The sequence below is a fragment of the Ammospiza nelsoni genome, chromosome 18 (assembly GCF_027579445.1).
Source record: "Ammospiza nelsoni isolate bAmmNel1 chromosome 18, bAmmNel1.pri, whole genome shotgun sequence".
Classification (NCBI taxonomy): Eukaryota; Metazoa; Chordata; class Aves; order Passeriformes; family Passerellidae; genus Ammospiza; species Ammospiza nelsoni.
The window spans coordinates 2,669,983-2,788,033 of NC_080650.1; the positions used below are offsets into that span (position 1 = coordinate 2,669,983).

General features: G+C 44.6%; 4 protein-coding genes across 5 annotated transcripts; 1 reads left to right on the forward strand and 3 right to left on the reverse strand.

The window, feature by feature from the left end:
* Positions 1-25,737: 25,737 nt before the first annotated feature.
* Positions 25,738-62,124, reverse strand: IFT81 (intraflagellar transport 81). The gene is made up of 18 exons (XM_059485096.1): positions 61,901-62,124; positions 60,907-61,010; positions 59,746-59,926; positions 56,824-56,913; positions 55,715-55,780; positions 55,286-55,396; positions 53,967-54,051; positions 47,761-47,924; positions 45,540-45,635; positions 43,642-43,788; positions 36,445-36,594; positions 35,158-35,286; positions 33,966-34,055; positions 32,959-33,045; positions 31,620-31,691; positions 31,445-31,530; positions 27,933-27,978; positions 25,738-27,028 (listed from the first exon to the last, which is right to left on the reverse strand). Exons 1-18 carry the CDS (start codon positions 62,042-62,044, stop codon positions 26,846-26,848), a joined length of 2,031 nt encoding a protein of 676 aa, XP_059341079.1. The 5' UTR covers positions 62,045-62,124; the 3' UTR covers positions 25,738-26,845.
* Positions 62,125-74,912: 12,788 nt separating this feature from the next.
* On the forward strand, positions 74,913-82,137 carry P2RX4 (purinergic receptor P2X 4). Of its 2 annotated transcripts, XM_059484939.1 has the most exons (12): positions 74,913-75,234; positions 75,746-75,893; positions 77,281-77,352; positions 77,447-77,519; positions 77,988-78,084; positions 78,243-78,323; positions 78,405-78,546; positions 78,860-78,996; positions 80,313-80,406; positions 80,505-80,570; positions 80,661-80,756; positions 81,462-82,137. In XM_059484939.1, exons 1-12 carry the CDS (start codon positions 75,104-75,106, stop codon positions 81,492-81,494), a joined length of 1,170 nt encoding a protein of 389 aa, XP_059340922.1. In that variant the 5' UTR covers positions 74,913-75,103; the 3' UTR covers positions 81,495-82,137. The 2 variants fall into 2 exon arrangements, with proteins under 2 accessions (XP_059340922.1, XP_059340921.1); XM_059484938.1 differs by lacking the exon at positions 81,462-82,137 and having other exon boundaries at positions 80,661-80,822.
* Positions 82,138-82,948: 811 nt separating this feature from the next.
* Positions 82,949-99,856, reverse strand: CAMKK2 (calcium/calmodulin dependent protein kinase kinase 2). The gene is made up of 18 exons (XM_059485028.1): positions 99,749-99,856; positions 95,527-95,643; positions 94,635-95,112; positions 93,794-93,841; positions 93,340-93,393; positions 93,148-93,199; positions 92,928-93,061; positions 92,292-92,328; positions 91,498-91,519; positions 91,114-91,202; positions 90,689-90,888; positions 90,548-90,601; positions 90,013-90,086; positions 89,561-89,648; positions 89,219-89,314; positions 88,548-88,676; positions 86,584-86,684; positions 82,949-86,218 (listed from the first exon to the last, which is right to left on the reverse strand). The coding sequence occupies exons 3-18, from the start codon at positions 94,932-94,934 to the stop codon at positions 86,146-86,148; spliced, it is 1,551 nt and encodes a 516-aa protein (XP_059341011.1). The 5' UTR covers positions 94,935-95,112; positions 95,527-95,643; positions 99,749-99,856; the 3' UTR covers positions 82,949-86,145.
* Positions 99,857-102,114: 2,258 nt separating this feature from the next.
* Positions 102,115-114,979, reverse strand: ANAPC5 (anaphase promoting complex subunit 5). The gene is made up of 17 exons (XM_059485111.1): positions 114,771-114,979; positions 114,607-114,686; positions 113,763-113,872; positions 113,178-113,373; positions 112,159-112,225; positions 111,312-111,413; positions 110,048-110,238; positions 109,107-109,188; positions 108,357-108,446; positions 107,292-107,473; positions 106,682-106,817; positions 106,383-106,457; positions 105,464-105,585; positions 104,232-104,339; positions 103,528-103,675; positions 102,795-102,957; positions 102,115-102,447 (listed from the first exon to the last, which is right to left on the reverse strand). Exons 1-17 carry the CDS (start codon positions 114,972-114,974, stop codon positions 102,233-102,235), a joined length of 2,271 nt encoding a protein of 756 aa, XP_059341094.1. The 5' UTR covers positions 114,975-114,979; the 3' UTR covers positions 102,115-102,232.
* Between the last annotated feature and the right edge of the window lie 3,072 nt (positions 114,980-118,051).

The following is a 118,051-nucleotide window of genomic DNA, read 5'->3' on the forward strand; positions in this document are numbered from 1 at the left end:
TCCATTCCCTGCTTGGAAAAATCTGTGTATCCCATACTGGTGTCAGTAGGAGATTTAGGTGTATGGGAGGGAGAAACATTTTATCAGAACCAACGTCCATCAGACATATCTGAAAAAATAATTTCTCCTTATTTTGATGGTGAGTCAGTTCCCTGGAAAAGAAATCAGCTGGACTGTTATTTTAAAAAATGCACAGCAACTTTAGAAATAAAGCACTGGTTGGTGCCCACATGATTTGAATTCTTATCTCATCCTGACCTGATTTTTCCATATAATTATGGTCTAATTCTGATTAATTTGGCAGCTTACTGCCATTTTTTTTACTTTTGCAAATATTCCTTGTTGCCTTCTGGATCTGAGTTTTGCTCTCTGCAGATGGGGCTGGGAGCTTCCAGAGGGCTGCATGGCCAAGCACAAAGTTTGGGAAATGGTGGTTTGTTGTTTGTGGGGTGTTCCAGAACTGCCCTGTTTTGAATTTTTTCTGTCTGTGACAAGGTGAGGGTGTCATGGCTGTGATCATCTTGTGTAATACTCACCTGCAGAACTTCAAACTGAGAGTGCACCCAACAGTGCAATAGAAAGCTGAATTACTTTATGGGTGGTCATGGGCCACCAGTTCCTGAGCAAAGGAGTTACTCAGGCTTTGTGCAGTAAGGCTCTGGCTTAAGTGAATCTGAATTACTTGGTTTTAAAACTTCAATTTTTTTTAATCTCTTGACCCTTTCAGAGGCATCAATGAAGGTGTTTGTACAACAATAAATATTTCCCTTTTTCCAGAGTTCTTGCACGGTACCATGAACAGTTCCCCCATGACTTCTGCCATTCCATGTATTTGCTGAATCACAGGGAGAAGTCACACACTCTGACTTTTCAAGATTGAAAGGAAGACAAGTAGGTGCACCCCATGTAGGTGAGTAGCAATAATGTCAGACTGAGCAGCTTTTCTTACTCATGGAGATGACTCCATTTTCAGGCATTGTTTGAGACTAATGGCACATGACTCCACTTTCCTTACACTTCTGACACTTTGTGGATGACACAAGCTGAAGTTTCTGTGTTTCTGGTGGGGGATTTCCTCCAAACTCATAGGTAGTTATTAGTAATACAGTGAAGTAGCACACTTCAGTTTTCAGGCACTGATAAAATTCTTGTATGCCATTAAAGCAGCTCCTCTCTTGGTTATGGGGTATATTAAACAGGATTTCCAAAATTCTGTTAAATATAAAATTCTTTTGAGGTGATTTTTTTTTCTCTCTGTCATGAAATAAGACAAAATGAGGGCTTGAAACCAAATCCTCTTTTTGGTTTACCAGTTAAAGTCTTCCAGTATGAGCCCTCAGAAATCTGTGTAACCCACAATCCACATAGGTTTTGTTTTTTAAAAGGCAATATTTCTGTGGTAGGATTAGTGGGTACAATTACAGTGTGTCTGTCACCTTTCCCTACCTTTCTCAGGTTCTCACAAATGCTTCCTAACATGGGCTATCAGGAGGAAACAAACCTGCTGGACTGCCTTCATCCTCTATTAATGTGACTCTAACCAAACCTGAACATGTTTTTCTTTAGTGGAATAAATGTTATATTGATCTCCTCTGCTTCCATTTTCTCACCTCATTTTTACCACTTAATACAATCTATCTGGGTATTTCACAGAAATGACAGATTTTCAAAGGGGTTTAAGCTCCCAAATTACCTGTGGCAGGTTTCGGTCACTCCCAGATCAGAAATTCTTCCAGTTTATCTGTCAGAACTCAATGCTTCCAATAGAAGACATCTGCTTTTTTTTTGCTTTTTTATGCATAGATTTATTATATGCCAATGATGTTGCATATGAACTCAAATTATCCTGACCTACAATTCTTGTTCTATTTCAAGGTTTTGGGTTTCTAAAAGATTGTTTAACTCCTGGGTGGTTTTTTCCCCCCCCCAGTTCTGTTAGAAAAAGAAAACCTCCCCTGAGTCATATTTTAAAAATACTGTTAAGCTCTTAAAGCTGCTTCTACTCCCATGTCACAAAGCATTATTGAAAATATATTCATTTTTACCTCCTACAATTGCTCAGATGGAGAACTTAAAGAATTCTTTTCTAGTCCCATATTGAAACTCTGCTGGCAGCATTCTTGTTCCTAGAAGTGAGCTACAGAGATTTTCCTGCTCTGTGCAGGTTGGGCTTTTTGTCAGAACACTGCTAGTGAGCTTATAATTTGATATTAATAACATTAACAAACATTATTATTATTATTAGCAATGATCATAGTAGTGCTGATACTGTGTTTACTGTTACTTAATTAATTATTTGCATTTGCAGCTTCTAATCAAGGGTCTTGAGCATGTCATAAACCTTAAAGAAATGAAAATTATGTTATAAAATATCCCTGAGAGAACAGGATTGCCATCCCCATTTCACAAAAACGGAGCTAAGGTTCAAAGTCACAGTCACAGAGTCTGGCAGAACTAGAAATAGAAATGGTCTCCTGGCTCCCAGTCCTCTTTCTTCTCCTGTCACCCTAAATAGTTTCTAGTGTGCTTTTGTAAGACATTTGTCACATGATTTTCAAAAATCATGTCCTATTTGTTAAGGAAAAGTAAAAAATAATTTTAAAAAATATAAAAAGTGATAAAGAAGAGACCATCTAATTTTTGCAGGAGGTTGCTGAAACGATTTTAGCCATTTTATGGGAGATGCCATCCAAGTTTCATGAGTTAATCCTGACCATAAGTACACCTAAAATAGATATCTTTGCCTCCAGCTAATCAACAGGCTTACTGCCTAAATAATTTATGTATAACCAACTAGTGGAAACTAGATCTTCTGTGATTTCCCTAGACACATATTCTGCATGTATCATGTATATCCTTGCCTATTTCTGATATTCATTTGAAATTCAGTTGGGACATTTCAGAACACTTCTGTGCTCCAGCTGTACAGCTCTAAGGAAAAGCCAGCTGGAGACATAACACAGGATCTTTGAACTGGGCAAGACAGTGTTTAGAATCCAAGTGCATTATAGATGAAGATTCTGATTTTTCTTAACCAACAATGGATTAAAATTTTAAGACATACAGTTCTAATTCTAACACTGGTTTGTGTGAGTAAGCACTTCGTGTTTCTGCCCTACTAAAGGCATTTAGTAACAAAATTCAGTTACTATATGGTGATAAATACATACATATAAATTTATAGAGATAAATATATCAGAGGATGATTAAATAAAATGAAATATTAAATAATCTAATTTCCTTGCTGAAATTTGAAGAACATGCAGCACCACACTGCTTTTTGGACACGTTTGGATAATGTTGCCTTCAATGGAGTAGTGAAAAGAAGCTTGGGTTGAAAGAGAAAGCAAAAGCATTATCAGGCATTGTCCTGCCATATCTGACTGCAAATCAAGACTCTATAGCTGAAATGGAAGGTGCAGTACAAACTGTCTGTCTGGGGTTCACACCTTTTATCCAGAATTCCTAACTGGAAAACACATTCTGTCTCTTGTGGATGGCAAGTGCTAACAGACAATTCCTGCTGCCGTGTGCTGCGGTGCCAGGAATGCTGGGGACTGTTTGCTGCTCTTGTTGAGACTTGCTGCAGAATCAGGGCCACGTTGGAGCTTCAGCCAGCCCTGCAGGAGGGGGAGGAGCAGCACCAGGTACTCCAGGAATAATTCAGGTGTGGCAGCAGAAATTCTGCAGCACTGGAGGAACACAACCAGCATTCCTGGTACTGCTCTCCTGGCTGCTGCTGCCTTCACACGGGGAGCTGTGGCAGCACTGAACTGGAACAGCACTGGTGGAGCTCTTTGTGCCTGTGCAAAGGGAGGGAGGAGCACTGTTGTTCCAAATCACATCATTTACATTTACCTGTGCCTCCCCAGACTAAAAATTCCCTTTCCTTCTCTCACCGTGCTGTTCTGTCCTGGTGCTGCCTGGGACAGAGTTAATTTAATTTTCCTGCCAGTGTCTGCTGTGGAGTGAGGGGCTGTGTGTGTTTGGCTGCCTGCTGGGTTAAACCACCTCCTATTCCTGTCTGTGCATTTTCCATCCCTGCACTCTTGGAATTCCTTCAGGCCTGGGCCTCGGGGCACTGTGTAGGGTTCATGTGCCATTCCCAAATGTGAACTTGATTACCTTGCAGATACAAGAGTCTGCTCATTTCACATGTCACAGAAGAAAGCTAAGAAGAAAGACAAATGAAAATTTCCTTGAGAATGGTGAAGACGTGAATTGTTTCTGGCCTGTGTTCATGCAGCACCTGTTTATGACAACTGTGGGGAGGGATAAGTGGATTTACTAATTCATATTTGGTGTGCAGAATTCCCTGGTGCTCTGCAAAGCTGGGAGATCTCTGATTAAACTGACTTTAAAGGCAAGCACCGCTTTGGAAAAAAAATGTCCAATCACTAAGCTGTGGGAATCTGGCAGGTATTCCTTCAAAGCCTGGGGATGCTCATCTTCCATAGGAAAACTTGGAGCTTTCAGTAATTCTGATATGTTGAGACAATTTTTGGGTGTTTTTGTGATACCTATTAAGGCCTCAAAATACTGGAACTGGGGGCACTTTATAGCTGTGATGTGCTGCAGCCATGAACAGCTTCTGTTGCTTTTATGTTTCTTTCTGTACAGACATTTTGGCTGATGGGAAAGAGATCTTTCCATGTGGCATGGGATGTATGCAGCTCATCTCAGCTCCTACTAAATGTGATGTCCCATTTTTTTAAATCAAACCCCTAATCTCCTATCCATTAACAGTTTTTGCTTGAAAAACTGTGGTTGCCACTGGAAACCATGACTTGCCAGTTGTCCTTTTGTTTGATCCTGGCTGACACAAGACTGGGTTTTGTTACTCTTTCTGTACATTTTGATTCCTTCTGAATCATCCAAACAAGAGGCCTGAAAGCCATTATACACCAAAGCAGTACCAGTAGTTTATTTTTTTTACTGTTTTGGCTCAAAGCAGCATCAATTCAATTATTCTGATTGGGAAAGAGGCTCAGTTCAACTCATTCTCACGTCAATTCCATGAGAGGACGTTCTCCTTTCCTAAGGGCAATGAAATAAGACGCAGAAATTGAAGGGGGTTTTGGGTTGGGTGGTTTGGGTTTTTTTGAGGAAGAGACTATAAAAATCTCAGGCTATAAATTCACCATGACAGTGAAAAGATGTGTCAGATTTTGGGCTGGGTTGGCTTTGTGTCAGTCACACTCCGTACACTGGACCATGTGTTGGCTCCATGAACCTTTTTTACTTTATGCTGCCATAAGCTTTATATGTCTGTCCTCTCACAAGCTGAATAAATGTCATGTAGGACATTCTGTCCCATCTGTCACAAGTGCTATTGTGTGTCTGGATCCATATTGGATTAGTATTGATGAGAGACCTCAGGTATTTTATATAAAATGTGCATTAAGGAGAGTGTATAGAAAGTACACATATGAAAAGAGACCTCTTTTGGAAATAGCTGCATTAAAGCAGTTTGTTCAAACATATTTAGGAATATCATTTTCTTATTTCAGAGATGTTTAGGAGAGGTTTGACATTTTTATTGGTAATTGTTTATTTTTTGATGTGTAAACCAGCTGTTGTGGCTTTCACATGACTACCTATGCAAGGATCTGAGGGAAAATTTCCTACTAAATACTTCCAGAAAATTCTAGAAAAAGCTGTTCCAGACACAGAAATGCCTCAGTGTCAGCTCCTCCCAGACCAAAAAGTAAGATGCAAGATAGGCAAGACAGGAATCTCCCTTTTCTGAAGTCATAGAGTTTCCACATTTAGCTCTGGAGTTCCATGGCCTTCCACCTGCCACTGGTGACCATTTGTTGGCTTGCAGGGCAGTGTCATTTCAGAAAGAAATTCCACTTGAAATGGAGAAAGTGGCCATTTTTGTGAGGCATAGATTCAGTTACTTACATGACAGCTGCTTGCAGAAGTAAGCCAAGCACTTAAGAGAATGATTTCAAAGAGGCAGAAATTCTCAACAAACCACTCAGCCTTCTTTTAGCTGGATTCACACAGAAACAACAAATAATTAATTGAGGCCAAAATACATGCCGTGCTGAGTTTGCATTAGCTGGAAGGTTTGGAAATAATTAAGAGCAAAACTGTTAATACTCCATTGAAATAGCTGCTGCCTATCTGTCCACTCTGAAAGCCCAATCTGTTGTGTTCAATCAGCTTTCAGCTGCTACTTGCCAGCAGCCTAATTCCCCAGTCTTGTCTCTGTGCTGTGCCTGTGCATTCCAGTACCTGCTAAGTTAAACCCTGCTGTCCTGGTGCTGCAGGGAGATTTCCAGTGCTATTCCAGGCATCCACCCTGGGTCAGAATATATCCCAAACCTGGGCTCTGCTGTCCACAGCAGCATGCCTGCTTCCAGTGGAGCACCACCAGGGGAAAGGGGAGCAGCAGCTGTGTGCTTTAGCTCCCAGGATTAGGGCTGTGCTCATTCATCCCATTCTCTGGGCATTTCTGCAGTTTGGACAAGCTGTTGACCTGCAATATTTCCACCTCTTTTTTAAAGTGATCTAATGCAGAGTAAGATGTTCCTCTCAGCTGCTGTTAAGCACAGCCACACTGCAGGTTGATAACATCATCTCAGTTTTCCTACATCTCTTTGCACTTGTGTTGCACATTCAATACCTTGGCTGATCATTTATATTACAAGAGGATTAAAAGGAAATTAATACTTGTACTTCTTATTGTTTAGCTTGTGCAAGGTTCTGTGCACACTGAGAGTGAGGCTACAGGAGAGTCTCTGCTTAGTGACTCTGACAGTTCTAAAGCTGTGTGGGGAGTGTGGAAATCCAGTGCAGTGAGAGCTGTTTGCTGCTGAAGAGGCATTTTAAGCCGCAAACCTGTACCACCAGTTCTTTGCTGAGAAATGTCTATGAAAAATGACAAAGTTCATTGCACAGGCATTTGGAAGGAACTAAAGAGCAATCCATTGACCTTTGCAGATTAAGTAATGCATACTGTCATAAGGAAGTGCTATTTGAGCACCAAACAGCAAATGTACACGCTTATCCTTCATTAACCCCTCCCTGGAGGCAGTCAGGATTTCCTGAGCCCAGCGTGGTTTGTGCTCTGGCACATCAGATCTCTGAGCACCAGAGCTGCTTGGTGCTCTGCCTGCCTCTTGTCCCTGAGTGTCCCCAGGCAGCAGAGAGGGCAGAGGGCCATGGGGTGGCTGTGCAGGTGCAGTACTGAAGGCTCTGTGCTCGGCTCCTGGTCCAACAGAGCCCTCAGTGCCTGGCTCTGGGTGCCTCAGTTCTCACTGAATTAAATGGGACTCAAATGTTTGCATAATACACAGAGAAACTTCCACTCAAAGGCAGCAGCAAAGAGCAGTTTTGCTGCTTTTGCAGAACGTTTATATTACAGAAGGACATGAATGAAAATGAACCATGTGTATAATTCAATATTTCAGTGCAATAGAAATTAAATATGTTCTTTTTTTCTTTTATAATTTGTTAGCTCATTTATTTAATTTATGAGAAAAAATTTATAGATTTTTTTTTTCCTGGAGAATGAAATACTCTGTTCAAGTACAAATGAATATGTCACATTCTTATATGATTTGCAAGAAGATGAATTAGTGTCTCTCCTTCTCCAGCCTTTCTTCCACTCTTCCATTTCTACGGAAAGATTATTTTCAGATTCATTGTGTTGCTTTTACTTTATGTGGCTTGTTGCACACTGAAATAAATTTGCCACACTCTTGCTAACATAGTGTTTTTAAAACTATTTTTATTTAGAAACTCTTGGTACAACATTACACAGTCTTGAAAATTAAATCAGTGAAAAAGAAGAAAAATTCTGTTCATCAGTCTAGCATTTGAACTCATAATCGTGTGTCAGATGTGGAAAAAAAAAATGGAGCTCTCCAGAGCCCTGGACAAGAGAAGTCACTTTACCAGGACATTGAGATAATTTATCTGGGTGACTCAGAAAAAATGCTAGATAAGACTGAAATTTGGAGAGGCTGAGCACGTCCAGTCTTAGCCTTTGGATTATCAAGAATAAATCCAACAACTGGCATGTGAATATGTTAATGCTGCAGATTCTAGCATGGAAACAGGAAACTGTATTTATGAGGCAAAAATATATCAGAGATTAATTCAGTTCTATATATAATATATACATTTTACAGATACAAAATCTTTGCCAAAATATGCATAATTTGCAAGTACACCGAAGTTAGAAAATGCCAGAATAAAGGTTGCCTTTCCATGCATATGCCCTGAAGGAATCTTTAATTACAAGATTCCTGGCTTCTTTTTCTAACACTGAAATTTTCTAATTTCACTCCGTGCATGATTTTGAAGTCCTAATAGTTCCTCTTTTAAATAAAGACTTAGGGATGTATTTTCCCTGGTTTAAAAGAAAAACAGCAGAATTGGAAAACAGCAATATTCCATCCTTTTACCAGCATCAGACTGCAGCCTCTGTGTGATCCCAGGAGCCTCCTGAGAGGATTTCCCCAATGCTGGAGCCTGAGCAAGGATCCTGTGTGTCTTTTGCCATGTGACACAAAGCTACAGGTGTCAGCAAGGTAAGGCAGCACCTGAGGAGAGTTTTAAATGAGTTACTTATTATTGCTGTCATCATTTTCATTATATCCTTATTGTGCAACCATTTCCAGCCCTGCTTGGAGCAGCCACGTGGATTTCCTGTGTGCACGGTCACTTCTACCCATGCAAATGAATGTAGAATGTGGATTTCTGATTTGCTCACATTTTAAATCTCTTTGCCCTCAGTTTGTGCAGCTGTGAGGGGCAGCACATGGTGCTGCAGCCTGCAGATCCTGGGCCATGTGCTCAGGAGGGTCCCACTTGAAGCTGATTTTTTCCCTCGTGGCTGTTAAGTCAGAGCAGTCCCACTGACAGCACAAGTTGATAATGATTTATCACACATCCAGTGCACTGAATCATTATGCCTTGTCTGCCTCTTTCTGCTGTGGATTGAAGAGTTTTGATCAATAGTGACAGCATGCAAAGCCTCATAAAATTTGTTCATTTCCTCCAATCTCTTTCCATGCTTTGCTATTTTATATGTATAACCATGGGGGCAATATTTCAAATCTCTCTGTGTGCACTACAGAAAAGCCCCAAAACTAGTGCTTACCTCTGCAAAGGCTGTGCATTCCCAAATTCCAAATTGTCACAGCAGAGGAGGGTTGAGGACTCAGGAGCCTGACTCCAATGAGAGAGCTTAGAGGTAGAAAAACATCCTGTGAAGACCCATGGAGTGAGAGGGTTAAATACTCATTTTACATTGCTTTTTTACTTGATTAATTTAAACCAGGACTATACACCTGGTACTGAAACTGCAAACTGAAAGTTCTCTGTGAGATCTGGAAACAGCAACAGGCTTGCTTCCATAAATAATACTGAAAGTTAAACAGTGATTTCACAAGGTCCAGGACGTAGTATAAATAAGAAAGCAGAAATATCCAGGAAATCTTAAGTTAACAAATGTTTTCTTTTAAACATTATATGTTTTTCTTGATCCCTGAAAATCATCTTCACAGTAGACACTAAACTGAGAGAAGTAAAAAAGAAAAATTTTCTCTGACTTGAGCAAGATATTTTGTCACACTGAAAGAAGGGTTTGTTCTGAAGCTTTTCAGTGCTAATCCAAAAGCTCACAGACCTGGTGAAAAGTGAAAAAGAAATGAAATATTCTATTAATGGCACCAAGCTTGTGTCAAAAAGTCTCAGATGCACTGTGCTGACACCAAATATCACAGCATTCAGCAGCTGCAGGAGATTGGATTAGTGTGCAGTGCTTGGAATTGAACCATCCCAAGGGGGTTTTAGGCATGTTAGGCCAAATTCAGCCAGGAGGTAACTGCATGGATTTGACTGGATTTATACCCAGAGAAATTGAGACTTTTTTGTTGTGGCCAAAATGTAATGCTCAGGTTAAAACTGGGCATCTGTACAAAAGTTATGACTCCTGTTTTTAAAGAAATAATTTTAAATGTCATCCAGTTATTTCAGGTAAGCACAGGTACTACTTCAGATCAGTGATTCTGCTGTTCTCATTTTTGGCTCCTAGACCAAACTGGGTTGCTGAAAAGTGAAAAGGAGGGAAATGGGAGAAGTTCTGTGAAAATTTTTCCACTTACAGCATACACCACTTGCTGTTTCTATGTCCCCATTGTCCTCAGGCCACCCCATTCTAGATTCAGGACCTGTTTCAGTCACAAGTGTTCCTGTTCTGTCTAAAGCATCATCTCTGTCTGGTATTTATTACATAGTCCAGTGGACTGAACGACCTGTGAGCGGGACAGATGCCAGAGGAAAACAAGCACAGGCTGGGGGCAGCCAAAAACCTGCTGACATTGAGTCATTGAGAAGCTCTGAGGGTATTGTCCTGCTTTGCTTTGTTTATGCTTTGTTCCATCTATGTGTTTTTTGAAAACCACAAACTCTACTCTGGAAAATACATATTTTGGCTTTGTACAGGTTGCTAAATTCTGTTCAGCCCACTCAGCAGTATATTAACTTCTGCCACATGATTTGGTTTTTCTCTTACGGTCTCCATGGGAAAAAAAAAAGGTGTTGGAACTGTAGTTCTTGTTGTCTGATGTTTAGGTTTATTATTTCTGTGTTTGCATGTAAATGAGGGAGAGGGAAAATTAGCCTTGAGCTCCTGACAAGTTCAGGAAACCTGGTGCTTGTACAGAGCTGAACTATGGCAGTGGGCAACCATTGTGTATCAAAGGCAAGGATTATCTTTATCCTGTCTCAGAGCAGTGGGGAGGCATTTCAGCACCATTACAATAATTTCTGTATCTCAGGAGGCTCAGAGTTGCTGTAGCAACCTTTGCTAGATAGGAATTTGGCTGGTGAAGCCCTACAGGAATCTGCTCCCACTCTTGCCTAACCTCTCACATCAGCAGTGTCAGCTGCCAGGGAGAAGCCCCAGCTGTGAATCAGGGTTAGGGTTAGGGGACCCTTCCCACAGGTTCTTCACAGAACTTTCCCCTCATTCCTGCTTTTTGACATTTTCCCATGGAGGAGAGCTTTGCTGGGTGTGCAGAGTTCTGTGCCCGAACCTGAATTGTGAGAGTGGTCACAGTAAACGTGGTGCACACAAACAAGCCCCTGTTCATGTGCCTGCAGATGCAGCCAGTGGAGATGCAAAAGCAGGAGTGCAGATCAGTGTGGGAAGTTTGACTGGGAGGCAGCAGGAGCTGTGGTGACACAAAAGAAGTATTACAAAGTCACCAAGGGGATCAGGCAGATGGAACAGACTTGAGTAGGAAGGAATACAGACAAGGTCCCCAAAGGCCGTTACTTAGATTTGGATAAAAAATGAAGTGTGAAGTTGGTCAGAGCATGAGGGAATGCATCACTCCTAAACCAGTTCCTTCAGAAGTGTGAAGTAGTTTCTGGAGTAATGAAAGACAGGTTTTTGGCCTTCTAGACTGATATATGGTTGAGAATAATATTTGGAAGGTTTTATTTATAGTTTTGCCCAGTGGTTACAGAGAAAAGACAGTACATGTTTTGGTCTCTTGCCTCCTATTTCTAATTCTACAGGTGATTGACATTGTCAAACCAAGGGCCTGGGTGCTGCCTTCTGTCATAGCTCTTGCAGGAGGACATGGCATAACTGTTGTTTCCCTTTTATAAATGGTTTAATGATTATTTTCAATCAGGACATGTGGGGCCAGTTCCTTCCCTTGCTTCCTGTTCCTACTCCCAGATTTGCTTCTGTAAGTCATTATTAGTCAGCTTAGATGAAAATACCAGTAATGGAGCGGGTACCAAAATTAGGGGTAAGTTGAATCAATGTGCTGAGCTGGAGAACCCAGGGGCTGAAGAGCCAACCCACACTCCTTTTTGGCAGCTGTGGTGCAGGGCTGCTGCCCTGAGGAGCAGAAAGCTGAGGAACTTCAGTGCAAGGCTGTCCAGCAAGGATCACCAAAGGGAGCTGTGGAGAACTCCAGCTATAGCTCTTGCTATACCAGAGATGCACCAGCTTAACAAAAAAATCCTGAGTCTGTGAGGTTAAACCAGGCTGAATCCCTAATGCTAATGCAAGATTTAACTCTTCCAGATACTATTTTAAGTTGTCCAGGCAGTCACTAAACACAACCAACTGTGAAAAAGATCATTAAAAAAATGTTTGGTTTGTGTATGTGATGATTCTCACTGCTTTAAAGCCCAGGTAAAGCAAGGTGAATTCCAGGAAAAGAATCTCTGGTTTGTTTGGGGGTTTTTAAGCCAAGCACCTTCCAGTGTGAAGCAGTTTTTAATGATGCAGAGAAGGAGAAGATCCATCCTGGCAGGTTTCTAGGGCTGCAGGGAGCTGCTGGGCTCAGACAGAAACGGGCCCATGTATGGCTATAGTCAGAACGTGTCGCTGAGTGGCAGCGAGGAAGGCGAGTGGGCTTTGCAGAGCTGACTGATCTCTGAGCTCTAGCAGAGAATCAAAACTGAATTTGGACTGTGCCCTAGTTAGGCTTATTCCAACTCCCCAAAGCTGTGTGTCACTTCATGCAGTTTGGGCTGCAGCCTGGGCTCTGCTTCGGGGGTGTTGTGTGTATGTTTTTTACTGTATATTTTTAAAAGAGCACCCAGTTCTGAGGAATCTATTCCCAGCTAAAGCACACAAGCACAAGAAAGGTCAGAGAGAGGCATCTCTAGCTTTGGTAAATAAACAAATCTCTTCTCTGTGGCTGGGATGTTGTATTAATAGCAGTAGATTTGGTTTCGCATTGTGGAGCTCCTCCTGTTTCACTGCTATTGAAGATAAGAGAACACAAAATGTTCTGTCACCCTCCCTATGAGAAAACAAGCCAACAGGCAGAGACTATTATATTTAAAGATATTACTGAGGCAAAGGCTCAGAGCACACAAACACCAGGTTTATATTCAGTAACTACTGGATACCATCACTGGCACACCAGTAACTCAGCCTTAGTTAATGCCTCGCATGAAAGAGTTTGCAAGACAAAGTCACTGCATTTGAAATAAACTAAAAATAAGGGTTGAGCCTTAAGCAGATGGAAAGGCTGAGCCTTAATTTTTTTCCCTTTTTCACTTTTCTTAGTGATTCAGTTGCAGGAAAAAATTTAACAGGTCTTTTCTGCTTCTTCACCTGTGCACCCACCAGGCTGCTGCAGTCAGGTTTACTTCAGCTGGTAACCTGGAATTGTTCCTTTATCACAGGACACCAGGACTGAACAAGTTTTTCTAAGCAGTTCCTCAAAGGAAGACTTCTTGTGAAATTGTAAAACCCCCTAACTTGGCAGCAGGCATGTGTAAAATAAATTAACAGAGCTGTACCTTAGAGCTTCCCTACACGAGTTCTTTGGGAATAATTAATTCTAAAATTTTACACGTAGAATATTTTACTTGGGAATATGCACCTCCAGGGTGGAAGGCAGACTTAGCCTAGTGGGGAAGAAGCATGATGGGAAGAAATGAGGAATTTATCCTCAACTAGGTGACATATGTGACACAAAGCATTGCTTCTCTAGCACTGGTCACTGTTACATGAGTCAATCCATGCTCAGAGTGTGTTTCTTGTCCTTAGTGGCACCATTGCTCCAGTTGGGCATCAGTCCAAGAAGGAGACAGTTTTCTCCTCTGCAAATAAGCATCTTCTGTTGGAGAGCAGATTGCTGGAGATAAGTAAAAATAAACACGAAGCAAATCAGATAATTCTCCTCTCAACAGTAATTTTCCTTGTCCTTGAAATGTCCTCAGCTACAGGTTTATTTGTTTCCCTGATGCTCAGGTAGAGTCTGTTCAGAGGGGAGTTATTCTGCATGCAGGAGGCGTTTTGGAAAACTGCACCTCTACATAGGCTTCATAAACAAACCAAATGACTCAACAGAAAGAAGTTACATGCAGTGAGATTTTTTCCTCTATGGGTATTTTTAGAGAAAGAAAATAAAAATATTGGCAGAAGATAGACACTGAAATCATCAAAATTGTTCTCTCTCCAGTCTGACCAGTCTGGAATTTAATTTATGTGCTTGTTGTGGCCCCCTGGTAGCAGTCCACCTTTCTGTGTTGCGGCAAAAACAATCGCAGCTGAGGTTAAGATGCTGCTTACATGTGTTTGTAAGTGAATATCACTTCCCATCTGCTGCACTCATTCCATTTTACATAAAAAAGGGATTAATTATTTCTTCTAGATCAGCACATATGCAAATTCCTCTAAAAAATTCAAAAGAAATTCTGGGCAGAGACAATGGACTTCTTTGACAGCTACTGATGAGTCTTTAAGATGATTATAAATGTTCAGAGAAAGTAACAATTTCTGTAGTTAGGAATAAAAAAAAGGTAATTGTTCCATATTGTAGCTTCCTTACCATTTGAGAACAACGCCAAATTTAATTCTGCCATCACAGGAATTTCTGGCTGCGGTACATGTGAGAAAAGATTTCCATTTTGAGCATGAAATTTCTTTTAACTGTGATTTTCTGATACAACATATGCCATAGAAATGAGGAAAAAATCCCTGCAGTTTGTGTGAGGGCCTTCTGATCTTTGGAAGGATTCTGTGTGCCTCGGTGTGTCAGTGCTTGAGAGGATTTAATCCAGATGGTTTTGGGAAGGAATGAGTTTAATTTGTACCTGATACCAATAAGATTTTCTTGTTCAAACAGATTCAAGTGTCATAAGGGCTGTGCTGTGAATAAGGGATTCTATATAAAATTAAAATCTTTGCATGCAACATTTTTCATTTAATTACATCATAAGCTGCTAAAATAGAAATATTTATTTTTGTTTTAATGATATCATTGTGGGATTTCAAAGCCACATGTAACCACTACATTTATGTAATGACCACTGAAAAAACAGTGCTAGAAACAGAGAGTATCAATTTGAATTATCCAAGGAATATCATGTTCTTGAAAGGTAAGAGATATTAAACACCCAATATATGAGAATAATAGGAAAATTAATTCTTTTATAATTTCAGTATTGATCCAGTTTTTTGGCTTTCTAAAAATGAATTTGTGTACAGGGTGTGTGCAGCTGAACTTTTGGGTAGTGATTTTGGCAGATTGAACCTGATATGAAGATCTTAAATCCGTTTGAAGATCTCAAATCTGTTTGAGCAGCATCTGAATTTCCCTTCAAGGTGTATTAAAGGGCATCAAGCAGCCCCCAGTGCATGAGCAATAACATAATTGCTGTTCTGCTTGGCAAGGTCATCACCTGGCTCCTGATTACATGTTAATGGCAACAAATTAAGATACTTCAAGACAATGAATGTCCAACAACATGATTTTAGTATTCCACGTGCCTGAAAAATTTCTCTTTTCTTTCAAGAATGAATCCTGTTGCCTGAAATGCAGCTGGAGAACGAGGGCAGCTCAGGCCACCGCAGGCCTCAGGAGATTGATAGTGCTGGCAGCTGAGGATCTAATTATGGATTATTTGGGTCGCACTCTTTTATCCCAGGTAGGTGTGACTTGATTGACTCAAAAGAGGTTAGTTCATCCCTGCACAGGGGTTATGCTGAGAGCAGGAGTGAATTATTCCCCTAGAAATTGTCTTCCTGCTAATCCTAAGGAGAGTCTAACACTTCCAGGAAGCAGACATCTTGATTTTATATGGCATTTCATGCATATCTTAATGATATTGCACAAACTGCTGGCAATGAGGTATGTTATTATTACATTTGCATTAGTTATGTGTGTTTTTAATAAAGCTCAGGATGAAAGCATTTACTCAGAAAAATACTGTTAGGAATGTTTCCTTTACAGCTTCTCTCTCAATTTGGCAAAGGCAAAGCCCAAACCAGACTGACACAGTCTGCAATCCTTAAACTGACCATAAACAAGACACATGGCAATGTAGGGTTTATTGCATATTTTAAATTTTCATTGCTTAAGAGATTGAAAAATATTGTCTACTTGAATTACATAATAGCCCACAACTGGATTGCAGTATTTTGATATTTTCCACAGTTTCTTGCATAAGTATTTTTAAAATCTCCCTGTTGTTGTATTTTACCTCATATTACCTATCAATACACAGAACATGTCCAGTGTGTCTGGGAGTTATTGTGGCATTAAATAAAAGTCATGAAGTCAGTGTAAAATGATGGGGTGCACTAATTAGGGCACTCTGATTTGCCTTTGTTTGTTCCTTTGCTGTGGAGGAGCTCAGGAGGGATCTGTCCAAGACATTACATCAGGAAAGAGGCTCAGTCTGATTTATCCATCGTGTAGGCGACACATCTCCAGAACTATATGTTCCACTTTAACAGATGCATACATTCTCAGAGGGGAGGACAATGAGGTGATGCAGGGAAAAGCATTCCCTGGAAAAGCAAAAGCCCAGGTGATCATTCTGTACCTTGGTATTTCATTTTCTGAGACTCACACGAAGGAGAGGAGCACGACCCTGCTGCCAGAGTAACCAGAAGTTATGAGTATTAATTTCCTGCCTTCCCAGCACTGATTGCCTGGTAGGCATTTCTTAAGTGATAAAAGTCTGTCTTGTTTTCTGCTGTTTAACTTTGTGATCACTCAACATCCATTAGGGGAGCAGGTTTTGATGAAGGGAAGATTTCACCTTGGCTTGGGAGCTTTTTAATAAAACAGTTGTTATTTTTCTAATTTGTCTTCATACTGTCCCTGAAGCACATTGAGGACAACAGGGACTGCAGCCAGAGGTGCAGCTCTGCAGAAATATTTTTTTTTGAGGGAGAGGATAGTTTAGGAAGCTCCAGCCCTTGTTCTTCATGTCCCTTTCTCCCAGCTCCTCACCTGCAGCTCTCCACCTCTTCAGTTGTGCTCTCAGTTGTTTTGTGGCCATAAACTGAACAACTGAGTTAATAATCATCTTTCACCAAGAGATTGTGATAAGCCTGACTGTGCAGTCCCACAGAGTTGTGCCAGCACCACTGAAAAAAACATTGTCACCATAATTCCAGCTGGTTTAGGCTGAGGTGCCACAGAGCAGTCCCACCTCTTCTCCTGGGTTTTCCTGGCTGTTCATGGAATGTGTTGGTGTGTGCCAAGGAAGAGCTTCAGCTGGAAGCAGAATCCTCACCACCATTTTACTGGAGGGATTCTTGTTTTGAGCAAGCTTTGGCTGAAGTTCCACACAGTCTGTGCAGCACCCTGCAACTTAAGAGGCTCCATCCAATTTTTCTTTTGGCTTCCTTTTAGATTCCAGGTGTGGATTATTGCTGGGGTTAATCTCCTGGAAACCCAGGATCCTCCTTGCATTCAGGAGCAACCACAGAGTGTGCAGTGAGAGGGCAGGCCTAGCCCATGCTCACTTAATGACTTCTTTTCCTCCAGCCAATAATCACTCCCAACTTAATTAGCTAATGTTGTGTTTGGGGATTCAATATTTATGCACCAGGGAAGCCACAACATTGCAAACCTCTCTATTGAATGCCCTTTTATAAAAACTGGATGTACCCATATGGATTGTTTCAAACAAAGATAAATTGCATTAGCACTGTGTGATTGCAGGTGAAATTGGCTCTGATGCAGCTGCTGTATCAAAGAAATTTCCTTTATTATGAAAGTCCAGTGTTCATGTCCCTCCTTGTGGGATATAATACTGGAAACATTGCTGAGCCTGTGATGAGGAGTTTATCTGATTCCAAATGAGCTACTCAGTAAAGGCTGTACATGGTATAAGGAGAACATCTCCATCAAAGCATTTTGAATTGGTTTAAATTTTTTGTATTGACTAAAGAACCTGAATTTGGGTTTTTTTTCCCCAAAAGTCTAAATTTTCTCATGAAAATTTTGACTTTGTCTTCAAAAGTTGTGGGGTTTTTTTAACATAACTTGTTTTTCCATGAAATTATATGAATATTTAATTATCCTTTCTCTCGACACTGAAATTCTCATGGGGGAAAATGTTTTTATTCCCCTGTTGTATGTGCTTGTATCAACAAAAGTTTTTGTTTAAGGCCAAATTTATCAGACTAAATAGGAGCTTTCACCATTGACTGGGTTATTCATTAACTGAGGTTACCCTGGAGTTGTTCTCATATGTAAAAGTAAGATTTAGTGCTTAGAGATAAATCTGCTCTTCTATTTGAGGGCTAATCCAGCCAATTCCAGCACAGTGAGGAGGAGACAGACAAGCAGAAGCAGCAGCTTTGTCCAGAGCTGCCTGGGGCAATAAACCAGAAACCCAAACTCTCCCATCCCTTACCATGCTCCAAGCCAGCCAGTTTGGCAGCTCTTTCACATATATGCATCTTTACAATTTTTGAAAGCAACATTGAACAATATTCCAATAATATAATACAATATTAAAAATAGATTCATTTCCTCTAATTTCATCTAAGAAAAAAATAGAATTCCCAGTTATTTCAGTGTCAGGTTATATAATGAATGTTTCAGTTACAGGACAAAGTAGACACTTGTTAACAACTGAAATGTATAAAGAACAAGCTCACAAATCCCAGGTTCTATTCTGGTTTCCAAGTGAGACCCAACCTTGTGTGCACACATGCACACAGGGCTTCTCCTGATCTTATCTCCCTGGCATTACAAAATAATCTGAGGGTAGGAGAAGAATCTCACATTTCATTTTGTTGACTCCATTAGCTCCATGAAGGAGTTGTGATGCTTTTTATGTTTGAAATTCCTCATTGCAATATAATTAAAAGCTCCTTCAGGAATTGCCTTTATCTGTATCGTGTTTGTTTATTTTCTTTACCTGTTCTGACCTTTCCATTACACTTTTCAATGAATTCTCACATCTCAAATGTCCAGAGATTTCACTCCTGAATTGCTTTTCAGGCAGTGGCAGGGTCAGCTGAGGATACTCCCAGCGAGGACACTGACTCGTGCGCTGGGAAATTCGGTGACGTTGGAGAACACAAATTCCTTTGTGTTCCAGCAGCCCAAACCTGGGGCTGGGTGGGGGCTTGGGGGCCTGAGCAACAATATTTAGGATCAGCCTGAGGAGGTTTCACAGGGACATCAGGTTGGGAATCCTGGGCATGCCCAGAGACAGGGACTGGATTCCTGCTTTTGCTTCTGTTCCATTCCAGAGGGGGTTTGTTCATCCAGAAAATTACATTAATACAGCAACTTGTTGATCTGGCTACATGGCCAACAGAATTCACTATGACTTGTCAATTATTTTGAGATTCTGTGATGGAGTTGCTGCACCAAATAGTTCATTTTAACCCAATTTGTGGGTGTGCCAATGTAGTCACATGGATTCACAGGATCAGAGTCGCTTCTCTTAAGCTGTCCACAAATACTTTACATGACAATGCCATAAAATCAGGGAACTGGATATTCTGGAGTTAGACCTTGAGCCATCAGTCAGAGTCAGTGTAACAGAACTATAAAAGTGTGCATTGACACGGAGTGTGATCAAATTAATATAAACAATACGCTCCCAAGCATATGCCACTTATCCCAGATAAATCCCACTGGCATATCTAGATTTAGTTTCCATGTTACTCCTTGGATTTGATCATTAGGTAACACTGGACAACATTGATATTGAAGGGAGCAAATCTTGTACAGGATAAATGACAAGAACATTTACTCTGTCAGTTCTCCTTTTACTTCCAGCAGGGAAACTGCATTATCATTGCCACAAACTAATCCCATTTTGTCCCTGAGTGCAGGAGGTCTGGAGCAGAGCAATACAAATGAATTAAAATATATTGATTGTATAGAAAATTAAGTGCAAACTATTTAACACATCCTAAGTGATTAGATGCAATAAAACCTTGCAGAGACAATTGCACAGCTGGCAACCCAAGTCAGGAGAGAACAACTGGGGGAGAGAGGACCTGGCTCCAGACCTTGGCTTTTCCACTGGGAGCCTGACAAACACCCTTTGTGCTGGAGGGGACAGGTGTCAGCCCCTTCCAGTCCCCATTTAGATTTTACATCAGGTCTCTGTGAGCTCTGCCTTGAAATCCCATTTTTCTAAGCAAAGACAAAGGCAAACACCTTTTATTGGCACTGGTTCTAGAGGAGCAAAGGTGTTACATAAAGGGCTGCTGAGATTCTGGATTACACAATATTTTTAAGGGCCATGTGATACATCAGAAACTATTTATGTGTACATTTGAAAGTAGCTGTTGATTACCCAAACTAATTCGTATCCTAAACAGATCAACAATGCCAAGAAGGTTCAGAAAAACAATTCTGCAGTAGCATAAAATTAAACTGTCTTGTTTGTGGGTACACGAAAGGATTAAAGAGTATAATTTTACTCTCTTAGACCAAATGAATTCCTAAATTGGAAAAGCAGCTCTGTCCAAGGTCGCCTCTGTTGTTTCCAAAAATATCTCGAAACAAACGCAAGAGGGGCACTTTGTTGGGTGTTATCTAGACATATATAGTTTCAATCAAATTCTTCAACAAGTGTCAGAATAAAAGTCAAACATTTGTCTGACACTGCCAAGTCACCAGCAAGTGAATTCCCTCAAAGGCTGGAAATAAATTTGATAACAGAATTAAGAGTTAGGGGATGTTTTCTTTAAAGAAAAAGCCACATTAATTTGGGATTGAATTGTAAACACCTTTCAGAGATTTCATGAAAGGGTTGTCTAATTCTTTCCACAACACTGGGTGAAGTGATACAAGGTTGTGTCCATGACCCCAGGAAAATATTTATAGTGCTTTTTCCAGTATATGAGTTCCCTCTTTCCCTCTCTTTGTGTTTTATGATCAGCCTTCAATTAAACCAAGAAGCAGAAAAGAACCTTCATGGTGTGAGAGTTTAAAGTGCTGCATTTCCCATAGAAATATTGAAGTGCAGCATAGTAAATAAAAACCACAAAAGGAGCAGTAACACCACAGCAAGAGCCCCCTGTGAGTGAGCCACTGTTGGAGCCTGGTCAGGAGCTGTGGGAGATTTTTCTGGAGGAGATCTAATGTCAGGGTGGTGCTGGCACTGCCCAGCCCCTGGCACTGCCCCGTCCCTGGCACTGCCCATTGCCCTCGCTGCCCCAGGAGCATGAACTGCCTCCCTCACTGCTCCCTGAGCCCACAGAAGGGAAAACCAAGGGCAGAAACCCTTTGGGCCAGAAGATGCAACATCAGTGTGAAATATTTGTGGAACAGGCTGTCTGTGGGTGACTTTCCGTGCTCTGATAGTTCTGTTTGCTTTTTAACGCGCTATAAAAACACGGCAGGCTCCGAGCACACAACGAGGGAGATGGGGACAGTGTTTTATAAATACTTTATAAAAGCTCCAAGGTTTTAATGCTGCAGTCCACAGAAAGCTGCTTTAGGGCACTGCATCATTTAAATAGCAGTTGATAAGCAAAATGTACAATTTTAATGTGATTTTAATTTTAAATGTTTCCATTTTTAGAATTCCAAAGTAATTAATCAGTCATTTTTGCTCTTGGTAATTCTTCACTAATGGCTGTAAAACTTCTATAATAACTGCAAAGAAATGCCTAAACCCTGGTTTACTCACCAGAAAATGCTGTGGTAGTGTAAACCAAGTCAACTGCTGAATTATTAATGCTTTATAACCTTACAATTTCAACTGCTGTTTAAAAAAGAGTAATCCAGTTTCAAAAAACCAAACATCCCCAAATTTTAACTGCAGAGAATCTTAATGATTTTTACGTTTTTTTTTCAGTATGAACCAGTTGTAAAATGTATAAAGAAATTGGGAGATTGGTTCCCTCATTATTATTTCCCTTACTTGGTCATTATTTGTATGTGATGTAAATCTTTATGGTTTTGTTGTTGTTGCTCCCAAAGAGCAAAGCAAATTTCCTATTCCATTCCAGGAAAAATAAGCAGGGAGAGAGAAAGGAATTTCTCTTTGGTAGCCGGTAAGATCCCATTTCCCATATTCCTGTCAACTGCATTTTTCTGGTATTAGCAAAAAGTGCAGGTTTGGGCTTTATCCTATTTCAAGAGTAGACTTAATTAAGTGCTTATTGTATAAATGAGTGGGTTTAGAACTTGAGCAGTTGCAATAAAATTCAGAAGCTTAAAAATGACATCTCACTGTGTATTAAGAGACTGAACTGAAGCAGGAAAATAGACATTGGCTTGAGTAGATCCATTTGGAGGAAAAAAACTCCAGCTCCTGGCTTTTAACAAATGCTGGATGTGTGTATCCTAATTAGCAAAAATTGAGTTTTTTCATTACTATGCAGAATGGAATGGCAAAAAAAGAGGGAAAAATACACTTTTAAATAATAAATATAAATAATGGCTTTAAATACAAGGGAAAGAATACAGTTTTAGTCAAATGATAAACACTCAATATTTCAGCACTGGATTTGTGCAGCAGCCTCTCGTAAATGTCTACGAAAAATCAAACCACTTTGCTCAAGACTTATTTCAATTGTTTGTGCTGAGAAAATCTTGCACAAACATTTAATTTTTGTTATAAATTAGAACGTGTCCAATGGGACATTGATTTGTGTTGGCTGAAAGGCGTTATTTTAGATAATTACTGTTATTTTTATTTTCAGTGTGCCATAAATCTGATGATGGGCCCTTTAATTCCTGCTTGTTCTGTCAGGATGAAGAACAGAGCTAAATCCAGCAGACCTTGTTTTGGCAAAACTCCCACTGAAGTCAGGGCTTGTGAAAGTCAGGTTTGTCTCCCGGTTCGTGCTGATTATTTGGGACATGTTTGCTCCCTCTGCAAGTCCCCAGAGCTGCTCACCCAGGATGACACCACAGGAATCAGGGAATCAGTGTGACAAATGCCCTTTTCACCCACTGCCCTTGGAATAACACGGATTGCCTCGGGAGTTTGGAGAGCCAGCTTTAAATTCAGAGAGAATTTAAAGAACTCTTTAAACGAGCTGGAAATAGGTCAGATTCTGATTGTTAGAAAACAACTCTCCCCGTGGGTGGTGCCAGACAGGTGGGACCTTGTGATAAAGTTGTTGATTCGTGTAACACTTCCTTACTGGAGCGCCGGCAGGCCGGGGGTGTCAGTCCCGTTACGGTGCACTGCAGCCAGGCAGCTGAAGGGTTAACGGCGTTCCCGGGGCAGGAACCTCCTGCCGGCAGCGATAACCCGGGCACTGCTGGGATTTGCCTTGGAATGGGCTCTGAGCAAACAGGGCCAGACAGAACCAACCCAGAGCTGCCCCTGTCCCGGCCAGGGGGATGGAGGAGGGTCCCACGCTGTGTCACAGCCTTCCCCCAAGGGGACACTTCAGGTGACAGAGCGCAGTCAGTGACCATCTGCCACCCTGGGGGAGCTGGCTCCGGGCTGGCCAAGCACTGCCAGAGGGGATCCATGGGCTCTGCATCCGTGGCTCCATGGGACAGGCACAGGGAGTGAGCTCCTGCTGCCTCTGGGCAGACACACAACACTGATCCCAGCTCTGAGCTGCAGCTGCAGCTCCTGAGCCAGATCCCACACTGATCCCATGGGCAGTACCTGATCCATGGGCAGTACCTGATCCATGGGCAGTACATTGATCCCATGGGCAGTACATTGATCCCATGGACAGTACCTGATCCATGGGCAGTACATTGATCCCATGGGCAGTACCTGATCCATGGGCAGTACATTGATCCCATGGGCAGTACCTGATCCATGGGCAGTACATGATCCATGGGCACTACATTGATCCCATGGGCAGTACTTGATCCATGGGCAGTACATTGATTCCATGGGGAGAACATGATCCATCACCTGCAGCTCCTAAGCAAGATCCCACATTGATCCCGTGGGCAGTACATTGATTCCACAGGCAGTACCTGATCCATGGGCATCTCCAGGCACTGCTGCCACCTGTGCTGCAGCCTGTCCTGCAACTGAGAGCAGCATCAACTGCAGGGAAGTCTTGTCAAGAAAGCTCTGCAAACTGGAACGTTTAAACACAAAACCCTTCATGGCTTTTGTGGGCACCTATATGCATGTGACATCCTCAGGAGTAATGTCCATGACAGCAAAGAGATGAAAATAAGCAATCCTAGGTTTGGGTAGCAAAGGAAGTTTTATAACATCCATTTTAGTTATTATAGTTCAAGTGGAAGTAAGATGGTAGCTTTAATGTAAACCAGATTATCTGATACCCTGATGGTAAATGACTGCTACTAAAACACAGTGGATGTGCTGCTTTCCCATGCCAGTTTCTGATGTCTGGAACTATTTCATCTCTCAGGTCCATGTGGATCTCACTGTAGCTCCAAGGTCAGCTGAAATCAACATCACTAAATCCCCCAAAGCTGCAGAATATTGCAGTAGTTTTATAGCTGGGATGGATGCCTCCTCATCCAGTTCTGGACAGGAATAAGGAGAAGTCTTTGGAACCAAAGTGAGCTGTTGCTCATGTGACTGTTTGGATTGGTGTTCCAGCTGGGACAAATCTGGTAAGTGCTGCTGCCTCAAATTTACCTAAATTTTTGATTTATTTGGACCTTCCCAATAGAAATGCAAGTATTTTGCCATTTAGAATGTTTAATCTTATTAACCAGCCAGGCTATTAGTAATAACAAAGTGAAAATTTGAGAAGTTAGCTTTTTTTGTAGCAAGATAGGGAGATAAAACTGTGAAATTCCAAGATTTTTGAATGCTCCCATCAAATCCTGAACTAGGTAGAAAAGCCAGTGAAGAGAATCCATTAAAGCTGCATCTATTAAATGTCCACTTGTATAAAAAGCTAAAAATAGTGTTTGAGTTTTCCAATTTTCCTTTGATAACAGTTATTATGATTTTTTGCTTCATCTCAGAAAGTCATTTTGCTGCTGCTGCAGTGTATAATGTGTGCCCTTTCTTGGTGCAGCACAAATGACAGAGCACTAATCAGATCAGAACAACAATCACGTCATCTTTGAGTAACTAGCAATAAACTGTTTTTATAAGGAAGAAAGATGAACTATTTTTAGGGTAACTGAACAGAAAACCAGCAAATGATTGTACTCAGTCTTACTCCACATCACTGCTGTGAATTTCCAAGGCATTGCTTTTCCCTGGGCAGCAGGCTAATCCCTGTCATACATCTTTGTGTAAATGGTCCAGTCAAATAGGATTTCTAAGGTTTGGGTAAAAGTTTTGACTTCCAGTCTATGAAATCCCCTTTCTCCCTGCCCCGTCAGTGACTCTGAACCACAGGCTGATCCCTGAGTAACCTAAATGTCCATTTTTGGTGATTATCCCATGTTTTCAGTGTGTCTCACATCTCCTTGTCTGTTAGTGTCCTGTTGCTGTCAAGCCTTCAGCAGTCCAGGGATGGCTTTGCCATGGCTCCTGCAGCTCTGCACCTGGGCAGGGGATGATGGCACAAAGCCCCCAGGTGTCTCTGGAGATGGCAGTGCCCACCCACACAGCCTGGCCTTTCCTGAGCATTCCCTGCAGGGATTCCTGCCCTGCCTCACTGAATCCTGCAGCAATCAGCTCCTGGAGGCAGGGGGTGGTGGCACAGCTCCACCTGTGCCTGTGCCTTCCTTCCCCCCTGTGCCAGGGGCACCCTGCTCCTCTTCCTGGCCTGGGACAGTGGGGTCAGTGTGCAGCTGTTGGGAAAAACTATCTCCAGCTATTTGGCAGCGTGGGAGGGTGGCATGAGGATGTCCTGGGATCTGTGAGACCCACTCCTCACACCCTGAGCCCTTTGGAAGCTTCTCAAATAAATGTCATTAAATAACCCATTTTTCCTGTGACCCAGCCATCAACAATTTCCTTCTTTCACCTAAAAAATGTAAAAAAGAAGAATACCATACAGTCAAAATGTAGTTTTGCCTGCTTTTATTTTAGTCCTGTTAACAAATGTATTTAATGCAAAGGCAAACCAGGAACTCTATATATAATTACCATACTCTCTGGATATAGAAACCAGCAGAAGGTCTCATAGTTAGGTATCAAAGAAAGCAAAATTACTTTTTTTACATCCTGAAAAAAGACACTCTACTTCAAGCAGGAAAAACTATAAAAAACCCCACCAACCTATCTAGGAATCCAGTAAGCCAAAGGAGAGCAGCAGGAGCTCTGTCCCCCAGAATTATCTCTGTGCTGCTGATCTGTGACAGGGCCAGGAGCTGCTCCTCTGCAGTGGTGACGTGTGAGGGACACTCAGTCCTCACCTCCATCCCTGTGCCCCTGGGCCACCTCTGAGGGCAGGGACAGCTGCCTGAGGCTCCCAGCTCAGGGCTGCACTCCAGGCCAGATGCAAGAACCCCTGGGCCATATCTGCATCCATGGATAACCTCCAGCCCTGGGGTGACCCTCTGTGTGTGTGTAATCCCTTTGGAATTGCACTGTGCAGACAAAACAGCTCCAAACTCCTCCCTGGGGAAAGCTTCAGCCGAGCTCCCTTTACATTTTCACTCTCAGAAAATACAGAGGGGGTAAATGTGCAAGGAAAAATCTTCTGTTAAAAACAACAGCAGCAAAAGATAATGGAAAAAGCTCAGAATCCAAGTGATTGTTCTGCAGGCAATCAGCTGAGCTCAACCGTGCAAGGAAAGAATGGGCAGCAGTGCTGGGGCCAGGCCAGCAGCTCCTGCTGCCACACTGCCTGGGTAAGGACAATGGGGACAGCAGGGCCAAGCCAGGAGGGCCACAATTATACAACATCAAGACTCTCAGGCCTTGCAGAAATGTAACCTTATCGATAGAGAATGAGAGGCAGAGCAATTACATGAGTTTTCTGTGACCCTGCAGAGGATTTGTTTCCCTTTGATCTCCCTGCAGATGCCATTCCTGGCCTCCTGAAACACAGATTTATGAGCAGGTTCAGCCCAGTGCAGCCCTCCCAAAGCTTCCAGCCATGGCACATGGGCACTGAGACACGGAGCAAAAGCTTCCAGAGGGGCTCTTTGCTCTCTCTGTTTATGCACCAAAACCAAACCATGTACAAAAACTGTAGAATTGATGAAAGCAACGGTATTTAACAAGAGTCCTCCTACTCCATGTGGGTATCAGGAGGAAGCACTCATAACACAAGCCTATCTTTACCTCCTTCCTGAATGATCTGACCAATGGCTGCTTGATTTTGTTGTTTCAGAAAACATTCTCTCTTACATTCCATTAATTTCTCAAAGTCCTGCCACATTTTCATTTGCTTCATATTCGGCCCGTGACTTTCCCGGACAACTTTCTGTTTCTCTCGTAGTTTCTGTTAAAAATACACAAATATCAGATTTCTGCAACAGCTCTACACCACAAAAGTTGCTCACATAAGCAGCTTGGAGTGACAGAGATTTTTATATGCTATGGAAATATTGTTTTGTTCACACTGATAACACTCCTTGCAAGTGCTAAAGGCATTAACACCTGGGACTTAGATCTTTGTATGGATTGACAACTATTTCCATGGTTTTTAACTGTCTAGTCTTATCTACTTGAGAACTTATGCTAAAAATCTGACATCATTTCCATGCAGAGCCCTTGCAGTATCAAGGTACAACCTGCAATGGATTCACACCAAGATACTCTAACACGAAATCCACGTTTTACAATTAAACCCCCTCCTGATTATTAAGAGAGGCAGCCCATACCTGTAAAAATCACTCAGACTGAGTAAGAAAAGGAAATTAATAAAAGCTGTTTGGTGTGACTTGCTAAGCCCAGCCTCGTCCCTGCTGATCTGAGCTTCAGACAAGATTAAAACTGGACAACTGCTTTTGTCTGACACTGCTGATCCCCTGGCCTTTAGCAGCAGTGATAAGGGTGACAGGCTCACAATTTATTGTCTTCAACAGGTTGCTTTATATACAACAGAAAATCTGAGCTGGCACAGTTCCTTATGCCCTGCTCAGGGTCTTATCCAAATGGTTTTCAGGGAATGTGCTGTCACATTGAGCTGTTTGCCTATCCCTTAGAGCAGCCCATGCTATTCCCTGCAGGAAATCAAGCCCTGAGGAGGGAGCAGGATCCTTTTCCAGGGTATTAATTACCAATGCCAGCAGTGATGGAATTTTTGTTGTAGGCTGCACAATGCTTTTTATAAAAGACTGACCACAGCCCCACAAAAATACAAACTGTACAATGGCTGTACAAGGTAAAAGCCTCATTCTTACCTTCCCAAGGTTTTCTTGTTCAAGGATTATTCGTGTATACTGTTCTCTAAAGGAAACATAAAAAGATTTTATCATTATTTGGTTCTGTGTAACAGGACAGAATAATGATACAAACATGGAAAATAATGGAAGTATTGGTAGGTTCATAAATGAGACAGAAGAGGAAACACAAAGAAACCTTTTTGTCATTGGACAAAATGAATCCTTGATATGAAGGATCAGATCTCCTTGTCTCAGCTGTGCAGCTGGGAAAAGTGATCCTGGCTGAGGTCTCTTACATTTTTGAAGCAGGCATGATCACTGCTCCTTCCAGCTTGAGGCCAACAGTGAGGCCATGCAGATGAGATCCTGATCCTTCTGTAATTAATTTATCCTGGTGACATCCTGAGGGGAGTCACAGCCTCACTCGTACAGGTGTCAGAATTTACAGACCCACAGCCCTTGACTGCTGTGAATGCAGGGTTGGAATGAGGGGGAAAGATGAGGAATGAGGGGAAAATCCAGGAATGAGGAGAAATGGCCTTTCAGCCCAGCCTGACCAGGCCACTGAGTGCAGTGGCAATGTGCACGTTCCCCTCCCAGAACAGACCTCACATTTAGGGCCTGAATACAGGCTGAGAAGTGTTAATGCTGACATGCAGCATGGAAAGCCCTGGCTGGCCACCTCTGTCTGTACCAGGTGGCCTCATCTCTCTGCCATACCTGATACATGACCCCTGGCAGTAAAATCTGCAAACCACAACAGCACCGTGCACAGACAGCACAGGCTTTAGCTTTTCTGAGATGTGACAATAGAAAAAAACCTGTGCACTGAGCCATTTGGAAAAAAAAAAATCAATTCTATTTTGTGTGTAATTGTTACATTTTTCTGGTGTGAGAATCAGCTAATGGAATTCCAAATAACCCAGCTCATTTAAAGAGCTTTCCAAAGTGCTCAGGGTAGATGACCTCTGAGTAGAGAAATCCTGATTTCCAGAAAGAAATGTTCCCCTTCACGATGCCAGAGCCTGAGGGTTTCCAGGAGCGAGAGCAGCTGTGTGGACCCCAAGCTCTGTGTTCCCTTACTCCTTCCCTTTCTCCCAAGTACTGCAGGACTTTGACTGGAGCACTGGGGCCTGGGCCAGCTGGTCCTGGAGCTGGATCACTTCGGGATCTCCTGCTCTTGGACAATTCCAGCCAGAACAGATCAGAGCTGTGCTGAGGCTGCTCCAGGTGCTGTCCCACTGATCCCAGCAATCCTGGCTGAAGCTGTTCTTTGCCCTGGCACACAGCACATGTTCTCACACATTTGGCCTCCAGAACACCCTCTTTTTCTTTTTTTTTTTTTTTAGTAGAGTTTTCAAAGTAATCATCAGAAGATTTTCTGCCTTTCCTAGTAAGTTTTTCTTTACTATTTATAATGATGACTGGAAAGAATGTAACTTAATAACTTTGTTAAAACCCTACAACTTTTTATTTTTAGAAAAGAAAATTAACTTTTTACATTCCTAACAAGTGACTCCACGGAACAGAGAGTTTATATTGAATAAAGAGGGTCTGAATTAAGACATTTTTTGTTCAATACATTGTTAGGAAAGTGCAATTCTATTTATGGATCATTTTTACTCCGTTTACATTCCAGCACTTGCTGAAAAATACATTCAGGTTCTGAAGGGATGTCTAGAGAAAAATGTCATCGTCTCATTTTATACTTTGCTGAGATCTCTCCACTGAACTTTGCTGTAACTCACTGAAATGAGACAGCTCTGTGACCTCTTAGCAAGGTCAGGGCTGGCTGGTCCCTGTGGGAGGATCATTTCCACAGTGGGGCAGTGAAACAGGGGCAGCACAGAGGGGTGACAGCCTGCTCACATTCCCTGCCCATACCTGGCATTGCAGGGCTGGGCTCGTGCTCCATCCCAGCACTGGGCTCTGATGGTGCTGTGTCAATCCCACATCCTTGATGTCCAGTCCCCACATCCTGCATGTCCAGTCCCCACATCCTGCATGTCCAATCCCCAGGATTTGAGCTGGAGTGAACCAACCCTAGCTCCCACTCCCCACTGTCTGAACCTGCTGCCTCATCCTCATGAATATTCACATCATCACTAAGGTTTTACCTGTTCAGCCTTCTGCTTAATTGTGCTATTTCATCTTTCCTTCATTAGATAAATGTTTATTTCCTGCAGCCTTTCATTATTTTGTGAGATGGTGCAAGAGCCCTCTCAGCCTCCATCACCTTTTCTCTGCTCATCTTCTCTTCTCCCTCCCCAACGTTTGTAGTTTTGATTCTTTGCTTACTCTTACTTTGCTACACTCTTTACTACCCAGTGTTTGAGCACTCCCATGCCTCCCACCCTTGCAGAAGGTCTCTGTGATGGATTTTACTCTGGTCCTTCCCTTCCTGGTGATCTCTGCCTCCTCTTCCAGACCATGGAGCTGCAGCTCCACTGGTACCAGTGGAAAGGGTCTGATGGATTCTCCTGAGAGAATCCTTGGAGTTTTCTCACTGTCTGACACATTTCCCTATCAATGGCCATAAAACTGAGCAAACATGAATTTTAGAACTGTTTTGATAAATGTTTTCATGACTAGGAAATACTGTGGTGGGAAAGCAAAGACCACTGGTAAAACTGCTGACACCAACTGGATTATTTTGTTGTCAACAAGGATCTAAGATTTACTTTTCTGGAAAACAGAATTTCTATTTCATTGAATATTCTGAAACTCTGAAAAGCTAATTATTTTGATATTAGGGTATTTTGACACTTTTACCAACTGGAAATTATAAATGTTTTGGATTTTCCTGATGCTTAATTTTGAAACAGTTTGTTGACTGTTGCCTGAATTTTGTTTCAGCTTTTACGTTGTATTAGAAGATTGAACATACACAAAATTTTCAACAGGATACTTTCACAAAAATATTTAGTTAAGTTACACTTAGTTAAGTGCAAAAAATCTCTATGACATGGTAACATTTAGACTTAGCACAGATAATGAATCTAAAATATCTCATTCTCAGAAAACATTTCCATCTTTGGCAGGAAAAATTTCTATTTAAAATAGAAAACTACACCAAAAATAATCAGCAGCTCAATTTATAGTATTTCCTGTTTCTCTTGCTGCCAGTCAAAGGCAAGGGGTCCTGAAAGGAGTCATGGGATGAAGGAAGTGGCTTTTTACTGGAGTCATTGAAACTGAGGGTAAGGATGGAGGTTCAGGGATGGTGCAGAACCATCCTCAGGGTGTGGGGCTGCCAGCTAAAGCCTGGCCTGGGCTGAGAATGTCCAGTGGGAGGGACAAATCTCCTGCTATGTCTGACAGAACTTGTACATTCACAGCAGTATAGGCTGGAATCCGAGATGCTTATTTTTAGATTATTATAGAGTTTCTAAATTTATCAGGTGAACTCCTCCAGCCCAAATGCCAATGAGAAAATTCCTGACTTCAACCTCAGTTTGTGAATCTCCTTCAGGTCACCCTGAGGGGACAGAATCCTGCCAGGGGAGAGAACGGAGCCCTGCCCCGCTCACCGAACCGCCCTGCGCCGCTCCTGCGGCTCTGGGGACACGTAGGCCTTCATCTCCTCCTTGGCACGCTGCAGCTGCACCTCCAGGCTCTGGGAAGGAACACACCATCAAACACATACATATAACACATATGTTATAATTGCCATTTCATCTCACAGTGAACAGTTTGTGCTCTCACCCTTTTCATGCAGTTAATGTAACGGTAGTTGCTCTCTTCCTGGGCACACTCCTCAAGAAGCCCTTTCACTTCCTGTGGGAAGAGAATAAAATTCCAAAGCACATGGTGACTGCAGGCTCCCAGGAGATGCCCTGTGTTGCCATATAAACCATGACAGTTAATAACAACAATAACAATAATACCACTGAATTGATAATTTCTCAAATATTTATAAAATTTCGGCTTCTCTTAACTCTCTTTTAGAGTAAAAGACAACTAAGTGGTTTTAGATGTGCAGTTTCAGTCACAGTCAGAGATGCAAAATGGCTGTTAACAGGTTTTTATTAATGCCTGACTTGTAACAGACACTTCAGCAGTGCTGCCAAGACTCCTGTTCCTCAGCACATCTGAAGTGCCAGGCACAGCTGTGAACAAGCATTTCCTAGAACACATCTGCAAAGTGCATGTTAGAAGCTACAGACATGCCAAGAGGATGTTAATCACCAATCAATAATTATATGGAGGAGTCTGGACATAGTAGGTTGCTCCCATCTCTAAATGGTCCATTTCCAAAAAGCCTCATGATCCCAATGGAATTCCTGTACACATTCCAGGCTGCACAGCTTTGCAATTCCAGAGCTCTGTCACTGTGAGATTTCCAGACCATCAGCTGGAAAACTGAATTCTACAGTTCAACTCCTGTCCAGCTCAGTCAGTGGCTGTGATTGTCACCACCTGGTAGAAAATGACTGAGTTGTCTGCCAAGAACAAAAGCCTTGACTGCTGTTGTAAAATAGTTCCTTTGGAAGGTCCATTTCACACCAGGTCCATCTGGTATGATAAGGAACTTTTAGAGCAGGGAAATAACTGTCTGTATATCCACCCACACTTTAAACTCCCTGTTTACCTTTTAGTATACTCTTCTGAGGGCAAGGCCTTGAGAAACCAAGCCCAGTCAAAATTCACAGGAATGATGGAGTGAGACAAAGCAGGAATTCAAGACAGTCCCACTTAATGAAGTCTCCTCACCACCAGTTTCAGTCATTAATTATCCACGGAATTTGCTGCTAATGCAGTGAAACTGCGAACTACATATAAAGATTTGCCTTGATCAATTAATCTTTATTTTATGGACAGACACTGTGCAGGGCAGCGGCATTTGTGGCAGACACATCCTTGCTGATCAGAGCTGCACCCTGAGCCCACGTGCTGCTGCTCAGGAGCTGTGTGACTGCAGGCATGGCCTGGGGTCACCCTGCCTCACTGCTCTGTGCTTTGCTCATGCTGGGGAGGCAGGGCAGCACTGCAGCCCAGCATCAGTGCAGTGCAGGAGGCAGGAGGCAGAGCCAGCCCCCCTCACCTGCTCCAGCGCAGAGCGATTGGTCTCCAGCCCGGCCGCACAGCTGTCGTACTGCATCTTCTTCTCTTCACATTCCTGACTTAATTCCTTGGTGAAAAAGCAAAAGGGCACAAAGTGAAATCTTCCTTTGGCTGGCAGGTGACACTCAGGCCCCTCACACAGCAGCCCCAGCTCCTGCAGCGTGACCCTCACTGTGGTTACACAGGGAAGCCACCAGCCCCCCCCATCCAGGGGATCAGAGAGGAAATTCCCTCTGTTCCCTGCCAGGGTAACAAGGCTGTGTTTGCAAGAAGAAAGAACAAATAAATATAAAAATAGACATTAAGAAAGGATCACTATAAGTGTTCCCTATGAAAAGCCAGATTTCCACTTGTGCACAATCAGCCTCTTTGCTGGATTTCATCTGCTGGCACTTTGAATGGAACCATTAAAAGTAGGATTTTTGGAAATTTCACTGATAGATAAATACATCAGTTTATTTAATTCCATGGTAATGAGCCAACTTATGGCAGCTGTACACCCAAAAGACTTTTTTTCCCCAGCTCTCTATAAAATTTTGAGAGCAAATGGACAAATTTGTCAGAGCCACAGACTAAAGCAGGAATTAGATCAATGCAGCCAACATTTGGATGAGAAGTTATCTGCAGTCCACTCAGAAAAACAACATTGGTTGGGATCACCAGTGCTGAAATCCAGAAATAGCTTTGCAACTAATCTGAAACTAGCGTTGCTTTGGGTTTGAACTATGACTTTTCACATTTTTCTCCCTGATGTAGTAATTTTTTAAATTGCTATAAAGGACTGAATTCTGTGCCTGCACTGTCAGCTTTTACAAATCCCAACCTTTAGCACCTTGCTTGCTGCAAACGCTGTTGACACATTCTGCTATTTCCAGCTTTCCCTCAGAGTTGATCATGTCCTTGTAGAGCCCTTCAGAGATCTGCAAATTGGATTTATTTGTGGGTTTGACTCGGTTTACACAGAAAGAAAGGAGTGTTTCCACAAACCTGGCAGGTCTGGCGCAGCTGCCTCAGCTCTTTGATGACAGGAGCAAGGCTTGCCTTCTTCTCTGCCACCATGGCATTCAGCTTCTTCACCTGAGAAAGGGAAAAAATAATATTCATTAACTCTATAACCCTAATTGTACATTTGTCTAATTAGGAATGTGGAAAGAAAGGGTAGTAAACCAAAATACAGAGAGAAAAAATGTGAGATGAAACCTTAATTATCCAACTGAAGTTCAGGCCTAATTAATAAAGGAGAAAAGCCCATCTGGCAGTGGGGCCATTCCCACAAATGAGGCAAATTCTGCTCCCCCTGTTCCAACTGAGGACATCCCAAAGAGTCCAGGGCACTGCCCTGGGCAGACACCAAAGAGCTGAAAGAGCAGGGGAGATGAAGGGGATGCACAGAGGGGCTCAGAGAAAGGAAGAAATCCTTAAGAAAACAAATACACTTGCATAGGTTAAATAAAGCTTGAAAATGCTAAAACTGAGTCACTTTGATATATTTAGACGGAAAATTCAAATTGCATCCACCTTTCTGTTGAGAGAAATTCTATTTTAGTTACACCATTGTATTTCAGAAGTGCCCTAATGAGTTAAAAAGATGCTATTTTGCTTTTTGCTCTCTTATAATATTTTTAAATTAGAAATTCGAGTTCTTTCTTGCTTCTATGGCTATGTGGGCAGGTAAATTAAAACATGACAGTTCTAAGGGCAATTGAAAATCAGGCTATAAAGAAAAAGACAAGCTATTTAGCTCTTTAAGCATATTAAGTATCTTTTCAACAAATGCTTAACTCCAGTGATTTACAAACATTTTAGAAAAAGCCTCCATTATAGATTCAAACCATTCGTCTCTTTCAGATAATGTGTCAAATAAGAACAAATATGAAACCACTTCTGAAATTACAAAAAAAAAGTGAAAAAATCAAAGACAAGAAGATTTGATATCCCTAAAGTTTCTGAAGGAGAGAAAAGAAGGATTTATTTGCAAGACTTTAAAGAAAATAAATGCATTTTTAGTAAACTTCGTCAAGATTATCTTTGCAGATGTTTTTGTTATAAATATTTATATTTTATATAAACACAGATTAAAGAAATTTATAAACCCAAACAAAAACATTAAATTGGATTTTATATGCTGAGGAACCAGACACTCAAACTGAGAAATGCAATAGTTTAAGGCAAAAATCACCATTTCAGACATGTTATCTAAAGTCTGGCCTTTCACTTCATCCATTTCACTCTTCACTGCAGAGACTCTTTCCAGCTCCTCCTGGGTGTAGCTGTATCCAGAGATTCCTTTCTTCTCCTCAATTGCTTGCTGCAGACACAAACAATCAATGCTGCATGTGAGTCCATTAACCAAGAAACAGCAAATTCCTTCTTGGAGCCAAATATTGTGAAGAAGTGGAATGGGTAAGTACTATAATTAATTTATTTTATTAATCAATTTATTATAATTAACCTAGCTTTCAGAAAAGTAGATTTTATCTCATGCCTGAACATGACAATAAAGCCCCTCTGTAAATACAAGATTTGGTCATCCAATGCTCAGTGAACAGAGAGTTTCCACAGAGCAAAATGGGCTGGAGGTCAGGCTCTGAAGTTCATGTGTAAAAATCTGTCTGCTTGATCAGAAGATGCAGCAAATTATTTTGTAAAGTATTTTGGTAACAAGAATTTGGTAACAGGGGTTGGAAGAAAATACCACAGAGTGTTCCTGCATTTGGGATGCTTACAGTTATCCAGAGCAGAAATCCTTCTGGCTTAGGGAAGATTCATCCAGTTTTAAATTTAAGGACATTTTCTTTTAAATATTCTGGGGTTAGAATGTTTCCTTCTTGCCTGCTCTTTCTTTAAATACCATTCCTATATATTTTACAGCAGTAACTTGGATCCTATTTGCTGCTGGTCATTCTCTAAGCCCTCACTACATCTATGGATACCAAAAAGTAATTTAAGCATCCAGCCTTGCCCCAAGCAGAATTTGTACAGATTTACCATCCACTTTAAAAAGCAGAGTCAGGCCCCTCAGTCTGAAAAGAAGCTGCAGACCAGTCCTGATGGACACAAAGTACAACAGCCTCAGAGTCAAGAGCCAAAAATCCCTTTTCTACCCCAAAGACTCCTTCAGTGAGGGCAGCAGGAGCTGGGGGTGATACACATTAGAATAATGGCAGCAGCATCCTGGGATGCTCAGGCTGTTCCAGGGCAGGGAGGGTGGGAACAGCAGGAGCTGGGGGTGATACACAACACCCAGCAGGGTCCCTGGGATGCTCAGGCTGTTCCCAGGGCAGGGAGAGCAGCACAAGGTGACACACAACACCCAGCAGGGTCCCTGGCATGCTCAGGCCGTTCCCAGGGCAGGAAGGGTGGGAGCAGCAGGAGCTGGGGGTGACACACAACAGCCAGCAGGGTCCCTGGGATGCTCAGGCCATTCCCAGGGCAGGAAGCAGGGAGCAGCCCCAGCTGAGGGTACCAGCTGCTGCTGCGTGGCCTGGTGGCGCTGCCGCAGGAGCTCCTCGGTCCTCTGCAGGATCCCGTACTCGGCCGTGATTGCCGCCACCTCCTGCCGCCTCCTCTTGTAGAGCGTGTTCTTGCTGCGGAGCCTGCTCACGTACTGCTTGAACTGCGGGAGAGACAGCAACAGGGCCTCAGCACAGCATAAATACACTTATCCTCTGTGTCCTGCACACCCAAATGCACTGGTTGGAACAGAGGGCAGGAGTTCAGGATGCCCAGGGTCTATTTATTCTCAGCTCTGCGTTCGTTCACTGAGGGAGATCAAGGAAAGCAGCTCCTCTGCTTTCTGTCCCAGCTCACTCGTTTGCAGGCCTGAGATCACTCCCTTCTGCTCGCCACCATTTGACAGCTGGAAAAGTAAATACTCCTTGCAAAACGTTATGGGAGTCATGGATAATAAAAACTTAATGCAACAGTAATTTGCACTTGTAACAGAGCCCCAGGCCTGCAGACCAAAACATGGTAATAGCCAGCAGCTAAATTGGAAGGAAAGAGGACATGGGAAAAGATTCCTTTTTAAATGTTCTCAGAAGTTAAAACTTGTTGTTCTCTTTCCTTGACTCCTGCAGACCTGGATGATATTGCTGGTTAAGTTTTCAAACCCAGGAAAATAAAAGCTGAGTCCTTACAGTATCTATTTCACTCAAAATCTAAAGCAATGGAGAATTTATATTTTTATTAAAAACTGAGTAAAATAATAAAAATCCTTACAGTCCAACAGCCTTAGCTAATTCACACCTGGACCTGTGTGTGTTCAATTTGTAACACAAACACAGGGGCTGACACAAGCAGGTAAGATTTTTCTGTGCTTTAATGTTTTCCATCTGTTGTGCAGCCTCAGCTCTTATTGTTGGATTTTACATGAGCGCTACAAGGTAAATGCCAGTCACAGCTCAAAAAATGCATTCAGATCCAGAGATGCAAAGCAAATAAAATTTATGAGAGTAAATGATGTAAGAACAGGCTTCAGAATGCTCCTGGATGAGGAGGTGTTCAGTATGTGCAGGGAGCACAGACCAGGCAGCCCCAGGAGGAAAATTAATCCCACTCCCACTGATACAGGCTTGAAATTCAAACATAAAATTACTTAAATTTCAAAATTTACATTAATTTTTTTTTTTTTTTTTGTGAAATTATCCCTCTCCCTTCTACAGAATTAACTCAAACCCCCAGTGTGACCAAAGGCTAAGAACCCCCAGAGTAGCTGTATGTTCTATAAAAAGTGTCCTGGGCAAACTGCCCACAATGAAATCAACCCTGTTCATCTGCCATCCTGTGCAATATCTAGGCCAAAGCTGCCTCTCTCTTGCTACGCTCCAGAACTATTTTTAAAGCCAAAAGCTATAAACGTTTTTGGTGAAAGAACAAACCCACAAATTACTCAATGTGCTCTATGCAGATTGGCCTCTGTGAGGCTTTGGGATAACATCCTACATCCTGCTACTACCCAGGACAAGGATACACAAGGTCACCTGAGCCCCTGGCACATTTAATACAGTAGCACCAAATTCATTCCTTTTCATAGCAAATTCAATCACATCTTCTTCATTTATACAAAAGACTTTTTCCTTTCCTTTAATTGCTTAGACAATACCAAGCTTTCTGTGATTTCCAAGTGATTACGAAAGTATAAATGCAATCTCTCCAACCAGCTGAGGAAAACCTAAGGGAAGCACAGCCATCTGTCTTGATGCTTGGGACATTTCATTTGACCAGTGGAATAAAATAAAGAATGAGGTAAAGGATTAAACTTAATATGTGACCACACAGAGCTATCAAATCTGAATGATCTTCTGTCAGTGCATCCCAGGATGAAAAGCAAACCATAATTCTCTTCACTTTTAAGGTCTTGAAAATAGCTCGAGTGGGAGGTAGGGTATTTGCATATTCAATATTCAAAGCATAAAGTATTTTACAATGGAAGTCAAAGGATCTTGTTGATTAACGAACCAATTCCACCACTGTTCTATTATTAGTTGATTAACTTAGGATATATAATACAAATTTCATCCCAAATGAACTACAAGTTGCTCACAGTGACAACTGAAATTTGCTCCTTTTAGGAGGTGCATGTCAGCACAACCTCTGGCTTTTTAAAGCAAACTTAAACCTTTCACACAGCTTTTGCAGCAAACAAGGTAAAACGGATATAAACAACAGTAGGAAAGTTATCATCTGTGTAGAAAATCAATCAATAATTTGGCAAAATGTTCAAAGACCTGATTTGCTCCAAGGGCAGCACAGATTAGCTCCTCAAAATCTCACTGACTGAAGGCTCCTTCAGATCCAGGGCCAAGTTCTGAGCTGGAGCTCTTAGATTTGACTCTACTTAAATCAACAGCTTGTAGGGATCTTAGAGTAAAATTAGGCTTATTCAGCCTAAAAGATGGGAGTCAATCCACAGGTTTCCAAAAATGAAAAGAAGGTATAAAATACCAATGTTTTCATCTGTGTGAGCATTGCTCCTGAGGCTTTATACACCTCATGTGTACATGAGAAATCAATGCCACAAAACACTGCATTTTACTGTGGTGAAAAGTCTTTTCAATAATTGGAGTAGTTCACAGAGAAATAACATTGTTTGGCCACATCACTTTCAAGTGCAGTACCCAAAGGAATCCACTCCTGAGCAGCAGCATTTTCCCACAGACCGGGACAGCTGCTCCCTGTGTCCAGCCTCAGCAGGCTCATCCTGGAATTCCCATGGATCTGCCCATGGGTGATGTTCCAGTCAAGGCCATGGCCACCAGCAGCTTTTCTTTCCCAAGCAATTGAATGAAATGACTGGATGAGAACCAAGTGCTGGCATTAAGGGAGCAGGGGAAGCAAACCAGCCTGGAGCCTGTGTCAGCCCAGTCAGAGCCCCTGGAGACACAAAAACCATCCAAGGGAAAGCAAGCAAAGATTCTGCCTTTTCCATTGGCTATTTTTATGGGTGACTGTAACATAACAAGCCTGGAATGCAGATTATGGAACACAGTGAATGAAAACAGGACTTTAATTTCTCATAGAACACAGGCATGCACCATCCCTGGGCAGATTTCCTGGGTTATGCTCCATTTTTATTGGAAGAATCCAGCAATGCACCTCCTTTATGCTTCTCCATTTACTGGAATCTGGAAGGGGCTGGTATCACCAGATTCAGTCTCTCCACACTTAGTGAAGGATTTCCCATAACAGTTCTAAAGAAAAATCCAGTCAGGGATGTAAAAATGGGCATCCAGGAGCATCCAGAGCCTGGCAGGTCATCCCCTGCAGGAAAGGACATCCTGGTGCCCTCTGTGCTCAGGACCAGAGCCCAGCTCCCCTGTGCAGCCTTGGCTTTTCACTACAAGCTCCTCACCTCATCTTCTTTAACCTCACACTTGCCACAGGAGAAGTTTTCACAAGGTTCTTATTCCAAGATTATCATTAAAGGAGAAAATGGATAAAGCTTGTTTTCTCCAAAGAACAAATCCCAGATAAACCCCTCACTTTGGAGTGAAGTCTTTTATAATAGTATTTTCTGCATTCATGCAGCAGAAAATCTTAGCTGACTATATCTATTTTCATTAAGAACCGAGGAACAGATGTTTTAATTTCTAACTAGACTAATTAATGGGATACAGACTGTCCAAAGTATTAAAATTCAGTTAGGAAAAGTTCCTGAACATGACAGGTTTTCCATATTTGTTTACTAAGAGGCTCTAAATTCAAGCTAGTACAGCCAGTGTTGGACAGAGTTAATAACTCAGACATAGAAGGATGAGCTTCTAAAAGATAAGAGCAGTAGAAGCTGAGTCTAATAAATGAAAGTATCCTACAGGCTGCTCATGGCACAGCTCAGCCAGGAAAACTCTTCCTTAGCATTTTCCAGGAGTGCTTGCTCCTGGTCAGGCAAGCAGTATTAAAGCAGCCATTGCTAACTTAGAATCAATTCAAATATTTATAATGAAAACCCCTTTTCAGTGCTCAGGGAAGATTCACAGGTCAGTGAGATCCAGGATTTCTCCATGGCAGGGGGTGCTGAGGGAGTGCTCAGCTCTGGGAGATTCCCCTGTGTTTGGTTCAGGTGACAGGGAAGGAACTTCCACAGCAAAAATCTGGCAGATTCAGGTGGATCAACATCTCTTGAGGAAAAGGAGCAAGATCTTTGGTCTGAGGCTGCTTTCTCTATTTGCAAATGGAAACATTTGTCTTGTTTTCCCAGGGGCAGGTAGGCATGGATGAGCATTTGTATGGAAAAAGATCAAACTCCTTTAGTAAATGCATGTGCAAACCTCCCACAGCTGTGAACAAAGTGAGGGGAGCTCCCCTGCCCTGTTCTGAAAACCAGATTAATTCCCACTTCTGCAGCTCAGCACAGCTCGGAGACAACTCTGAATCCTTGGGAAACTCAGCATTCTTGGGGCCCCGTGCTGAACTCTGCAAAGTACAATGGGTTGTGTAAAGGGCTAAAAATAGCCCAGCTTTACCTAGGATCACTTGTAATTGAACCATCCAGCGTTCCAAGTGTCAACATGTGATTCCCTAATTTTCAGGATCTGACAGCTGCAGTGAGGAGCTGCCAACTGTGCCCCCTGCTCACTGCACTTTGATTGAAGTACTTAAAAAGACTTCATAATCCACAAAGACAATTTATTCCTGCTTTTTTGTGTTTGATGTAAGTGAATTGGTTACTCCCTGCTGTTTCTGCTGAGTTCTATCCAGGTGTAAAACCTCTCACAGCCAGTGAAATGCTCTCCATGACTGTGGAAGAAAGCAAAACACCAGCACCTAAAAACCTAAGCCAGGCCTGACCTTTTGGTGAAGGAAAGGCTAAAACCACCCCAGCTGGAGATCCAGATGCTGCTTTAGGAGCATGAGTTAGGAAGGTGCTGATTGTTCCATTGCCAAGTCTTGAGAGTGCCATGGGATGTAACAGGACAGAGCAAAGTGAGACAAAACAAAGATCAGAAATGCTGGGTATAGGAGATGCTTTAACTGTAGCACTTCAACAGGATTAAAAAATCCATTTAAACTTAAGACAGCAAAGCTATTTGGTAAAACTCCCTCTTTCTGCCTTTTTAAAAACGGAGGAACTAAATGGAAGAGGAAAGTGCAAGGAAGCTCTTTGCTGTCAGTGTGAAGTGAAGGTTGAATGGCCAAACTCCTCCTGTCCCCATGAACTGCAGCACTGACTCACCACCACATTAATCAACATTTCCTCTGCTATTGCCTCAAAGCTGGAGCACTGAACCAGAAAATACAAATCCTGAAGCAGAACATACCAGAAACAAACCTGCAGCCAGAGTGGGCTGGGAGTGAGGAGCCCAGACTTTCACTGGGGAGGGAGAACCTGCTCATGGCACTTTTGCTTCATCACCTCTTCCCTGGCAGTCCTGTCTCACCTCAGCCCTGGCTCCTCACAGCCCTGTGAGGCAGGACTGGCTCTGTGCATTGCCATGGACTGGGAGGAGATGCAGAACCCACAGCACCAAGGCCCTGTGCAGCAATGCTGGCAGCAGGCATTAGCAAAGAATTCAACATCACTGTCTCCACCTTCCAGATGAGGAAACCATGACCTTTGAAACAGAAGTGATCAAAAACCATCAAGAATTCAATTCTTTTCCTAGTCTTTAGGCACAGGAAACACCCTTTCTACTGCTTTGCACTGGTGCCTGTGAGTACCACTGCACTTCACCTAAGGAAGTAATAAACATGAACAGGACATGGATTTATACATTGACTTCCTTGCCAGTACACATTTCCTTGCAGAAAATACTTTACAAACCAGGAAATGCTTCTTATGAAAAGACAAACACTTTTGATTTTAAGCCAGTGTTTTTTTCCAAATCGCTCATTTATCATCTCTGCAAAATGAAGACTTGAAAATATTTTAAAAATCAAAAGCAGAACATATTTGAACAAAAGGAATGCAGGCCATGTCCAAAACAGATCTTGTCCTTTTTCTGTCTTGAGCCACCTCCTTGTGTCTGACAGTTAACTTGAGTTTTTCATTACTAAGCCTTTCACAATGTTGTGAGGTTTCCTTCCTACCCAGTTCTCAAATTTCTATGGATCAGTTTCTTGTCTCCTGAAGAATAGGCACAATTATTTCTTACCTTACAGTGCCTGTGCAGATAATGTAAAACATATGCTGCTGTCTTGGTAATACATTCTTGTTGATTAATTAAACACTTCTTTCCATCACATGTCACAAAACACAAATTGTCAGCTTTCTGCTTTAATTTTTGCTTAAAAACTTGTCAAAGACTCCAGCAATGTGCCCACTGGAGCTGAAAACCTTGGAGTGGAGAGAAATCCAATGCAGTGGGTTCCTTATGGAAAGGGAACAGTGTGTGATGGGAAGAGAAACCAACATCTTCATTTTCCTCATCCCTGTGCCATTCCTCCCACCTGAACTCCTCATCCACACTTTCAGACTCCTCTAAAAGGAACTGATTTTGTGGAGCAGCCACGTCCTATGGGATTAGGAAGGGAGTTCCTTCTGAAAAGGGCGTTCCCTGTATTTAGTGGTATGTAAAAAAAGCACAAAAACAAAGAACAGGCAAGCAAAGAGTGTGTGCTTCTGGCTAAATGATGGCAGTGCAAAGACAATACATGGGAGAATGATATTAACCCAGAGAATGATGCAGATAAAATTCTCTTTAGTTTAGTGACTCTGCCTCTAAGTTCCCTTAGCAGGATTCTTCCCAACTGGGAAAAAATTACTGACTGAAGCAAAGTCAATTTCTTTTGCTGGCAAACCAGTACCAAACTGCAGCTCATTATTCTTTGCAGACTTCTGAAGCAGAAAGAGCTGCTTTGAGAAGTACAGCTGCCAATCTCACTGTGCCTGGGCCAACCAAAGTCAGTGTCACAGCTGAACCTCAGCAGGGTCTGGGAGATTTGGGTTTTAAGTAAAAACTTTTGTGGGTAATAAATACCACAGGACTAATTGCATCTCTGATAATCACTGGTATTATGCTTTATAATTATACAGATTTTTTACATTATTTATCATCATATTGACCTTTCTGGTTAGTTATTCACCATCACACCACTGAGATGATACTGCCATTATTTGGAATATTAATCCAGCCCAGCACTGAGTCCTTGTACACCTTGCAATGGATTAGGCACAATGTGAAAAAGAGAAATTAATAATTTGAAAATAGCTACAAATCCCTACCTCATCCTCAGTCAGGACTTCAGAGCCTCCCAGCCCGTGGGCCTGGCTGTTCTTCTGCTCCACCTGCTTCTCCAGGCTGGACATCTCCTCCTTGGCAGCCTGAAGCTCTTCTGCCTTGGCTTCTTTCTTCCGGGAAATTATAGAAGCCTGCAAGATCATTAATGTGAAAACTGCCTTGTTTAATCAGGAGAAAAATGATTTTTAGATAAAAGTATAAATTACATACAGCAGGTTAAACCACAACCTCACTGAAGTTGGCTGCAGCATCTCAACTTTCTCCAGAATGGATGAGGTTTCCAGCACAGCCTTTTTGCCCAGACTCAGGCTGATGTATTTTACATTTTAGATTTACATTTCTTCACCTCATTTTTTCATTTTCATTGAGGAAAAAGTCAGGCATTTTAGCTGCTCCCTTTCTTCTGCTTAGTCCCTCTTGGTGCATATGTAAGATACACCAACATGGCTTAACTGGAAAGTTATCCAAGATTTCACAAATGTCATAATACAGATTTTTATAACTCCAACCTACTCCAACCTACAGAAATATGTTACACTAAAGCAGAACTGAGCCACTAAATCTTGGCAAATAGCTAAAAGATGATGAATAAAGCAATAAAGTACAGAAATAGTGTAGATTACAGATTAATTTTTTTTTCTTAGTCTACAAGATAAAACACTTAAAAATAATATTTTATACAAGACTGAATATTTAATAATACCTGAGTTTTGACCAGAACAGATTTGGTAACATAAGTACACATTAGTTCAAGGACTTTTTAAAAAAGCATTTTTCTGTATCTTGTTGGAAAATCCTCTAAAATAACACAACACATTCATTTAGATGCAGGTACAGGAATTTGAGGCATGGCTCATTTCTTCATGTGAAAGGGAAAACTTACAAAAAAATGAAGCCAAAACACAGCAGCTTTCTCACACTCAGCTGAGAGGACCAGCTTTCTCCCTAAATAAATCTCCAACAGAATTGTGCTGGGGTGGGAGCTCAGCTCTGCTGCACGAGGTGTCTGTGGTGACAAACCAGGGGACAACAGAGCTGATTATTTTGTGGAACAGAAGCCAGGCCCTGGCAGAAGAAAGCACAGAGCTCCCCAGGCTCTGAGCTCCCAGCAGCTCCTGAGGTGGACTCTCCTTGGTCCAGCACATTCCAGAGCAGGATTCTCTCTCAGGAAGAGCATCTCATCCAAAATAAATCAGAGTTTCACTTTGCATTTGTGACTGAACTGCAGAACATATCCATATTTTTTCCCTCCCACTGGTACATTTTACTTAAGCCTTTTGATTTTTCAAGCCATCACCATAAGCATCACACTGAAGATCCTCCATAAAACTGGTGCAGGTAGCCTGGAGAAGGAATCACTCAGGTTCCTGGGTAAGCTCTGAAAATCTCCAAGTTCATCAATCCTTTTTATAACTTGGGAATTTACTAAGACTGGACCAAACAGCCTATTTTACAGCAAGATTACTTTACAGCCTCAGGATGAGAAATCAAAGAATTCCCTCTTAACAGATGCAAAGGAGAAAAATGGCATTTGGTGAGACCTAAGGAAGGGCCAGAGCTGCAGCAGGCAGCCCCATGCTGCCTCCTAAGAATCCATCCACAGCTGGAACCTTCCCAAAATAAATCCCCCAAAATGCCCCTTCCAGAACTGCTGTGCTGCAAGGACAGCAGTAAAAACCTTCACTGGCATGACTAAAAGCAACCTTTGACTCAGCCCTGAACATACAAATGTTCAACACTCTTTATTTCCCTTCTCACCTCCATTATTATGTATTTCTATTGATTATGTTATACAAACCAAAGGAAAAAATCAGCATGGAAACCAATCAGAGACTGATTCTTTCTCCTGCTTCTGCTTAAACCACATTTTTTTCCTCCTTACCTGCTGGCGATACATGGAGAATTTACTGTCAGTGGGCTCATAGGTGATGATCCTTTTCTCAATCAGCTGATTCATTTGTGCAGTGACTTCCTCTATCTGCAAGACAGAGAGGAAAACTAAGGAAACAGAGCTTGGTGTCTTTGTCTTCTCCAAGAATTAACTGCTTTGCAACCCAGATTTACAATCCAGCCAGTTCCTTTTTTTAAAACAGAGAAACAGACCCAAAAAGCTCTGTGAGTCATTAAGTATTGGCCAGGAAGAGGCTGTTTTTGCATTTCCAGTTCTGTGCCTTTATGATAAGGCAGAACCATGATGCTGGCCCTGAAAATGAAGTAAATTGGTGCATGTGGAGGGAAAATGCAGTGAGTTGGTACAGAAAAAAGAAATTGCCACATACTGAGTGAAAAATTTAATTTTATTGACATGACCTAAAATTCCCTTTCATTCAACCATTTAACAGAAGTTCAAAGGGAAGCAAATGAAGGTTAAGTGATAAAGATTTAATCAACACTTTGCAGAGTCACAGACCATCATATTCCAGGCCTGTGGTGCCTTCTCCTCCTGCCACAAGATGCACTTGGTTGTCCTGAGTCCCAAACTGCTGAGCTTCACTCCAGCCAAAGTTTCTGGAGCTCTCAGCCACAGCAGAGTGCAGATTCCAGCTTTCCCAGTGCTCTGGGACTCCCAGCAGCCATGGGATAAACAGCCACAGCAACTTTCCTTTAATGCCCTGCTGCTGCTGAGGGAGCAGTGTGAGCATCGCTGCCATCCCAGGGAGTGAAACCAGAACACAGGGACAGGGCTGGGCATCACCTGCAAGTTCTAAAAAAAAAAAAAAAAAAAAAAAAAAAAAACAACTCTCCGGTGAATTCTATTCTATTAGTGGTAGAACAGGCTTGAATTTGAAAATGGCATAAGAATTCCCTTTTGTGAATAAATTCCTGGGGTTTATATTATAAAATGCATGATGGAAACATGCTTGGTGCACTTCAGCTCCTTTTTAAGGCACTGAGATAATAAAAAGCCTACTTAAGGAAAAAAAAAAAAGCTGCCTAAGGCCATGCTGTGACTTCAGCCAAGTGTATGACATGTTTTTATTATCTTTCAAGAAGAAGATACTTCCAAAATATAACAAATCAAAGGTTACATCATGGAGAAAGAGGGCAAAACTTGAAGCTTTTTAAAGTATTATGATAAACCCAACAACACTCTTGGAAAAGAAATGTGCAAAAAAACAGGGTTTCAAGTGTGCCTGAAAGACATAACTGCAGCCACAAATATTGTTTTGATTAGAGGAACTAATCTAGGAAAGCAGAGGCTGAATCACAGAGCTGGTTTATTATTTCAGCCCTAATCTGCCATTTATTAGTGCTGTCATCCCTTAAGATGGATCCTCTGTTTCCTCATTATCTCCATTTCATGGCAAAGCCTGAGCTGGAAATCCCAGGGGTATCAAACACCAGCTGGTAAGAACCTGCTCTTCTTCCCTCTAACATTGGTGTAAATCTTCCTCATTATCATCAATAGAAAGATTGATAATTAGCATTCCTCTAAATTCTTCTAGGGCATTATATTTCATATTTAATATTTTATTTAGGATTATGCAAATAGGAAAACTTCATTGAGTTAATATATAAATGTACTTGTGTGGCAACAAACTCCTCTGCACATTCTGGATTTATCTGACAAATAAGGGTTTTTCTGAGACTATTTGCTTTTAACTTATGAAAGGTAAATCAAGTATTTGATGCCTAAATTTTCTTTGTTCTTAAAAACCAAACCAAACAATGCAGGGCTCTTCCAACCCCTGAGGAGTTCTGAGCCATTGCACAGGGATTGAGGCATCACCTTGGGAGGACACATCCCTCAGGGAATGTTGGGATAAACCCTCGATGGCAGGGAGAGTTTCAAACAAGTGAAATCTGAAGAGAAGGAAAATCAGCCCTTGAGTGCTGAATTAACACAATTTCCTCAACAGCACCTGAGGATTTGTTTGGGTTTGGGGTTGGTTTACTCCTGTCTCTTTTGTGAGTATTTCAAAACACCTTATCAGAGAGTTTGCACTTAGGGATTGAGACACCTTTGGTTTTACAGCTGAGGGGAGGCTGCTTTGGGAATGAAACATTTTCTCTGGGATATGAGCAGGGATAAGAGCACTGCAGAGTCCAGGCAGCCCAGAGCATGCTACAGAACACAAATCAGGGTGACCTTGGTGCCTCACCTCACTTTCCAGGGCAGTGAGATCAGCTTGAGTCATGGCTGGCTCTGCAACCAACTTCTGTAAGAAATACACTGAAGTCTTTTTACTTTCCATCTCTCTGGGTATTTTTTCATTTACCAGGTAGGAATTGAAATTTATCTCCTCTTCTAGTTTCTTCATTAAACCTTAAAAACAAATTAAATCAGTGAGTGTCTATAAAAGCAATGTAGCAGATAATTAAGTTTGATTTCCCCAACACATTAAAGTATTTAGCAGCTGATTACAATAACAGCATAACATTTGAGTCTTCAGTGCTCAGAGAAAGGGGGAGTTACTTGATTTAAATTTTTAATCTGGATCTTAAACAATATAAGAGGATTTATTATGCACCTCTATCTTGAACATGTAACTATCAGCTCCTTGAGAGATTCTGCTTATTAATAACAAGAAAACCCCATCTCACAGGAAACTGCAGCTGAGTCAGATACAGAATTCAACACACACTGCTGATATAAACAGCCATTGAACCTTTATCTGTAGAAAAATCTTCATTTGGCCCAGCTCATTGATAGATTTATTACATCCTTAGAGATTCGTGCTAAAATAAAACTTTTTTTCTGTCTGGCATTTAAAAAGGCCTTAAAATGAGCAAAGTTTAATGTTAGCCTACTTTAAGGGTTCTTTCCATTGCTGGAACACAGATTGCCTCCCTGTAAAGATTTCTTCTTGAAAGAACAAACATTGAATCTCAGGACAGTTCATGGACTGAGAATGCAGAAAATAACAATCCAATAGAAAATCCCATTTATGAGCTTTGCTGGACCAGCCTGATGCACCTGCACCTTACCAGGCTCTGGAGGACTTGGCTCTTTCTAGGCAGAGTAATTCAGGCCCCTTAACAGATCATTTATAAATAAACTCAAGATAAGAACAATTCACAGATAGAAAAATGCAAGAGAATAAAAGGAAACATCCATTAAATGACACTGCACAGTCTCCACTGACAACAGGCAGTGCAGTGAATAATTCCTCAGAGACAAGGACTACAAGAACTACAATTCCTGTCCAAGGACTACAACATTCAGAAGCTGCATGTCAGATGAGAGTGGGAATGGGTATTTCAGAGTATTTTTCATGATCCAGGTGATCCAGGGTTCTTTTTGGTTTTAAAACAACTTGTTATGGTTGGGATTTTAGTTCTGTCCTTATTAGGGAGAAGATGGAATTGTGATGAAATGCCAAGGAAAACAAGAAGTTCACAATCTCCATCTCTTCCATTTACTGCACAAGCAGAGAGGAGTTGAGCACAGAGACACAAAAGTGCAGCTGATGCTGCTGAAACGGAGATGGGAAAGGATGTGGATGAAAACAGCTTTTGGTTCTCAGGCTAACAAGCCTGACTGCCAAAGGGAAAGGTCAGAACAAAGTGAAAGAGCCCAGGAAAAGGGGCCCCCGTTTTTCTGCTGCTATTTACCTCTAAATCAGTGTCCTGAGAGATCCTCCTGAGCCCTGCTCCCAGGCCACTCTGCCAGGAGAGCTGCCAGAAGGGAAATAAGCCATCAGCTCTTGAGAAAAACTCGAGAACTGGGAGAAAAACCAGGCCCTGGGGAAAGCAGTGCTGCCAATGAAACTAAAACTGAGTGGGAGTTCCTCTTTCCCAGTTTGTTGATTTCTGTGTTTATGGAAAGCATCCACAGGAGCTTTTCCCCTTGGTGGAGGGGCCATTTATCAAACCAAAGAGCCCCAGACTGGTTCTGGGTGCGAGAGTGGAGTTCCTCTGCCATGGTGCACTTGGCACTGCAGCTGCACCCTGGGCACACACTGGGATTTCCTGGGAGAGATTTCCCACTCCCTTCCTCCAGAAGAGCTCAATTCCAACATTCCTCAGCCATGACAGAGCTGGGCAGGAGGGACCACATCCTAATGTCTCACTAGAAATCCCCCACCTGTGCAAATGCAGCAAAGCTGTTCCCACACCCCCTGTGAGCTGATTTGTCACCTCAGAACTGGCTGGAGCACCCTCCCACTCTGGTATTTATCACCAAGATCTGTGGTGTGGAAATCAATCTGATATCAATTACATTATTCTGATATGAAATATTAATATTTTAATTAAATCCATTTCTTGAGGTTTTTAGCGGCAAAGAAACCTGCATATATAACCTATACATAATTTCTTGTGCTACTCCAGTTTTCTGATAAAAATGTACATTCTTAAATTATTTGTTGTAGATATGACAAGAAACTTAGCAAAGAACCACAAGAGCTTTGATAAGAGCAGAGACCTTTTGAGTTCATGGGGTATAACCTTGATCACAATCTGATTTATTTCTCAAATAACCTCAGAGCTGCTACCCAGTCCTGCTACCCCCTGAGTGTTCTGTGTTGTGCTGACTCCTCATGGAGCAACACAACCAGTTAAAACTTGATTTCTTGATGGGGAAAGACATGATGTCAACATCCCTCATGAGTAATATCATTTCTTTCCTGAATACCCTGGATATATTTTTCCTCCTGTACAACTCAACACATGGAGCAGTAACTACCTAAGAGCTACTCCTGCTGCTTAACAGAACCTTAAAAACCAAACACAGCACAGCTCCTGCTTTGGGCTTTTTTTCAGTGAAAAGCATTCTTTTGAAATTCCCAGGCTAGAGAGGAAAAAAGGCCAGCATACTTCAGATCTTTCCATTACACATATAAATTCTGTTTTTAATGTTTCAACATTGACTTATGGTTACAAAATCTACACACGTAAGCAGCACAGAAATCTGGCTCTGTGCCCTCAGGTTATTTTAGCAAGCTCCTGCCAACCACATATTTACATGTGGAGAGCTATTCAGAGCACTCCTCATGTTTTCCATTCAAATTTTTTTTATTGTTATTATTTTAAAGAGAGGGATGGGAGAAAGAGTTTACTCATGCTTGCTCAGTCATGTAGAAGAGATGCAATTTTCTCTGCACAATTCTGTTAATGGAGCTAAATCTTGATTAACTTTGTGTTCAGAATCCCACTGCAGGCTGCCAACTGGGCATCCTGGACCAGAACCATCTGCAACAGGAATGCAGTTTTTAAAAGGGGGAAAAACAGAGAGAGACACTTATTTCATGACCCTCTGCCAATAACTGGTTTAATACCACATGGGAAGGCCATGACCAAGTCTAGAACAAACTTCCAGCATCAAATCCTTCCCTTCCCTTTCTGCAGCCACAAAGACAGGGCTGAAATGATTTCCTCCACAGGAACACCACTTCCACTTTCCCTCTCTTCAACAGGGGCCTGGGACATGCAAACACTGGAAGATCAGTCATCCCTTCCATATATCCTTGAAAAACCAAAAGCTTCCTGAATTTGTGATTCCAAGTTCTGCTTTTCATGTTTGTAATTATTATTATTAGAGTTCTTTGAAACCTCTCTGACCCTTCAGTGCTCTCTTGAATGTTGAATTAATGAGCAGGGGCTGCAGGGCTGGATGTGCCAGAGCCAGACCCAGAGGCACAGAAACTCTGCTGTGGCATTTTCTCCCAGAAAGGAAAACAGGGAAGGCACCTCATCCATGGCAGTGGGAGCTCCAGATCTCCCATTCCCATTCCTGACCCACAAATTCTTCTCAGACACTCCTTAGCAAAGAGCCCCACATGCCAGAAATACATTGCATGTACATTATTCCTGGAGGAATAGCCTGGAATCTGGCTCATCCTTAAAATAAACACTGTTGGCACGAGCTTGGCTTCCCAAGTCTCTGTGGTCACTTGGAATCAAGGGTCTCCTCATTATTCAGCCATTTCCTTATTTCTATTCCACCAGTGATCATTTGCTTTTTTCTTTCAGGAATCTGGTGTAAATACCAAACAAAAGAAAAGCCAAACATCCATTCTATTTCTCCAAACCTTCCATTAAACTCCTTTTAATCCTTTTAACAGAGACTACATTGAATTTCTGCTGCCTTGTTTGTTCAAAATGGGGTAGAAGAGTTAATGACCTTAAAAAAATCAACTACAGCAAACCCATCAATCTCACCAACCAGATTTGTATTCTCATCACAGATATCAAATTATCTTAAAAGTGCTTTACCATGACCTTGCATTGATTGACAGTGACTTTATAAAAAATAAAATCATTTGAAGATGAAATAAAGTTCCACCTAAGCCAGTCTCCCTTACCAAATATTTCTATAACTTTTAATTGTAATGTCTGCAATGTTGGAGGAGATCATTTAAACTTGGAATTTTAGGAAAAGATAATTGTGTGGAAGAGAAAAATATCAATTTTTTATACCAAATGGAATATTTAAGTAATAGGTTCCTAAATTTCTGGTTTTCATCAAGAATGAAATAAAATAGACATCTGTACAAAGCAATTCCTCTTTGACAAGTATCTTTGAAGTTCTCAGTGTTCTAAATCTGTTTCTACTTATTAACTTGATGAAGTCTATAAATGACCCATTTTACTGTTCATCAACAGATCATTTTACCACATTCTTTTAATCAATATTTTCAAGCTACCCATTCACTTCTTCCTATATCTGCCAATAAAGTAACCAGCAATGTCCTATAAAATGGACAGGGACCAAGAATTTAGTGATTTGATTTGTTTCTTCATGTTATCAATTTCTGTTTGTGCAGCAGAGCAGAATTATGTCAATCTTGCAGAGGAGGTGTGAGCTGGGTTGTGGTTATTCAGACCAGAGCCCAGTGTTAATAAAAATACTGTTCATATTCAGTACAACAAAACACCACCAAAAACCCCCCCAGAATATGAAAACTCATGTTACTTAGTGCTACCAGCAGCAAATCCTTCTCTAGTTAAACAATATCCTGAGTAGTGCAGAAGTTATTAAACAGGGAAAGGCTGAAGTTAATGAACAGGGAAGGACTAGAATGAACAAGCAGGGCAGGAGTGTTCTGTGGAGCAGCAGCATCACTTCCAGCTGTTTTGTAGCATCATAACAATTAATGACACAATACAAAGCCCTCTAAATATGATGTTTCTAAGAGTTAAAGTCCTACCAACCATAAGGCATATTCTCCTGGCACAGCTCAAGCAGGCTGATGCTAATTGCATGCTAATAACACTCATGAATATCTGCTAGTTGCATTTCCTTCCAGAGTTCCTTTACATTTCTTTAAATATAAAATTAATTATAAAGTAAAGTAATCAAACCCATAAGACAAACAACAAAGCTTTTGCTTGTTAGCAACAACTGTGAACATTTTATCTTGTTTAGGAAGTAAAAACACCTGAACATTAAAAATGCAGGAAGTTTCCTTTAAAGGGAAGGATCTGACTGCCAGTGAACATCCAGCTGCTGCTCTGTCAGCAGACAGGGCTGATACCAGCAGGCAGCTGAGGTACCAAACTGCAGCCAAAGGGAACCTTCAAAATAAAATAAATTGTGCTACCTCGTAGACCAACAAAGCTTTTAAAATAAATGGAAACTATTCAGTGCACTGTGGTCACCTAATTTCAATTATTAAAAAAACCCACAGTTGGCATTCTGTAATTGCTGCTACAGGCAGTGCCTTTGTAACTGGGGAAAGCAATTACAAAGCTGAGTCCTGAGGTCTTTGTTTGGGCAAAATTTCAGCACAAGTTTTCTTAAGTAATGACTCCAAGCTTTGATGGGGAACATCTAAATACTTTGTTTTTTTCCCCTGCAAGCAGGACTCGAGATAAGGAAATTAAATATGTTAACTTTATTTTCATCTCAATGATTAAATGACATATTTACTGGCTTTTTATTATGTTACCTTTGCTTCTGTGAACTGAACCCATCGAGTTTCCATTGGCCTTAAAAAAACCCAGGAACTGAAATAGAATTGTTGACACAGCTTTGCTGTATAAACTCTCTGATAGCTACTGCAAAAAAGGAACAGTTATAAAATCCACTGCAAGTCCCTGTGAGATGATTCAGACACTCTTTTAGTTCCACTTGTGGTTCAGTGGCAGATGAGAATCATTAAAAAAATCAAAGTAAAATTATAAAGTAATAACAATGCTATGAGGTGGTGACTGAGAAAAATCCTTTAACTCAGAAGAGCTGGCAAAGCAGTTGTGTGATGCAACTGAAATAGTAAATGCTCTTGAAAGAGCAGGACAATACCTTTTACTAAATTTAAATTGAGAAGCAGTCATATTCTGTCATTTTGGATGTAATTTATACACCTTTCTATGGCATGTTTTGCACCACACCAACCTAGGATGGAACAGGAAAAGCCCTACTCACTTTCTGGTTTGGAATCTGCCACCATGTGCTGCATCTCCTTCAGCTGCACCTGGGCTCTCTGCAGCCTCTGCTCCGTGTGGAACAACTTTGGAGAGACAATTGGACACACACAGGGTCACTCCTTGGAAATCCACGTGCAAACAACTCAACCCACAGAGCCCCAAACACAAACCAAGCCAGCTTTAATGCCTGGTGATTTTGTGTTTCACAAGGGAAACGTGCCAGACCAAATTTTCAACACTTGGCCTGGGTTTACTTGATATTCCCTCCTGTTAATTGAGAAGAGTGTTCTTGTTCTCCCAAGTGATATTTTCTCTGATGACAGAAATTCATCCAACAATTTTCAACCAAAAATATGAGTGGCTTGAGCATTACAACAACAACAAGAGGCAGCAGGAGTCAGGATTGCAGCAGATAATTCTGCTTATCCTGCAATGCAGCTGAGTTGTCACAGCAATCCACTGTCCATCCCAGGAGCATTCTGGAAAGCTTCCTGCCAAACCAGCCCCAGCTGATTTGCATTTCTGTGACTTAGAGAGATGTGCAGTAAGAACTGGAATTAACTGGCCATCACATTCATTTTAGTAGTGATCTTAGGCTCCAGCAAAGACCCAACAGGTTGAGAGGCCACTGATTCCCACTGATCCCACATCCAGACAAAGGCTGCAATATCAGAAATCTGAAAGCTTTTCCCATTTTAATAGGAAAAGCTCTCAGATTTCAGGCTACAGACTTTGGTGAGCCAGTGTAACAAAATGGCACTGGACTCTATAGAAGTATCTTGTTTAGACAACACAGGACAGAATAAAACCCACCCTTACTCTTGGATGTCAGCTGCTCCCAGGGCTTCTCAGGACATTGTTTTTCCCAAATTCAGGGGCTTAAATCCCAAGGTTGCTCCTGAATACATACTGCCCCCACCCAGGAAAATACAAGGTATTTGCTGTGTTGCTCAGTCCCTGCAACCTTTGTGCAGATCACAGAGATAGAAATCAAACCAAGGAAACATTTGCTCACTGCCATAAATGTGAAGAGTTCCCTTTGGGTGCTGCAGCAGTAAGTCATGGAACATTTCCTGGGAATGCTAAAGGATGATGTCAGTGGGAGCTGAGGCAGCCAAGTACCTTCACTGTGGTGTTCAAAACTTGCAGGGTCAAGCCTCTTCCCTTAAAATGTACACAGATCTTTTAAATGGAATTTTATTTTCTGGGGTTGGGAGAAACTCTCCCATCTACTGCTGTTCCTGATGTATTTTTAAAATGCACAATTCCCAAACAAACATCAACAAATCTTTACCAGGTGTGTTGTTATGCCAGTACCTGACTTTTCTGTTCTTGTTTCTGTTGAGCCAGAGATTCTTCTCTCTCTTTCTCTAAGCGAAGCTGTCTTGCTATTTCAAGCATCCGTTGATGATTTTGTACTGTCTCCACCTACAGCAAGTGGATAAATAGTGCATGTTGCTGTCAGATAGCTGAGAAATACATTAAAGAGATCAGATGTCTCACAAGCCCACTTAGCACTTCCCTTCCATACACGTTACTACTCAGAAATGACAGCAAAGGACTGGACTCGAGATTCTTAAAAGCTCTGGATCAGCGCCTGGGGAGATTCCCTGTAGGTCAATTAGTTACTTGATTCCTTCCTAGACACAGAGTGTGTTTATCTTAATCCCTGTTTGCATTCCAAAATGGGAGTTGCAGGCCAAGGATTATGACACTGAAATGTAGGAGTGTTACTTCTCTTATTACCCTCTTCTTAAGACGCTCGACTCTTTTGGCCAGTTGATCTTTCTCCTCTTCCATTGCACTGATGTCCTAAAAAGCAGAAAAAACAGATAAAGAAATATTAATTTATTCCCCATGTATATTGGATTGGACTAAGTTCTCTTCAAATTAATATGAAAATCAGAATTCTTCCCTGAATACACGGAGGCGGCTGTAATTTTATTGATCTATGATCAAACATCCAGGATTCCAATCTCTCTTCTCTCTTACTTCCCCCACAGTTCCCACTCTCTTTATGCTAACATTCTTCATCTGCATCCTTGAGTATTACAGTGAACATTTAAAATAAAAGCAGGTGGATTTCTCTAAAATAAAAACAAACAAACAGAAACCACCAAGGAACGAATCAGTATGAATTCAACATCTGATGCAGTCTGACATATGTTCTTAATGTCACCAGCATTACCCAATTCCTGGCAGACCAATTTGCATGAAGTTGCTTATGAGAGATGTCTGCTGCCACTTCTTGTATTAAAACTGTCTTAAAAGAAACATTTTCTAGTGCTGAAACATGTATCTGATTATTATTATTCTCCTTTAGTCCTATTTTGCAACAGCAGGGCTCTGCAGATTGGTAGTTATGAGAGAAAGGAAAATGAATTCTCCAAATGTAGGCCTTATCTCAACATTTGCTTGGCTTCTCTGTGTGTCCACTGGAAAGCTTAATTATTGTGCTGAAACAGAGCAAATATCTCTACTTAACACTTGAGCCACGTGGGTTCATCATTTCTGTTGACTTAAGCTCATAATTCATTCAACACCCTCTGGAATTATTAGCTGCTATCAGGAAAGCAAAAGGCTTTGTATCAGTCTGCATTCAGAGGAAATGGAGTTCCAATATTTGGAAATCATGCTGCACAGAGTCTTGGCAGCCTCGTTCCCCAATCTGCTCCAGAAATCTCAGCTCTAAACAGAGCGAGGACTTTGTGTTTGCCAACAGAGAGCAGCTCCAGAGGCAGCTGCAGTGCCCACCAGCTCTGGCCTCTACAGCTTTCACACTGTCCACAAAGCCAACAAACATGGAACTGACATGCAAAACACCAACTAAAGAAAAAATTGTGGAGTTTGTTTACCCTTCTTATTTCTGCAGTGGATAAACCAGATATTTTCAGCTGCTCATGCTCCTTATGTAGGTTTTTAAATGCTTCCATGAGTTCTTCATACTGTGAAATGAAATGGAAATTGTGCAGAATGAGCTCTGTGTCTAAGGATTTTCAGATCAACACACTGTTTTACTACTAAGACAGTAAAAGACATGGAAATATGGTGAAAATAAGATTAAAAAGGCATTTTCTCATTGCAAAAGCCTGTCAACTTATAAATAACAGTGCATTATCTTCCATTTGAGGAGACAATCAGAACCTCACAATTTTCTCGGTATTTTCACCTTCTGTAATACACAATGTATTTGCAAAACAGGAAAATGTCACCCAAGAGGCACAAATTAACAAATTACTCTCTCTTACTATACATCTGTGTATCCCACATATAAATCAGCCCCAAATGGAAGTGTTTGCTCTAACAACACTTCTGAAGGAAGCAATGGGGCTTGAGTTTCCAGAGTGGCCCAAGAGCAGAGCTGAGTGAACACGTGAGAAGTGGCTGTACCACGTTGCATAACCCTCACAGCATCCCAGAGATTGATAGATGCAGCTCAGCACTCAGAGACAAGGAGACAGTGTGCTACTTCCACACCAGTACTTTGCCCACCAGGAATCTTAAACTGAGAGGCAGTGTGAAAGTCTGTGTGGGTAGAGAAATAACAGGGGACAGCAAGAGTTTAGAAATATGGAGAGGAAATAAATTTGGATTCAACTTGGAGAAACGCGAGCTGTGGTGGAAGGAAAGATTATCTCCACAGAAACAGCCCTTCAATGAGATGGGAAAATCTAAAAGGAGAGTATCAAGTCATTTTTTACTTCCTGGAAAGAGCAGTTGATATGAAAGGTGAATACCAAATGGCAACAGCAAAGGCCAGTTCAAACAAAGGCATCAGAGCAGCACCTCCATTCTGTAAAACCCTGGGGAAGCAGCAGCCAGAGCACTCTGCTCTGTTCTGGTTGTTTCAGTAGCAAGCATACACTGACAAGCTGGAAGGAATTCAAAAAAATAGCAATAAAATGGCTAAGGAGAAGATAAAATCACAAAGAGCTGGATTAAGTGGCAAATAATGGTGTGACAAGGAATGCACAGGCTGGATGAGGAGGAACAAGATACAATATGCAGGAGTAAAACCCAACTGGCTTCCATGATGCCCCTTGTGCACTCTGTAAATCCTTTAACAAGAATGAAAATGAGCAGGTGGTCTCTGAGCAACTGCACTCCCACTGCTGGTGTCCAAGAGTTTTCCTTTGTGTGTCTCTATCTCTGTCAAAAGAGGAATTCCATGAGACTTTTCCCCATTGGAACATGAAATTTCAAGGTCAATGGCAGGATTCAAACAAGACAGAGCAGAGTTTGATGGATCATAACAAAAAATAAAGTTCTCACTTTTCCCTTTGGGTGCTCCACGTGCACCTGAAATAAGGGACACACTCAAATGACCAAAAAACCACCCAGGGTCCAACATGGAAAGAGATCTCTGGCACCTGGGAGCAAATCACTGAAGCCTGAACAATGAGATTAATGCTGAAGTTGCTAATTTCTTAAATTATATATTGCAGGCAATCCAATGTCTAAATCACAACACAGCTGGAAAGGTTTGCTGAGTATCTTCTATAAGTAATTTACAAGAGTTCCTTTTAGTTTGATTCTACACACCCACAAAACTTAACTGTGTTAAAAGGTGTCTGAACTCTCCTTTTTGAAATTTCCCTTAAAAGACACCATTGCAAGGCTGTATCTAAATAATTCAGGCTAATTGATTAATTCATTAGTATCTAAATATTTGCACTGTCATGTTATAGTGCAGTAAGGCATTCTATTACCCCAGCTTCTGTTTTGAATTAATCAGCAGAGTATTAGTTTAATGAGATGGTTCTATTACTGTAATCCCAAAAAGGAACACATCTTACGTCATGGAAATTATGGAGGTGGGTATTTATACACATTAACACTGTGACATTCTGAACAAAACATACAACTGCATTCCTTTCTCTCCCTGCTACTTCTGCTGAGTTATTTCAAGGTATAAATCCAATATTGTTAGAGGTAAAAAAAAAATAAAAGGCTTAGTCAAGTCTCAGTGAGAGTGTTCAGCTTTGCTGGTGCAGAGTTAACAGATCAAATTACCTCTTACAAACACTCAAACCCACTGTGGTTTAGCAGAACAAAAGGCACAGAAAACTGGGGAAAAAAATAAGTAAATATGTACCTCAGATAATAAACCCAAAACTTTGGTTCACTTCCAGTTTTACATTTCTAACCCACCCAGTCTGACTATCTAAAATCAACATTTAATGCTCACAAAAGAAGTGGGAACATAATAAATAGGAATGTCAGCACAGAGAAAAAGGAATCTTTTCTTTATTGACAAAAAATAAATGGTTAAAGCAGAAGTGGAGTAAGGCTCATACAAATATTGGGTATCAAATATTATCACAGGACTATCATGGCTACAACTACAATCAATGGACAATTAGGAGACATCGACTTTTGGTCATAACATTTCCTGGACTTGTTTGAAGTGGCTATTTTATAAAGTTAAAAATATCCAGGCCATATTTCATAGAGAAAAAACCCTAAAACCTGCTCAAAAATTAAGAACTAAAAGTCTGTCTAAGCCAAAATGGCTCTGAACATTATTTGGCACCTAGTGCTTAATGGGCTTAAGGCCTTTTAATTCAATGCTCCTTATTAATACATAATTTCAGGGTTATTGGAAGAAAAGTGGTCAAGACATCAACTTTTTAAATCTTTGCTTATCCTTGATTCCAACAAGCTTTTAACATAACTCACTTGGACACGTATGCCAGCATTAACTCCCTGATTCATTTTTCCCTCCTCCCACTGCACTTTAATCAAGGTGCAACATTGGCACTGATGAGGAATGGTACCTGTTTGTTGAAGTCAGCCACAGTATCATCCTGCAGGAACTCTGCTGGCACCTCCAGCTTCACCAAGAATCGTGCCAGGTAAGCTCTGGTCCTGAGCTCATTGGTCCTCTGAAGAAGCCAGTGCAAGACAGGATGAATTACAGCTTTGCTTCCAGTAACCAGCCCCTGGCGAAATGCACTCCTGTATGGAATCAACCAGGAGAAAATGCCAGTAAATCTCAAACAAAAGAATGCTGGCTTGGAACAAAAAATCTGCAATGTTTTGACATTCCTTCTCCACTTGCCTAATGATTTTTGTAATGCTGTTAGAAGAGAAAATGCTCATGATGAGGCTTGGGTTTGATTAGCCTGGAAAAGAGAAGGCTGAGGGATTTTCACATTCCAGAACCTGAAGGGAGCACAAAATAGAGATGGAGAGGAACTTTTTACCAGGACAATGGGAATAGCCTCACAGTGACAGAAAGCTTTGAATTAGGAAGCAATTCTTCCCTGTGAGGGTGCTGAGGCCCTGGCACAGGGTGCCCAGAGAAGCTGTGGTGCCCCATCCATGGAAGTGTTCAAGGCCAGGCTGGATGGAGCTCTGAGCAACGTGAGATAGTGAAAGGTGTCCCACGTCAGAGGTTGGAACAGGTGATCTTTAAAGTCCCTTCCAACCCAACCCATTCTGAGCTGGAAGTCTGCAGTTCAGGCTCCCGATTCTTCTGCCTTGAGTCAGATAAAAACGCCGTAACACACTACAAGGATAAAGCCAGCAGTGACAGCATTGGGGATGCCGGGACAGCGAGGGGGATTTGGGATCACCTGGCACAGGTGAGACGGGACCGGGACCGGGGCTGGGCAGGGCCGGGAGGCGCCCTCTGCCGGCCCGAGCCGCCACTGCAGGCAGCGCCCACCTGGAGCCACACCTGGGACCCCAAAACATCCCCGGGGACACGGGAACAGAGACCAGCTGGGACCCCAAAACATCCCCGGGGACACGGGAACAGAGACCAGCTGGGACCCCAAAACATCCCCGGGAACGGTGCCCAGCTGGAGCCACACCTGGCATCCCATCCCAACATCCATGGGGACATTGGAGCAGTGCTCACCTGAACGAAAGGTCAGTACCATATAACCCAAAATAGATGTTTTAACGTGATTTGTAGGCAAAAAAGTACTCACAGGTCTGACACAGTCCCTGGAGGTTTGTACTTGAGGATTCCAAGCAGATTCAGCATTCTTTTAGCTGTTTGTTCTGGCAGCTCCTCTCTGATGTCCACAGCATGCTGAACAGGTTTTAAAATAAGTAATTATTCTTTATTATTATTCTTATAGTAAAAATTATTGTAATTATTATAAACCAATCAATTTAATAATTAATTACTAATTTTTAGGATAACACTATATTATTTCCTACCATCAATTATATTATTATTATTTTTATAAACTTGTTTGTCCAAGTGATGTTAGTTATCTGGCAACACTGAAAGAATTGACTTTTTTAATATACCAGATAACAGTGAGATGCTCTTTACAGAACATCACTTAAATCACCTAACTTCAATTCTCTTCTAATGGATTTTCCTGTCAATTTACTCCAGGAATCTCTTCTCCCTGCTCGTGAGACCTCATCTGTGCAGTCACATTGACCACATCCACCCGGGAAGTCGGACATCTTGGCACAGGTACCCACTCCCCAGGTGTGTGAATGGTCCCTTCTGATCTCACACACACTTTTGGCAGCCTCCCAGGACTGGGATTTAATTTCCATTGCACCAGCACAGTCAGGAGGTTCAGTTCTTGATCAGCTCCCGCCCTGGGTGCAGGACACAGCCTGGCTTTGACTGAACACGATTGTCAGTATGAACCAAGGTCTTTAATTTCACAGGAAAAACATCCAAGATCTTTCATTTCACAGGAAAACCATCGTCATCAGCCTCTGGGGAGCAGGGATGCTGCCGCCCTGCCCCAAGCAGCATTTGCTGCTTTGCCAAGAGCACTCAGACGTACAGGCAGGAAGAATTCTTGCCAGGCACATTTATTTCCTGGAAAATTCATACAAGCTTCTTTTGGTGAGACAAACACTGCAGGATTATACTGAGCCAGACCTAAATAAAAGCAAATTGCAGTGTCAGGCCCCCTCAGGAGGTGTGGGCACCCTGAGTGCGCTCCTTACCTTGGGGTCAATCTCCCCCAGGACATCGCTGAGCAGCTGCAGCAGCTGCAGCGGCTCCAGGGAGTCAAACGAGATCAAATTGTAGTTCTTCCTGAAGGGCTCCTGATTGAGCTTCTCAACAATGACCTGCATTTGGTCACCCATAGCTGCGGCCTGGGAGAGCCCCTGCAGAGGGCACACAGCAGATGCCGGGGGGACGGTCACCGGGTCCGGCCGCCCCTCGATGCCGGGATTGGGGCTCGGGCCGGGCCCTGGCGGAGCTGCGGGATCGGGGCCCGAGCGGGGCTGCGGGATCGGGGCCCGAGCGGGGCTGCGGGATCGGGGCCCGAGCCGGAGCTGCGGGATCGGGGCCCGAGCGGGGCTGCGGGATCGGGGCCCGGGCCGGAGCTGCGGGATCGGGGCCCGAGCCGGAGCTGCGGGATCGGGGCCCGGGCCGGGCCCTGGCGGGGAGGCCTCGACCGGAGCCTCGCGCGCGCCGTTACCGCGGGGACGGTTGCCAGGACACGGGCGCGGCGTCACTTCCGGCGTTACCGGCGAGCGGCGCGAACCGAGCCGGGGCCCGCGAGGCGAGTGGGCGTGGTCTTGCATTGAGGGGGCGTGGCCCAGGGTGGAGGCGCGGTGCCGAGCTGTGGGGGGCGTGGCCTGATCGTGAGGGGCGCGGCCGAACTGTGAGGGGACCGGCACCGGTATCAGGACAGCGGCCGGCACCGGGACAGCGACCGGCACCGGGCTCCTCTGGCGGACCGCGGATCGCTGCCCTCACAGCCGGCTGTGGCAGCGCGGAGCCCGCCGCACTGGGAGCCCTCCCGGTGTCCCCACAGCGTGCCCCGGTCAGTCCTTCCCTCTGCGCCCCGCAGCCCCGTCCCGTCCCCTTCCCGCCGCGAACGGCCCGGGAATTGAGGCTGAGGGCGCTGGGGCACAGGGCAGGTCTCTCCTGAGGCTCCTTCACGGAACGAGAGCGAGCAGTGGCAGAAATAGGTCCGAGATTCAGCCTCTGGAGGATAAACCTGGCTCTGCGGCTCCTTCTGAGGGAGGTTGTTGTCGCATGTGTAGGAGATGTACAAACAGATTGCTGCAGTTACCCAATTAAGATTTCTGGCAGCCTTTGACAGCACAAAGGGATGTCAAGTGTGGCTGATGTACGTGTCAGGTGAATGGTTACTCAATTCCTTGCAGATGGAAAGGTGCACAGAGGATCCGTGTGGAACAGGAACAGCCAGTCCTGGGCCCAGGCCTCATCTGGGGAAAATGGCAAATTTATGTCCTCGAGGCTGAACATCAGTTGTCAGCGTGCCTCAAAGCAGCAATAAATACGTAGTGCATAAATCTGAAACAAGGACAGCAGCTTCAAAAACACCAAACAATCCGAACCAGACTATAAATTAAAGTCAAACTTGTTAATGGAATCTCTCAGTCTGCGAGTTTGTTCTCGCAGATCCTTCAAAAGCCATGCTTAGGCCTGAAATAGTTGGATTTTGGAGCCTCTCTGCTATTTCAATTAGGTTCTTGGATAGTCTTAGAATCCCATGTGAGTCCCCAGATGATGGATTAAAATATGCAGTGAGTCATGTTAAATTGGTGCCAATTGAAATGCACAGGTTGTAAATCACTGCAGAATTTGACTCAGTAAGTAGCAACCATAAATGTAATACTTTGCAATTCTAAGCACTGCGACTAGCTTAGATTAGCTCCTCTTTTCCTTCTGATAAACTGAAAACGCTTAATACAATAATTTCATAAAATTTATTGGTCTTCACAGGAAGGCTGGGAAGTGACACTGATTGATGTCTGAGCTCTTAACTGGTTAAATGAAGTGACAGAAAGGATGGACGGGTGCCTTGTGGTTGGGCATGAGAGCTGTGCTAGAGCCAGGAACATAATCCAAGTCTCCTGACTCCTGGATTTGAACTTTAAAACCAGATCGTGTTTCCTTTGTGCTTTTAGTCCATATACTGACCTTTAGGAATCATATTTACCTACAAGTTCCCAGAAGAGATCTGCTTTCCTTTGTCATGCTTTCCTGGTATCAGTTACTGTTTTCTCCTATGAGTATTTTGAGCATGTAGAACACAGAGAGGGCAGATGAGAATGGTATTTCTGATGGAGGTGCCTGTGAGTTCCCCATCACTTAATCCTGGAGAAACACTGTTTCTGTAAACACTGATCCTCATCCTTTCTTCCTCAGTGCTGAGGGGAAGGCAGTTGTGGTCAGGGTGGAGGGGGATCTGGGCTGGGTGCTGCTCTGAGGTTTTGCTTTCTATTGAGACCATTCCAGTCCTCTCACCTTCCCAGGAGGAAAGGAACATTCCCCTCTTCTGGTGTCTCTGTTACATTAAAGAAGAGGAAGGATGAAAACTTTAGATAATGCCAAGATAAGAAGAAAAAGAGATGGTGAGATGGAAACCCATGAAGTCTGTTCTGACTCTGGGAAAGGAGACTCCATGACCAGAACTTGTTAGAACTGGACTGGCTGAACTTGTTGTGTTTGAAAGCTCAAGTGATTGGAGGCAGGAGCAAAATCACACATTGGAGCCCAGTTCTGTGGGACTTCCCAGCTTGGGGAAAGTGAGAGAGATCTCATCATCCTTAAAGTTTTGTGTTATCATGATCCTTTCTTGCACCAGGTTTGTGCTCTCCATGCATGCAGCCCCCTGGCTGCCCCTGCTGCTTGGCATTTACAGAATCTGAATATTCACAATTACTGCCTGAAAGAAAACAATCAAGGCTTAGCTCAGTGCCTTGACCTCTTTATCACAAGAGAATCTTCACAGATGGAGATTATAAACTCCCAGTGCAGCCTTGGGTAAATATTACAGGAAGCAGCTGAGATTTGTTTATGCTTAACGTGTCTTAAGTTATCTCAGTTTGGGTGATGTGCTGTCTGAATCAAGTCTTACAGACTCGAGGGCCAGTGTTCCAGTTTACTTACTGTATAATTCTGGGGGCATTTTCCAAATTAGTTTGCAGGAGAGTGATGCAGATTTTGAAGGAGTTTGATGTGAGAGTTGTTCTAAGAGTTCAGCTCTACAGTTCCATCCAGTTCTCTGGATAGAATTTGTCTTTTCTTTAGCTTGGGAAAGGCTTGTGGAAGCTGCTTATTGCAAAGACATCCTGCAGAGGTGACTTGCGGAGGAAAGAGGACGGAAATCAACAATCCAGAGCTCTCTGGATCTGCAGGCACAGCCTCACTGCTCCCTCCTGACTTTCTCCTCCCTTTGCAGCCACCGCTGTGCAGATGCTGCCGAGCAAAGTTGTGACAGAGCTCGGCCGCAGAGAGCAGCAAATCCGAGAGGGACAAACCTGAGCGAATGAGAATCCGGCTCCCCGAAGAGACATCACCTTATATGGGAACAGCACGGACAGGAGCATGAACGGCCCGGCCGGGCTGCTGAGGTCAGACCCCAGCCAGATGGAACATGTTAGTGTGAAAACAAGAGCCTTTAGGAAGATGAGACAATACTTCTGCCTTGCTCAAGCAATCTGAGCCCTCCTCTTTGTTTGTTTCTGTTATTATAAATATTGTGCTGTGTGTACACATAGGCCTGATTGTGTTATATTAAAAATTAATTTCTTTATGGCTATTCTAGTACCTAAATGCATCCCCAGCCTGTTTCTGGTTCCCACTTGCAGCTAAAGCCTAAGGAGTGATCACAGACATCTTTAAAAACTCAGCCTGTTTGTGCAGAACGTGGCTTGTTCCTGTGAGCTGAGGCATTTAAGACAATAGCAGCAGCCAAGAAGTCTGTCTGGTTCTGAATGTTTTGTCATGTCTACATTTGTAAGTGATTTAAAGTACTAAAGGATTGGAAGAACAACATTAGATCTGTGTTGTAGGGTTTGCATATTTTGTGCTTTTATGAGAGTATTGTGTTGCATGAGAGAGGATCCTGATCCTTTAAATCTGGGTCTAATGGATTCTTATCCAAACTTGTGTCTTTCAGACTGAGCCCAGGATTTGGAGGCCGGACCTTGAGAGCTCTGCAGGTTTCCAGCCCCAGCTCCTGTGTGTGCAGTGTCAGTGTGGCCTCACCCCTCTCCTGCCCCTGGGCCAGATGCACACAGCTGGCTCAGAACACGCTGGGCAGCTGCAGCTTTGTGTGACAAGGTATGTGCCACCAATGGCTCTGCTGAGAGGAGCAGTGACTTCATCACTCACTTTGGTCCCAGCACCTGATACAAAACAGTCTAAGACCAGGTGGAATGCTGTCCCAAGCAATATGGGATAAGAAGCTGGAGATCTCTGTGGCCATTGATGACTCCAGAACCCCAGAACACCCCTGCCCTGTGCCTTGCCTGGCACTGCCAGCCCTGTGGAGTGGGTGCTGTTTGTTCTGCCCAGCCCAGAAGAGTGTTACTGGCAAAGTCTGGAAGTCCTGAGGGGAGATGATGCCGCAGCAGCAGCAAGACCATTGATGTGGTGTTAGACCCCCTTGGAGGGTGGATTGTGGATCCTCTGAGGTGGGAGTGTGGCATTGGATGTTATTTAACAAGGAGGGGTTGGTTGGGCAGAGTTAACTCAGCTTTCTCAAGGAAACACTCACAGTTTTGTTTCTTGCCATGCTGCTTGGTTTTTCTTGTCTGAAAAATCCAAAATAGCTCCACTGATTGGTGTCAGGTTTACCTCAGTGTTTCTGAGATTAGAGCCTGCTCTTTGGAGCCTCCTGTTCAAGGTCAGATGAAATGGTCACCCCTTGCAGCAGATTCCAAGAACAATAAGATGTTTTAGGAATGTGCCATAATTGATTGCCTCTAAAGGGCAAGTTTTGCTCTGTGCTGCCAAGCAAGGGCTGTTCTCAGTGATAAGTTTGCTGAACAAAGTCTGCTGAGGTTGGTGGGGTTGGGTTCATTCTCCTGGGAGGGCGGCAGGCCAGGACATTGCGCACACTGATCCCAATCACACCAAGGATCAAATCTGCAGGAAATCCAAGTGGCTTTACTGAGGTTCTGTGCCCACCTTCTGCTGCTCAGAGCTGGGTTCCCACTGCCACTTTCCAACAACATTGTTATCCCAAAGCACTGTTCTCCAGGAGGAAAAGGCTGAAATGCTGTCAAAACAGAGGATATAAATAAAGGAACATTGATCAGTTGCTTTGTATTTTTGTTCTTCAGATTCTATTTTATCTCCATCCAGAAAAGTCTGTTGTTAACCTGAATTGGTGCAAGTGCTTGTGGCTTGTTTTTCAAAGCAAGCCTTTTATATCACTTTTATGTAATGTAGAAAGTATCTTCTGAACATACAATAGTTTTTTCAAACTTGACAGTGCTTTTATGAGTTAGATGAGCTGGGTGATATTCCTGTCAGCTTTGGAACAGAGGTGTCCTTCCTCCTCAACACATTCAATTCATGAGAAAGTAAAAATATTAGGCCAAGGTTTTTGAAGCAATCAGCATGGGGCACAAAAATAGTCACTGAAAAATTAAAGCCTATGTTTTTAAAGCTCTTTTAAAGAAAAACAACATGGACAGGACACTATCATTTGTGACAGAAAAAAGTCAGAGTCTAGGTGCACACAACACAGCATGGGGGAAAGTTTTTGGATGACATCAAGGCCTGTTGCAGATAAATGATGTTTCCCAAATGGCATCTGAAGGGTCAGGATGTCACCCCACATTGTCTGTGTCTTTAGGATGGGAAAATGGAAATTCTCTTCTTATGTGCATCAATTCAAAGCCAAAAGGTGTGAAAGTGAAACCAAGGCAGAGTTTGATCCAGCTGATGTGTCTCATCCAAAAATTCTCTCACCTACTTGAAAATGACCATCTGACTTTTATCTTGGAGTGCCTTTTGTTCAAGAATGGTACAAAGAAGCTGTCATGTTTTATTCTTATGGGCTTATTTGTCTTTTCTGTTTTGTCCAGACAGTTGTCTAGCCACTTCTCACAGACTCTGACAGGAGAGGATGATGTTAGCAGCTCAGTGAGTACCAGTGTGAAGGATGTGGCCCACAAAAGCAACAGGATCTGGGTTGCAGCAGAATACACTGTACCAATGCAGGCAAGTATTCAGTTAATGTCAGTTCAATATTCAGAATTCAGATTTCTGCCCACTTTACATCCTTGTTTAATTGGCTCATGTTGTTGAACTAAACTTCCAGCTGAAACACTTGATTTCTCAATCTATCACCAGACCCAGATATGAAACTTCATATAAAATTGTGAAGGAAATTACTTCACCCTCAGCCCAAACAATGACAAGCACTGTTGACCCAAGCAAGGGGCTAAATAAGGATTGATGAGGTGTGGCAGGACCATGGTTTGGGTAGTTCCTTCTGCAGCTTCCTCCTATAGAAAGCTGCAACAATCTGAAATGTCAAGCTCCGTATCTTACGTTTGAGGAGGACAGGTTGAAACTGTCTTTAAGTAACAAAAAACCCTTGAGCAAGAGCTTGTTTCTTTACAAGAATTCAAACAGGACAATGTGTGAATTATAATGCAACTGTTAAAAACATGTGAGGTCAGGGGTTCCCTGTGGAATCCATGGAAAACCTCCCAAAGTGAGTGAAAGACATCTACTTTTGTGTGTGTGTGTGTGTGTGTTGAAAGAAAGAGACATGACAATGTCATGAAATGTTAAGGTGCTCCCTCTGCCTAGGCACCTATAGACCTCATGTATGTAAAACAGCTCTTTCCTTCACAGCCACACTCTTAACACTCATAATTCCCAAATAATTGACTTGTACCCAGCTGCCCTGCTGTATGATCCTGCAGTGGAGTCACAGCCTCCAGTTCGTGCCACCATGCAGCTGCCATAGAAACAGCTTTAGGTGTCACAGGCTCATCTTCAATTCACTGGAGACATTTGGCTCATTAATTCAAATGTTAAGGAAAAATGCGTCCACGTAAGAGAGCTTTAATCAGGGACTGAAATAATTTTTAAAAGTTTCCTAATGTGGGGTTTTCTTCTGCAAAGAAAATGTGGAAGTTCTCTGTGGGTTCATTTATCACATCGAGGTTCATTTCACTTCCCTGTGGGGTGGATCGGTTGTCTGTGCTTTGTGCTGCAGGCTGATGTTTGGGGATCCTCCTCAGACCAAAGAACAATCTCTTCATCCTGCCCACACAGATCATGAAAACCTCAATGGTGCCAATCTCAGTGAGATAACAAAACTCTGGGAGAAAGACTCCATGGAACAATGCTGCTGTAACCTTGAGCAGGATGCAAGGGCCTCATAGCCATCTTTTGTTGTAACTCCATGACTGTACAATGTCCAAGATAAAAATGTTCTATTTCTAGTCTGTAGCAGCCAAAGAATGAAAAAAAATTATAAACTATTTTATTTCAACTGAAATGATGGAATTGATACTCTAAAGAAGTGAATTGTAATGAATTTTAGTTCCTCTCAGCCAGCTTTGAAATATATGCATAAGAAACTAGGTCAATTAGCACTTTCATTAGATCATTTAGAAGCCCATATGTATAAAATATAAGATACATATAAGGTTCTACATTTTTATCTCATCTTCTCCCAAATTTGGGGTTTTCTGCAGAAACAGAGCAGGTTTTCCACTGCCAGGTCCCCTCTAGTGCCCACAATGCCTCCTACAGCTCCGTCTGCTGAGGTTTTTCAGCACTTGAGAGCAAATTCCATTCCCTTCTCATGTGGTCAGAGTTATGGTCTGCAAAAGGCTTTGTCCAACAACAGGAAGGCTGTAATTGTTCATACAGCATCCGGGAAAGATATGCATGAGCTTCCTGAGTTAATGAAATCCGAAGGGCTTGTTACAAAGTTTCAGTGACTGCCAGTCATTTTGAAATGTCACCCTCTGTAGGCTCCTGCTGGGATGGTACTGAGGGAGTTCTGCTTTCAATTACATTGCACATTCTGCCTTGTTCCCTAACCTTCCTCTGACATGCCAGGAGTTGGTCACTACAGGCACCAAAAATAATGGATGAGAGGTTTGGTCCAAACCTCTGATGTATAAAGTTCCTTCACAAGTTCCACTGGCAAGAAGAAAAAATGGAGGAATCACTAAAAAGCAAATATGAGTGTTTATTTTCTACCAGAACAATACCAAGGCCAGAGCCCAGGAAGCTGTGCCATGTGGCTGAGATACTGAGGTAGTAATGTGGGGCTTTGGTTACACCCAGGATTGTCTTCATGGACCAGATTCCTTTGGAAGGTAAATCTCATGAACCACACAGGAGGCCTCCTTTTCCTTCCTGTTATGGCAGGAGCTGAACAATTGCATGCTGGCAAGAAGGTTCTTTTATTTTGGATTGTTCATTTCTGCCTGAGGCAGGGCACTGTTGCTGGATTAGCTGGCTGAAGGACTGGTTTTTGTAACACCTTTTTCAGAAGAGCTTTGGATCAGGTTCCAGATGCTCCCCAGTGGATGATGACCAACAGTTTCCCATTATAGGTTCATTAATTTTTAGTTCTTTAAAAATTAACACACATAATTAATGTCTTGAGTGTTATACAGTGAAACTATTCAGCGACTTTCCTGCTCAGGTAGCATCCACAAAGGTTGATTTGGTTTGTAATTAAATCTCATTCATTAACTTGGTTTAGAAGACATGAGAAGTCCCTCATGGAAGCTACACATCATCCAGCTAATGTGCTGTTTGTCATCACACATCTCTGGTGCAAGACATTGCTCAAAATGCAATGACAGGAAAAATATTTCCTGCTTAGGAGCACTGTCCTTTACAAGGATGACTGCTTGGAAGATTGGGTTTCCCCCTTGGAATGGCTGTCTTGATGGAATTCAAATACTCCTGATCTTACCCCTTTAATAGCTGTGCAGCTCTGGTGAAAGTGAGCACACGGCTGTGGGGACCAGCAGTGAAACTGCCGATTCATGGGGCAGAGATCAGCAGCTGTCAAATGTGGAAATTCTCACTGCTGTTCTATAGCAAGATTTATATCAGAAGGCTCCTGTTCATATTTCAGCTGTAATTAGAGACTGGTTTAGGCTTGGCCCATACAAATAAGTGCAATAAAGAGAGAGCAATTGATACCCAGAACTAAGGAAACCACCCTTATCTTTCTCGCTCTCCTGAACCACCTAACTCCCTGTTATTCTTAGCAACATATTCCTCCCACTGACAGCTTCCCAGGTAATAGTGTAGTGGCATAACATTGATGTATTTAAGTAAAAGAAGTTTGTTCATTTGATGTTTCTTTTTTGGCCTGCGGTTCTGAGGCGTTCTGAAGATTTCACTGTGCCAATAAGCACAACATTCACTTCCCAAAATTTAATTACACCATGTAAGTGCAAACATTGCTCAGTGCCTTCTGAAGAGTAAGTAGTAGTGCTCTGAAAAAACTGTATAAATTGGCATTCTTTACTCAAAAACACTGTGCATTCAGGACTGTATCTGCCTGAGTGACAAATGGAAAGTTTCTACATTTTTTTTTGTCTTGTTAGTCCTCCAGGAACCAAGGGAAATAAGGAAAGCTTGGGAACACAGCCTCTCAGCAAAACCATTTCTCCCATGCACTGGTCAATAGAATTGCTTATTCAGCTATCCTGGTTTATATCAGGGTAAAATCACTATAGCACAACAGATGTGTGATTCAAGTAAGGTGAAAGGGTTTTGTTTACACTGGTGAAATTTTGCTGGTGGCAATATCCAAAGAGTAAAGAATTCATCTCAATTCCCAGATCCCAGTTAGGGGCACATATATCTGGAAGCTACAAACAAAAAAAAAATCATGTTTACAAAGTGAGCAGATGTAACACAGTTTCTGGACAGAGATAAGACAGCTCTATCAGGTCAGCTCTGAGCACAAAGCTGCTACAGAGGAGGCTTCTGTCTATAGCACCAAGAGCAAATGGGAAATAACCTCTACCCTGAGGGCTAGAAGAAACCTCTGATCCTGGAAGGAGTTAGGAAAACTCTCAAATAAAACCTGACTGACCTGCAGGCTAAAAGCTGGCCCATAAAAATATCTCTGGAACCACTGAACACAGAAGAAAAGGGCATTTCATGTCTGTGCAAGCAAGAAGATAGAAGAACATGTCACAGTGTGGTGTATGGAGTGAGTCACTGCCTTCAGAGAATACAAATCATATACTGGTGAATGGGAAGCAAATGATCTCAGGAACTCTGATTAAACCACTCAGAGTCTCCCAAACTTAGCTTGCAGTAGGATGTGCAGGAGAGAGTGGAATCAATTAAAAGCTTGCTCTGCACTGGTTTGTTGGCATCAAGATGGCAAAGCGGAGCAGCAGGGACTGAACCCAAAAAGAAAGGAGAAAAATGAATTTTTCTTTATGCGTCTCTATCTTCAGAATACCTGGAGAGGGTAGCAAGCAGAAGGCTGAGCTGCTGGCTTTTACACCAGACATATCCTCTCTAAGTTTCCTCTTTTGGTACTTGAACAGGCAACCAACTGTAGAACAAATTTTGAATAGCAATGACAGAGGGATCTGTGAGTATCTGCCACTCCTGGAACTGACCCTTCAGCTAAGCAAATTCCTATTCAAATCATTTATTTAAATGAAGGTGAACAGGGCTTAGAGATCAGTCAAGTATACCAGACAAGAACAATACAGCACTTTGAGTCCTGCCAGCATGTCTGAGACAGAAGGCATATGGGTGTTGTTATCAGAGCTTGGATATTGGTGTCATTGTGTGGTGTAGAAGGCCTTTCAGTTTAATATAATGATTTTTGTCTGCACTGCCAGCTTTTCATTGTCACATTTAAAGGCTGTCTTTGCTTCATGCTCCGTGACTGCCTATTGATCCATGTGCTGATGTGAGCTGTGCACCAGGAAAGTCAGGGTTTTGATAGAATAAGAAACTGGAAGTTGGTTAAGGCTGCCATGGTTCTTGCCACTCTGTACTGATCAGAGAATGGAAGATGCTGATGTCCAGAATGCTGAAGTGTGCTCAGGAGTTCAGAGCTAGTCTAGAATAACATGATTTTAAAGCTATCAGAGCCTGGGCACTCTGTGACCAGAGGATGTATTTTCTTGAGTCACCTAAAAATTGCTGCTTTGCTGTGGTGGGTGCGTGCCCGCGGGAGTGCGTCGGTGTTGAAACAACTCGTGAGGTGTCGATTCGGCTTCGCCGGGGTGGGTGATGGCAACACACAAAAACAATCCTCCTCCAGACCTGCTGATCCATCATCATTATCCCCATTGTGCTGTGTCAAGTGCAGAACCCAATGGGGAGGATCCCTGCTGAAAATCCTCTCGGTGGTTGGATGAAGCAGCAAATGCTGTTTGCTTTGATTTATGTTGGGAATTGTTGCAGAGCCACCCTGTGAAATGTTGTGCTTCTGGCAAGCTGCTGCACCAGCCAGTCCAATGAGAACCATGAAAATGAAGAATCTGAGCTGATGTGTACTGGTGAGTCCCATGAGAACCATGAAAATGAAGAATCTGAGCTGGGGCTAACCCTTAGACAAGGAGCCTCTTCCCCAGACTGCCAAAAGTGCTGCTGCTGTGGCAAATGCCAACCAACTCAGAAGCACCACGAGCAGCTCTTGCTGAAGGAAAAAAGGGCAGCACATCACAACCTGAACTGGTTTCAGCACCTGCTGCTGCCTGATTGCACCCTAAAGAAAGCCAGATGTCACCTCAAAGCGTGACCATGAAGGGAGGAAGCCCAAAAGATGTGTCACCTAAAAAATGTGCTGAGCATTTTTCTGCCCCAGCCTCGTCAGCTTTCTGCAGCCCTGGATTGCAAGGCTCTGGAAAGAGGCCACTGAATGAGTTTCATAACTCGCCATTGAAGACCATGGTCCAGCCAGATCAAACATGCTCATTTTAGACAATTCCAGTGACACAAAGCATTTTCTGAAAAGCCCAGTGGGTTCTCTTTGTATTGCTCTTTTTAGCTTGAACCAAGGAATTACAATGAAAAGTACTTTTACCATTTTTGTGTAATATTTTCAGGCATTTCTTTCACACTTATTGGAATTAAAATGTGGGGCTTTGTCCTCCTGTTTGCTCTTAGCTTCAAGCAGGCCTTGCCTCCTCTACCTCCTCCCCTGAACTTGTGTGAGTAGCTTTGTGCCATGATGTGTAAGGCCAGAGTACATGCAAGGAGCAGCAAATTCAGAGTAAATTAATCTGTGCTCCAACCTTTTCTGTTCTCTATTTTTATTCTATTTATACATGTTCTATTTTTGTAGAAACAGGGTGAGAAGGATTGTAACAGGTGTGTTCTGCACTCCTTTCAACAAAGCTTTGTTCTTTCTGAGCTAGCCCATCAGTTTGCCATTTCCATTTCCCACATACATTTTAAGATATATTGCTGGCTGATTATGCCTCTTGTATTTATATCTGCAATTGAAAAATGCATTAATTGTGTTAATATTCATATGGCAGCATCTTATATATCTAGAGTGGGAAAACACTACTGTGGGCATTTATGCATATCTATTCTAGCATATGAACCAATTCTCCTTTTGAAACTTACACTGAATATTCACTCATATTCCTATCATTTCCCCACTTCTTTTGGTCTTTTCTGTTTTGGCTGGTTTTGTAAAAAATTAAGCTTTTTACTAATATAAAGCTGAACTAAAGAGTCTTAATAGTTTTGTAGTGCCTGAAATTCCCACTGCCACATTGTCTGTTTATCTCTTCCTGATGATTTACCTGCTCTTATGAGGGTTATAGTGATGTTTCTACAATAATGACCGTGTTGGGTATCTCAGAACAAGGTAGAGGGTACATGAACTTTACTTTTATAGCAAAGATTAATTCTGCAAGAGGATAAATAAAGAATTTGGTCACTGTGGAGGGAAAGGGGACAGTCTTGATTATGCTCTGCTCTCTTTTGGAGGCAGTTGCTTGGTCCTTGCAGTAATTTAAGCTGTGCCAGGGTAGGTTTAGGTTGGACATTAGGAAGAATTAGGGAGAATTTATTCCCAGAAAGTGATTAAATATTGCAACGTGCTGCCCAGGGAGGTGTTGGAGTCACCGAGCCTGGCAGCGTTTAAGTAAAGAGTGGCGTGGCGCTCGGTGCTCTGCTCTATTTGACAACGTGGTGTTCCGTCACAGGCTGGCCTCGATGATCTCAGAGGGATTTTCCAACTAATGGGTTCTGTGATTCTGTGAAAACAGCCGTGTAAAGTCCACGGCCGCCGCTGCCGCTGCCTCCGCTGGCCTCGGGCAGTTTGCTCCGGGCCCCGGGGCTGCGGGAGCGCCCGGCGGGCGGCTCGGGGCGCTGTGGGGCTGCGGCAGCCGCGGCCCGGCCCGGGACGGCTCCGTCCCGGCCGCCTTCCCGTCCCGGCCGCCGCCATGGCGCTGTGCGGGGCTCTCCACAGCTTCCTCTTCGAGTACGACACCCCGCGCATCGTGCTGATCCGGAGCCGCAAAGTGGGGCTCATCAACCGCGCCGTGCAGCTCGGCATCCTCGCCTATGTGATCGGGTGAGCGGGCGGAGGCGGCGGGGTCCGGGCCGCCCTGAGGGGCAGCGGGCGGCTCCGCGCTGGGAGCCCCGCGGCTGAGGCGGGAGCCGCCCCTCCCTCAGGGACCTTCAGGGACCGGTCCTGTGAGGGCAGCGCGGGCTGAGGGGAGCCCGGAGCTCACCGAGCGGCCTTAACTGGGATTGTGGGCAGAATAACAGAATATTCCGAGTTGGAAAGGTCCCCACAAGGATCAGGTCCAACTTTTAAGCGAATGGCCCAAGGGCCCCTCAGGAGTGGGACCATCTCAGGAGGTGATTGTCAAAAGTACATTAGACCTTGCAAATCAGTCTGAAAGTAAAAAATATCACCCCCAAAATCAGACAGGAGATTGCCAGTCTTGTGACCCTCTTGTAACTAAAAGTTGTGAAACTGTCTGGAATGGCCCTTTCAGGTAATATGGGAAAAGAAGAAATTCCAACCTGAACTTATTAACAGTGTTTATTTATTGTTTCTTGCAATCCTTCTCTTTCAGATGGGTTTTTCTGTGGGAAAAGGGTTACCAGGAAACAGACTCTGTGGTCAGTTCTGTAACCACGAAGGTCAAGGGTGTCACACTGACAAACACATCGACCCTGGGGGCCAGGATCTGGGATGTAGCTGATTATGTCATCCCTCCTCAGGTATTAACCACTTTCACATGCAGAAAGAGGGTTTTCTAACAAGCAGCTATTGCTTTGCAAAAGTCCATTGAGAGCTGGAGCAGCTTTGCTTTGTTGCAGATCATGCTGAGCACGTGCCCTGGGGAAGCTTATTACAAGAAGAGTCTATGTGTGTGCTTGTGTAGAATTGTAGAATGGTTTGGGTTTGGAAGCAACCAAGATAATCTTGTTCCACTCTTCTGCTGTGGGCAGGGTCGCTATCCCACATTACTCCAAGCCCTGCCCAACCTGGCCTTGAACACTTCCAGGAATCCAGGGGTTGCCACAGCTTCTCACAACCTGTGCCAGGGCCTCTCCACCCTCACAAGGAAGAATTCCTAATATCTAATCTAAATCTCTTCTGTTTTAGTTTAAAACTGTTCCCCCTATACTATCTGACTGTGTAAAAAGTCCCCCTCCCTCCTTTTTATAAGCCCTCTTTGGGTACTCAAATGGGCTCTAAGTTCTTCTTGAGCCTTCCCTTCTCTGAGGGTGCACTGATCCCACTGTCCATGGTGCCCACAAAGACTTGCAACAGCACGGGTCCTGCCAGAGGAGGACTTTGCTGGCATCAGGAAGAATCTGCAACAATAACGACCTGTCATCTTTCTTAATGCTTTCTAAAGCAAACAGCCCCAAGTTAAGTTGTTGGCAGAAGCCACAGGAACAGCCTGCAGGTCACCTGATGCAGAACTGAGCAGGAAGCATTGCTGTAGTTACTGATTGCCTGTATCTCTGGGAATCTGTGCTGTGTGGGCCACATGTGGTGGCCTTCGGGCTGGGCAGGCACAGCCAAGCTTCTGGTCATGGCTCCCTCTGTGTGCATGACATGTGGTGCAGAAAAAAGGACAGATTTAGCCAGATTTTGGCTGAGTGGTCATATTTGCGTATCAGCGGAGCGGAAGCAGATGACAGATGTGGAGTCATACAGATGTGAAAGTAGTGAAAGTAAAGTAATGAAAATAGTGCTTCCTGAAGGAACAGGACCGGGCAAATTCCTGACTGGTAGATTGCAAAAAGAAAGAGTGGGAGTTGGCTCTGACTTGCAGCTGGAGCTCTATTTCTGCACCTGCCTCACAACTCCCCTGAGGAGCTGTGTGAGCTGTTTTTGTAATGTGAATGAGGAACTTTGGGCCGAGTGGGAGGACAGAAGGAGCTGCCAGTCCCGCAGTCCTTCCTGTGCCTAAACACAGCAGCACCAGGCGATACACATAGGATTCTGCTGCTTTAGCACTGTACCAACAGTGTCCAGGGCAAGTCCCCTCTGCTGGGCCACCTGGGCTCTGACAACAAAGATGTTTGCTGCAGTGCCTTGGATGCTCTTTGCAGACTGTCACTCCTAAGTTTCCTTCTTGTTTTGCATGCTCAGGGTGAGAACACTGTGTTTGTCATGACCAATGTGATCCTCACACTGAACCAGAGCCAAGGCCGCTGCCCGGAGGTAGGTGCAGAATCTGCTTTAATCCTGCCTTGTGTGGGTGGGAGTGTGGGGGAGAGGGTTCTCAGAGTTTTCTGTAACTATTGTTCCTCTCCAGCTCCCAGACGATCAAACAAAGTGCGAGGTGAAGAACAACTGTGTTCCAGGATATGTCAGCACCCACAGCAGTGGTAAGAAACCTGCTGCAAAAGCTCCTTTCAGTCTGGGCTGTGGTGCCTCTGTGCTGTGCCTTCCCTGCTGTGAAGGAAGCACCATTTCACTTCAGTCTCCTTGTTCTCTTTCTCTCACATGTAAGAGAACTGAAGCAGAAGCTCAGATTTTTCTTCTGGTGGACTTAGACCAAATGAACTTAGACTGTGTTGGGTGGATGTTGAGTAGATGTGGGCTTTGGCGAGTTAGCAAAGTGTGAAGCTTTTTCATGGCCTTCAGTCCCTGAAGCAGTATTTCATATGAATGAAGATTTGACTCAGGAAAAGCACTTAATACTTCTTTCTCTGAAATGACACTTGCAATGGAAGATAATGTGGGGTTTGGTAGTGGCACTTCACCTCTGGGAAAATTGCTTTCACCATATGGAGTGTCACAGGTCAAATACTGCCTGGTTTTGCTCAGTAGTACCTCCATGCACATCTTTCCAGGCATCCAGACTGGGGAGTGTGTTCCATACAACAGCAGCATCAAGACCTGTGAAGTCTTTGCGTGGTGCCCCGTGGAGGATGACTATCACATACCCAAGTGAGTGCTCTGTCTTCCTACTCCACAGTGCCCCTCCTGAGAGCAGGCTCCTGGTACACAGCTGATGCTTCTGCCACTGACGTGCTCTTGGGAAAAGCTGAAGAGATGAGCACCAAGAACTCTGCAGAGTCCTGTTTATATTTCCTTTCGTTTTTTAGGCCAGCGTTCCTGCGAGAAGCTGAGAACTTCACCCTTCTGGTGAAGAACAACATTTGGTACCGCAAGTTCAACTTCAGCAAGTAAATAGGGAGAGGGTGATCACACTGTCTGGTCTCCTGGGCAGTAAAGGGGATGCAACAACTCTTTCTCTTCTCCTGTAGGCGAAACATCCTCCCCACTATCAACTCCACCTACCTCAAGAACTGCGTCTATGATGCCCAGACTGATCCCTTCTGCCCCATCTTCCGTTTAGGGAAAATAGTTGAAGCTGCAGGGCAGGACTTCCAGGAAATGGCTGTGGAGGTATTTGGCAGATCCTTCTCTTGGGCTTCAGCTGTTTTTAAAAAGGAGTGGTGGGGGATTGTCTCCTCTGCCTCGTGCCATGAGCCACAGAGCACAGATGAGCTGCAGGATGGAGAGTGCTCTGGCCAGAGGGACTGGAGTGCATTCTACTTAACCAGTAATTGGCCTTGCTTTGTTTGGGTGGGGTTATGTGCAAGGTTCTGTAGCAGCAGAAAAGGGTATTGGACTGAGCCTGGGATTAAAGCCAGTAAATCAGGTCCTGGTCAGCAGAGAGTCTGGTGCTTCCCATCACCTCCTCTCCTCCACTTGGCAGGGTGGAGTGATGGCACTGCAGATCAACTGGGACTGCAACCTGGACAGAGCCGCTTCCCACTGTGTGCCAAAATATTCCTTCCGGCGCCTCGACAACAAGGACTCTGCCCACACCGTCTCACCCGGCTACAACTTCAGGTAATGTGGCTGTGGAGGGCACCTGGTGCCTCAGCTCCATCTGCCACTGGCACTTGTGGGAGTTTGGGGCTTTCAGTGGTGCTTGGAGAGCGTTTTTGATGCTGTAAGACAGAGCAGGTGGGATCCTCACTGTGTGCAAACCACAGCAGAGGGGGGAGGTCATTGAAGCTCTACTGATGGTGTCAGAGTGCCCAAGTCATGTTTCCATCAGCTTTTTGGTGGCTGTTTGATAAATGGGATGGCAATGGGACAACTGACTGTCTCGGGGTGTGCTGATAGGGCAGAATTTGAGGGGACTGAGGTGGGGTTGGGAGACTGAAGCATGTCCTTCACTCTGCCTGGGGGAAAAACTCACCTGTAAAAGTGTCTGTCAGCTGAAGACCATATCTGCACCAGGAGTATCCTGGCATACACCACCACATCCACATTCTGGCCAGTACAGCTAAGTCCAGCACTTCCAGTAAAACACCAGCACAGAACTGGCAGCTGGTTGCATCCAGACTCAGACTGTAATATTAAATAATGATTAGCCACCTTGCCAAGGTCCTTGCAAGATTCCTGCTTGTGAGGAAACACAGCTCAGGGCTGTTATTTGTAGAATCACAAAATCTCACTTAGGACAGAGGATCTTTGGGTAGAACTTGGATGAATTTGCTGAGGAGCTGTGCAGAGCACAAATGTGTGTTTGGGAGGTGCCAGGCCGGCAGGTATCGGGGTGTCTGGACCGTCTGGAGGATATCACAGCTGGATCTGAAATGCTCTTGCTAATTCCAGACTCTGGTACAGCCCCTTACCATTCCTTCCTTTTCTCTTCCACCCTCTTCTCTGCTTCCTCCTGGCTTAGCCAACCACGTGGCAGAGTAAGTCTGATCTCACTTATTTGTTCTCATCCCTTTTCCTTGTGGTTTGTCACCCAGTGTGGAGCGCGGAGCAGCCTTTGTGTGCCGGGCCGAGCCGCGCGGTGCTCCCGGGCCTGCCCTCTCGTGGCTGCCTGCTCCCCTGCAGCCCCTGCCTGCCTCTCTCGTGTAGCTTTCTTCCTGTTAGTCCTTCTGCTCCCCTGCTAAAGCTGCTTTCTCCCCTTGCTATGCCTTACAAGTTTCCTCATTTTACGGTGCTCACTGTTGTCTTGAATTCACCTGCTTTGGGTTTTTCTCCTATACGAGCTTGCCAGCATGAAATCTCCATCACTCGGGCTTGTATCTGGAAGTACCGATGTTCAGCCCATCTTCTTGGGACGGGGAACACACCTGGATGTTGCATGATCACATAAGCAACCTCAGAATTTCCAGTTAAGCTCTGACCTATCTTTCCTGCAGGTTTGCAAAATACTACAGGAATAGTGATGGCACTGAATCACGGACACTTGTCAAAGCTTATGGCATCCGCTTTGATATCATAGTGTTTGGAAAGGTAGGATGACAGTTCCTGGAGGTCTTGTAGTGAACTGAGAACTTTCAGAACTTTCAGAGATGCTGAAAAGCATGCTCAGGCTTGTAACTGTCTTCTAGGCAGGAAAATTTGATGTCATTCCTACCATGATTAACATCGGCTCTGGCTTAGCGCTGTTTGGAGTGGTAAGTGACACTGTCTGCACTTGGACTCTGTTCTGGATTAGTGCCTCAGTTCTGAGGATCCCCGTCTTAAACTCTTTCAATCTCCACTAGGCAACAGTGCTGTGTGACATTGTTGTTCTGTATTGCATGAAGAAGAGATACTTCTATCGGGAGAAGAAGTACAAATATGTGGAGGATTATGAACTGGTAAGCATCAATGAAGGCAGGGGAAAGGCAGAATTGCTTCCTCCTCTGACTCCACAGAGATTCTGAAACAGTATATAGAAAGTCCACATCAAATGGGGATTTGGAACCACAGTTCTAGGGAAACTTTGTCTTCATCAGAGAAGCTAATTTTTAACTCAAAGCTGCTGCAGGGAAGAGCATTAGAAACAAATATTGTCATGTTTCCTGGGTAACCAGTCTTGGAGAGGAAAATATATGTTCAAGAACTTGTCATGCTCCTACTGCACCTCCTTTTTGGGTTGCAGTCATTGGCATTTTCCTTCCAAGAGCTGTAGGGAACAGCCCTGTTCCCATCAAATCCTTCCTTCTTGGCTTTTGGGGTTCCTGCAGTTGTGAGAAAAATCATTCAATGGGTTGGTATTTTCTGAGACCAGTGTGCTGAGAGCCACAGTTACAGCTCCCTCCAGGGATCAAATGATCTCTTTGGTCAGTAGGCTTTAGTTGGTTGCTTGACTGGTGCTGAGGACAGAGCTCAGCCCTACAGCCGTGTGCTTGGTGGGAATTGTGGCTGCAAAGGGCAAATTTCTCAATCAAAACACCTCGTGCCACTGGAAGAGTAAAGTCTGAGTAACAGGAAGTACCTTTCCTGGGCAAAGGATTTTATGTGATTGGAAGGGGAAGAAAGAAGAGCTTCTGGCAGAGAACTGTAATCTCTGATCCTTGCAGGGAGTTGGTGAGACATATGGAACAGACTCCTGAGCTCCTGGTGCTGCAGGACCAACTGCTGCTCTCAACCGCTGCTGGGAACATTTCTTGACCTTGCCATGAGACCACCCCCTCCCTGCTGGAAGTGGGGAACCAAACTGAGAAAGGGACAATCTTCACTACTCTTTACTACTTGGGAGCCAGTCCCAGGGAGAAGAACTGGGTCTGCTCCTTGTCTGCTGTCTTTCCAGGTTATTTGCACTAAACACAGAGGGAAAACTGTACTTTATGCCAGACCTCTGCACTGGCTGAGCCTGGGACAGAGACAGCTCTGGCATCATCATTCTGCCAGTCCTTCTGTCCCTGAGCTCACTGATAGCAGAGGGCACAGGACAAAAGGCACAGATTCTTCCTTAGATTGATCATTGCCACTTCCATGAGGTGCCTAACCTTGGGGCAGCAGCTCCTTGCTGTTGTCACTTTTCTTTCCCTGAAGGATTGTGAACATTAGCTGAGCCAGTACCTACTATTTCACTGGGGTCTTCAAGCTCCAGTGGCCACGGACCAAGATGAAGCAGAGTCTGGTTCCATTGTGCTGTGATAAATGGCTTACTGGTTACAGAACTTTTCTTCTGTTTTGTCTAATTTTTATGCTATTACTTTAAAATTTACTTTAATAAAATACTACCTTCCCTCAGCCCTCTTGAAGTTCTGCAGGCTGGGTTTTGATTGTTCATTTTTCCCCACATACCAAGTGTTAGTGGAGGGCTATCAAAGCCAGGGCTCTGTGGGTTTTGCCTCTTCATTCTCTCAGCAGAAGTGCTGCTGCAACTACAGCTGCTCTGCCTGATTCTCCTGACACCTTGTCCATGTCTGTTGCCTTAAACCCTGTCCAAGGGAAAAGACTTGTAAGTCAGAGCCCAAGATCTTAGGGTCTTTATCTGAGTGCTGGTACCAACTGCTTGCAACACCAAATGTGTGTCTGGGCTGCTGCATTTAACAGTTTACTCAATTTGATTGAAGGGGATTTGTTGGCTTTTATATTCACTTGGCTTTGAGCACCTCTAGTGATCACATTGACTCACAAAGTCCAGGTCCTCCCTTTCTCTGAACCTTTTCTGGTGTTACTGAGCCCTAGGATCTATTCCAAACCCCCAGCATCCTGGCTGCCTTTCTCCAGCAGCACAGTGGGTAAACCACAGCATTACCATTTTATTTATATACCAGTTTTATTCTTTATGTGCCTGCTGCAGCTGAGCACTAAGTTGTGTCCCAGCTCAAAGAGTGCCCTTCCAAGGGCACTCCAGTCTGTGCATGTGAATGCTCAGTTTGGATTATACAGTGCTCAAGCTGCTGTGGTCCCATCCTAGCCCAAGGTCCCCAGTAATGGTAGAGCACCAGGCTTCACTCATAGGACAGTGCTTTCAGATTCCTTCTCCAACAACCACAATCTCACAGCTTTATAAAGTCCACTCAAACAGAATAATGGTTCCACTTGATCAACTAACTCTGGGTTTGGTTGCATGTCATTTATTTCAACTTGTACAGTGAAGCTTGAACACCTGTGTGGAAAAACACTTAGTTGTTGGTTTATTCTTTCTTCTTAGGTAATATAATTTAAAAGTGGTAAATACACAGTATTTAAACTTGATACACCTGATAAAGTTAAATGCATAATAAAGGGGTAGGAGTGAAACACAAGCCTTGGTCATTAAACAAACAGTATAAAAATCAGGAATAGTTCAGGACCTTAGAAAAGAAACAGATCAATTGCCTGATAGGTAAGAGGGGACCACCATGGAAAACTACTCAGATAAGAGGCCTGGTTTCCCCTTAGCACTTTCCTGTGTGCTTTCAGAGCCAAAAAGGCTTAGTACCCAGCAATAAGCCCACAGTCAGCACCGGGCTTGCTTGGAAGGAAGGGAGTTGGGGAAATCAAGCTATCGCCCAGTTCCAAGGCACAAGCAAAATGTTCACTTCACTATAAGGAGAAAGCCAGCATTACTACTAAGGAACAGCAGCTGGGGAACTGAGCAGGTTTATATACACAGTACTGCTTCTCTAACAGGTCATGCATTTAGAGAGATCTCCCTCACACGGCCACGCTTCATGCTTTCAACAGAGCTGACCAACCAGAAAAATCCATATTGCATTTCTTTCCAAATGTGCATTTGGCTGCAGCCCCAGCAGAGCCTGCACTGAGGGACACTCAGTTTGGAGAGCACCGTGGGGAAGCGCTGAGTTTAGCATCCTTTAGAACCAAGGCCATGCAGGCAGGCAGAAACTGAGCAGTGGGAGTATCTGAGGCCCAGAGACTGGCTGGGCTCTGGGGAGCTGGTACAGCTGTTGAGAAGCTGTGTTAAACCTGGCAGACCTGTTGGGTCAATGTAAACTGTCTCACCTGACAAATCACAACCAGGAATGGGCAGCACAGAGATCTCTACAACACACCTCTAGCAAACACACCACACACACTACTATGCACTACCTAAAAAGAATTGGATCCCCTAGCTTTTTACAATTTTTTGGCAGATCAAGTCCATTTGCAGGGTTAGAGAACCAGGCTGCCCACTCACACACATTTCCACGATGAAAAGTCCTGTGTAGGGGGAGCAGGCAGCTGCAATAGTGCTGGCTCCCAAGTTACCTGTTTGGTTTTCCCATAGCTGAAGCTGCAGGGCTTTGCAATAGCCTCGGACTGAAATGGGAGGAAAACAGTGCATGTCTTATGGCTCCAAACTCCATAGTATTGCTCCTAAACCACCAACTGTCCTCACTGGCTTTGGAAAGAGGCCAGCAGCACAATGCTTCCATAATAAATTGCAATTTAGGGGGAACATCGCTTCAGGTGATCAAAAGGTGTAAGGGACAGTTTGGGTAGGCATCTGCACCCTTGCTAATGCTGTCCTGGCTCTAACAAAAACCAGTCTTAACCAGGAATTACCAGGCCAAGTCTGACTGCAGTGGGGCCAAGGACCTTGGCATGCTGCTACTTGTGCTGTCCAGGATAAAATAAAGGAAGACAAGGGAATGGTCACTTTCTAAAGGCAGGGCATCCAAGGCCAGGGTTAACAGGCAGAGACCTTACCATTAATCAAGACATTTGGCAGTCTCCTAGTGCCTTCTTCCTGAGGGTGAAGAATTACACCTTAACAGTCCCTCACAAGCTTGGGAGACTCAAATCCTCCTTCTCAGTCAGGTACATCAAATGCCTCTTTCAAGGTCACACAACCACATCAGACTGAGAAAGGAAAAAAATCAGACCTTTTTCCCCCTAGCCCCATGCTCCAGCCACAAAGCAACTGTACTTACCATGACGCCTTTGCTCAGGCAAACCCTGGCTCCTCGTTCTCCAGCTTTGTCCAAGCACAGAGAACTTGGGAAAGTGAGTCTGGATGCCAGAGTCTCTCCCACCACATGGCAGATTATTATTTTGTACAAGCACCACAAATAATCAGAGTAATCTGACTGAAGGTGAAAGAGCTCTTGGTAAGAAACAATCCATTAACTAGATATACACTTAATTTACTAACAAGCCTCTGATCCACAGGCATTCACAAATTACTGGTAACAAACTTGCAAAAAATACATAGCATTGGCCCCAGAATCCAGATTAAGAGTTTGGAAAACAAATGTTTCTTTGAAAATTACTAGCTAATCATTAAGATCTTAAATTCTAAGCAAGCCCTAAGTCTATACTTAAAAACCAGCATAAGTTGTATTATTTTTAATTGTAGTAAACCATGTAATGTACATGGAAGTGAAGGATTTTACCCTGAATTTTATATTTTATAGTATATCTACCTAGATCAAGTAAAATATTTAGAAACAAACTGTTAGTGCTTCTTCTGTTGTTTAAAACATTCTAAACACCACCTTTCACTCATATGTCTGCAGCAAAAATAGTTCAAACTGAACTTAAGCCCTTAAATACCTTTTCCTTTCATACACTGAATACCTAACTTACCAAGTCCTGGTCACACCAAGGCCTCTGGAAAGGTGTTAATTACCTGAGGAGGTAATTAACCTCACTTTTTGAACGTCCTGAAGATGCTGTTTCATACAACTTGGCTCACAAAGGTAGGCATTCTTTGAAAAGCTGAACAGGTGGGTTTTTGCTTTGTTCCCATGCAGTTAAAAAGGTGTCAATTAAAAACAAACCAGAACTACAAGAAATAGATGCAACAACATTCCTGGTAGGTCGTGAACTCTCAAAGTGCACACGTGTGCTTGGTTTTACTGCTGTGTATGCCACTTGGCAAAAGTTTCACCCTTCTGCACGTGCCCACAGCCCCGCCATGGGCATCATGCCCCTGGGACGCTGGCATCAGTCCCTGCAAATTATTTGGCATTAAAATCAGCTCAAAGCAGTTCCAAATGCACTTTCCTTTGGCTGCTGTGGGTTTTGTTTTGCAAAGCCCTCTTGCTGCTCACCACCACCGCTCACCTCTCCGCTGTCCGCCAGCGCTTCTCCCACCAGAAGTCAGCAGTCCAAGTGCTCGGAGATGCTCCACGCTTATGGCAAATAATCAGATGTCTGATAAGGTGTGATAACATGCTGCTATGTGAGCTCTACATCCAGCATTGTACTGAGATAGCGCCATGTCATGCTGTGTTTGCTCTGGGCTCTGGTCACCTTGTCCCCAGCGCACGCTTGGTGCCGTGCCCTGGAATGAGCTGCTCGGCAGAACCGTAAAGTCCACGCTCAAGAAAGAAGTTCCTCCTCTCCCACGTTGGGCAAGTCGTTGCATTTCAGATTATCTTCACTGCCTTGTTTCCTGTTTTCAAAGGAAATAAAACAGCTGCTGAGTGACTCAGAAACTAAGGGAAAGGAGGCCATGAGACACCAGTTCTGCCCCTTCCCTGCCATGGGATCTTTGGGACACTGACTATATGTCATCTCTCCCCATGTAACAGACTGGAAGTGCCATAAAAAGATATTTCTCATCCCATCAGAACAGCAGGATATTCCATGTCACAAAAATCCCATAAAGCAGTTACAGATCAGACAGGTGGGGTGTGAATGTTGCAGTCATGGCCCTTTTATAAGTGTCAAAACCCAACTATTTAATTTCTCCCCCAGAGCATCAGAAAAAGCTGCTTTTAGGGTCTTTTGGGGCCGAGGTGAGGTGATGACACTTACGGCAGCAGGGTCCCAGAGGAGGACAATGGCCTCTCCTCCCTCTTGCTCCCCTCAAACGGGTTCCCAAAGGATCGCTTCCGGATCATGGTTTTAACCAGGATCTGCAAAACCAGAATGCAGTTCATTGGGGTGCTTTCCCTTCTTTCAAGAGCAACAGCAACATCCAACTTGCATGCCCAAGTAATTAAAAAACTAGTGAAAACAAGTCAAAGTTCTCTATCAACAGAAATCAGAAGGAAGCATCTTTGCAAGTCTCCAGCTGCTTAATACAGGGGCTGTATCCTCATCTGAAACCCTTGCAGGTGAGAGCCACACCAGGTGTAAGAGGCTGGAAAGAAGAGCAAAGCCAAGTCTGGGAGGTTTCTTTCCTCTCCAGAAGTAGATTTTACTGATTGCTGCATCCAGTACCTGTAAATTCCCAGTCCTCCATTATTACCTGGCAAAATAATTCACTAGAAAGGGAGAAGGGAAGGAACTGGCACAAATTTACCTTAATGTTCATCTGAAACCAAACTGAAAGCTGGCCATTTGTCCAGCTTTGGCTGCAAAACACAAAGTTACCAATCAGAGACCGGTGGGAACAGAGATGTGTCAGGATTCTTCCCTGGCATCCCCCAGCTTGCTGTGCTGGTGGGGGCAGACATCAAGTTGAGCAGCACTGAACCCTGCCTCAGCAGGGACATCCCTGAGAGCCCTGACTTTATTTGATGTGGCTTCTCATCCCTCTGTGCATCATTTATCTGCTCACCAGGGCGCACAGGGAGCTGTTCTGTGTCTGAAGGCGAGGGTGTTCTAAGAGCCAAAGCCACGTGAGTGCATCTCATACTGGAGCGTCAACGCCTGCACTTCGCTGCACAAAGATCAGCACCAGAGGGTAATTCTTAAGATCAAATGCAAATTTGAAAATACCACATTTGCCTGGAGGTAGTGTGTTATCTAAGAGTCAAAGAGGTGCAGTAAAATCTGATTTGCCTTGAGCTGTGCTGAACACACCTGGATTTCAACAGGGCTGGGAGCACTGAGCCCACTGATCAAGTCCCCTCTGAACAGAAAAAAGGGGACAAACCCCTCATCAATGGTGATCTCTTTTGACAAAATCTGCTTTTTCAGCCTGAGCAGCACAAGGTGTATTTGCATGTTCACACATCTGTGGTCAGTGAGATTTCTGCAGGGCATCCAAAAGGGAGAGAGCTCCAGAAATGAGGCCAGATGTGGGTACAGCTATGAGATGGAAAAGGGGCTTCAAAGGGAAACCTGTTCTTCAAAAAAATCCCAGCCTGGGTTCCTACAGGCAGATAACACCAGGCCAGGAACCGTCAATGGTCGCTCGCTCTCTCCTAACACAAGGGCTGGCGGCACCCAAAGAAATCATTAGGTTCAAAACCACAAAGGATTTCACTTTCTACACAGGACAGGGTTACAATGTGGTTCTCACCACCACAGTGGGTTGCAGAGAATAAAAATATGAGCTTGAAAAGAGATGAGATGAAGTCACCAAGAATAGCTCCAGGCGGGGGCTGATGCACATCGTGGCCCAGATAAAAAATCTCCATCCCAGGAACCTCCCACAGCCCCTCTGGCTGGACAGGCAGAACAGGGCAGGAGCTCCTTGTGCCTGGCCAAAACATCTGCTCCTGGCCACAGGCAGGTTCTGGACCAGATGCTGTTTTGCCCTGAGCAAATACAGTGATATTTAGGCAGCCAGCTCAAGCATGAAGACCATCAACCCAGTGACAGTCATCTTTGAAACTGCTCTAAAATATTCCCCTGCACTGTGGGGTATGGCCATGTCCAGTGAGCTGCTGAGACCCTGAGACACCAAAGTGTCTTGCAGCACTTGTTTCCAAGAGAGGGAAGGTCTCTGCTCTGATCCTGCCCAATGCTTTTGCCCTTCAGCAGTGAACTCCAGCTGCTCAGGGCCACCGCACTGTGCATCCACAGGCCATCAGCTCCTTTGTACTCACCACGGTGGCCAGGCTGGGGATGTGCTTGACTGAATTCTCCACTTCTTCCTCTGTCACCTCGACGAGGGTGCAGTTCTCATCCTCCGTGGGCAGCAGCTCCGCTCCGTTCTTGGTGACCCAAGGGTGCAACTTCAATTAATAACACAGCCTGTCAGGAACGATTTCCCTTTTTTCATAACTCAAACAACAACACAAGCCTGGCAAACGCATCTCCTTGTCCAAGCTATGGCCCCTACGTGCTCCTGAAATGCCAGGGAGCAGGGCAGGGCTGTGCCATGTCACTGCTGAGCCAGCTCACCTGGGTGCCAGCAGGAACTGCACAGCCTGGAGCAGAAAACGCCGTGGTGTGGCTCATCCAGAGCCAGCTACACAACCAAGCCATAACCTGGGTCACCTACAGCACTGGGCATCTCTGGGCTTTAGGGAAGGAGACCTATCTTCACTCTCATCTTATGGATGAGACAGCACCAGGAGGCAGGAGAGGTTTATTCCAGTCCACACATATGAGCAGCAGTGATGGGGAGACCCACCGAGCCCTCGTCCTGGAGCTGGTTTAATCCATGCCTGCAGGCAAAACCCCTGTTTTTCCTGGCCCACACACCTGGTGACTTGGTAGGCTGCAGGAGGAGCACAAAAGGTTCCAGAATTCCCCCGCAATCCTTTCCCCCTACCTTGCTCTCCATTCTCTCAGCTTCTCGCCCCTTCCAGGCTCCCGCAGGGGCGAAGGACCAGAAATCTCCTGCGAAAGGCTGTTGCACAGTACTTTCCTGGTAGCAGAGGAAATACTGTGCTCAGGGGATTTCCTTTTGCCTGCCACTCCTATAGGCACCAAAGGTCCCAAAGCTGAGCAGGTCCCGGAGCAGGGGAAGGAGCTGGGACTTACCTGCCCAGGGGCCCTGGGCACAGGGGGAGGACCTAGCCTGGCACGATCAAACTGACTCCCAAAAAAAGCTGAGCAAGGAGAACCCAACAGAAGTGAAGGCACAGCCAGCACCAGGAAGCTGGGTCAGTACCTTGATTTCTGGGACCGAAATCCTAGATTCAGGATTTTTATCCAACATCCGTGTAATCAAATCCTTCAAGAAGTCCGTAATTTCTGGCCTGTGGAAGGAAGAAGGGAGAGATGAGATGGGGAAAGGGATGGGTGCTGCCTCTGCTCTTCACCCCAGTGCCAGCTATGGACCTTCTGGGCAGAGGGGCTGGACTCCAGCCCCAACAGGGAGGCAGCTTTGGGTTCTTGTACACCCCCTCCTCTCCAAACCCCCAGAAAAAGCAAAATATTCCCTTTTGAGGCAATGTGAAGTGTGATCCCACATTTACAGGGCAGGGAGACACCAACTCAAAGCCTGAATTTTGCAAAACCACAGAAGAGCAGGGCCAGCCCTACCCAGGCAGTGCTTGAGAAACAACTCAAATGAGCTGTAAAATAAGGACGGATGGGTTGTTTTTGTTTTTGAGTACTTACTGGTCTGGGAACTCCAACGTTTGGGTCTTGATTTTATTGTGTAAACTCAAGATCCTTTCATCCATAAAAGGGCACTACCACAAAGAAAAAGAGCAATGAGGAAAGTAACAACTTCTCTTTAGAGGAAACCGTGAGGCAGCCAGAGGAGCATCAGCATCTCATAGGGTATGAAGGACAGCAAAGATCCAGTTACAGGGAAATTCCAGAAGATTCCAGAAGTAGACATCATCAATGTCTACTTTTAAACTCAATGAAAAAAACATTTAACCAAAAATTACCAATTACTAAAAGAACTCCTTTCCTAAAAAAATTGCCCAAAACTAGAATTTTTTCCACTGGGGAAGAAGAGAAGCCCAGTCCTTTTGGCTGCACCCATCCTAGTGACAGGCAAAGGTTTCCCATTTCCATCCACACATCCTCATCTCCACTCAGCTCAACAGGAACACAAGGTGCCAGTCCCACTGCTTACCTGGAACATGGGAGGCACAAACCAACCCCCCAAACACCAACAGCACCGAAAAATCCATCTCATTACCTGCCCAAACACGAAGCAGTACAGCGTGATCCCCATGGCCCACACATCCAAAGCCTGCAGAGTGAAGAAAGCACAGTTAGATCTACAACAAGATGTGTTTGTGCAAGGCCAGGCAAGACCATTCAAATTGCTATTAAATACCTTTCCAGAGAAGATTTTCCTGGTCTCTGAGAGGGTTTCTGGAGCCATGAAGGCAGGAGTGCCCACTGTGTTGGTTAAGAGGGCATCAGCTCCCTTGAACTCGTTGCTCACTCCAAAGTCGGCGATCTTGACATGCCCGTCTTCCCCCACAAGGAGGTTGGAAGGTTTAATATCCCGATGGATTATCTTCTGATAGTGCACTGCAGCAGAGGGACAATGACTGTGCAGCAGCAGCCCTGGTTGGCAGCAAAGGAGCCACAAGGGCTCCATGTGGCTCTTTCTGCTAACACCGCCACCAGCCCCAGCTTTAAAAGTGTAGCATGAGCCACCAGAAATGGCACCGTACAGCAGCAGAAAGGCCAGCTCCAGGTGTTCAGAAAAAAACCCAAAATAAGAAATCCCACCCTTTCTGCAGAGACACTTACAGTATTCAATGCCCTTGATCAGATCCTGGAAGTAGAACCGAGCCTGGTCCTCACTGAGAGGTTTCAAGGTTGGGATTTCCATCACAGGGCTATGAAGGCAACAGAGAACAGAGTTCATTCCCCACCTGGATGTGCTGAAACAGGGCCTGGAGGCTTTGTCACTGGCTGGTGACAGCACACAACCCCAGACACAGGCACACAGTACACAGGGTGTACTCAGCTGTAACCAGGCCAGGGAAATGCTACTCAAGCCTCAAGCCCCAGCCATGAACCTCCCCATCACCTCTGCACCCCATTCCCACCTTGGGTGGCCAAGCTCTGCCACCCACAAACCCACTGGATGCTCAGGTGTTAGTAGGATTAAATCTGGAATTCAGTACTCACCCCTGCTTCACCAGCTCAAACACTGCAACACAAAAGAGAAGGTGATTACAGATTGCTTACAGGGTATGGCTCCTGTGAGCACAGCCTCAGGACAAAAGCAATTATTTTAATGACAAAAATTCTAAAAATAATATGTTATTTTTAAAAAGGAGATGCTGTCTTATGCAAGGCACGTGGCATTTGGGTTGCTCCCATTTTCAGTTAAGGGGATGCTGCCAGCTATGTTCTGAGTGTTGCAGCTTCAGCATCATGAAGTTCCCTCCATGGCACACAAAACCCCTCACTTTGCCACCAAAAAAGGCTGAGCCCACACCCTGGGCAAACCTCAGTGCTTGGCCATGAAGGCATCACATGCTCCTCCACTAGTACAGGCTGAACATAAATGATAGAAAAATAAGCCTTCTTCAAAACTTGTGAATTACCTGAAGCAACAACTGCAGTCTGCCAGGCAGGTTGGGATGTGGCTCATTGGTACCTTGGATAATTAATTTGTGCCTTTTCCCAAAACCAGAGAAATAGAACTGCTTTCTATCATTCCAGCTTCAAAGCTGAGAACATCAATGCTGGTACCTCTCATGGCAAAGCATGCCCTGGTGTCAAATTAATGCCATTAAAGTGCTATAAAGCCCTCTTATCTCTGTTCACAACCCAGACTGCCCCTCATTTCCTCCTCCAGCACATCAGGCTATACCCACAGTGGAGGAGAGACCCAGCCCTGCACACAGAGCTGCTCCAAAACACAGTGGGAACCTTTTGCCCCCTCCCTCTGACAACCCAGGGCAGTGGGCAGTTACCCATGTACAGGTGATCCTCACTGGGGTCATCCAGGACCTGCCAAAAGAAGCAAAAAGGCAATTAAACAGTGCCAAGAAAGCCTTGCAAATTAAGCATTGTGATATTTTATTTAGCAGCCATCTCAGTTCTGCACCATCTGCACCATCAGCACGGTCTGCTCATCTCTGAGCTTCTACCCACAAGAGTAGGGAAAAAAAGAGGACAGAGATGTAGCTGTACTTCAAGGAAGCAAATATTTAAAACACACAGGAAGCATCATCTGACTCATGAGCCAAATAAACTCCAGCCTGCACATCCTTAATTCTTGATTTTTGGACTGTTTCATACAGGCAGTGGGTGTAGGGCAAGGCAGCTGCACTGTTGAACTCACAAAAACACCAGTTCTTCCCCAAAACCTGTCTCAGCACTTGTTTCCTCCACAGAAGAAACAATTTCCCTTTCTGAGAAGGGAAGAAAAAATATTTTGGGAGGTGAGAATAAAAAACCTTCTAAATCAAGGAAAACACAAAATTCTTCCAAAGGCAGGACCTGCCCTTGCTCCCTTCTGGGGTCACTCCCCTTCACCCAGCCCATCCCTGCAGCATTCAGGCTCCGTCACGCTCAAGGAGGAGTTTTGGAGAAGGGCCAGCACTCACCTCCACCAGCTTCACCACATTGGGGTGGTCCAGCTTCTTGAGGATGGCAATCTCCTGGTAGACCTGCTCGATGGGCCCTCTGGGCTGCAGGCAGCCCTCGGGAGCAGCCTTGGCCCCGCGGGGCGGCGGCCGGCCTGAGGAAAGGCAAAGATGGGTCCAGATGGGAACAATCTCCAGGATCCCCAGAACAGCCCCAGCCAAAAGGCTTTCTGCCACTTACGGGGGAAGCCCGCCTGTCTCATCAGCTTCTTTTTTGAGAGAACCTTCATTGCCTGCAAAAGGGGAACAAATGTGAAATTTGGGCAAGTCAAGGATAAAGTGTGGCTGGTGGGATGGGGCAGGGAGTCAGCAGAAGGGATCCATCCCCCTCCCACCTGCCCTGCTGCAGGCTCTGGGGCTGTGTGCTACTCACATAGTAGGTGTTATCATCCTCGTTGTAGGCCAGCTTCACCACCCCATAGGAGCCCTGGAGAGGGGCACAGCCATACGGCACAATTAGGGACAATCCAGAAAACCCACATCACCAACCCAGGCTCTAGGCTCCTCCACAAACCCCAGAGGGATCACAGAGCTGGTGGGAGATCTGGGATGAGCAGGGGGTGTACAGTCTGACATCACACTGACAGCAAAGAAAAGCTTTATATGCCCCATTGTGTGGGAGGGAGGGGGAAGGGGGAAAATTAGTAATTATTTTAAAAATATACAATTCAATTGGCACCACTCAGAACAGCGAGCAACAAAGAGCTGCCGTGGTGAGTGGCTGGACTTGCTCCTATTCTAGAGCACTCCCATGACTGGAAAGTGAAAGCAAGCCCGACACCCTCCCAACCCAAAACCCCTCATCCCACCCCAAACCCAATATTCACCTTCCCAATCTCATCCTTCAGCTTGTACTGGTTGAGCTGCACACAGTCCTGTGGGGAGAGAGCAGGGAAGTTTGCCATGAGCCACAAAACTGCTCACATTTGCTCTTGTCCTTTAAATCTCCTGCAAAACTTTCTCTGCAAACTCACACCCTGTCCTGCTCTGCCCAAGCATTCCCGTGGGGCAGCTTTGATTCATGAGCCACAAAACCACCCACCAAGGCACACTTTGGTGTGTTTATACAGGGCTAATTGCAAACGTTAATGGCTGGGCAGGGATCCTGTCCCGTCCACTCATGTGGAACCAGAGGAGGGACAGGGAGAGCCCTGAGGGGTTTAATGCTGGCGACCTGGTGCCGAGTAATTTTATTTCTTCTCGGCAAGCAGCAACTTGCTGCCTGTTTTCTGTCAGGCTGGGGGAGGCAGGCCTGTTTTCTCTTTAGATCTCAGTGAACTTCTCTGTTTTTTTTATTTTTAAGGAGTAAAGAAAGAAACTTGTGCTACACTCCTGGCTTCCATCAAACACAGCTGTGAGAGCTGCAGCATCAGCAAAAGGCACAAAAACCAGTGAGTTGGGGTGTCACCTCCCTGAGGGCTGTCCCCATGGCCCAGGATATCCCTGGGCCCCCTGCCACACACCTGCAGATGGGCTGTGGGGGTTTATCCCCAAAAAAAACAAGCGAGAAGAAATGCCACTGTGGGAAAATCTAGGCAGACGGGGCAGGAGAACTGCAGGAGCAGAGTTCATCCCCCTCACCTGTAACACTCATCCCCCTCATTCTAACGCTCATTCTCCTCACCTGTAACATTCATCCCCCTCACCCGTAACGTTCATCCCCCTCACCTGCAATCCTGTGATGGACACGCGGTTGGACTCCACCGTTGGCCGCCGCGGCAGCCGTGGGGAGGAGTGCGGGGAGGTCACGGGGGAGTAGGGGAGGGAGGGGTAGATGAAGCGTTCCTTGGCGCCGTCGCCGTGCCCGGGCGAGCGGACGGGCTGCGGCCGCTCCTGCAGGGACAGCTTGCGGCCGGAGAGGTGCAGCTTGCGGCCGTCCCCAAAGGCCTCGGTGCCGGGCACGTCCATCTCCTCCTCGCTCGCGCTGCCCGCGGCCTCGTGCTCGGTGACCACGATGAGCGAGGCCATGCTGCTGCTGCCGCGGCCGGGGCTCAGCGCCGGGGGGTCCCGCAGGCCCGCGGGGGCTCGGCGGCCGCAGCCTCCGGCGCTGCGCAGGGGCTGTGGGGCGGGCGAGCTGCTGGGGACACGTGGCAGCGTGGAGGGACCGATGGCTTCATCCTGGCCATGCTGTGCTGGGGAGATGTGCCTGCAAACACAGGATAGAGTCAGCCAGACTCTCTGGAAAGTGGGATTTCCTGCTGGTCATTGTGCTACAAATTGATTTATTCATTCCATAGGGAATGGTGAAGCCAAGGGCAGCAGTGCAGGATGGCACAAGGATGCACAATCACCCCGCCATGGGACAGACCCCAGGCTAGAGCCAGCCTCAACCCCAAGGCTGCCACCTCTGGTCCTTCCACCCTTTTTAACTAAACACCTCCAGGGAGTAAAAACTCCATCATCTCCATTATGGAAATACTCCAAAGGGGTTATTTTAAAGGGGCGGGATAAAGAACTGCGCTATACCGGCATAAATACCACTGAGTTCTCTACTTTACTGTTCACATCTTTGCCAAGTCCCCCCAGACAAAGCAGTTCAGGGACAAAAGGACCCACTTACCAAGCATGGGGTGCAGGATCAGCCCCCTGGCTCACTGCTTCCTCCCACAGCCCATCATTGCTGGCGATTTCTGTTCCTTGCCCTGTGGCTTTTTGTGCAGAACTCAGGTACCCAAACCTTGAGATAAATGAGAAAACTGTTAGCAACAAAAAAAAAAAAAAATCATCAAATAATTAAGTGATAATTAAAAAAGAGGAGAAAATTATGTTAATTTACACATGCCAGGCACTCCACAGCACTTGGGGCTGTTCAGTGGTTGGTTGGCTGTAAACCATTGCTCTTCCCTGCCCCAACACTGGTGCTGTTTTTAATTTCTAGGTTAACAAGTTGCCACAGAAGGAAGTGAAAAAAAATATCCTGAACCAACCAGCCCAGGAGCAGGAACAGGGTTTGAGGCGTTTTTCTGCCTGGTTCCCACACCTCGACGAGGCGGCCGGTTAAAATTAGCTCCACTCATCTCCATTGAAGTTTCCGTGCTGCACCCGCAGCACATCCACTCTGAATCAGCCCAGCAGAAATTATGGGTCAAGTACAGAAATCAAATCGTCTCCCCCGTCCTCGAGGCTTCACAATGGCCTAATTGCTGTTTTCAACACTGATCTATAAACCAGAGCTTTTGTGCCCAAGTGGGATCGGCCTGGAGCTGAAGCCAACGCAGCATCGCTCGCTGCTCCGAGGCACGGAGAAGCACAGGGATGGGGAGGCTATAAATAAGCCAACGAACAGCAACAAGGACAAACTATTCCAGAAACACTGAGTTTCGTGGGGCTGAATCCACTCCTGGACGGGGCTTTGCTGGATGAGAGAGCCAGGAGCCACCAGCCAAGTCAAATTCCCCCTGCAGCGCTGCTGGCAGCCCTCGGCAGCGTGTTTTAATGCACTCCCAAATGGATTAAAACAAACAGGCAGCCCCCTCATTCATCCTGAATTCACAGGGATGCATCTCGAGGCCATTTGCCTGGCCTGCTTTGGGCACCCCTCCAGTGGGCACATATAAATAGCTGCCCTGAAGCCGGCGCTGATCCGGAATGCTGTGCCCTCTACCCTCACCATGCTCTGCGGCCGCACCAAAAAAGGCAGCTCATCAGGGCAGCCTTGGGATGAAACCACCCCAGGAACATCACTGGTAGCAAAACCAGTCCCCAGCAGTGCCACAGCATGGCTGGGCATCCCATCCTGCCCCCAGAACATCGCCTGCATCCCGATTTCCAAGGGTTTCTGATAAACTTTGCCAGGCTTGAGCAAAATTGAGTTATGAAGCCTCAGTCACACTTGAGAGCTGAGCTGTCCTGGCTGGCTGGAGTTAATTGGCTTGACCAGGATAAACATATCAAGTCTGATTAATTCAAGCAGGCTTCCCCAGGCTCTATAAACTAAAAGTCATCCAAGCCCCATCGTAACATTGTCTGAAGTGGGAAATGAGAGGGGTATTCCCTGTGCATGTGTGCAAAGGGTCAGAGGATGGGGGTTTTAAGAAATTGCCGAGATGACGCCTTGCCTGAGAGAAACCCAAAAGTGGGGTCACACTGTTGAACACAACCCTGTTATCCTTAATATGCACATGAGGAGGAGGAGGAGGAGGTGGAGAAGAGCTGTAGTCCCAGTCAGAGAGAAAAGTAAAATAGCTGAAACGAGGGCAGTAATCCCAAAAGAGAGAAAATACAGCCTGGGGGCTTTGGCTTCACCAACCCATCCGAGCCCTTGCCTGGGGAAAATCAGCACATTCTCGTCTGAACTCCAGCAGATCCTTATGTAAAAGGGAGCAGCACATGCCCACAAAATCCTCAGGAAATATAACAGCCTGGTGTATAGGAATGATTTATCGGCACAGCTTTTGGCTGCAATCCATATATAACCCATAGCGGCTGCAGCAGGATTATCGAAGCAATCAGTCTCGCATCTAATTCAGCAAGGAGAGGGATATTAAAATGAAAAGAGGTCTGTGAAACCCTGGCAGCAGCTCTCCCTCTCGCTCAGCGTCCACGTGGCTTGAGCGGAAGCGAATGGGAGTGGAATCGGCCCCCGCGAGGGTGAGGGATTTTCACAGCCCCTCGGCAGCCCCAGCTCTGCCGAGAGCTCCCTGGGCCCTGCCTGGGCTGGATGCGGCCACCTCGGGAGGGGAACACGCTGACCCATTCCAGACGAGTGCAGAGGGTGACACCTGGCAGCCAGCACAGCCTGCAGGGATTTCAGTCAGAGCATAGGGATGCATCTGCCTGCCCTTCCCTCCCCGGAGCTGTTTCTCTGCCCAGCTGCAGGGGCTGCACACTCGCCTTCCCCACACCTGTCACTGTGGCAAGGCCAGACACATTGTGAGGATGAGGCCTTCCTAGGGAAATAAGATTTGGTGGCAGCTCAACAGTGACCCCTCCATCCATCCTTCCATGGGGGTCAGCTCACAAATCTCAACTTCAGCTGTTTAGAACAAAACTGAACTCAAAACACCGAAACCAGGGCTGATTTTACTCGCAGAGATCCTCCCCTGCTACTGCTGGAGGTTGGTTAAAAGCCAAGCAGGGCCAGCCTGGGGCAGTTATTGGTCTCCCTGGGCACAGTCCAGTGGCTATTTTGCTTTCCCCGGTCACGGTCAGCAGTGGAAGTGCCCATGCCAAGAGTGGTGTCATCTGCAGCAACGGGGGCATAGATCACAGTTTCCCTTCCTACGGCTGAGCACAGACCTTGCCAGAAATATATTAGTCACTGTAGTATACGAAGACCATATGCATGCCCTACCTGACTTTTAATGGAAAAAAAATCTCTCAGCAGCTTTTCTAGAAGTCAGAGGACACCCAAATTTATGAGATACTGGAAACAGGTGCCCATGCCCCATCTAGGACAGATCCCTGTGCCCAAGCAGCAAAGCTTTTCATCATCCCCAGGGTGAATGGAAGAGCCTCCTGCACTGCCTGGCCCAGCCAACACAGAGTGGAAAGAATTGGGGGAAAAAAATGCAAAGCCAGGCTGGTAGCATTGTGGTGTCACAACACCCAGCAGCAGGTTTCAATAGGAATCACAAAAACATCTTTACCAAGGTTTTTTATAATTATGAGGATACTGCCTAATACTGCTGAAGCAATATATAATGAGCATCCCAAAAGAGCCTAAGCTCCAGAGATGGTGTTGAGCATGGACCAGGATAAGCTCAGGGCACCTCCATCACCTTGTCCAGCACTGCCAAGCAACTCCCAGCTTCCCTGGAAACATCAGCTCCAGCCCACGATACCCACAAGAGGAAACTGGAGCAGCTCTCCACTTTGTGAACACCACTTAAAAGACATTAAGGCAGAGTTGAAAAGCAAAGGCTCCTCCAAATTACCTCCCTGGAACAGCCCGCCCTCACAGCACACTCAGGTATGGGCTTATGGGCTTTTGGGGTTTGTCTCTGCCTCAGGGGAGGGGCTGTCTCTGTGGGTGTGGGCTATTGAAGGCAGCTCTGGCGCCCACAGCTGCCACACATCCTCTCCCCAGCACGGTCCCCCTGGCCCTGAGGACAACCTGCTCCTGTCCCCAGGGGTGGTTTCTGCCCCTGCAGCATTGCAGTCAGCCCACAGCTCCATCACACCAGCTTCCCGTGGTGATCTCACTTTGCTCTTGGTCTCGACTGTTCCCTTCATGCTCCTGATGCTCTGTGCCGTGCACGTGGCTGCAGGGCTGCATCCACCTCCGAACCACGCTCTGCCACTCGCAGCAACCCAACCTGTGGCTTCTGATGACACCCGTGCCCTGTGCACAGTCGCTCCGCCAGCTCCATCCCCTCTCACTCGTCCCTTGACCTTAAAAACCCCTCCTTTCCCAGCCCCCTGGCCTGTCTTTGCCCGACACCCCCGATCCTGACCCTCAACCCTCGGACAGGAGCCCCGTGGGGTCTGAGGGACACGCGGTGTGGCCACCCGGTCCCATGGCCGATCCCTGGGGCGCCGCCGCCCGCCGGTACCGCGGCACGTGTGGGGGCCGGGATGTGCGCGGGGCCCGGCGGCCAGGGGCGGGATGGGGAAATGACAGCAGCGAGCCCGCAGCGCGGGGGTGTCCGCACAGGCCGCCAGAGAGCCCCGTCCGGGGGCGATGCCGTTCGCCGCCCGCAGCGCAGCCCCAGCCCCGCTCCATCCCCGCCTCGGCCGCCCCCGCCCGCCCGCTCCCTCCGGGCGCGGCTTTGTCTCCGCCACCGCGGGCGCATCCCCGGCCGGGCCAACCCGGCCTCCCCGCCCGTTCCCGCAGCACCGACCTGGCGGGGAGCGACCCCGGGACCCCGCAGCCCCCGCCGCGCTGGGCCGGAGCGCCGCTGCCCGGCGCCGCCTTCGCTTTCGGTTCCGCTCCGGCGGCGGCGGCGGCAGCGGGAAGGAGGGAGGGAAGGAGGGAGGGAGGGATGGAAGGAGGGAGGGAGGGAGAGAGGGAGGCCCCGCTCCGCCCCGGGGAAGGGCAGGTTTCCCCCCGGGCAGCCGCATCCTGCCCGCCCGCCCCCGTAAGCCGCTGTTGCGGTGTGTTTTGTTCCTTTGTTTATTTACAAATTTTCCCCCAGTGTTTTATTCCCCCCCGGGCCGCGCGTCACCTCCCCGCGGGATGCAGCGCGGAGCCCCGGCCGGTCCCGCTGCCGCCGACCCCGCTGCGGGCTCCCCGCGTCCGCCTCGGAGGGACCCGAGCCCCGGCGTGCCCCGGCGCCGCTTCCTGCCCCGGCCCCCTGCAAACCCTGGGCTGCCAGCGGCAGGTCGGCTGGGGACAAACGGGTTACCCGCGCCAGGTCCCCCGCACTCAGCGATTGCCCAAAGCATCACCTAAAGGGGCGGTTTGGAAAGCAGTTGTTTGGAAATGTCACAGAGGCCACCACCAAAGAGTTCCCACACAAGTTACCGCTCTGTAGCGCTGAGACAGAACTCACGGGCAAGGCTTTGGAATCTGCTATCTGCACGGCCTTTAACACCCGGCTGACACCAGCCCTCGGCAAACATACCCCTTGCTTTGTCCGGTATTTGGGGTTTGTTTTTATTTCCATCCAGCACCATTTCTGCACCAAGCTCACTCCCGGTTTTCTTTACATGAAGCAACAGCTTCAGCCTTGAGCAGATGCAAATGCCACAGCTGGCCAAACCCTCTTCCTCATTTTGCTTCAAGGTTCGTTTGTGGGCACCACTTTGACACTGTAGAGCTCCACAGAGCAGAGCCAGGCCTCCATGCCAGCTTTGTCGATAAACATTGTATTTCTGACCAGAATCTTGAAAGCCACTCTAAAAATCAGGTTACTTACCGGAACGCAGTAGGTGCTCCGAACATTTTAAGGATTAAACTCCTCGATGTTGGTTAAAACACAGCAGAGAGGGAATGAGGCATCACCAGCGTTCCACAAAGCTGAATTCCCCTTTGCCGTTGGAAACCTCGTTTTAAAATCAAGGCCCTGATGATCTGCCAACAGCCCCGATGCAGCAGTAATTAATGGAATGTGTAAACTAACACCGGGCTATGCTTGTCTCAACCACACCCTAGTGCTTCTCTCTTCCTCCTTACCTTTTCCAGCTCCAGCAGAACCAGGTTTGGGTCTGGTGTGGCAATGCCACAGTTAAATCTGCTGCTTCCAAGCAGGGTAGCTCTGGGGCTTTAATGATGCTCAGCTTTTCTGTAGTTACCAGGTGAGTGGCACCCACGAAAGGTTTACACTCACAGGAGTGCAAGCTTGTCTGCCCTCAAATTGCACACGACAGTCAAAATGAAATTTTCTTCCAAAATGAGCATCACATACTCAGTTACAGAATGGTTTGGGATAGAAGGGATCTCAAAGTCCACCAATGGGCAGGGACACCTGCTACTATCCCAAGCCCTGTCCAATCTGGCCTTAGACACTTCAAGGATGAGACAGCCACAGCTGCTCTGGGCACTCTGTGCTAGGGCCTCTCTCCCTACCTTCACAGGGTGGTATTCCCCATCCAACCCTGGGAATCCAATCCACTCCAGGCCCTTGTCCAAAGTCCTTCTCCAGATTTCTTGGCCTCTCCCAATTACTTCAGTCAGTTGTGATCTCCATCTATTCACCCACAAAAGCAGAGCAGGTGAATGACACACGGTGCTGAGGGGAGAACGCACACAATAAAACATTTCAGCTGAGCTGGGGGCTGTTGTTTCCCACTCCTCCTTTCCTCATCCCCCCTCTGTACAAGGACACATGAAACAACAGTGCCAGGACTTTGCACTGTTACACCTTTCTGACTGAGCCCTGTTTTTTCCCTTTGTGCCAGCACCATCTGTTTCTGCAGCGTAAACAGCAACTGCAGACAGGTTAAAAGCAAGGACACTTTCTAAATGAGACTCCCCCTTCCATACCACTTAAAAAGAGCACAAAGGAGCTTTGCCTACATTTTCCACTATTTTTTGTACTCCTGTGTTCATAAAGCCTGCACTGATTTGGGAAATGTCACTCCTAAGAACAGAACACTACTTCGTGACTACATTGCTCCCCGCAGTGTGTTTACAACACAGTCAAGAGGGTCTTTTCTCTTTTTTCCCGGCTAATTTCTTAGTTTCAAGTAGAGAATAAAAGTGAAATGGGTGGAAAATGACATTTGTGTTACAAAACACAAATTTGTTCAAGAGCAGACCATGATTTATTGGCAGTTATTCTGAAACTTGGATGACTGAATACAATAAAAAGGTGTTCATAAAAAAAGAAAACAAACAAACAAAACCAGAACGGGAAAACAAACAAATCTCATCTTTAAATGCATCACTTGAAGGCATTGATCAAGGGGACACCGTGTGCTGGCAGCTCCTGGTGCAGCTGACGGAACAACATGGCACATTTGTTCCTTTCCTGGGTCCTGCCCAGGGTGTGCAACAGCCGCGCTTGGAAGTAGAGAACGTCTCTGAGCTGCTCTTTGCAGTCCACTTTGGCAAAGTAACTCCTGGCTTCATTTAGATTCAAGATAGCAGATTCCAAAGCTGTGGGAAAAAGGGGGACATTCATATTTAAGCAAATATCACAGTAATATCTCCAAGGCAGCTCAAGTCTAAGGAGGCCAATTACAAATTCCTCAGCTTTTCAAAACCATTTGTGTCTTAGCAACGTGGTCTCTCAGCTACTTTCTATTATTCAGTCTTTGCTGCAAAATATGTGTGTGAAAGTATGCAGATAAACAATATTCCATTATAAACATCTGTGCAACAACTAATTCCTAATGAATTTTGTATACAATAACCAGGTAACACACTCTGGTGTAGCAGGACTCCAGTACAGACACTGGTTTGCACTTGTGAGCAGTTTCAGAGATAATTACTCTTCACACTACCTTCAATCTTCTTTCGTGGAGTGTAGGAAGCTGCAGAAGCCACCTGACATTTGGCCACCAGGAACATGGCACAGCCTTTGTCCAGGACAGCTCCATGGGCCAAGACAGGTTCTATTGCCATGTGCAGGATATTCAGGGCTTGTTCAGGAATGCCAAGGATCAGCTGAAAGAGAAATACTTGTTGGTCTCACACTGGAATCCACTGATAGAGGAGCAGCTTCTTCAGGGAACACCAACACAAGCCATGTCTGTTTCTAAAAACATGATGTAACATGCATCTTTTTTTTCCCAACTTTTTCCCCACAATCTTCTTTTAAATCAAAACTTGTGAGTAGAAATGATTGGGAAAGCCTTCTCCACTCAGTGCTGACAGCCATGACTCTCAGAATAAACAATATAACTGAAGTCATTACCAGTATTAATTTTAATATACAAGCCAACCTGTGCTGCTTGAAAGCCAAAATACCAGCATGAAAAGATAACTGAAGACATTAAGACAGGGGAAATGTATGCTGCTTAATTATATACAATAACTATAAATTTTAGTGATACACATGAAACTCAAGTTTATTAACTTCCTCGAAAGCTTTTACATCCAGAGTTTGCTTCTTCACAATCAATAATTTAATTCCAACAAGGCTGTGTTCTTAAATCTCACAGGAGTAAAAATGGCATCCAGATCCCCAGAATAAATGCTGCCCTGCAGCCCTGTGAAAACACAAATCAGCCCTACCTGGGAGAAAGCCAAGTTGAGCACGGTTTCAGAGGCCAAGTACTGCAGGCTGTACTCGCGAGCCAGGGCCAGAGCCTGCAGCAGCACGGGCAGCGCGATGGTGTGGCACGAGGACCTCCAGTACAGCTCTGCCATGCACAGCAGCACCCTGGCAAACAGGGAGCAGCACTTAGAGACTTCACTCTGGGTGAAAAATGTCCCCTTGTTCCCAGGGAATTGTTCCATCCACAATGGGATTGGTTTTATTACAAATCACGCTGCTACATATACAATACATTTCAATTACACCCTTAAGAGGAGATGCCACAGGCATAGAAAAGATTAAATAATATATAATATATAATATCTTTATTTAAATATCTTTAAATAAAGATAAACAGCTCTCTCAATATTTACACCAAGGTAAAACTACACACACACCCATTTCCTATTTATTTTAGATGCAGTGTTTCCTTCTTCCAGGAGCCTTCATGGAACTTTAACTTTACCACCTTTTAGTTTACATATTAAAAATAACTAGGTTTAAATGACACAATATTTTGAGGATTCCTCCATACTGTGATTAATAATTGAAATGACTCTGTAATCTCAGAATCACAGCAGGTAATCTGAAGACTAGTGAAGTCTGAACACAGACAAATTGAAATGGCTGATTCTAATCACTGCAAAGTGGCTTTAATACTCTGCAAATGAAACATTCTTACCTAATCACCATCTCGGTGTTCTTGATTTTCTGGCAGTGGATCAACAATTTCTGCAGAAGTTTGTGTGCCTCTGACATTTGATTTTGGGCTTTCAATACAATGGCTTTTCTGTCATGGTAGAAAGAAAACATCACTGTATTTTTGTACTTTGTATAGAATTCTGCTCTTCAGAACACAGTGAAACAGGTCTCTATTTTGTGACCTGTGTTTCTTGTAACTGCAGACTGGCAGCCTGACAAAGTGTACACATGCTGCACACACAGACAGGAGGAAAAACAGATCTCCCTGGTGCCAACTGGACAACTCCCAGGCAGAAAGGATCAAACTCATAAAACAGCTTTAGATAGAAACCAGAGATTGCCAAAACCAAAGGCCAAACAGGCAGCAGAAGTGGGAGGACATGCAAGCTAGAGAGCATAAGTGATTATCTGTGAGAAAAACAGGTATGAGGTAAAGCAGCTAAAATTGGCCTGAGCCAACAAGGATATGGAGCACCAGGAAAGTGGAGAGCAGGGAAGTCAGGACCAAATGCACAGCAGCAGGGGATGGGTACAAATGCCCTGAACCAGAGACTGAGCAGAGTATTTAAAGATCAGGGAATTCATGATCAGTCCAATTCCAGAAGGACAAGCATCAGGTCCCACAGCTTGAATACTGCTCTTCTGGCTGACTGGCACTGGCTGCTTTTAGGTGTTTTGCCTTTGAAAATCGACAAGAAATTCTTTGAACACTACGTTGGTTTTCATATTCACCAAATATCAAGTTTTAACTGTAACTATTTTTAACATGTCATTCTCATTTAGGAACAAGACCACATTAAGGTGAGTGGAAAAAAAAATCACATTGTTCCATTTTGGAGATGTAGAAACCAGGCCACAGAGGAATTCACTTAAGGCCTGAGCTCCCTCCTCAGCTATTTGACATAAAAATCTGCCTTGTGCTCAGGTTTGAGTATAGCAGATTTTGAAGACCTTACCACGACAGATTCACAGCCCTAGAATAAAACCAACTTCAGCTATTCCAGTTCTTAAAATGCCCAGAGAAACAACTACAAATTATTATTGCAGGACATGCTCTAAGGGAACAGCCCTATAGGTTAGACCACATAACCTTAACTAGTTCTGGAAAGGGAAAAAAATATAAGAGATTTGACTGCCAGTGATCATTGTGCTAATTTTTCATGATCTGCATGGAAGAAACCTGTAAGTACAGAAAGACCCACGATTTCTTACCTGTATACACCTTCAATGCTATTTAGTGCTGTAATTCCTGCTACAAGAGAATCTGCTACATGGTATCTGCCATCATTCATGGCTCGCTCAAACTGTATTTTCTGATCAAACAGCATCCAAAGCTAAACAAGGAACATCCAGAAACAAGCTTTAGAAGTTGTGCTTGCTCATTTTCTAATCCTAAATTAGAATTTACTTTTTATTTTCCCCCATGGGTATTTATCTCCAGACACTAACTCCACTGTCCAATTATTGGAATTACTGAATTACTGTCCTCAGCAGAAATGCTCAGGTCTGGGTTAATGTTTCAATATTGAAGCTCACCTACTTGACTGCATTTTATGTGAAAAGGCTCTTTTAAATCATTACTAATGATTTCAGACTTGTAGGCAAGTAGACTTGTTCTGTAGTGAAAAGAGAAGGCTCACACTACATCTAATGAGATCTCAACCACTTCAATGTAAATACTATCTTATAGACTCCTGTGGCAATGTTTCTCAGAGTCACATAAAATCAGGTTATTAGCCTATTATCTCAGTTATTTCTGGATTGTAATATATCAAAATAAGCAGCACTAATTAAGCAGAACTCTGAAGCTTCAAATCAATGCAGAGCATTTAATTGCTCTATGTGCTCATGAAGCAGATGTATATTCCTCTGTAAATGAAATTTGTACTTGAACAGCTTCATCTTAGGAGGTTGTGGTGAGAGAAATGTCTCACCAGTCTGAAAACAACACAGGCAGCTTTTCCTTGCTTTTGTAAAAAAGCTGCTGCTCCACAGCTTCCCATGAGGACGAGCCAAGGGAAATGAGAAAATGTACAGCCCAAGGCATCCAGAGGAAAAGTCAGGAGCAGTGGGATTCACATCCTCCTGTACAATGGTGACACAACTTACAGGCTGAATGCAAGTATTCTACCTGTGCATGCTGACTGTTGGGAGGGAATCTCTCCTTCAGGTGTGTCAGTATTTCAGAAGCAGCTGCAAAGTACCCCTGGAACACACAAGGACACTGATTAATGCACCCTGCTCCCCTCTCTTTCAGCACAACCCTCAGGGAAGGGATTTGCCAAGCAAACACCCTGCATTGTCTCTGCCCCCAGAGTTAAAGGGCGTTAAAGGCAGCAAAAACCACAAGTCGAGTCTTGCACCCTCTGTCAGCACCACCCACAGGCGCTCTCAGCAAATGGCACCTGGTGCAAGCGGCCTGGAGCTCACCTGCTCGGCGTGCAGCTCTGCCAGGTGACACAACACCACGGCAAAGGACTCGGTGTTGTTCTGCTGAACGCCCACGTTCACAGCCTCCAGACTGTTCATGCTCAGCAAGGTCTGGGCTTGCTGAAGTGCCATGGTGCTTGTGCAAGAGAAATATCTATGAGTTTTCAAGCAGCAAATAACAGCCATTTTTAATCTATGGGTTTATTATGACAATAGTCTACATTGTCTGGTTAAGCCTGGGGAGAAGGAAAACTTGTAAAATAACTTCTGTCCAGAGACTCTGCACTGTGCAGGCACAGCAAGTACTACAGACTGAAAGCTGCACACAGCCAAAGCACAGAGATGCTGAAAGTGGGGGCACAGGAACAATTTATGATCTATTTGCCACTACTAAATTGAAACTCTATCTCTTCTTCAGTATAAGTTTTAAAGGAACACAAGAGAATGGAAATAATTGCACTCAGCCTGTACTGAATCTGATTGCTTTACTGAGTCTGATTGCTTTATTTTAGTGCACTGGAGAGACACAGGCACTTGTTACACCTATAGAAATGCATTATGTGCCAACAAGTGCAGCAGCTAATCCAGGAGTTCCAAACAGAGCCAATACCTGCGGCCGTACAGTCTCCAAATGGCTGTTTTCTGTGCTATGCTGATGTCTATGAGCTCTGACAGGCTGTGCTTCCAATGCAACACATCAGAATCTTTTAAGGCATCCATTAGTTTGTTGGCAGCCTTTCCTGCAAAAGCTCTTTGCTGAACCAAGGACTGGATTCCCAAGGAAGCAAGATACTGGGAAGAAGGAAAAAAAAACAACATACCTACAGTGATGGAAGAAAACAGAGTACCCCAGGCTGGCAAATCACACTGGAGCAGAGTTTCAAACTACTAAAAAAGAATCCCAAAAAGACAGCACAGACAAAGGAACATTGCTCCAGGCATTTCTTTAAATACTCACTTAGGCACACCCACACATATGTGAATGTCATTTTGTTGGATGTGAAAGGTAATTTCCACTCCCCCACACAGAAATCTTATGGAGGAGGACAGGAGCAGTACCTGGATTTCTCCAGAACTGCTGTGAAAACAGAGCCTTTGCTTTCCTTCCCTTCCCCACAGAGGCCATGGCTGCTCCTATCTCCCAGCAGTTTTAGTCAATTTTAGAACAATTCTCTTAACAAAAGAATTGTGGATTTGGGGAAGACAGAACTAAACATTAACAGACAACAAATCTATCAAAGGGGAGGGCTGTCCTGCAAGATTTCAGAGCTGTACAAATAAACATGTGCTCAAAGCTCTGCCAGATGCATGAGCACTGAGCTTCAGAGAAGATGGAGCCCTAAGAACCTCCCCTGAGCACCAGATTGTAACTAAATGTGCCTGGGCCAGTAGCCACAGAGAGATTTTCTACCTGAAAATCAAGCAAGTTAGAAGGAACACCAGTGAGCTTTGCAATAATGCTCTGGCATTAAAGCAACTGAACTCTGGCTTGTTAATAGGAAGCATAAAAGTCATAGAAACAGGTAGATTTTGGAGTGTTAAAACATGTTTGTTTAAATCCAATCCCATATTTTGAACAGACAAGCCACAAAACCCCAAACTCTGATCACACACATGCCCATTGCCACACGGTTTTGTCCCAGAATAAAGTTAAGGATTGATGAAATGGACTCACTGGCAATCCAAAATGTAAGGATTTGTTCACAGAGTGCTCCAGCAGAACACAGCTGTCAAATATCTTCTGCTCCAGGATGTACAACCAACTCTAGCAAAGAAAAAGATCAAATTCTCATTGCAAATAACTGATGGCTGCAGCACTTTGAACTTGGCTTGCTGTTAGAGAATGCACAAAAAGTCACTGGAAATGCCAAGCACTTGAGGATTGATTCTAAGGAAACTTCTGCTAAATGCTGCACAGCAAAACATATCAGAAGTGCATCTAGGCTGGGATGCTGGTGTGGCACCAGCCAACCTGGAGGTTCAGTGATGCACAAAAATACAGGAACTGTGGAATGCAGCACCTTAGGAGTTTGATACCATTGATGTCAACTCATTATAATGTTAATTACAGGGAAAAAATAGAGAGAAATCCAAGTCCTTCCCTCCCACTTTGCTTGCTGTAAAGGTGGCTCTGAGAATTCAGCAGACAGAAAGGAGGCAGCTTCTGAAATACTTCTTCTTTTTACATCATCTAAGGCTCAACTTTGAGCTCACTACTGAGATCTCCACTGGGATAACAATTCCTGCTTAAGGAATTAACCCTGAGCTGCAACAAACCATGCCATGATCCTTGCCCTGTGTGCCAGGAGTGATGCCAGCCCACTGCTGGGCAGTCAGATGCTCTGGGGAGGTGCAGCTGTGAGAGGAGCTCTGCAGCAGCTCCCTGAGCACGACAGCTCCAGGCCCATTGGCACAGAGCTCTTACCAGGCAGTGCTGCAGGCACACGTGGTCGTTGGACTCCTGGGCAATCCTGATGGCTTCCTGAAGGGCCAGTTCAGCCTGCTGGCTGTGACAGACAGACAGACACAGACAGGGGAGAACAATTACTGTTCCTGCAGTGCTCAAGATACAGCATCCTGATCCAGAGGAATATTGATCTGAACTATGCATCATGCACTCAGATCTCTGATTTCACAGCCTGTGTTTTCCTCCCAGCACTCAGCAGTGCATTCTGCTTTTCAGGACAGAAAGTCTGACAGCATCTGCAAACCAAAATGCAGCTGTAACCCCAACGTGGCCTTTCAAACCCTGTACAGGCCATGGTGCCAAGTTATTGTTTGAACAGGGGCAACATTTGGAATCTGCCTTTGTGGAAATTGTTACTCTTAACTTTGCTGTGTCCTTCCCCTCTCCAGTCCTTTCACGTCATGCCTCCAGGCAGCAATCAATAAATGCAAACCAGAAATGAAGATGGGTAGGCTAGCTTTATCAACAAAATAAACCCCAACCCTTGTGGCATTTTAAATTTTAAAAGCTCGGATGGCTTTTTTGGTTTAATTATTCTTTTGCCAGATCATCAGCTTTGTGTTGACTTGCAGAAAACCAACCATACTTTCTTGAAAATATGGATGAAAATATGGCTGAAAATAGGCAATTATGCCCACAGACCCTTCTGAGGTCATGGAAATGTAATTGAACACTTAAAATACCCAGGACACAGACAAATATCAACTCTTAGACGGCTCAGTTATTATGGAAACCAAACAAACACCAAAACAAAAACAAACCCAAACAAACCAAGATCGCAAGAGGATCCCAACCCAACCACAGCCGCTGCCAAGTGAGAGAGATCCCCTGCAGGGTTTTTAGAAGGAGGGGGGGTCTCTCAGCCCCTGCCACGCCCGGCTCAGTGGGTGATTCCGTACTAGTGGCCGAAGCGGCAGTGCAGCGCCGCCAGGTTGAGCGCGGCGTAGCGCAGGCTGCGCCCGTAGCCCTCGTCCCCGTTGCTTTTGCTCTCGGCGCCCGTGAGGATCAGCCGGTCAAAGTAGTGCAGCAGGCTGTGTGTGGAACTGAAGACATCCTGCACCCTGATGCTGTTTAAGTAGCTTAAATAATGCTGGAAAAGGGAAACAAAATCAGTTTTAAATGTACAGATACCAAACCAGAGGTTTTGTTTGTAATTACTGGGTGTTTCTGTCCAAAACATGTAATTGTGAAATACTGATCAGAAGTTGCAATGCTGATACTACCTGGGTGGAATTTCTGGATTAAACTGGATAATTTCTTGGACAATATTGGCTGTTTGCCCTAACAGGATCTGCCAAATGGTGAAGATTACAAGATCTGTCAGAAAGATCCCAGAGAGTCTGAGATCTCTGCAGAGATGGAATTTCTGTATTTATGTGAGAGTGGGAATGGAGGCAGCACTCCCACAGTGCCTGCACTCAGGAAGATACAACACCAGCACTGCTTCCAAATGCTGTGCAGATAGAAAGGAGATGCTAAAATTCTGTATTTTCTTTTTGGCACTGAGACCTGGGCAGGGTAATCCTTTATGCTGTGAAGTGCAGGCAGGGACTATGGCAGCCCTCTCAAGGATACCCTTCCCAACAGCAGCAAGGAAAATCCTTCTGCTCAGCCCAGGGCTGCTGGGAGGCAGAGCCAGAAAACAAGGCAGGAAGGAGCTGAACTTTGGAAGTTGCTCAAGAAGAAGCTGTTGAGGGACAAAGCAAGAGCTCACACCACAGCTCTGGCCCCTCAGCATGAGCTCTCTGTGGCTTTCAGTATAAATTGCTATTAAGGACCAGAAGCAAAGTGAACAACTACCAGCCAAATTAACAGATATTGCACTTAGTAATGATTTTTAAACTACAGGAGAATGAGGCCTGAAATTACTTAGGAAAACGTGGGCAAATTATATATGTTTTAGATCTAGTTGAACAAGAATGCACTCAGTCCCACCAAAATTAAGAGGTTTATATCTGTGCATGAAGGAGAAGTACTTTGCTTAATTAAGGTTCCTGTACCTTCAGAAGTTTTAGTCTGAATTACTAAACATTTACATGCAACTTGCTCCCAGTTTTATCATCTATTTATATTTCAATAGAGAATAAATTACTTCCAAATAATCCTATCCTTGAGATAAGAAATCCTTTTACAACCATTATGGATGAAGAAAAAGATACTTACTGCTTCAGCAAAGTCTGGATTAAATTTTAACAAGTTGTTCAATTCCTTCTGTAAAGATGCTGGAGCAAGAGCCTTTGTCTCATCATTCTTTAGCAAAGAAGCCTGGGATAAAATTTGAACAGTACAAGTAAGAAATGTAACTCTACAAGGAGGGTTATAAAAATATATTGTGGTGCAGGATTGTCAGGTTGGAGAGGACATTAAAGAAGATTTTGTAGCAGCTCTGTCTATTATGACAGTGGCAGTTCTATACTACATTACAGTGTTCAATTTCCAGAGATCACAGAGACCAAGTCAAATAAAACTTTATTCAAAGGACTGTTTAAAGGCATTTAAAGAATTCTGGTTAAGTTTCCCTCTGAAGAACTACTGCCACATATTGCTCACTGGAATTGCATGTATCTTCTCACAGAAAAAAAAAAACCCTCAGGAAAAGAAATTGATAAATCCAGTTTGCTTTTGCAAGCAGTTCAATTAATTTTAAAAATCACAAAAATGTAGCTACTAAAATTAGCATTACTGACTATTGAATTACTGACATTTGTGTCCATGTGTATTTCTGTTCTCTTTTTTATTTACCAGCTGGAATAACCAACAAAACTGCACATTTCACAGAAATGTGAGGCAAGCAGAGCAGAAGGACCTTGTGAGAACCAAATATCAGCATATGGTGACATGTCTGGATGAAACACTCACAGCCCCAAGTGCTCACACTGAGCAACAACAAGCAGGATATCAACAAAGCTCTACAAGAGCACAGAAAACATCTCAGCTGACACTGTGGGTAAAATTCAAGGTGAAATTGGTGTTATGGAATATTTCCTCCATTTAATGAAAATTAACATACCTGCTGAGAAAGAAAATACTCTGCTTGTTTCTGGGAAAGAGGCCCACTGCAGGCTATCTCTTCTTCCCTGGTAAGACACACTCTGGTTAGCAACAGGGCAAGGAAAGACAGCACAGGAACACATTTCATCACACACCCCACACTTCTGCTTCATAAGGGTGTGTGAGATATTACAGCTCAAAGCATGAAAGAACACTGAGAAAACTTAATACAGAACAAAATCTACTCCAAAGTCAGCAATCCAAATGATTTCACACAGTTTAGCTTCAACCTGCAGAGACTGTGGTTTACAGCAACATTACCCTAAATACACCCTAAAAACCCTAAAGAAATACAGCAGAGAAGATTTGGGGCTGACATATTCAAATGGCTCTGCTTTGTTTTCTGTCTTCTGAAGAGAGTCCCAAGAAGATTAATGGGCTCTTTGGTCACATCCATCACAGCTGGAACAGCTGGGAACAGCTGTTCTGTAATTTACTCTGTGGAAAGGCAGCAAGCCCAGCACACAGCCAGACCCCAAAGCTGCTGTCTGACTCACAACTCCTGCACAAGCTTATACAAATACAGTTTGCAAAGTACATTTTAAATACATGGACACATCAAATTATTCTTACAATGGAGCATCTCTTCAGCAGGTGAAAACTCTCAGTGTTTGCTTCTCCTTTCTGAGGTAAATAGACACGAATTCTTTTATTTGGAGAATGGTGAAAAGCAAAACAAAACCACTCAACTTCTTATTGAGCAATCTTTCCTTGCTGGCAGCAGAAGTGACCTCTCCAACAGGAGAGGAGTCACCCAGCAGAGGGAAATTGTGGGCAGCAGCTGCCTTTGGGCTGTGTTCCCCAGGGGAGGATGAGGATGGGGCAGTGCCACCTCCCCGAGCCACTGACAAATGTCACCACACGGTGGCACCAAGGAAACGAGCGGCCACAAAGCTCAGCCCGGCTGCAGGAGACTTTAAACAAATCAAAGATTCATTTTCTTAAAAGGTTGAAAAGGCTTTAGCACGAATTGATCACCTTAAAGGCCCATCAAGTTCTTCTTTCTCCATTTTCCCATCCAGCTCCTCTGGATTTGTCAGCTCCATGTCACTCTCATCAGCTCCATCCTTTTTCTCATCCTTCTGGAAGTACTGCTGGAGTGCTGTGTAGAGTTTGTAGACCTGGCTGAAGGAAAGTTTGTTGTATGCCAGGATCATGTGGCGCAGGAACAGACCTGGAGAGGGAAATCCTGCTGTGAGCAGACAGGACACAAATCCATGGCCAGCAGCTTCAACAACATCCCTTAATTCCTCATGAAACAGAAATAAATGAGAAATTAAACAGAAATTACTGAGTCTCATCTCAATGATACAACTCAGTGTATCATCAAATCTCACTAAAGATAAGTGATAAATTGTTAAAATCAGTAACAAGCTCACAATGTGCAAAACTATCAGTTAATAGACAACATCTGAGCAAGAGAAAAATGACATTCTGCAATTTGAAACCTCCCCAGAAAAACAAAGCTGTGTCCTGAGGGAGTGACATCAATGACAGATATCACAGCAAAAATATGGATAACAATTATTCATTATTTAAATATTATGGGTAACAATTATTTACCTACTACACTTGTTTTATGAACTTCTGGCTCTGTCCCTGAGAATGAATCTGAAAGATCATCAAAAAATTGTTCCATGTCTTTCAGTTCTCCTTCTGCCATGAGTTTTAACCTAAACAGGGGAAGAAAGTGTCATTTTTTAGGGCATTAATGCAGACAACAGGGGGAAAATGACATATTCTAGGGTATTAACATAGACATCAAGTAAAATATTCCCCTGCTTCCTGCATAAATGAGCAAACACAAGTGATAAGTAATTCTTGGACCCCAAGAGGTTTTCATACTGAGATAAATAAGATAATATTAAATAGTGGTAAAATATTATTATTATTATTATTATTATTATTATTATTATTATTATTATTATTATTATTATTATTATTATTATTTATTACTATTATTATTGTGTTTGGGCATGTTTTTCTTTTTAAATAGGTCTTTATTATGAGAATAATTAGATGAGATGGTTATTCTTAAAACAAATAGGAACTCTTTTTTTTCTCTTTATTTTGGAAAACTAAAAATTTTCTAATTTTAAAAATTCTTTCAAAATTTTTAAATTTTTGTACTGCTTGCGTTTTTGGAATTGTGAGTTTGCTGTTTATTGAGTTATTTGATGTGACAACAGAACTTCTGTCCCAAAGAAACTTTAAATCTGATCGCTTCGATGTTGGTGCCTTTCAGAACTTAGCTATGACAAGTACAAAACCTGTCCAAGCAGAGTTTTGGCCCAGCCGGTGCTTTCAGATCCTGACATTTGCAGTTTCGGGGCACTTCCCGAGCTGGGGGTACACGAACAGCGCGGGGGATCCCGGCGGCCCCGCCCCGCCCCGCCCGGGCCCGCACCTGATGTGGACGGAGCCGGCCAGGTGCGGGCAGCACTCCTCGATGGCCTTGCGCAGCCGCGACAGCGCCATATCGGGACCCTGCGGAGGACAGCGACATGTCGCGACAGGCCGCGACACGGCGGGGCCGCCCTCCCCCCGGCCCAGCCCCAGCCCGGGCCCGACCTGCAGCAGCGGCAGCAGCAGGCGGTTGAGGCGGCGGCGCTCCAGCAGGCCGAGCTGCGGGCCGGCGCGGCCCAGCTCGCTGAGCAGCACCAGCAGAGCCATCTTGTGCGGGGTGACCCAGTCGCGGACGCCGAACACGTTCGCGTGCACGACGCCGTTCGTCAGCATCGGGTTGAAGTACAGGCTGTCGTGCAGGCTCGCCATGGCGCCGCCGGGGCCCGCCCGTCGCCCGGGAAACCGCGCGCGCCCGCGCCCCGCCGGCCAATCACCGCCCCCGCCGCCGGCGCGCGCGCAGCGCCGCAGCCAATCGGAGGAGGGGATGTGCGCCGCCACAGCGGGGCCGCCGCGACCGGCCGGGCGCGAGAGAGACGTTCCGGGGAGAGAAGGGTCCGCGCTGAGGCGGGGCTGCTCCCCCGCGCTGCCCTGCATGGCAGCCAGGCCGCGGCTGGGGACAGCGAGGGCATGGGCTGCGCTTGGGCCGCTGCGGCCCTCGGGAGTTATCTGCTAGATAAGGGAACAGACATTTTCTCTGTGTGCTGGTGCTGCTGAGGCTCCGCAAACCCCGGGGTCAGTTCTGGGCCCCTCACGCCGAGCAGGACTCTGAGGGGCTGGAGCGGGTCCAGGGCAGGGAATGGAGCTGGGAAGGGCCTGGAGCCCCTGGAGGGGCTGAGGGAGCTGTGAGGGGGCTCAGCCTGGAGCAAAGGAGGCTCAGGGGGCCCTGCACAGCTCCTGCCAGGAGGGAAGAGCCTGGGGATCGGGCTGTGCTCCAGGGAACAGGGACAGGAGCAGAGGGAACGGCCCCAGGCTGCGCCAGGGCAGGGGCAGGGCTGACACCAGGAAAAATCTCTTCACTGAAAGAGTGGTGAAGCATTGGAAAGGGCTGACCAGGGAAGTGGTGGAGTCATCATGGCTGGAAGGGTCCAACCACCAAGTAGGCACAGCTCTTTGCAATGGGGTTTGGTGATTGGCCAAGGATGGACTTGATGGTCTTGGAAGTCTTTTCTAACTTTAATTATCCTGTGACTAACAGAGCTGTACCAGGTGAGGTACAGGTGACCAGGGCAGTGGCTTGGTGGGGTTACTGATTTTGGGAGCTCTCTAAACAGACAGAGTCTGATTTAAAAGGAGATGGTGTTTAATTCTGCACAGGCTGCAAGGTGAAGGTTTCCACAAGTCAAGAGCCCAAGGGGTAAAAAGTTTCATCTTTTATATAGTAAAATTTAGATGAACCCACCTATCCAATACATTTTCTCTGTCTCTGACACAAGCATTTCCATGTTACAGAGAACACCACAGAGTGAATTCACTCCCCTCTGGATTTCCTGCACGTTAATTGTGATGCCATAAAGATGTTTCCACATGTAAGTTTTTATTTTCTCAATAACTTGTTAGAGTACTTCATTAAGGCATCATATTCCCAAAGAAAATACTCCAATTATTATAATAGTTCTCATTTTTGTAAGTGAGAGCAAAACAAAACTCAATATTATTATACATCTGCATGTCCCTGGGGGTTTCCATCGCTCTGCTCCTGATTCATGCCTGGGGGTGGTGAGAGGAGGAGGAGGAGGCAAATCAAGCGCGGGGTAATTTCCTAGGATACATTTGCATTTAAGAAACTTAACATTGTAGCTTGCTGCTGCTGCTGGCATAATTAATGATCGTTTCCTCGCCCTCAATGAGCCCATTGAGATGTGTCTGAGCACACATCCCAGCAGTGACAGCAGCTATTATCTTTTAAAGGTCAATGTGCTGACATTTCCTGAAAGTAAAGCCCGGTGGCCTGGGCGGAAACAGGGGCTGGTGTCGTGGCAGGGCAGGGTGGAGAGGGGAGGGGATGAGATAAAGGCTGGGCTGTGCAAGAGGAAATGACAAACATCTGGTTCTGATGTTCTGTGCAATGCTCTGGAGCCAGAGTGTGAGCTCTGCTGACAATGCGTGGGGCAGAGAGAACATTTAGAATGCACTTTTAAAGGATATTTAAATCAGCTCTCATGCCTGAAACCCAGCAGTGAGAGCTGACTTTGGTTGTATTAAATCCAGGATTCGGTAACCCAGCTGAGAAAGTCATCTTTTGTCTCACCTGAAATAGGCTGTGCCAGCAGCAAGGCCAGAGGGGGCAGCAGGATGAGCTGGGGGATGGAGCATCCTGTGAGGAAAGGCTGAGAGAACTGGGGTCCTGCAGCCTGGAAAAGAGAAATTTTGGGGTCCCAGTGCCTGAAGGGGCAACAAGAAAGATGGAGAGAGACTGTTCACAAGGGCCTGGAGTGACAGGACACTGGGAATGGATCCCACTGGCAGAGGGCAGGGCTGGACGGGATTTTGGAAAGAAATTCCCCCCTGTGAGGGAGGTGGGGCCCTGGCACAGGGTGCCCAGAGCAGCTGTGGCTGCCCCTGGATCCCTGGAGGTGTCCAAGGCCAGAGCTTGGAGCAATCTAGGATAGGGGAAGGTGTCATTTATTGGAAATAAATGATCTTTAGAGTCCCTTCCAATCCAAACCATTCCAATTTGGTGATTCCCTGATCCTTCCCACAGCCATTAATACCCAACCTGGAATCCCCAGATAAACCCCAGCGATTAAATTTGTCCTTTTTTAACTTTACAATTAAATGTTGCAGATTGTTAAATTAAAACCAAATGAATATTCCTGGGAAGAATCCTCCCCTCCCTCTGGCTCTGCTGCTGTGTAAAACCTTGGGGGATTACAGAGCTCGTTGTCACTTGCTATTTGGTGGCAGAAGGAAATGGGACATCTCTCAGTAATAGATTTAAATCTTTTAATGCTGCTTTGGCACAGTCCTGGAGGCTCAGTGAGGGCAAGGCTTTTATTAATAGAACCTCTTGAAATGCTGCTTTTCACCCACGGAGGAGCTGGCACAGTTCAGAGCCTCCTTCCAAAGCTCAGCGTGGTTTCAGTCCTGCATGCTGCAGGGAAAGTCATCTCCAGTCACATGCTGGGGACATGATTCATCCAGATCTGTCCAAGTGAAGGCAGGAGTGGCAAGTGCAGCTGCCAGCACTGTCACCACATCTCAGCTCTGTCAGGCCCACGTTGCTCCCTGGAACATCTGTGTTTGGGAGGATTTCTTGTTAGCACATCCTTAACAGAGAAAATGGGAAAATGTTGGGTTTTGCTTGGTTTGGGGCAGCTTTTACCCCATTACAGCAACTGCATGGGGAGTTCTCATGTTTAATGTGATATTATTAACAAAAATCTGTGTATAACTGGTACTGCAAGGGTGACACTGAGTTTAGACTACTTAGAACTTCTTAAAAACCA

Excerpts from the sequence above, each read along its gene's own strand:
- ANAPC5 (XM_059485111.1), bottom strand. The coding sequence starts at position 114,974 with ATGGCGAGCCTGCACGACAGCCTGTACTTCAACCCGATGCTGACGAAC. Across the intron at positions 114,687-114,770 it reads TGCTGCTGCCGCTGCTGCAG|GGTCCCGATATGGCGCTGTC; the intron begins GTCGGGCCCGGG and ends TGTCCTCCGCAG. Across the intron at positions 110,239-111,311 it reads ATCCAGACTTTGCTGAAGCA|CATTATTTAAGCTACTTAAA; the intron begins GTAAGTATCTTT and ends TCCCTTTTCCAG.
- IFT81 (XM_059485096.1), bottom strand. The coding sequence starts at position 62,044 with ATGGGTGACCAAATGCAGGTCATTGTTGAGAAGCTCAATCAGGAGCCC. Across the intron at positions 55,781-56,823 it reads CCACTGCAGAAATAAGAAGG|GACATCAGTGCAATGGAAGA; the intron begins GTAAACAAACTC and ends TCTGCTTTTTAG. Across the intron at positions 47,925-53,966 it reads GGCAGATTCCAAACCAGAAA|GTTTAATGAAGAAACTAGAA; the intron begins GTGAGTAGGGCT and ends TTTGTTTTTAAG.
- P2RX4 (XM_059484938.1), top strand. The coding sequence starts at position 75,104 with ATGGCGCTGTGCGGGGCTCTCCACAGCTTCCTCTTCGAGTACGACACC. Across the intron at positions 77,520-77,987 it reads TGTCAGCACCCACAGCAGTG|GCATCCAGACTGGGGAGTGT; the intron begins GTAAGAAACCTG and ends ACATCTTTCCAG. Across the intron at positions 78,997-80,312 it reads TCACCCGGCTACAACTTCAG|GTTTGCAAAATACTACAGGA; the intron begins GTAATGTGGCTG and ends TCTTTCCTGCAG.
- CAMKK2 (XM_059485028.1), bottom strand. The coding sequence starts at position 94,934 with ATGGCCTCGCTCATCGTGGTCACCGAGCACGAGGCCGCGGGCAGCGCG. Across the intron at positions 93,200-93,339 it reads AGGATGATAACACCTACTAT|GCAATGAAGGTTCTCTCAAA; the intron begins GTGAGTAGCACA and ends CCCCTTTTGCAG. Across the intron at positions 90,889-91,113 it reads GATCAAGGGCATTGAATACT|TGCACTATCAGAAGATAATC; the intron begins GTAAGTGTCTCT and ends CCTCTGCTGCAG.